Source organism: Diabrotica undecimpunctata, chromosome 10, assembly GCF_040954645.1.
Source record: "Diabrotica undecimpunctata isolate CICGRU chromosome 10, icDiaUnde3, whole genome shotgun sequence".
Classification (NCBI taxonomy): domain Eukaryota; kingdom Metazoa; phylum Arthropoda; class Insecta; order Coleoptera; family Chrysomelidae; genus Diabrotica; species Diabrotica undecimpunctata.
In genome coordinates, this window is record NC_092812.1 from 51,983,396 (window position 1) to 52,101,002 (window position 117,607).

Here is a 117,607-nt window from a genome sequence, read left to right on the forward strand (position 1 = left end):
ACTTTTATACTTTTCTCAACATTTTCCTCCCCCAGATCATTAAATTTTTTTCTCCTTTCTGATTCATTGTCCAAGTTTCATATGCATATAACACCATTGGTCTTTTATTGTTTCATAAGATCAAATCTTGGCTGCCCTGGACAGGTTTTTTGCTTTTAACAGTGCGTTTAATGATACTACTTTGCTACCTTTCAACAACCCTTTATCTATCTCCCTTACTTTGCCTCCTCTTTTTGTAACTGTTACTCCAAGGTACTCAAATTATTTTACCTTCTTAAATTTATACTCTCTTTTTCTCGCATTCATCCTTAGAGTGATCCATTTATTTTCTTCTGCATTTTCCCCTCTTATTTCCATATCGATGGCCTGGTTCCAAAAGTGGCTAACTACGAAATCGTCGTTTTCGTTTAAACGAAATTTTAATGTTTACCCTGTCGATCAAATCAGGTCTTTCAAATCGAATTATTGTTTCTCTATAAAATATTAGGTAGTAATACCAACAAACACTTTAGATATAAGAATAATAAATAGTTCTTTAAATTATTCGTCTGGGGAGGGCTTTTAGTAATAAAATGCACGTAGCTACATTTGGAACTTAACTTTATTTTAAATTGAAAAATGAATAATGGTTATCTACAATATTACAACTACAGTAAAATTTATAAAAATAAGTAATAACAACGGTGTAAACTTTTTGTAAAATAAATATTTCAAAAAAAAAAAATCTTGCTCTTCCTGGTCATTTATATCAAGTAATACCGTCTCCTCATCAATATTTGGATCTCCAATTAAGTCTCTATAAAAGGGAATCAATCGCCGGGAAAATTTGCTGCACTACTGATTTTTTTTAAGTTTTGAAGTTTTGCAGCCAATATTTTTCTTTTTTCTTCAGACAAAGGCTTTAAACACTTTTCCATGGTGGACGTAACTCTTCAACCCCTACGGGGAACAATCAATATTTTGTGAAATACTTCTTCATCTAAATAGGTTTTAACGTGCATCACAAAAGGATTACCTTTTTCATAACGAATCGACTTAATCTCACACCAATTAATTACAGTTCCATCTTCAGCTTTGTTTCGGTTACCCATTATAAGTTTTGCAAGGGGTTTCCAATCAATAAAGGTAAGGTCAGGTGTTGTATAAACTTCATATTTTGGAGCATTTCATTTTGCATTATTTGCAATAGTTACCCATTTATTCGGCAAGTATACAGGGATATTTTTGGCCGAGGTTTCTATTCTAGCATGCATTGAGTCTTATTCCATTTGACTCTGACCAGAGATAAGAAATTTTTGATCGATGACTTCAATTCATTCATACTTATTCATTCTCCATTCATACACATCCACACTCCATTCATCAGCAAAGAGGCTCCTTGTCTCGTTCCAGGTAGCGCGTAATATCTCTTCACGATAATCGAGCTACCTGGGGAAGTAATATCATAATGTAAACTCTTTATTTCTATCTCAATATGGTTTATTTTTTTTTTGTGGTTTTCATAGAAGTGAGTTTGTCCACAATGCTTCTACAATCGATCAGAATGATATAATTATCCATACCAATAGAGTCTATATATTTTAACGAAAGGAATAAAGCTGGTAGTTTGTCAGTATATATTAAAGCTTCATTGGACAATCGACATGATTCTTTGTAATCAGAATTCCAGTGATATATTGCACAACCCGTTTTATTTTGAATTTTAGAGCCGTTAGTAAAAATATATTGAAATGCTGGCCACTTATCTTTAATTATTTTGTTGATCATACTTCCTGGAAAGTTTGAATCCATATGTTTCTATTACCTCGGAGAAGAGAGTCTTAGGAGGTTGAGTATAAATTGGTGGTATTTTATTTTGATACAATTGATCTTCAAATATTGTCAATTTCCTATAACTTTTAACGTATATGGGAGTTTTTTTGTTACGCCAATATGATTACGGTTTAATTTCAAATGGTTCTTTTATTTCTGACAAAAACCGACTCTGTCTTTTATTCGTCGAAATAACCCAAAAGCTAGTCGACTCATCGGACCTGGAAGACTGAACAGTGATAAAAACTTTATTGACAATGCTTTATCGACGTATAATACAAAGTATGTAAATAAAATATATAAAATGTAATGAAGGAAGCCGTCAAGACCATATAGGGAACGACAATTCAAAGAAAATAATGACTTTTAATACAATGGTCAATATAAATGAGAGATATGAGATTCTATTATAAGAAAAATTAGTTTATTTACTTCAAATGTAACCAAGGAAGAGTGTTATGTTATTCTTTCAAAAACGGCTACCGATTTAGGACCATAACATCAAATAAAATGGTTTTAATTTTGTAATTAAAGTTTATTTTCATAATATAGTAATATAGTAAAAGAGTATTGTTCATTTTCACCTGTTTTACATATCTTCAGCATTGCATTTTTCTTTCATTGGAAAATCAGTCGTATTTTCATTACATTATATCCCTGTCGGTTAAATTTAGAAGAACAGAAAAAAGGTCTGCATTCTTATGTCACTGTTGACCTCATAAGGCTTAAGTATCTAGAACTCGGACAGAAAAAACCTAAAGCATAATTCTATATAAAAGGAAAAAACAGGAAAGCACAATAGATATAAAGGTTGCAGTGTGGCCGAGAGCCGTCCTAGCTGTAATCTGTAACATTCTTGAACGTACTACTGTGAAAATTTTTCAAAATACTTTACTATTTTATTGCAAAACATATTTATGTGTATTTATTCCAATTTCATTGTTTTCACTTGCTTGTAGAAATAAAATCTTAACACCCTTTAACTTCCACAAAACTGTAAAATATTGTTTATCTTATTTTGTAATTATGGGAATACCTACATATTTATAAAAAAACAAAACAATTCGTGTTTACAAGGAGTAATGAATAAAAAACTAATATATTCAATATTTCTTTAATCAACGCTATATTTCTACAGAACCGTGTATTTTCGTACACTGATGGGATATGGTATTGCCATTTTACACGTTTACACGTCTATTACATTGCACTAAATGTTAGTCAATTTCCTCAAAATCAAAATGTTTACAAAATTTTAGGGCAAAATTTTTGGGAACCACGCTATTTTTAACAGCCTTTAATAAAGAGCCTGTTTTTGTTTCTGTATTTTCCCACTGCTAAATATTTGTTGACTGAATTATACCAGTTATGTAAGTACTGTTTTGGTAGATATACTAGTTAGGTAGGACCCAGAGTAGACTTCGTCTCCTCCAGTTTTATGTGATTTTTATTCAAAATCTGTTGAAAAATAACTCAGAGAGTTTTCGAGATCGCAATACAAGAATATTTCATTTATTGGCGCCCTCAGAAGACCTCATGCACTTTTATAGAATGTCTTAAAAAAATGTCGAAAACATTCTTTTAAAAATTTGGCACCTTTAATGCAGTTGGTTGTATTGATCAAATTCCAGGCGATACATATAATCTTCCATTCTTATTCTCTCACACGTACTAATATACTGATGTGGGTATATCATAGAAGCAACTTATTTTACGTACCATTTTTTTCTCGTTCCTTTTTTAACTTATTATAAAAATCATTAAAAAAGTGATACAGTATGTTGTGTATTTCTCTTCTCTTCCAACATAAGCAGAAAACCAAACTTCAATGGCAACAACTAATGAGAACGATATAGTTGTGGTTTGTTGTGGCAGGAAACTAGCTTTCATAGTGATTTAGGCGAGGGAAAATTTTACAACTTTTAATTGTTTTTCAGTTTTGCAAATTACAAACAACCGACTATTAACAACCCTTTAGTGAGAAGTTGTAAAATAGATCAATAAATAAGGTGTGTTGAAAGATTTGGTTTCTTGGTTGTTTTATAGAACCAAAGCAAAAGCTTTGAACTGTTTGTAATGCCTGCTCAAAGTCATTGTGTAAATAATATCTCTTAATATATATATATATATATATATATATATATATATATATATATATATATATATATATATATATGTATAAATGGTCTTATTTATGAGGTAATTAAGTTTTTAAAAGACATTATTTAACGAAGCTTAATTTTTTTTATGATAATGAAATACAATTACACATACGTAACATAATGTTTAAAGCATCAAAATTATATTTTAATCCTGGTTTGATACCGCAATTTTTTCATAAATCTTAAATAAATAATTTAAAAAAATATGTAGATACCAGTGTAAATGATGTAATATTCAAGATATTTCATGGCCGTTGTATCAACTTTTATGAGTAGCGAATACTTGGTAGACCGTCGGCGTCATGATATTCGTGTTCAGACCCTAAAAATCCCGTAATAATGACTTTTGACTGATTTTGAATAGAAATAATTAAAACTTTGGGAGACAATGTCCACCCTGAGTACGAGGTACATCGGAGACCATTTCTGTAATAATATTCGTATCCGGCAACCTTGAAAACTCCGTGAGTAATAACTTTCGACTGATTTTGAGTGAATAAATCATAACATATCAGGAAACGAAGTCCATCCTGGACACTAAGTACCTCGGCGGCCTTCGCGTCATGATATTCGTATTCAAAGTCCTAGAAACCCCCCGAGTAGCAAAATTAAACTCATCCTCGATATTTTCGAAATTCCAAATTTTTTATTTTCAAGATGCACTTTGGAAATGCATTTTCCTTATGTACAAAATGCAATTTTCACCTCCCGGTCCTCAATTCTTTCACAAACTTTTCTGACACTTTCCTGAATCAAATGAAAAAAGTTGCATAGTGATTCATCTTACTGTGAAAAATTGGTAGGTTTAGTGCTTGATTGCCTCGCTTAGTAAGACCATTATAATTAAAATAGCAAATTAATACACTACACTCTTTTCTCGAATATTTTTTTGAAGAGGGCTTTTGCTATGTACTTTTAATTTACCTTTTTAAAAACTATTTAAAATTTTGCGTAGATCCCTTGCATTTACTAAATATTACATACAGAGGAACAAAGGGGTTGTTCAGTGCATACTCGCGTATAAACTTCTGGTAAACATCACACGGATATTAAAAAACCGTATAAATTACCGTTTCACCAGATCCAGATAGAGCAGGTAAAAAATATCATTCCAACTTTCCGTAATTAACTATTAATATATTGTTAACAAAACACATATTTACTAAGTAACTGTATCTATCGGAATTAATGGAAACCATATTTTTTAGCCGTCATTCTTTGCCTAGATTCTGCTTTCGCCTGTGATATATTCGGTTAAAATTATGAACAGGATTACATTATTGACACTAACTGACAAATGGCTAAAGAATAATATTATCTCACATATTCCGGTATTGAATAACTCCATCCATTAAACAATAATGAATAGGACAATCAACTAATTTTTGATCATTTTTCCACTTTATCTATAACTGAAAGTAAATACCATTTCAGGCAACTACTATGTTTGATAAATTCAGCCACCTTTTATTATCGATCTCTTAATGCAATTTTTATATGTGATTTGAATAATACCAAAGAATTCGAAGATAATTTACTGAGTGGAGTGAAATTACTTCTGGAGTGAAAAATGATAATTACACATATAATAGTTAATTGGAAAGTCCATGAAATAAAAAAATACATTATATATGTAATATTCCTTAATAGTAATTTCAAACTACAACAGAAATCTTTTTACTCCAGTCTATCTGTGAAAAAATCATCGATTTCAGTTAAATATCTTATACAGATTTTTGAATGTTCTATGTGGGCGATTATTTAAACAACTGTAATTGCCCACTCAGTGACTCTAGAGGTATTTAGCAGATCGCAATCGATTCTAGAGGCTTCAATTTTATTGAATTTAATTGTTATTAAAAAAACCGATTGAAAAAGGTTTGACTTTTAAGCTTATAAGCATTAATAACGATATTTTTGATATTGATATTTTTTATGTCATGTGCTTGTAATAAACTCATTGAAAATATGGTAAGAAAAGGCAATTTTAAAAAACAGAACATTCTATAACTAAAAGGAACGAAGACAGCATTTTTTTCATAAAATCATATTTTCATTGTTTATTAACATTAAGAGCTGAAAAGTGAACATATTATAAGTAAAGATCTAGATTTTATGATCCAATTAATAAATGTCATATTCCGAGAAGGTATGGCATAGGAACTTTTTATGATCTACAAGTTTTCTCTAAAATATAAGAAACGTTTTATAGGTAAAAAATATTTTTGTCACTTTTATTATTGTATAATAAAATGAAGCAAAATCAGCTAAACGTCTTCAAGGATCAGCTATCCCTCGTATACCTTTTAGAACTTTAAAAAACCTATATAAGATTTTTTCAGCTGTTTGTTTTCTTTACTGACCTAAACCACCTTGTTGAGGAAACAGCCTGTTTAAGTAAGTGTCTATTATGTTACTATAAAAGAGGCTTTTAAAACGTAATGATATGACGTCAACTCTTTTACAGATTTGCCTGAATATATACCAAATCACTTCCAATGTAGTAGCTATGATTCATTAACGTGTGTCAAAAATTGGAGAAAATATCAAGATGCCATTGTTCGCCCATGCTGATATTTATCGGTGTTATATCACATACTGATACAATCAAGCTATATACCAGGTGGCTGTCAACCAATGTTACACATTTTAACCTAACGGTAAAATGCATAAGTTTATACGAACAGTGCAAAGAATATAATGCACCAGTGCAAAATTTTTTTTATTACAATCTGCTAATATATTTACATAAACATATTCAATATTTAAATAATAATAATAATATAATACTAGATGGAGATTCCTAGCGAAATATGCAGAAGTAGTGAGTCTAAAAAATATTTTGTCATAATGATTGCTGTTACAATGACTTTTTACAAAAATGAAAGTTTACTTGATTTTAAATTTTTATGTCTGGCTAAGTGATTTTAAGGCCTAGTTTGTATATTTCGGTTTATACAAATAATATACAAGGTTTGATAAATATTTCTTTAATATTTTCAGAGATCTTTGACAGAACAATTTTATTTAAATTACACATTTACTCCAGGTAAATAAGCCACGTTTATTTGAGTTCAGAAAATCGCAATAGCCCGGTATTTAAGTATTTCCGTAAATATATATCTATAGTAAGAAAGGCGATACACTTTCTGTAAAAATTTCGACGTTTTTTGTCAATATTAACAATTTAGTGCGAAAAATGTTATAACATAAATCACGAGCAGGAAGTTTAAAATGCGAGGGCACCGTTTTGACGACACCTTACGTTTTCATTTGGCAAATAACGAGAATTTTTCCATCATATATATTTGCACCGTGAGTGGCTCATCATTTTAGAGATCCATTACTTTCTTATTTGTTCTTCTTTTCCATATCCTTATTTAATATCTTTCTTTCCCACTGTTCCAATTTCTGTATATTTTTCTGACTCTTATCACACAAGTTTCGCTGCCATACATAACCAAAGGTTCCACAATCGTTTTGTAAATCCAAATTTTTGCATACCTGAATGTAAACTTAGATTGGATCATTTTTGTTTAGTGTTCCTACAGCTTTACTTCTTTCAGTAATTCTTTTGTCTATTTCAGAATCTTCTTCGGCTCTATTTGTAATGGTAACTCCGAGATATCCGAACTTGTCCACCTTTTCAAAACAATATTCTCTACTTCCACTACTTATTATTAGATTATCTTCAGGCTTTATTTTCTTTGCTCTATTTTCAAAGTATTGTGTTTTATTTTCGTTTATGTATAGTCCAAACTTTTTCAATATTGTTTCCATTTTTTTAAATATTCTTATTAGTTCTAATTTTGATCTCGAAATCAATGCTATATCGTCTGCAAAACCGATAACTTGTTTGTTGTAGTATATTATACCATATACCTCTACACCACTTTGTCAGAGGACAGCTTCTAGATAAGAAGCGCCTTAGCGGAAAAGACTCTGATGAACTTCCTTCCAGGATCACTTTATTTAATGTTTCTTTTAAAGTTATTTTCACTAACTTATAAGTTTGGTAGGTATTTTTAAGAGATCCACTGCTTCGTATAGGTTTTCTCTGTCGATTGAGTGTTATGAATTCGTAAAGTCTGTAAACAGAATGTGCAAACCTAGATTTTGTTCATAACTGTTGCGTAATATTTGTTTCATCTTAAAAATCTGATCAGTTGCAGATCTACGTTTTCTAAACACTCAGTGATATTTACCTATTATTTCAGATTCATACTTTGCTAGTCGGTTTATTATTAATAAAGCCAATATCTTATATGCTACATCTAATATAACAACTCCTTTATAATTTTGACATAGGCTTATCTTCCTTTTTATGAATCGGGCAATTAGATGCATTTTCCATTCTTATTTTTTCATTCTTATTTTTCCATATTAGATTGTTTAGTTGTCCACCTTCCTTGAATATTTTTGCTGTGATACTGTTTGATCTTGGACTCTTGTTATTCTTCAGCTGCTTTATTATTTCCTCTATCTCTTGACGTTATGGTTCGTTTATTTCATCCTCATTATTTTTTTGCGCCGGTCCGGATTGTGATTTTATTTCATTGGTATTTTCCTTTCGCTTTAGCAGTTCCTCAAAGTATTCTGCCCACCTCTCTAGTTTTCTTGGTAAGTCACATATTAGCGTGCCTTCGTAACTTCTGTAGAAGTATGCGTAGCTTTATTGACTTTAACCTGTTGGTAAACATTTTTAATCTCTTTGTTTATCATATGATTTGCCATATCTTGTAACTTCATTTCCCAGTATTCTCGATTCTTTTTCTGCAGGTTTGTTTTGCTTTTTTCTTTGCTACTTCATAACTCTTCCTTGTTTCTGTTGTATTCCATAAAACTGTGCGGCTGTCTGCTCCTCGGAAACTTCTAACATTCGTGATGATATTGGCGTGTTTATTTTTAGTTAAGACTTGGTCTTTTTGTTTGGCAGTGTTGCTCTACTATGGAGATTGATGTTGCTTTATATATGTGTTTTCTGCTAAAATGTATAGTCATGATTTTCATATTTTGTTCTATTGCAAAATTTTTTAGCAGCATGTCGTTTTCATTTGAAGTCTCGTAGTTACTTTTCCCTTCCGTGATATTTTTGTAGATGTTTCCTCTTCTAATTTATGCGTTAAAGTCGCCCCTTAAAATCAATTTTTATATCGATTTACGTTAACAATAGATATTTAACGGTACTTTCCTTTTAGACATAAACAACAGATGCTTTCCGAGATTGGATTAAAGTCTACTAAACTTTCTTTTTATAAACTTCATTTAATAATACATACAAGGCAAAATACATGAAAGAAGAGGGCCAGGTCGAAGACAAACGTCATGGCTTAAAAACCTAAGAGAATGGTTTAACAGATCCTCTACATCCCTTTTCCGAGCTGCCGTCAACAAAATTAGTATAGCTAATTTGATAGCCAACGCACGATAATCGAGCAGGGCACAGGAAGAAGAACATTTTCTTTAAGACATTCATTTATTAAAAACCCCATACCCAGCAGTATATTTGCACCACCACTATTAAACAAGATTGCTTTATCAACTTCTGATATTCCGCTAGTCTTCAGTTTTGTTCTTTGGAGAGCAAGAAAGTTCAGTTCGTACTGATTCAAGACGCTGATTAAATTTTTTACTTCTCCCTCTTCATAAATACTTCTAACACTCCACGTTTTTAGTTGGTTTTTCTCAATTTATATCCTTTATTATTTGCTCCTTTCTATATTTACCTTTTTGCTTGCATTTGCCTCGTCGGCGTTGGTTTTCATGGTCATGTCCTGATTCTTTGCCTCTATTGTTTACCTTGCAATGTTTCTTTTAGTTTTTTCGTTCATTTTTATTAGGTGTACTGCCCATGTCTTTCAAAATTTCTTTATCTTTATTATACTTTAATTCTTTTTTATCAGTAAACTTTCAGTTTTATGTACCCTATTTGTGTCGTCCTTCCCTTTTCTCTTTCTTCCTTTGCTAGTTGTTTATTGCTATATTTCTGAATTGAGAACTAATTAGCATTTGCTAGCACCCGACCCCTATTCTCATTAAAAAAATCATCATTTACTGGTGATATGTGCCAAAAAATCGTTAAAAATAAAAATCGAACTGTTTCGGAATTTGTCTCCAAAGTTACCTTTTCTCAAAAAAAAATGGATTTATTCCATAACTGTATAAAAATAATAAATAATACTACAGATCATAGATTATACTGTCTATGGTCTTGAATTGTTTTAAATTTTGTTGATTTTTTTTAGATCAACGCTATTTTGCCGTATTTATATAAAAATTTAAATACATAACACATAAAGAAAACTTTTATATATTAGGAAGAACAAAATGTCAAATGCAAAATAACTCAAGAGACGTTGGGAGAAAACAGACGTTTGAATCCCAATACCATGTATTATAAATATTTATATAATGTTAACGAACCCAAAAAAATATAAAGGACCTACAAAAAAGGATGACAAAAAATTGACTGCAATCAAGAAAAATGTAGACACAAGAAAGATCAAAGAATGTAACAGGAATTAATTCATTCTAGCAAAGTTAAGCAAACGAATCTTTGATACTATAATAAAATAAGAGTACGCTAACAGTTATTGAAATCAATTTTTAATGAAAATTGTAAGTAAAAATCACTATAAGTAAAAAAATTAAGAAATATGACAACAAATTAACTACACACATATAAAATAAATTAAAGAAACACCCATAATAGAAGTGCATACATAATTGGAAAATTTGGTAAAATATAAACAGTGAATAACGAAAGCAAGAAAAATAGAAAAAATAAGGGTTTAGCCAAGAAAACAATATATTTATGGAATAATAAAATAGAGCATAGAGAAAAAAACACCATAGAAATACGAAGAAAGACAAAGGAGACAAATACATCACCAACAATAGAAAAACTGTTTTTTGACATGATAACCCAGAAATCAAATAGACCTTTTTCATTTTCTGCCTTTTTTTTTATTTTTCTTATTTATTTTTTTTTATTATATCAAAATCATGATTTACAGATGCTTTATTTTTGATATTTTTACTCAACTTTAATCTCAGGAAAATGCACCTGACAACTCGTCTGTCACATTTCAAATCTTATTCCAAATCCCACCTTGTACTGATTTAGTCCCAATTTGGATAAATTAGTTTTAACGACGTGGTCTATCCAATGTATTTTAATCATAGTGTAAAAACTAATACATTTTTTTGTAAAATGTCATTGTTTATTACATTGTTCCACACCTATTCGGTTAAAAATATGACACAGTACATCAAATAAAAATGGCGCTGCTTGCTAGATTTATACACCAGTTAACATGTTCTCATTAAGGCATAGCGTGGTAATATCATATCATACCACGATTGGTGTTATCTATTATTTGTAAATTATCATACAACGTACAAAAGGGTAGCTATGAATATAATAGCGACATTTAAATGTTCTATATCAACATAATGAAATCCAAGCCTATGAATCTTTGTATGAAAGTCTTATTGTTAGTACGTATAAAATTTTACCCAAAAGTACCATATAAACTTGAAATATCTTAAAAGAAGTCATTAAAAACAGTACACTAGAACATTTTTAATAAAATATATAAGCTTCTTTTTAATCAAACAATTTTCGTTAAATCTTTCAACTCTCAACTATTTTTCTTTTTCTTTTTTATATGGATATAGATCTTGTCTCTAGGTGACTGATTATCTTATAAGCTTCTAATAAACTTCAAGGTAATTCATGCAAAATACGTACATACCTGCAGATTTTGTAGCAGAAAATATAAATTTTTGTTTAAAAACTGGAGTCAAATATTAATAAGTTTACGTATACAGGGTGTAACAAAAAGAGTAGTCATAAATTATACCAAGATTTGTATGGATGAAAATAAGTCAATTAGGCCTTATTTATCTATATGCAAAAGTTACGGGGTGTTAAAGTTATAAAATAAATCCGAATTTTTTAATATTCCATCAAAACGGTTTAATACTTTTTTAGGAAAATTTATGTGTTAGTCTGTCCAAAACAATCGAAGTAGCAAACATATTTTTTTCTTGATGTTTAGAGAGGGTCTATAAACTTTTTCCCCCAGCTTTTTTGTAATATTATATTGGCTTAAAAACAAGACAACAATAAAACGAAATATTCGTTTTATAACTTTTTTGTCTGTTAGTATTTGTTTGTAAAATCATTTATTTAGAAGATACAGCTGCTTTTTAAGGAGACCTTTACCTTCTAAATTTTCAAAGAATCGATTTTTGTTTCTTTTACGTAAAAACACTCCTTAGTACCAAAGAAATACCCTTCTAAAATTTTATTAAGAAATTCGAAATAGAAACGGAGTTAAAGTTATTTATAACGGTACGCATCTGAGCTAAAACTCATTTTTATACAACATCTATGCCCCGCTTCACCTGTGCATCTGCAATTCGATAGTTCCTTTCGAAAACTTATAAAGCGATCACGTGTTTTATATTATTAAAATTGATCGAAAATTAATATTTTGAAAATCGGAAAGTTGGTTGGAAAATATCGCCGATGCTCCTATTGCTCAAGCCAATAGAAGGAGCAGTGAGACATCAAAAGAGAGCAGAGTTATAAAAAAAGGGTTTGGCCGACCACTTACAGCTTTTACTGGACAGGGGACACCCAAGAATCGCTGATTAAAGGTAAAAAAATAATTATGGCTATTTATTCTATAAAGTTGCAGTAAAAATACTTTAAACGCGTTTTTCCTGAAATCACATTTTTCAAATCTGGGAGAAATAAACCTCTAAAAATTAAAAAAAACACACACACTCTTTTAGTATAGAAGTAAGTTCGACCCCAAAACAGCCCTTTTTTCGAACTTTCTATAAAATCGTGTTTAAAGGCCTTAAAAATATAAAAAAATTAACTTTTTAGAGGTGTATTTACGAATTGAATCTCGTTGGAATTAAAAAAAAATTACAGTAATTCAAAAAATGTTTCCCAAATAAAAAATGCAGTGATGAAAAATAACTAAAAGTGTATTTTTTGTATACCTTAAAACCTTATCAATGAATAGAAAAAATTATAACCATAAATATAATATTTTTATATAATTAAAAATTGTCCTTTTTCCGATTTAGAAAGTAAAAGTCCCCTTAAATGCAATATTACACTTTCACAAATATTAAGTTTATTACTAACATTTAATTATTAACAGAAAATTTATGGAGATCTAGATATAGAAATATAGAACTTTTCAAAGAAACACCTATTTCAAAATTCTTAGACTGCAGACACTAAGATTGGCTGTTTAGTTCATTTGGTAAATATGGATGATGCATAAGACCAAAAGGAACGTAAAAACTTCGTTTTTACGTTCGATCGCCTCGGAAACCCCGAGGCGATCGGGGCGAGACCGTCTGAATTAGAGATAAAAATTACAAGAGTCCCAGACTCAAGTTGGGATGTAGTACCGTTGGAATACTAAGAAAAATATGTGTTTATATTTGACCCCAGTTATTAGTCAAAGACTTGATATTTTCGTTATAAATACAGGAAAAATATATCCATTTTTTTATGAATTACCACATTTTCTTACTCAGTTCTTACAACAATCAACTTCAAATTCTAATTAAGCTTTAACCTTTTTTACACGCCTTAACAATTTTTTAGAACCCTATATTTTCATAATATACTGCAAATTTTCTCGATTAATTTTATTTGGTCAGATGTACATAAGTCGTCTTATGCTTATCTGTTTGTTACGTATCCATGTTTTATTTGAATAGAATCATCCTCCTCCTAGCTGCCTAGTCTTTTCATGTAGGCATCCACTATAGTATAGTCTTCTTTACTAAATGATTAACTTCCGTATTTGTTGATATTGATATCAATATTAACTATTTTCAGCAGCATTCGTATTTCAGGTGATCCAACTGATTCATAGCATTATGTCGTATGGTTTATATCACCTCAGTTAAGGAATGAAAATTCGCAATTCTAAATATAGTGTGATCACAGGTATACATTTTTATATTAGTTTTAAGCTTTATATCGTTTTTATTAATATGCGTTATTGTAAAATGCTTTTATCCTAAAAATATTCCGAGTATTCTGTTAATTTGTTGCCCATGAAAGAGATAGGGCCTCATTTGTTCAATAAAAATGTGCTTTCTCATCAGGATAACGCATCTGCTCATAAGTCTGCCAGTGATTATTATCATTAATGGTAAGAGATTTTGTTGACTCTGTTATCTAATTAATGCAGAATATTATTGGAATAAGTGTATTGGATAACAGGGGACTGCTTTTTTTAACAAAACTTGCATTTACGTTGATGAGCTACATAGTTATTATTGAGTTTGATTGGAAAAGAACATGAAGTTATATGAAAGCTAAAAAATATAACAGCTGAAAGTCAAAATATTTTACAACCAATTTGGATAGATTCCTTTAACAGCAAATAGCCGATTATGTGTAATATTTATAAATATGTACTTTCGAGTTATGAATTTTATTGGAAACTTGAATATCGGTGTATTTCATAAAGTGATCCCAACAATAATAGTTATTTATAAATACTTTGCCCTGTATTATTTACATACATTTTTCTAACAGTATTTGAAGGCGACAAGTATCGTCTTTGCAGCAATTGAATATAAAATATTGAATATTCAACTTTCTAGATATCCTTGGATAAATAATTCCAAAATTTACAAGATTATATTTAAAACTTATCAAAAAGAAAATTAATGCAACTTTTTAAATTTCCTTAATATAGCTTTTACTTCAGTGCAAATTTATAAAGAAAATATCATTTTTTGCGTTTAAAAATATGTAGAACATGAAAAATAAATACTGAAATTTTTAATATTTATTCAACGGAGTCTGAGCATAATTGATATAAACTTTTCAACTCGGAGAAATAAGATTTCTCTCGGAACTGTGACAAATCCAGGTGAAATTTTTTAGTTATTATAGGCCTATATAGAGAAAGCCGATATGTTTTCTGCACAGATTTCGGCGTCTTTTTTTAATTATTAAGAATTTAGTGTAAAAAATGCAATTTCGATTTTTTGCTTACCATTAAAAAGCTTAATATTTGAGATAAAATTACAAAACTTTATCCTTTCAAACAAAAAATCTTTAAAATAGCGATTGCTGAAAGCTGAAAATTAATATGTTACTTCAAAACTTACAAAATAAGGCAAAATCGTAAATTGTTTATAACATCAGTCAGAAAATATTGAAGATACAGTAATTGCACGCCTTCCATTTGATTTATAAATATTAAGAATAACCTAACTATTGCTCCTAAATAAAATCCTTTTTCATAGTCGAAAATCTGATAGTTTTGAAAGAAACAGAAAGTTCTGGGCCAATTTATAAAAAGAAGGAATTATTTTTTAATTTGCTAATTTGTTTATAATGAAAAAAATAATTAGTTTCATTTTAAAGATAAATACTTACAGTTTTATTATATAGTAGAAGATTAAAGATTAATTAGAATAGAATAAAAAATTAGAATTTTTTGGGAAAAATATATTTTTTCAAATGTTTACAAACAAATTACATTGTTTGGTTATTAATAATATTATTAAAACATGGTATATTTGTAGTATATGCAAAAAGTACATACTAATTAAATAAAAATCAAAATACATTAACTAGAACCGGAGATAAATAAACTTACAGTATTTTGAAGTTCATTAACATTTTTGAACGCTTGGATTTTTAGTTATCATTAACATGCTCCAACAAATATTCATTTCAGCCTCATTTAGAACACTCACAGACAAAATTTTAATTTGTGCAAATTGTTAGCTTTTTAAATATGGAAATAATTGTTCGTCTACGAGTAATAGCTTAAAAGTTATGTAATTCTTTAGACGTTAAAAATAATAGTAATTTTTCAAAACGAATTTTGGTTACAAAAGTGATTTTTTAACCTTTTTTGATACATATTGATCGTTTAACTCTTAAAGTTTTATTTGATATTTCTATAACCGTATCTTCATTAATTTGTAACTAATATTATTGCAAAAAAGGTCTCTGAGATAAACAAATAGAATAACTTTTAAACTTATCCATGAGTCGATCTGAAATTTTGAGGATTTCTTAAAGGACCACAATATCCAACTTTGGGCGCAATCAAAAATGTCTATGCTGATTTTTTACAATCGTTATAAACAATAACGATTTTGCCTTATTTTGCAGTTTTCGAATTTTACAAATTTTATCAACCGAAATTTAAAAGATTTTTTTTAATGATTAAGATTAAGAAAGAAAGATTTAAGAAAAAGTCGCCGAAACCTCTGTAGAAAACTTATGCGTTTTCTTTATATATGCCTATAATAACTGGATGTATCACAGTCCCGAAGAGGGTCTTTTTTTCTTTATTTCCCTAGAGTATTTATACGTTGAGATTTTTGACTAGTCGTTAAAAGGATATTGCTAGTGTTTAAATAGAACATTTTTCATAAAAAGCTTTGGTTATTTTCAGATTAAGTTAAAGTAAACAAATCCAGTAAAAGTTTTTTTATTCACACATAAATAATAGTTTGAAAGGTAGGTACGCATTTTCAAGTATTGACTCTGTTTCTGAATTATATAGAATTTAAAGAAAATATTCAGCTTAATAAAGAAAATTTTTCTATTGTGGATTGATGATAAGAAGTTGGCTGGTGTAGAGACTGACATGGCGATTAGTGTGATCTAGATCGGGACTAGGTAAAGGTCTCTAGGTGAATATTTTGATATAATCGAAAGTGTAGTCCCTTCGTTTTATAATTGTTACAAGAAAACAGGAAATTTTGCGCAATGGAATATAATTGGAAGACAGAGGTTTAGTAGACCTGCCAAGAACGTTACATTATGTTATTAGTTTGAATATTACCACACCGGAACAGATGGGTATTTTTAATATGAAAAGAAATGCGTTTTAGTAAAAACTTCACGTTGTCTTTCTGAGGTCAATTTCAGTCAAAATATCTTATAAAAGCATTTCACTCAACACCAAGTACAAACGCAAAAGACTGGTTTGGTCTATGGAAAATCTAAATTGGTAAAAATACTATAAATCGTAGATTTCAACCGATCCAGGAGATTTATCCATTTCTAGAGGTTGTGTTACAATGTGATATGAAATTAGTTTTCGTGGGCCATAGAAACGTGATCAGTATGATCTCTTTATACACAGGAAGTCGCAATAATGTTATTCCAAATTTTATGCGCTACCAGTCAAAACTTTGTTTAGCTCCGAGTTGTAAATAAAGTCCGAAAAATCCCATTCTTCATTGGTCAATATTTTTTAAACCTCCAATTCGCAATTTCATTGAGCATGCTTGGAATTAACTACAGAGTGCATTAAATGTACATGAAACATGCTCTAAATCTCTCCAGCAGTGATCTACTTAACTTGTATATAATTCAGACAAGATATGTTTAACAATGTAGTGGAAAACATGCAAAGACATTTCCAAACAGTTATCGAAACTCGAATTTTAAATGAGAATTTATAGCAAGTGATATCTCGTTTGAAAGGTTTTGAATATTAATCCTATTCAATCATAATAATTTTGCTTGGGTTTAAGCTGATTTTGATGAATAAATTAAATAAATACTAAAATTATAGTTTGGCATTTAATTAGTAAAGATTCTAATGCCCCTCTCTGGTTATTTGTAAAAAAAGGTTGACGATTTTCAATTCCCTAGTTTTTGCAAAAGTGTTTATAGCTTGAATATTTAGTTTAATTATTTTTTAAATGTTTACATAGGCAGAATGGTATGTACTCTAGCCGACAAAGTGGCAGTTGTCTTAATAATAATTGGTGAATACAGAAACAATTTCCATGCAGCGGAACGTCTTTTTATTGAGAGGTATCCTGATCGCCCTATATCGACGACTTCATGATCCAGTCAAATTAACCAACAGCCAGATTACATAAAAACAATTTATTTTAGTGACGAAAGTACTTTTTCACTCAGTATCGGAGTGACTCAAATCCTCATGTTTTGAATGAAAAAATTACTCAATTTCCAGAAAAAGTAAATGTTTGAACAGGTATTTTGGGAAACCACATAATTAGGCCTATTTTTCTCAATGCTAACTTAATCGAGAAATTGTATCTGGAGATAAAACCCAATTGAGCCATTAATTTTTGATATTCCGGAAGATAATCCAGATGAATTCGGCAACTTGGAAAAAAATGCTTTAACAAGGTGGTGATCCTGCACACTGTTATGGTGTAGTAAGATATTACCTAGATGAGGAATATTGTGCTTTAATAAACTGGCCATCTCGGTCACCGGAGCTCACACCTAAGATTTTTTCTGTGGGTTACTTGAAATCTAAGGTTTACGCTACAGCACCCGACAATACATTAGATTGGCATGTTGAAACAACGAATTGTTAAAGATTGTAGGACAATTTCCCTTGACACATTTGAACACAATGGCAAAAAAATTGTAAATTTAAAGATGTTCTAGAATAAATGATCAGGAATAGACTAGTTGTAGAAACAATCAATAAAGATCTACAAGAAAAAATGTTGCAGAATCAAGAGTTAACCTTACAAAAGACAATAGACATGTGTAGAGCATATGCAATTTCAAAAATGCAGTTTAAAGTTCAGTCAAGTCAAACACTTAATACTATTACTATACTTATACTATTTGTATTACAACCATTTCTAGTAAATTTGTAACAACGGGATCATAAGAGAAGTTTCGGAGATTCAATAAGTAGATATGCACAGTGAAAAGGAAGAATTTATGGTAACATCAATTGAGGTAAATGAAATAAGGAATGATCTGAAAGGTTAGTATTTGAGCAATATGGATTAGACTTTAACGTAGATACAGGTTCCTAGGTAAACATTATATCAATCTACTTTTTGAATAAAATCAATACAAATCATGAGATAAATCAGTGCAAAATAAGATTCCTCAAAAATGTAAACTAAAACCCAAAGAGAATTTTGTTTCCGTGGTTAAGCCACCGCGAAGCGTCCCTTTAGCCATTAAAGAGAGATTAGAAAATCAACTAGAAAAACTTAGAAAAACGTGGCATTACATCTAAATGTAAGGGTCCTACAGAGTGGTTTAGCAATTTGGTTATATGTAGTTCAAAAATCTAATGAAACATTAAGAATTTGTTTGGAAACTAGAGATTTAAATCAAGCTCTTAAAAAGGAATATTGTTTAATACCTCGTATCGAAGAGATATACAATAAGTTAAACAACAAATGTTATTTTTTTGTTTTAGACTTTAAAGAGGGATTCTATCAAGTTCAGCTTGATGAGAGGTCTAGTAGAGTTTGTGCATTTGGAACTCCCTTTGAAATTTGGAAATTTGATAGACTTCCATTCGGACTAAATATTGCTTCTAAATTTTTTCGAAAAATTAACTTAAAAAACTTTTGTGGTATTGATGGATGTCTCATCTATTTAGATGATCTTTTAATATTTGTAGATAGTCTTAAAGAACATGATAGAATCCTTTATAAAATATATATTATAGAATGTCTGAAGTAAAATATTTGGGAAATACATTCGATGTATACATTTTCGATACATACCAAAAAATGGTATGAGACCTGACTTGGTCAGGTTTCATACCAGTCATAGCTTTAACTTGGATAAAGTTAAAGATATTATTGTAATTGGAAAGAACCCAATAATATAATTAGTTAGAAAGAAATACTAAGAATACTAAGCATGATCAATTACCATCGCAATTTTATACCAAACTTATCGGATGTATCGGAAGAGAATCGTTAAAAAAGAATACTGTTTGAATGTGTACTAGAAGTCACACAGACTCATTTAATTTAATAGAAAAGTTAATTTGCTCACCACTGCTTCTTGCAAATTTTGATGAAATAGTCCAATAATAATTTAAACAGATTCAAATCAAAATGGTGTTGGATGTGTATTATTACAAAACCGTAAACCTGTATCTTTTTCTTCTAGATCTTTACCCGATTGTGAAACCCGATTTAGCCAGATGGATATTTTCCTGTACTAAATTTCATAATTATGGTAGAGAATTTAAGGTTTTGACAGATCATAAGCCATTGATTTCGTTAATATTTGTGGCTCTAAGAAATGTCTAAGGAATGTTGAGAATTCTCTAAGCAATGGAAGTTTAAATGTGTGGCATATCTAGCCGTAGTAATCCTAGAGCAAAGAGGTAGGCAGAACGAGCTAAACGTCCAGATAGCTAAAAATATTTTCAGAAAATGTGAAGATCTTCAGTTAGCCTTATTGGAATATAGGAACATACCGCTATTAGGATCAGATAAATCCCCAGCACAACTTTTGAATAGTCGTAGACTTAGAAGCAAACTCCCAGTTTTACATGAAAAATATTTACCAGAACAGATAGACCTAAAAAGTGGAAAGAATAAATTGGATTGGAGAAACTTGTACAAGCATCACTAGGATAGAAATTACAACTACAACAACAGCTACAACAGAAGAATTAAGTGTAGGGGATAACGTGTACGGATGTATACAAGAGCCAAGATCATATCGTAAGAAGAAATAGCTATCACTTAGACCATTTAGTAATATGCCAAAATATTATATTAACGTAGCAGATGATTTTGATCACAATCGGAATGACAGACCTTTAACAACACCGACGTGTGACACTGAAATACCGAATCAATTTCCTGCCAGAAGTAAAAGATTAATTAGAGCCCCATCTAGATATAATGATTTCGAGATGTACTATTTTTGCAATAAGTGTTGTTATTAGTCTTTATTTTAGATTATTTTATTCTTAGTTCATTGTTGTAAGTTCTATGTTTATTGAAAGGAAAATATGTCATGAGACTAAATAGCTCATAAATGTAAAGTCCTGACAGGACGATGACAGGAGATAAGCGGCACGAGATCTCATGGCAGAAATAGAGGTTAAGCATTTAGAATAGATTATTATTATAGAAGAAAGTAATAAAGATGTACAACAGTCAGTATTAAACATTATTACAGACACTTGATTATTTTTTCGTTTAATATCGTTACCATCAATCATGCCCATTATATTTTTCTTGATGGCTCCATAAAGAAATATTGCACTAACGCCACGATCTTTAAAAATCACAAGCCACGAGTATCCTCCCCATGATACCATATCGTTTCATCTTTGTTCCTTTATGTAGAAAGAAAACAATCTGCTTTAGATGTATATAACTTATGTTTTTTTATTGATAATTAAACATATTTTGTCAATATAATAGCAACAGATCTTTCAAATATTTCTCTGCCTTTAGACGGCTTGTATATGTTTTAAGTTGTTATTTCTTTGTTTAGTGTTGTTAAAAATTGTTGTTTTTGGGACTAAATATAATAATTAACAAGAATACCTAAGGCTTCTAAGTGATTTATTGCTGTACTAATAGAAATACACGTAGTTACAAACAAAATGAGTCTTTTCTTATTTCTATTGGAGTTGTAGTTCTAGGTCAACATTATTTAAAAAAAACAATGAATACAATTTGATACATTATTAAAATAAAAATTATTAGATTTATTTTTTAAAAATACATGATATTATAGTAAAGTAATCTGTAAATTTTGAAATATTTAACATGTTTTCTATCAGACAGGTTCTGTGGGGAAGTAACAACAATACTTGCTCTTTCAGTTATTGTTATTACAAGCGACATATAAAAGATATTTTTACATAACAAAATTGAAACATTAGACATTGCAAATGGACATAAAAATTGTTCTACTTCTCTTACACAAAAAAGGAAAAATGCTATTTTGTACATTATCTATCCGTATATATAATATATACATATACAGACCATTTTTTTATTTGTGCTAAAATATAAACTTTAGATTTTTTACCAAAATATAGCATAATATTTTACAATTTTTTTTGTGTAGAAATGTCATTATTCGTATTTGACCTGTAGAAGAAACCAGATTTTGACTAAACAGGTCGTAGGGTTACATTACATTAAATGTTACAACTCTACAACTTAACGTTAAAAAATAGTAAAAGTTACACTCTAAGCATACTTATGATTAACCTTAGTTCAATAAATAAATTTCATAAATAAAACTGATACTTTCTTAACAAATATGTACAGCTGACTAGTAACAAAAAATCACCACACATTCTGAACTTCACCCACTCCAGAAATTAAAATTTGATTTTTCAGTCCTTTCTTATCTTTTCTAGCCTACATTTGTTTTACAACATATCGTTTACAACCCTTTGCAGCTTGTCGTAAAAACATTTTTCAAAATTATTTCTTTCCCTAATAGTAAACCATATCATTTGAAAGGATAATGTGCTTTAGAAAATTTGTACAAAGAAACACAAAAACCTTCTAACAATTCCGTTAAAATATACATGGCGTTTCTTTGGGAAAATAACATACGTTAACTGAAAAAAAGGACACTTAGGTGATCTTAACCACATACTTTATGGGTCTTACATCATCAATAACAAACACACTGGGTGTTTTATTTATTTTGCCAGCTTCTTATTTGGTTTGTAAATTTTTAACCACACTCTATACTAATTTCAGTTTTTTTTATTATGTGCGACAAATAATTCATAACAAATTTTTATCTTTAATTAATGAATAAATAATAAAGAGTCCACGACAACTACGTAACATTACTCAACGAAGTATCTTACACATTAAAAAAACAGCGATCATTTGCAGACAAATAAGTATTCAAAACTAAAAAATTCAAAATGGCCACCACCAAAAACTTGGTATTTTTGAAACATTATGTCTGAATAAGCTAAAATACGAAAAGTAAAATGAATTTGTATATAATTACAAATTTTATTAACTTAGTGTGCTCTGACAATGATATGACCTCTTTTTTAAATAGATACGGTGAATGTCATTGGTTTTTAATAATCTACTGCTGTCAAAAATGTTTACTAAATAATTTCTTTGTGTTTTCATACATTATTTCTGTATTAAGAACTAATAATATGCCCTATTAATTCAGCAACGAATATGAGATATGTGTGTACGATTTTTGTGATGGTAACGGGAAAGCAGCTAAAAGCGAGTATTAAAAGCGGTTTCCACAACGAAGAATGCCGAGTTATTAAATTTTTGGAAAGATATATAATTATTCCTTATTCATTAAATGTTTTTTTCTACTTCGAGCACTCGCAATTCACATAATTTCAGAACTCAAATTCAAAATTTTACCAGTAAAAACATTTTGCTAAAAATTCAAAGTATAAAACGAAATTTAGTTTGTCATCCTGTTTTAAAATGCATAATCCATTAAAAAAAAACTAATGCGCAGTTTATTGTTTTTAGGTCGGAATATTTTTCCAATATTATTTAATCCGAACCTGGATTTCTTACAATTATAAATAAATTAATCGATTGGAAACCTAAAAGGATATTCGCGTTGCCAAATATAAAGAAAATATACAGTATGGGTAAAAGGTTATAACTTAAATAAGAAGTTGGCAAAATAGATTAAACATCTAGTATCTTTGTTGTTCATGAAATAAGATCCATTAAATACTTTTAAGTACTAAGTATACCACTGTACTAAAGAAACCAGAGAATACTATAAAAAACTATAAAAAACTATAAAAAACTATAAAAAACTATAAAAAACTATAGAAAACTATAGAAAACTATAGAAAACTAGAAAACTATAGAAAACTATAGAAAACTATAGAAAACTATAGAAAACTATAGAAAACTATAGAAAACTATAGAAAACTATAGAAAACTATAGAAAACTATAGAAAACTATAGAAAACTATAGAAAACTATAGAAAACTATAGAAAACTATAGAAAACTATAGAAAACTATAGAAAACTATAGAAAACTATAGAAAACTATAGAAATCTATAGAAAACTATAGAAAACTATAGAAAACTATAGAAAACTATAGAAAACTATAGAAAACTGTAAAAAACTATAGAAAACTATAGAAAACTATAGAAAACTATAGAAAACTATAGAAAACTATAGAAAACTATAGAAAACTATAGAAAACTATAGAAAACTATAGAAAACTATAGAAAACTATAGAAAACTATATAGAAAACTATAGAAAACTATAGAAAACTATAGAAAACTATAGAAAACTATATAGAAAACTATAGAAAACTATAGAAAACTATAGAAAACTATAGAAAACTATAGAAAACTATAGAAAACTATAGAAAACTATAGAAAACTATAGAAAACTATAGAAAACTATAGAAAACTATAGAAAACTATAGAAAACTATAGAAAACTATATAGAAAACTATAGAAGACTATAGAAAACTATATAGAAAACTATAGAAAACTATAGAAAACTATAGAAAACGATAGAAAACTATAGAAAACGATAGAAAACTATAGAAAACTATATAGAAAACTATCTAGAAAACTATAGAAAACTATAGAAAACTATAGAAAACTATAGAAAACTATAGAAAACTATAGAAAACTATAGAAAACTATAGAAAACTATAGAAAACTATAGAAAACTATAGAAAACTATAGAAAACTATAGAAAACTATAGAAAACTATAGAAAACTACAGAAAACTATAGAAAACTATAGAAAACTATAGAAAACTATAGAAAACTATAGAAAACTATAGAAAACTATAGAAAACTATAGAAAACCATAGAAAACTATAGAAAACTAGAAAACTATAGAAAACTATAGAAAACTATATAGAAAACTATAGAAAACCATATAGAAAACTATAGAAAACTTTAAAATGTTTTATAACTAATCAAAGTTAATCTAAAGTAAACTACTATAAAATCTCGAAAAATATAGATTACTATTAGGGCATTAGAGTAGTTAACCTAAACTACTTATAGCTATCTTATAGAAATAAACCGTTATACGGTTAGAGCAGGTTTAAATAATTATAATACTGCGTACTACGTAGATTATTATTGCACGATAGAATGATATAATCAATAGTATGTAGTAGTTAAAAGTAAAATAAATTATTTTTTTAATTTCCCTCTGCATCTAAATGCCATTTTGAAAGGGAGCAAGGAAAGCGTATGGGAGATAAATAAATAAATAGATACAAATTTAATAATATACAGTCAGTAAAAAATAAAAACGACAAGATGCTAGGACTGTAGTGTAGTTGCGAGTATAGTCTTGTGAATAAAAATAACTATATTCTTCTTTCCTAAATACTAAGTACATATCATCCATTAATTTTTTTGTTTCATCAAACGTACTAGTTCCATAAATAAACTTTTAAAATGTATCACTTTCTTAATATTAATTTTATGGCAAGATTATTTGTATGACTGTTGTTTTAGAGAAAAAAAATAATAGATGATTTGTTTATATTAACACAATTTTTAAATATCAGTCAGAACTTTTGTCAAATAACAGTACCCATTATATCTTAAACTTTCATCATAAAGTCTAGATTTTAACGGTAGAGAAATCTGGTAAATTTTTTACAGTTTTTTCAAGAATATTAAAATAATACCATTATTGTATAAAATTAAAATCTACAATATTTGTTACACACCAGTTAGTATCATATTATTTTTAAAAGAATATTCTCCCTCTAGATAAAATTGGTCTAAAGAGTTAATATTAATAATATGGATACTAATAGACAGTTAAGTACAATGTATTGTTCTTTGTTGTAAGCGAGATAACAGTTAGGAATATTTGAACTCTTTTGGACATTTCGAAAAACGTCAATTTTGAAAGAACAATAACAATAATAAACAGGAGTGCTATGTATCAAATCCCAAAAACGTACTGTATGGATCCAGTGATTAATTTTAAGTATTCCTTATTAATGATATTTCACATATATGTGTGATTAAAGTTCTTTAAATAACAGTAACCTAATTAACGAAAATAATTACAGAATAATCGATTGCCAAACTAATATCTATCACGACCTATATTTTTATAGTATAAATGAAAATACGTTAAAGTAAAACATTACAATCATTATCATCACAGAAAATATCAACGCTATAGTACGAGTATAACCCTACAATAAAGAACAAGACGGACACGGTAGTACTAACTGATATGTATCATCATGGAATGTAAAGAAATATGGAATAAAATAAAGAAAGCCCACATCTTTTAAGTGTAATACAAGTTAACACTACTGGTGAGTGAAGACCACTACAAAGTTCAAATAGCACTAAAACTAAGAAACAAAACATTAAAATCCTTTGGTGTAATGTACTTATGGATACCAACAATAATTTGTGAATGAAACTTACTTGAACAGTAAGGAAAGCCATCTTTACATTCAAATTAACTTTTAATTTTTTACACACAGTTAGAAACAGCATTTGCGTTAAGGCATCGTGAATTCGCCAAAAAAATTGACTTTAGTTTAAAATGACTTTTCTTAAAATCTATGTTTTGCTTACACATTTCTAACATCTACATCGGTATCCATGCAGATGTAATTATAAGTATTTATGCTAATCTAGCATAAGCCTCGATAGCTTAAAGAGTATAAACTGCTCCAGATTTAGTACTGAATATATTAATTATATTTTTATTTGAAAATAGGATCGAGTGCGAGGAGGATGAATTATCAGTAATTTTGTCAAATCAATTTTATTTCAACCTAGTACCATTGACTCTTAATCTTGATGTTGTAATAATATTTTCTGGGATCTATTAACGTTTTACCCATACAAGGGGTATAAAAATAAAGTTGTTTTTTCATCTTATTTTGCAACACCCTATAAAATTTATTAGAAGCAAACAAGCAAATCTTATTAATATTTCGAAATAGATTAGTTGTTTTAAACATTTTCGTAAAAAAATCATCGACATCTTTATTATCAAAATAGAAAAGTACGTTCAAAGCATAACATGATTTTATTGAATTGTAATACTCATTAATGGAAGCAGTTAGTTGGTTATGAAAAAATCAAAAAATTTGACAAAACAAATTTAGACTGTCAATATTGCTTACGTTTAAATAAATTATTTTGCTGTTTTACGTGTATAAGTTAACATGGACCGTATTTTAAGAAATCTAAGCCGAGATGAATGTGTGCAGGTAATTACTTTAGCTAATGTAGGGTTAAGTTAGCGTGAAATAGGCTTGAGGTTAAGAGTATCATATACTACAATATTACAAGTCATTCAACGTTTTCGAGAAACAAACGACAATACGAGACGGCGTAAACAAGGAAGAGGAAGACTCACAACACCACATCAAGATCAGTTTATCAGCCTTCGGACTATAAGAGAACTTTTTGTCAAAATGAGACTTTTACAAATACAAGTGGCAGATGCTTATAATATTCAAATTAGTAAAAACACTATACAAAAGCGTCTCGCTAAACAAGATCTGTATATAAGAATACCAGTCAGAGCACCAGTTTAAAATACAAATCATCGTAGAAGTAGACTACAATTTGCCAGAGAGTACCTTGACTGGAATATTGATGATTCGGAGCACGTGTTGTTCACTGATGAATCGAGGTATTATTTATATAGCTCAGATAGACGTGTGAGAGTTATTCTACGGCCAAGAGAACGCTACGCACAGTGCAACATACGACCTATTACTTTATTCAATTGAGGATCTGTAATGGATTGGGAGGAATATCTCTTACAGCGCGAAAAGACCTTGTTGCTTTACGAAGAGGTTCTTTAACAACTGAAAGGTATATTGCAGACATTTTGTCTAACCATGTATTTCCTTACATAGGAAATAATTTTTTTTAATGCATGTTAATGATCGACCACATGGTGCACGTGTGCTCCGTGATTATTTGGACGAGGTTGGAATACAAACCATGAACTGAACACTCTGAAGCCCCGATCTAAGTCCCAAAGAGAATTTATGGGATATTATTGATCCACCACCTGTTTCTCTTTGACTACATAGAAGCTATGGCGAGAGAAGTTTGGGATGCAATTGATCAAGACCAAATACGCCGTTTGATTTTAAGTATGCCTCGTTGCTGTGAAGAAGTAATTAGATGTATAAATGAAAATACTCGTTATTTGTGAATAAAGTGATTTTGGGTATCAAGACCAAATACGCCGTTTGATTTTAAGTATGCCTCGTTGCTGTGAAGAAGTAATTAGATGTATAAATGAAAATACTCGTTATTTGTGAATAAAGTGATTTTGGGAGAGGAAATTGTTAAAGATTGTTAAGGTTAAGGATTGTTTTCTTAGCCTTTAGTTGTATTAAATGTCTATAAAGTTTATGTAAGTAGTGTTTTATTTGCTTTAAATGTTAATAAAAACTTGTTACATTTAAAGTTCCGTATAATCTTTAATAATAAAGTTATCGAGATAACTTTTTTACAAAAATCTCACAGGGTGTTGTAAAATACGATGAAAACACAACTTTATTTTTACACCCCGTATACTGGTAAAGCGTTGATATTTTATAAAAAAACATTAATACAGTGATTTACCAGAAATAGACTTATAATATAAGAAAAAAATCATCAAAATCCAATTATCGCTTCAGAAGAAAAATAACTTCAAACTTATTGTAAATTTAAGGTGGTGCGTTAATTTTGGGCAGTAGTGTATATTATTTACTCTTTCTTAATTTTTATTTGTATCCTCTGATTACGCAAATGGCATTCTTAGCATTATGGATAATTCGATATAAATACACAGAATAAAGCAATATCGCAAAGGAAACCCACTCCACAGAGAGACCGATCTATTTTGATTCTTCTAGTACTACCTCGGTGTAAATCTACCACTTGAAACTTACAATGATTTGGGAATGATAAATGAAGTATTGATTAGTAATAGTACGATAAGGACAAAATTAAGAAATTCTCATTTACCAAAGAGATCTTTCTGAAAGCCTCGCCTTATGGATTATCACAAAAGCGGATGGCAATTTGAAAGACCCTATTAATTATCATTTCATTTTGATTGTCTAGCCCTTTCCATCTATAGATCTCTGGGTGAGCGGTTCCAACCTATTGCTATTCATGAGGTCATTGGATTTGGTGGTAAGGGAAAATTTAAATGGTATCGTTATCTAAATAACGGAAAATGTTACCATAGATCGAGAAATTGCCCACAGGATACAGGTTGGCTAATTTAACTGAAAGCGCATGAGCAGGGTACTCTGTAATCGATAAATCGGTGAAAGGCTAAAAGGAAAGATATACAAGAGTGTGATGAGGCCTGCAGTGAAGTGGGACTTGTAAAGAGGGTGCAGGAAAATCACATGGAGGTTGCTAAAATAAAAATGTTACTGTGGATGTTGAATTTAAAAAAAAAAATGGGAAAATATACCGCAGAATTTTATGCGAAAGCTTCGTAGAAGTATAGGGCAACGGCGTGTGCAAAAATTAGAGTTGACGGAGAGCACACACTTTATTCAGTAAAAATAATATATGTATTCATAGTTGATACTCAGGACGTCATTAACGACATAATTTAAGACTTTTCACAAGAGAAATATGCCTATTATATTAAAAAAAAAATTTTTTTAAAATAAAATGATGTCTTTTAATTGTTTCAATTTATTTCTCAAAAAATTGCTCTTCAAAAATGTTCCTTTAATTTTATGGATAACTAGACCATGATTTCTGAGTCTCTATTAGCGTTTTAGATGTGGTGATAATGTTATCATACTTAAAGTGTACAAAATAAGATTTTACAAAGTGAGGCAATTGATACTATCGGTAAAGAATATTGTAGACATGTCACATATCACAGCAGACATTTTTATTAAAACATTCTCACCGAGAAACCAAACTCGCATTATTTTTTAAAAACCCTTACGCAAAATAGAAATATTTTGATAAAATTGTTCTCAAATGAACATGATTGTAGTTCACTATTAGAGAAAAAGACGTAAAACGTCTGTTTAATAAGAAGAAGAAAATACATTTAAAAACTTTTTGAGACCAATGTAGACGGTAGGCTTAGTTAGGATTAAAAATAAATATACTTTGGCTTCCACTTTTATAAATTAATAATAATATATGTATTTTTACTAAAGATATAAAATATAATGAAAGGGATAAATACTGATTTGAGTATTCATTGTTAAACTTTCACCAGCTATACTTGCTTTTATTATATTATAAGTCGTAATTTTTCAAGCCAAAATATATTTTAACAATAAGTGATAAAATTTAGTTCATTCAGTTCATGTATCCCAAAACAAAAAATTTACATTTACATTTGCACAAGGCTTATGGTTTATAGAAGCAAAGTGTCTTGAGTCCTAGAAACCACAATGCATTAGTATAGATATTCTTAAAGAATATCGCAGATTGGGATCATATGTCCTTGAATTATGCAAGTAAATTGGTACATAACTATAGATTGTCTTGTAAAATACATTTTCGTCCAACAAAAAATTATAACGATAGGTCAAATACACAATGTTGGTGAATCTACACTAATCTAATTGTTCTAAAAATGCTACACTTAAACAAAGTGTCACAGCAATAACAAGTGACGATCACGAAATGCATGTCACAAGACATCGTCATGATCATCCATATCATTGTCCATATCTCCGTCCTGATCCAGATCATCTTGATCCATTCCTGGTGATAGTTGTTGGTGGAGCATGGCCTGAGAAACGGCTTTTGGGTCCTCGTCTTTCCACTTATCCATAGACCTTCTTCGCGCGTTCATGAAGAAATTACCTACAGTTGTCGGTTCCAAACCTAGTTGCCGTGCTATCGTTACCTGCATTTCTTTTGAGGGCCTCTTTGTTTCCTAAAATACAAAAAGTATATTTATTGTATGACACTAATATTGTTTACTCATAATAAACAATTTATATCAATCAATAATATAAAATTAAACATAAGGAAAACGATGCAATTCTTCGTTTGGAAAATTATACAGCATAAAGTTATTGAAAGATGACACACCACTTTATTTTCATATCGAAAGTATATTAACCATAATATACATACTTTTAGTTTTTATCGAAGATCCAAGAAAAACCATAGTCGGTTAGTTAATATAGCGTAGCTAATCTGTAGTTATATTTAGAGGCCAATATGTTCTTTATGTCCTAATATAGTATTATTACCATAGCTTTGCTACGCCCTTGATAGAAACGTCGCGATATCCCAAGAACCACTTCGGGTGTCCTGACACAAGAATTCAACTGTGTTCTAGAAGAATATTTCGAAAAATGATTGTACTATATATAATAGAAATTAAATTGTTAGCCAGTCGATAATATAAAATTGTACGCGTGTAAATAAATGTTATAATCCAATAATGTTTTTAGTGTTAGCGTTAGAAAACTGTAAATAAATTAAAATAAACATTACAGTATAGTCAAGTAGTTTATTTTGATAAATGTTTGTGTAAGAGGATTCAGCCTGACCCTAGGTTAATTAAATTTTTGATGACAATAAATGTACATAAATGTCACACTATAGGCTATTTAATAAAAAGAATACCAATAAACTACTAAGACACGATGCTAACAGTACAAAAGTTGTTAATCTATGAAAGAGATAGTTGAACGCAATAGAGAACCTGATGCTCTCAAAAGGTCTAAATTATGCTGTAACACGCCCAAGAGTTCCTAAACTAGACATAATCAGTGCAGTTGAAAAAGTCTGTCAAGTACTACCAACACATGAAAAGGAAGAATATAAAGTTCTATGCAAAAAGGAACTGGAAGAAACACAAAGTCCATAACAAATGTTACTAAAGAAGAACTCAAAGTTCTAAAAGGGCAACGTAACTGTAATTATGGATAAAAGTCAATATCAGACGAAAATTCAAGAATTGGTCACAACTGGACCTTTACCGAATAAAAACATTAACACCACACTATAGCACTATACCACACATTTATACGGTGTTCCAAAAATTCACAATAAAATGTACCCGTCAGACCTATTTGCAGCAGCATGGGTTCTCCTCGCAGCCGACTGTCAAAATTCTTCTTAGACATAATACAGCCTCTAGCACACAACACAACATTTTTTATCAAAAACTCACAACAATTCTTACAAAAACTAGCAGAAGACATTATAATTTCAATAATATGCTAGTCAGTTTTGATATCACCAGTCCTTTCACCAATATACCATTGAAGAAAATTTTAAAAATAATAAGAGGTAAACTAGAGAGCAATGGTACATTAACAACAAAAACCCACTAAATGTATTAGCTACTAACACTTTGCACGGATAACACTTATTTTCAACCAGATAATGATTTCTATAAGCAAAATTTCGGATTAGCCATGGGCTCATCCTTATCTCCATTATTAGCAGATTTATTCATGGAGGATTTCGAACAAAACATTGTGCACAAACAAGTCAAACAACCCACAGTTTGGTGGATATATGTAGAGGACGTGTTCTTCATTTGGCCTCATAGGCCTTTGGCGTGATAGAAGAATCAATAAAATTCATCATGGAAAAATAAAACAAGATTTTGCCTTCGATAAAATACAACACAGGAGGTTTGCAGACATATTACTGAACACAGAAATAGATGATCAAGATGTGAGAATCATTACAAATTTATACCGATATCAGAAAGCCATCATACGAGTAGACCAACAAAAATCTTAACAGATACCTATAAGAAGTGGAGTATGACAAGGGTGTGTACTCAAAGAGGCACTATAAGACATCAATGAAGGCATAACAATGACGGTACAGTACTCCTTAAGGACAGCATAGAAGGGCTGCAAATTTTGGTTGATATAGAATATAGAGAGGTATAGAATGGTTTTGAACACAAAAAAATCATGATTATCCGTAATAACAAGATTGCAGACAAGACAATGTACATTAAAGAAAAAGCTTTAGAGAAAGTACACAGATACAAAGAAATTTTTTAACTTAAAGCAAGCAAATGCCTACAAGATCGACGCTAAGTAAGTAATTAATTAAAAAAAAAAATAAACTGTAACTTTGGTGGTTATACATATTCCAAGAATGTTTAAAATAATATTTTTCGAAAACGATTTTCAGAGTGGAAATGGAAACGTCAAACATAAGTTAAAAATAAAATTTTTATTAGACTCAATTATGGCTTAACCCAATAAAACATAATATATACCTTGACATATCACACGAAAACAGTTTCAAATCTTTTGCATATAAATATAATGAAGGAAGGCTCCTCATAACGATAAAGGTAAATAACTTGATGATGATGACTGAATGAAAGTCTAAGTTTTGCATCAAGAACCAAAATACTGGACAGATAAAAGTTTTTATTCAAAAACATTGAAACCAAACACTATGTTAGTTTATATTATGATATAAGGTAGGTTAATTAAATCTTTATTACATAAATAATTAGTGTGCATTATATTTTCTTGCTATAATAAATTAATACAATTTAAGAGAAATTTTAGATATAGATTTCATGCTTGATATCTTTAATTAGGAAATAATCTGTAAGAAATCGTTCAGGTCTTCATATAGACATTTAAACATTTAGACTATAGTTCAAGTACAAAATTATATAGGTAATGGAGTTTACTTGAAAGTGCAAAATGGAATACAAATCTAAAAATTGACGAAGACAAAAACAATAGAAAAACAGATGAATAATATCTAGAGCAAACAATTTCTGTTTATATACAATATATTGTTATAACATTTCCTATAACTTTCGTAATGTACTCTATATAGCTCTCTCTATGGACATACTTAATAATAATTTAATAGTTTTTCGATTTCTTATAAATTATGTGAAATAAAGTTAAAATATAGGACCAACAAATTTGGTGAATGCTCCGATCCAAGTTCACGTTAATATTGGAATAGTTATTTTATTTTTTTTAACGTCCAAAATGGTATCTAAGATTATATAAAAAATTATTAAAGATAATACTTTATTATATTATCTAACTACATATGAAGGAAGCTCTGTAAAAATCACAAATAAAATGTAAATGATGCTGAAAAAAAAATATATTTTATATACTCGCGTGACAGATAAGGCTTAGCACGGTATATATGTTTAAAAGCTTCATAAACTTTATATAGAAAATGTTATTTTTTAGGGACAGCCTTGAACTGACTGAAAATCTACCAGTGGAGGCAAGTGCTTAATATTTATTTTCTAATGTAAACTGAAAGTGGGTTAATAGCGGCGGAATAATTTACACGCAAAGTGTGCAATTACATGCAGTCAACAGGGTCCATAAGAGTAATCATGGCCAATACGACTTTAATATCAGAAAATGTAAACAAACTCTAAATATGTACGATGAGAAAGACTACCTTTGGAGCAGAGTATCACTGCACATTTTAGACAAAAAAAGAGAGTGTGTGTTTGTCAAGACGATACACTATATTCATGGTTTATAGGCCGTAGTCTAGAATTATTCCCTTCTGAATATTTTCGCTGTTTATTATGGTACTCTTTTGAGTAATACATTATAGTGCATTAGTCAGCATTTATTCATTTTGAAGTAGTTTCACAGTTTACTATAGTACTAGTTGGTGAGGCATCAGGATGCATTTGTTAGCATATACACTTCAAACACATTTTTCAACAAGCCGTAGAAGATGTGGAGGGAATCCTGGTAAACGAAGAAAGACAACATCAGATGTTCACTCGAGTTTGCAGATAGTATGGAAGAGCGACAAGCATTAGTGGCTCTGATAATAGAAGTAAGTCAACTATACGGTTTAGACTTAAATATAAAAATACCAAATACCTGATCTTCAGTTAACACCCAATATTAAATACTTAACAACGTATTAAAAAAGTCAAGGGTTATATATATATATATATATATATATATATATATATATATATATATATATATATATATATTACTATTTAAATGGGAATAAGCCACAATTAAAGGTTAAAATACGTTTATTGACGTTTCAATTTCCACTTCGGAAATCGTTCTCAGAGAACGATTTCCGAAAAAAAGCGATTTTCGCAAAAAATAATAAAATTGGTATAATAGGAATTGTAGATATGTAAGCAGACCAATATGAATTAAATTTCCACAATGAAAATAACACACACAAGTTTTATATAAATAAATCAAAGTAGATACAAAGAAGATAACATACTAGGAAATGACGGACATGAGATTGAGAGCCTTAACGTTCCCTTAGCTTAACACATGCTGAAGCTTTAAACTTTTTCAAAGATTCAAGCTCAGGACCAGATGGTATCCCTTTACCACTTCTACTGCATCTTTCAGACAAAGGGAAAATTTATTATTAGATCTTTACAATTTTATCTGGAACAACCAGGTATTTCCGTCCACCTGGTCTAAAGCAATAATACTGCTTCCATTAATTCCGAACATATCCAGAATTATATCGAGCAATATCTTTAACCAATATTATACGTAAAGCAGAAAATAGAAAATAAAAGACTGAGATGGTATTTAGAACAACAAAACTGCTTATTCCCCAACATCTCTATTCCTAGAGTCAGTAATATATGAAGCGAATAAACCAGATTGTATTGTAGTCTTTTTTTGAACGACCTTTCACAAGGATCGGTTACACGCACAACACTTTTTATAAAAGCCATCAACGACATACTTTATCAATACTCACCAGTTGTTAAAGGAAGACTATAAGCTGATGACGTTTTATTTGCCATAGGAAAAAATCTTGCATCTATTCAAAATCATTTACAACAAACAATCAATAAATTGGAATCATGATCTAAGTTTTGCAGTTTCACCAACAAAAACTAAATGTATTCTATTCACACGAAAACATAATACTCTTGCACCACATCTGAAGCTATATAATCAAACACTCAGTTTCACAAACAATGTCCGATTTTTAGATATGTTTTTTGACCAAAAACTATCCTTGTAAAACCTACAGAGGAACTTAAAAAATTATGCCAAGTAAAATCTATCCTGGTAAAAATATTTCCACTCATCTATATTAGTGTTGTCCAAATGCAAGAACAAGACGAGATTTAGACAGTCTTGGTCTTGGTCTTGCGCCAATCCACCTGGTCTTGGTCTTGGTATTGCGCTCCCAGTCTTGGTCTTCGGTCTTAGAACAGATACGTTTTAAGCTTGAATTAACATAGCCATAATAAAGACCAACCAAATTAATAAATGTTAACACAACAGACACCGGGTGGGGTTTGAACCCACTATCTAAGCGATCCGTGCCTATGCTCTAACTAATTGAGCTATGTAGCATGTCCCACGGGAGTCAATCTGGATGTCCTTAACAGTAGGCATGGTTAACCTTATTATATTTTTTATTAGCTAAGGTGACATATTTTTAAAAAGTTTCGATACGATATTACTGTCGGCGTCTTAACGCAAGATTATTTTATGATTATAGGGCGGCTATTCTCAAAATCTAGACAATTAATTTCAGAGCGAAGAAGTCGTCTGCTGGGAAATAATGTACAAAATATTTTATTTTTACATTCTAATTATGACCTCTAAGTACGTTTCAAATGTGTCAAGTGTTCTTTTAATGAATATTTTGATTCGTTATGTATGTTTATGGCATTGTTCGTAATGCGCAAAGTCCAATTTTTTTAATTTATATTAAATATTTTTTGGTAACCGAACTACTATACTCTCTAAAACTACACTCAGTCCTAACTGCAAGACGCAAGAGGCTCGCAGGCTTAGTCTTGTTCTTGCTCAAATCTTGCACGGTTAGTCTTGGTCTTGGTCTTGCTAAAATTAGGTGGTCTTTGTTTTGGTTTTGCGAAAAGGCAAGAACAAGACCGATTTTGGGCAACACTAATGTATATAAATCGTTAGTTAGATCCAATCTCGACTATGGTGCGATAGTTTATTCCTGAAGCAAAACATCAGTATTAAACACGTTAGAAACTGTCCAACACGCAGCTCTACAAATAGCTACAAGCGCAATTAGAACGACACCAGTTAAAACTTTACAATGCCTGACAGGAGAACCATCCTTAAGTTTGCGATACAAATATGTTTGTCTTTCACATACGTCCAAAACAGCTAGTAATAAAGAGCATCCTACTTATACCAATACGTTCACAGATCGATTTCTAGACCATCTTTGCAACAAGATTATATTCATCATTTTATAAAATAGTTATAAGAAACCTTTGTGACCTACATGTTTAATTTTCTGACATTTTACCAATAAACTTCTTCTAACTTCTCCACCTTGATTAATACCAATTCCAAAAATTAATTCCAATCTTCGTATGTACAAAAAAGTGAGACCTTAACAGACCTGATCAAACAGTCATTTTTAAAAGCAATGGAAACTTATCAAAATCACTATAAGATATACACTGATGCATCCAAAATATCAGGTGTTGGTGCAGCCAGTTGTATGCAATATTACAAGCACTTATCCGTATAAAAGAGTCAAAACAGTCACTGTCTCTCATAATTACTGATTCACTAAGCTCGCTTCACACTATCAAACATTTATATAGCAATAATCCAATCGCCTTACAGATCAAATTAGAAATAGCCAACCTAAACGGAACAAAGATCGCCGTCGACTTTATGTTTGTCCAAACGCATTCCAGTATAAGAGGAAATGAAGAAGCAGACCAACTAGCCCGCTCGGTATCCTTCAGCCAGAGGACTCCACTCACATTAACGAGGTTTGTTTTTATGATTTGAAACCAAATCTAAAGTGTTGAGTGCGTGCCAAAACATGTAAAGTGCTTCATAAAACACAGTAAAAGAAATTAAACAATTAGTGAAACCAACATCGAACATACCACACCAAGTGAAAATAATGCGATTGTTGCTGGGACAGAATAACTTCATTCATAAACACCTCTTTACACGAACTGAGTCACCAATATGCAGAAATTACCGCTAATGTCGTCAGTAACCCCTGTGGTTGCAGCAAACTAATAAATAAATAAAAAATATGTTTTAACAACAAGAGAAATCATAAGATTTCCTACTTGGCTAAACTGAATTCAAATCTTTACCATTGTGCTTTCTACAACTTGCAAACCAGACAGATTGATGAATTAGTCGGCAAGGGAATCTAAAATATGTATTCCACATGCCGTTCATCATGTTCAAAATTCGTAGTGAATTCAGGTTATGGTACTCCAAACAGAGTAAAGAAATAAAACATAAAGACGGTATTAGATTTTTATTTCGATGCAGGGCAGCAGCAATGCCGCTCTGATGAGACCTAAAGAGGTTGAAATACGTATAAGCGACTTGCCGCTGCCCTGCATCGAAATAAAAATCTAATACCGTCTTTATGTTTTATTTCTTTACTCTGTTTGGAGTACCAGAAATGTGAATTCACTACGAATTTTAACCATGATGAACGGCATGTGGAATGCATATTTTAGATTTCCTTGCCGACTAATTCATCAATCTGTCTGCTTTGCAAGTTGTAGAAAGCACAGTGGTAAATATTTGAATTCAGTTTCGCCAAGTAGGAAATCTTATGATTTTTCTTGTTGTTATTAGATGGCGTTGTAACGTCTGTAAATAATTATTTTGATAATTATTGTCCTACGATGGGATAGATTTTGTTTCGATTCAGAGCAGCAGCATATGCCGCTCTGATGAGACCTAAAGAGGTTGAAATACGTATAAGCGGCTTGCCGCTGCCCTGCATCGAAATAAAAATATGTTTTAATTTTTTTGTGGAGTATGCTTGTGTTATCTGATTGAGATTCGTCGAATGTTATGTATGGTCGCAACTGCTATATGGGTTAGAAGCTTGGACTCTGAAAGCCAAATCCGTAAAAAATTAGAGGCATTCAAAATGTGGCTATTTAAGTGTAGTCTTAAAATTCCTTGCACAACAAAAGTCTCAAACGAAGAAGTGTTAAGACGAATTGGACATGGCAGAAAGCTTATTATCAAAATTAAAATATGAAAAACATCGTATCTGGGTCACATACTTCGAAACGATAAATACTCTCTGCTGCACATGATTATACAAGGAAGAATAGAGGGAAGAAAAGGGTTAAGCAGAAAGAAGAAATCTTGGCTGAGCAATATGAGAGATTGGACTAACCTCAGTGTTGAACAGATATTTCACGTTGGAAAAGAAAGGGAAGCGTTTAAAGAAGTGATAGCCAACCTTTGTTAGAAAACGGCACAATAAGAAGATGCTTGTGAGGTTAAGACAAACTAACACTAAAAATTTTAAGGAATTATAGAAAACTAGGCTATTAAATTCAGGTTGATCCTGGATGCACACATTTTGGATATGTTACCAATACCTTTGTATTTTCAAATATTTCAACATTTGATAGATCTACATTTAAAAGTGTAATATAGAATACATTACCTTAAAAATAGCCTGCAGAGTACGGCGCTGGAGATCGGTAAAAACTAGTCTCGGTTTCTTCGGGGTAGGCAACTGTTCCGTATTGCTGGCAGGGTCCTCTTTCCGTTTGCAGCCTAAAAAATAAATCACTATTCTTTTTATACTCTTGGAAATGTTATTAAAGTTCGTATCTTATATTACCCGTTAAAATACATTGTAAGTCTAGTTATTAAACTATTATCTATCAATTCCTAGATAAGTTTGTTTTAAATATTTTTTAGCTTTTAGTATTTAGTTTAGACATTAATGAAAAGAGCTGTTATAACTGATAACTAAATATGACTTGGCATTAAATGATAATGTTACCAAATTTTATTTTTTTATCCTTTGGTAACATCATTATTTACCAACATTATAAAAGCATCATCCTCATCATTCCTATCATTGCACCTGCTAATAGTTATCCCAAACAAACGTCTCATTCTGCTTATCTTCTTTAATATTAAACCAAAACAAAAAGCTAGAGAATTTAACGGATATAGTCAAAATATAAGATTATACCTATTAAATTTCTCTATTGAGACGTTTATAAACAGTTGGTGCCTTCTACTCAACGTTATTTTGTTGATAAATAATAAAAGTTAAAAAACAGACAATAGCTACTTGATTTTTTTTTATAGAGGGATTCACAATCTCAATTTAAAATGATAAAAATACATACACAATCTTGAAAATCACTGTAAAAGGGGGCAATGGAAAATATTGTTTTATTTCAACGGTCATTTAGCCAGCGTAAAAAACAAAAATGCAAAAAAAAAATAATTATTAAAAGACAAAATTAATTATTGAATATATATACAAACAAAAATATGGAATGCCTACACAATTACAATGAAAAACCGAAAAAAACAGTGTAAGGATTAGTTGATATGAAAAAATCTAAAAACACCAAAATATCGTAATCAAATGGCCACATTAGATAAAAAAAAACTTAAAAAAAGATACTTGTCTGCTGTTTAGAGTGTTTCTTTTTATTCAAAACTGTTAACTATTTTTTTAAAAATTTTAAAGCTTCTTTTATATTTTAGGTTTTTGCCTACTTGTTTAAATCTTGCTCTGAGCCTATCCCTCCCTTTCCTTATATTTCATATTTGGTTACAGAAGCTAATAAATTAAGTGATTATAACTTTTTTCTTAATAAAATTTTTCGAAAATACCTGATAACTTTACAGAACTACGAAGTTTATATCTGTTCTTGTCAGTCACGATACTTTCCACCTAGCGTATAGTTTATCCACAAAACGAATAACTTCAAATAAGCATTATAAGTAACTAAAAAAATTAAGAAAAGCACTTGGAATTGCTTAGGAAATTTCATTTTAAACTCCCAAAACTAATAACTAAAATGTAAACTTTCTATGAGAAACAATCCAGATGTGAAAATTTCAATACACTCAAACCAAAGAATATAGACGTCTATATTCTTTGCTCAAACACTCATCTTTTACACAAAACCTAAAATGACTTGAAGATAGTAGACCATCTGCTAGACCTGGCAACCTCTTTTTATTCTTCTTCTTTTTAAGTAGACATACATGACTCCGTCTGTTTTTCAACGTGCCTTCAGTAAGTTGTCGTTCCATCGTTTTCGTGGTCTTCCTATTGGAGTTTTCATCTCTGCTGTTTCTAACATTTTTTTTGTCCTCTCTGGGTCAGGTCGTGTTTCTACCTTATATCAGCATTGGTCTGATGACTGTTTTGTAAATTCTGAGTTTCATTTTTTTCTCGATATTTTTAAGTGACTAATATTGCGTCGTCGGCATAGCAGATTATTTTAATTTGTCTTTCTCGTATTTGGTATGATTTTTTAGTACTTACTTTTTTTATTATTTCATCCATGATCAGGTTAAACAATAGAGCACTGAGGGAATCTACCTATCTTATACCATTGTAAGCTTCAATTGGGTCATTTATATCTACTTTTACTTATATTGTTTTGTTTTGGTAGATATTTTAGATCATTTTGATTTATTCCTAGAGTTATCTCTCTTACGTACAATAATTGGATAACATCCTTTAATTTGACCTTGTCAACTGCCTTCTTAAAGTCCAGGTAACATATATACCAGTTTATTGTATTCTAATGATTTCTTTTGCACTTGCCTCATCATAAACACAATGTCGGTGCATGATCTGTGTTCATTCAGTTTATTTTTTATCACTTTGGTTGTTAATTTTAGTGTTGTTTATAATAAATTAATTCTTGGCAACCTAAAGTAGTTTATCATTTACTACAATATAGGAATAAGTTGTTTCAAATGCTTCAGATAAAGTAAGGTGAATACTGTATCCTTAACGAATACAATATATGCTATATTTTGACGGTACCAATTATTTTATTTAATTAACAAAATAGTTGTCATCAGTGAAATTGTCCCTTTCCCCCAGGTTATCCTGCAGATTGCCTACAAGATTTTCTTTATAATTTTACGTAAGCATAATTAGCAAATAATTGTTTGATGCAAGCATGGGCCAGACTGGTTCAAAAAAGGCGCCAACTTTATCTCTAAACTGAATGCGCCAGATCCCCTCTCCTAAACTTTTGAATTAAAGTATTTTGGAATCCTAATGCATGTAAAGTAAATCAATGTTTTAAGTTTAATTTTAATTTAAATCTATAAACTTTATTGTCAGCTAAGGCGAGGGTTTCTCGCCTTATACTTCGTTATACTCTTTTGTACTGCCTGGATACTCCAATAAATATTTAAAAAGTGTGAGTAATTTTCCAAACTATCTCTACAGAAGAATCTTATCGTTCAAAAAATTTGAGAAAAATTTTTGGTAGTCAGTAGAACTCCCTTTCTAATTTTATTTAGATTTTTTACGAAATTAATATTTGAAAATGGGAGTATTTTATGTTTCTTTATATGAATCTACTCATTTAAAAGTTAGGTTTAGTTTAGTTTAAAAGGTTAGTATAACGCCCTTTCTCAATAAATGTAATTGATTACCTCTTCCTCTAATTTTTCAGAACTTGCTTTATAATCGCTTCCAAATGTTTATAATAATTACATAATAGAAATGATATTTCTAAAGAGTTTCCATGATTTTCTATAAGATCGTCAAAACTGTAGGCACTTTCAACTTGTTCCATTACAAGACCTTGTTTTCAATTTGCATGTCATTTACCTTACTTACAGTCAACAATATTTGTTTCCTTCTTATAAGAAATATACGTGTTTATGGAATCTTTACAAGCATTTGACTTTTCATGCTTAAATTAAATGTCTAAATAGGGTAAAACCTTGATAACATTAGATGAACCATCAGAAAATGCCAAACAAATACTGAAGTACAGGTTTTTCACTTCTATTGTAAGCCAGTGACGATTTAATATTTTACCGTCCTCCAAATAGAAACACAAGCAACAAAATCCAATAGCTCATTATTGGATTCGTTTTTTCTCCGTTTTTCCTTTTCCTTCATTAGCTTTTTCTTCTTCTGCACCTTTTTCTTCCTCTATTGCTTCGACATCTTCATTTAAAACAAAGAAAAAATTACTAGCATCCATATTTTGATGAATGTTTTCTTTTAAAGGGGATATTTCTTTGGAAAGGCGACAAAAAAATAGTCTGCGTCTGCTCGATCAAACTGCGAAATCGGGAGCAAGTTAAAAACATTAGGGGAACGGTAGCTGTATTATCTTTGCGTAAAAGTTCTAAAAATTTTTTACGGATAGATGTTAACAAAGAACCGGCTTGTGGGCCATTTGGCCGATCTTTGTGTAAGTATATTTAATCTAATAGAAAAAATGTAAAAATACTCACTGCCTCGTTGAGGTATCTGTGCAGCTGTAAAAGGAAAAATAAATTAATACGATGTAAAGACACCTTATATTTTATATTTATACATAAAATGAAGGATTATTATCTTATAACGGTAATATACGAGATAATTTTTGCCAAGTAGCGCTGCCAAAATTTGAAAACCAATTGTTACAGATTTATTTTTCAAAAAACATGGGGCATGCATGTCTTAATGCTAATTTTACATTTTTATTTAATCTAAATGCCATGATAAAATGTCATAGTTTATTCTCGGTGTTAATAACAAAAATCCACTATTAAAATATGTATATATTTGTTGATTTAATCATTAGACACGATGGACAGTACCAAACACAACTTAACTATCTACATATGTTTGGACAGTCTGGATCAGTTCTAAATTTGTCAAGTCGTTTAACAATTAGACCAAATATTAATGTATCTTAAAATTTAAAAGTCTAGACTGACAGATTGTTACCAAATCCAGATTTGCCAGATCAGGGTTTAGCATGGCATTTTAATTCCTCCAAATTTTGACATGCAACAACACCTGTATTTGTCCGATAATACGATCGTTTTACGAAAAAGTAACTATTATATTAGAAGTTATCCACTGGGTAGCGGCATTATAAAAGTAGTACTTTTGTCAAAGATTAAGACCAGTCTTTTCTTTATGTACCGTATTATACATTTTGCAGTTTGTTAGTTTGATACATCTTTCTCTGATGTATCTACCTATACCTTATCTTCTGTTTTCGTGAGACATTCTTTTTTTTTTTCTTGTACCTCTCTGTTGTATATCTTGTTTAGAAATACTGATTTCGTTCCTTTAATGTTTTTGATTTAAATATTTTATATCTTAAGTCGTACGTCTTCTGGAATAGTAGTTTAGGCTCCATTATTTCGTGCTTTTGATTAGAAAAACAATAACATTGAACGGAAGAAACACATAGTGATAAAACAGTGTCCTGGTAGAGAGTTATATATTTTGACACATAAATGAAATTAAACTACAGTAGATCCAAATGCATTCGATTTATACATATAAATGAAATAGAAAGTTAGGTGGTATCAAGAAAGAATATAACGCCTATAATATAACTCAGTCGTTATAAACGATACAAAAAAGAAAGCCTATTAAATGATACAGGAATAAACGAATGACACAAGTCAACAGACCATGTACAGCTACAAAGACAAGGAATTTTGTTTCGAACCACACATTTATTTTCAAATAGTTTTCTTTCTATTTATGATTTTTAAAATAATTATACATATTTATGTATTATAGGCAATTCGTTAGTATATCGGCCCTGGTCTTAAAAATGTTTAATGTTACCTGTGAACTCGATGTTGAACCAGTGGACATTTTAAACCAAAGCGTTGAGTGAATAGCTCAGCACAGTACTTGAAAGGTATATTGTTCTGTTTACGTTAGTATAAGTAGGGAATGGGAAGTAGTGGGTCCTGCTAGGACCCTTCAAAATATTTTATATCTCCAGTGTTCTATTTTGTTTATCTTAAAGGTATAACAACTTCTTAACGCATCGTAAATTCAGAGCCAGTGTATGCTTTCTATGTAAAAATTCTTCTTTTCTCAATCAAAATTCATTTTCAATCAAATTTGTCTTGAAATTACAGATTTTGCTAAATTTGCTGAACTTTCTCCTAAAATGTAGTAATATGTTTCAAAAGTGCAGGTCTATCTAATTATTTATAGATGCAACACACTCCAATATAAAATATTGAGTATTAGAATAACAAAAGCCTTACAGAAATAACAGAGACCCTAACTAATATACTCAATATTTTTTCTCATGGGTGTCTTACTATAACAAAAAGGTACTTTTTCGTAAATACATGCAAAATGCGCGGAACATCAATAGAAACAGACAATTAGTATGAAACTCACAAGCAAGATGTAGAAGGTGTTTTTCTTCTTTTGGCGTTGACTGCCCTCACGTTTACATTGCGCGTCTGGCAGTCTGCAATGAAACAAGAGAGAAGTCAACAAGGTAATACAAATGAAAAAATTCTCATAAAAACAGGCATAAGAATATACGTTCGGGGTTCTCTTTAAAGGAGAGCTATTCTTACTCAGTAAGTCATCAACAAAAAACAGCTACTTTGTCTTCGGTTCTTAGTCATATGATGCTATATAAAATAACATATGGTAAGAAGATTGTATTTTAATCAGTCATATAGTAGAAGTTAATGAATTTTTTAAGGGAAATTGATATTGGAAATTGGGAAGGTCGTGTAGCTTTTAAATTTTATTTACAGTTCTTTAAAAGATATTCAAATATAGTGTAATTTCTTACTTGTACGAACTCATCACTTTATAGCATCTCATAAAATTATTAGATACTCCGAGATATAGTAATCTGATCACCGGCATCCTTTGGAGACCCGTAAACTGATCACCGCAGATAGGTAAACTCATCAACAGCATTTTTGCTTTAAGGCGCTGGTTTTTAATGCCGAATATTCCATGTTACCTGTTACACTTCTTGTTTACGTGGTAATATTTAGAAATTATTTTAAGTAACGCACTTTAAAATTTAACTCATATTTATATTATGTGTCTCACAGTGAGGAGCTCATTAGATGTATCTGCCAATATAAACGGATTTGAGATCTGAAAATTCATCTGCATAGGTTTTCGGTTTTCGATAGTGAACTTTTTAATGAAAATATTTAGGAGTATGTGTTTCGGTTATATCGGAAGTAGTCCCAAACTTCGTTAGTTGATTTGAATTTACATTTTTCAAGTTTTTATTAAATTCTACGGTAGTTCTCAGCGGTTTGTAAGTATATTATGGTCTTTACCTTCTACGAGGTGCATGTGGGTTAGTGATCAGTTTGCAAATCTCTCCAGGTCTATTTTAAAATCCTGCTTTTACTGCGATGTTGAGTTTGTACTATCTACGAATGCATTTATGCTCATTGGGGATGAGTTTACATGTATCCGACAGTTTTTTTAATTTGTACTAAAAGTTTAGTTATATATAATTAAAATTTTTTATCAAAATATGTATTTATGTTTTATCTTACGTATTAATATAATTACGTCAGGGTTTTGTTGTGATATAATTCTTATAATTTGCCATTTTACTCAATTCTCGTTACCTTTTAAAATATACATTGTTAAAAATATATAATATTTATTTAAAATGTTTTGCTAGAATACTCCGTTAAAATTGACCCAAAAATTAGGGGTGAGATCATAAAAAATCGCATAGAGCTAAAAATTACTACGAATGCTTCGACTACCATTATAAATGAAATACAAATAGTCTCTATCAATCCCAGATGTGCAAAAAAACGTTATTCAAGGTCAAAGGTCGAAAATATGCAATTTTTTGCATTTTCAGCCAAATAGTGAGTTTTACCATAAAAATACATTAGACAAAAAATCTAGATCATGCAATTATTTATAAAAATTGTGTTAATACTTTTTCTACTAAGAGTTACCGTTTCGAAGATAAACGATTAAAAAAATTGAAAAACCTTTGTTCTTCATAATATGCCTAAGTGTGCCGCGTGTATACGAGTAGTTGCTGTAGCTGTAATACAAGTAAAACTATTTTTTATCGCAGTGTATAACTTAATTTTTATGATTATGGAATTGAATAGTAGAAAATCTTTTTATCGACACCAAGCAGTATACCTCATACCAACCTCATACAGTAACCATACCTTATCAAGAATCCAAAAATCGAAAAGGAAATTAAATAAGGATGGACATTACAAAAACGTTGTATATGATGGCCTTAAAGAAAATCATTATCACATTATCAAAATACCTCAAAATACATCAAAATACTTAAGCTGTAATACCTGGACATGTTATGCGTGGGAAAGGATATTACATGCTTCAATTGATTGAATATTTAAAGGACATTTCAGGGCATAGTTATTAGGACAATAGGCTGCGTAATTGAATGGAATGGTAGGAATACACATCAATCGAATTATTCATAACAGCCGCATCTAAGATAAGAATAGCGATGTTGGTTGCCAACCTCCTCCGCGAAGATGGTTTGTAAAGGAGAACTATGGTACATTTCATGAATTTGCGACTATTTTGAATTAGGGATGAAAGCTTTGATTTAAACGGTCCGCTGTGCTGAGAATGTTAAAAGCAAATTCTGCCAATATTTGAAGCACTGTCAAATACAAGCAAAAATACGGTTTTAACTTATAATGTATTTTATATTCATTTAGAGAAATATACCATTATTAGTGGAAAAATGGAAGAAAATTACAAATTCTATTGTTTCTAAATTGTAGTAGTAAGTATTTATTTACTGATAAGGTATCAGCTTCTCCAAATGGTCAAAACCCCAAGTACATTGTATGAGATATTCAATAAATGCCTCATTATCTTCATCATTTCAATCTTCGCTTGTCCTCTGCTGGACATAGATCTCCGTCATAATTTTCTGTCTGTGTAAGACACTATGGGACAGAGCTAGAAGTACAGATATACGACGTAGATGCAAGGTGGAGAACATCAAGAGCTAGGTAAGAAATAGAAGAGTAGAATGGAACGATCATATAAACCGAATGACAACAAATAGAGTAGTAAAGACGGCAAGAGACGGTTCGCCAATAGGAAGACGATCAGTAGGAAGACCACGAAAACGATGGAACAACAACTTACTGGAGGCACATTGAAAAACAGACAGAGTCATGTCTATATAAAATGAAGAAGAAGCATTCAATTGCTATAGCGACGTTTTAGATCGTTAGTCAAACCTGTACAAACTAAAATGAAATGTAATACGGCAGATCACTGGCTCGAATGACAGATAACAGATGGGCAAAGCGGATACTGGAATGGAGACCAAGAGATAATACCTACCGAAGCAAAGGTCACCAACACGTTTGACAATAAATATCTACGCTTATGTTAATCTCTCACTTGGTGAATAGGTAATAGCTAATCTTGTAATAGCAATTATTTTGCAGGTAAATATAAAATAAAAATGTTTCAAAAATCTAAATCTTTATGTTTTATTTTTAGGGAATCTTCAACTGAAAGTGAAATTGTTACTGTAGATCGTGGCATGAAGGCATTAATTGATGCAGGTACTGAAAGAACTGATGAAGTTTCTAAATTCCTGAAAAACCTGAAATCTGTAACAATTTATGTGCACTGTCTTAAAAACTATACTAGAAAGAATTCTAATACTGCAGCTAAAAGATAACACGAAAAAGAAGAAGCCATCACATCTGAAATAAGTTCTCCTAAAGTAGCTCAGACTCGCTCCGATGTTGAATCGCCATGAGACAAGGGTTCGTACGATACTAGCGAGGAGACATCTGACGGATCACTACTAGGACAATTTACTTGCACTCAGCAGAAAGAAAAGAAGAAGAAGAAGCAGAAGTATTTTATGAGTGCGAATCAGACGAATCTTTTTCCAAACTTCTTAGAATCCACACCGCTTTACAATACACAATACAATTCATCTTTTTTTATCGTTATATCTCCGAAATAGTGCTTCGTTGGAAAAAAGTACACAGACAATTTTTATAAACAATTGCATGATCTACAGTTTAAGTAAGATATATTTTTATTATGAAACTTACCGTTTGGCTGATAAACTCAAAAACCCATATTTGCGACCTATGACCTTAAATAACTTTTTTGCAGATGTGGGATTGATGAGGATTTTTTACATTTCATTTGAAATGGTTACCGAACATGCGTACCAATTTGTAGCTCTATGCGAATTTTTGTGACCTTGGATGTGTACCTTTACAGGGCTAGGAAGCATTCATCAAAAGAAAAAGGATGTAAAAACGTCTACAAGAAATAACCCAGAAGAGTATTTAAAAAATTTCCAAAAAAACTTGACGTTTATTAAAATTTTGTAATATTAACATAATTTTTTTAATTAATTATTTATTTATATAAATTTATTAATATTTGCCAAATTGTAAACTATAGTTTTATTTACATTTAATGCAAATTAATATACAATGTTCAATAGATAAGTATTTTGTATCGATCACATTAAGAAAAAAGAAAATAACAATACGCTTATTATATTGTGATGATTCGCATATTTAATTAGCACATTGGCAATAATTAATTTAATAAATAAATAAATTATTAAAAAGACTATGGTAAAATAAATTACAAAATTTTAATAAATCTCAGGTATTAATTTGTTGAGAAGTTCTCGCACCATTATAGTGCGCCGCGGCGCCTTAAACATCGAATAGACGCGAATAATAAACAATTAAAAACAACGGTCTAAAATTAAATACGCCTCAATTACTCTTCAGAATATTGATATTAAATGTTTAAAATTCAATATAAATATGTACTTGGCAACCTCAAAAATAATAATTGCATATGAGTTTTCAATCCTCGAAATTGCGCATTTTCGTAGTTTTGAGATTTTAAATCGCTTATCACTCAAAAACTATCAACTATAGAGAAAAATTACTAAAGAACTTTTTTGTTTTAAAATAACTAATTTTGTTTGTGTAAAAAAAATGTCTGCCCAAAAATTTCGCCCGACACCCTTCCGATTTGTTTAAAGGGGGCATATTTGAACAGTAATCCGCAAACAAACCGAACCAGAAATAAATTTCCTACGGGAGCTGCCTCACACCCTGAACTATGTATAATTTATCCTCTCACAAATCCAGATGCCGCTAGAAATCTGAGCATGTTTTTTCTTTTATTTTTTTAGTTTCTTTCATTTACTATTCAGTCTACTAATTTCTTTCTGTTTCTGCTTCTTTAATGATTTTAATCTTCTCGGATTTTCTTAAAAAATATTTTTTATATTTTCATAAACATAACTTCACTAACGTGAGTTCTCAAAACTTTTTATTAAACAATATATTAAAAAAAATTAAAAAATTCAGTATTTTTCCTCGTTTTTTTATTCATATACCTCAGCAACCATTGATTTTAGAACAATTTTCAACAGAAATAATAGTTATGCAATTAAATTCTATATATGATAAATGTTTTAAAATTTTAAAATTATTATAATTAATGAAAAAATACTAAATCACAACAAAATAATTAAAATAAAGCTTATTTGAGATTTTATTTCTCATACTTATGTTATGCTATGTTATGCTTATGTTCCATATGTCAGTACTGTGTTGCCGGTACTGACATATGGAACTGAAACATGGACTTTTAACAACATAGTCCACAAACTGCAAGTGATTCATAGAGCTATGGAACGGAGAATGCTCAACATTAAACTCAGCGATCGCAAGTCCAATGAATAAATAAGAAGACGAACAAAAGTTACAGATGTAATTCAAAAGATTGCCATGTTAAAATGGAACTGGGCAGGATACATAGGAAGAATGGAAGACAACCGTTGGACGAAGTGAATTATTGAATGGAGATCAAGAGCAAATAAGAGATAGACTGACGACATCATGCAAATGGCTGGTCACGAATGGATGCAAAAAAAAACTAACAGAAATGAATGGACACACCTAAGGGAGGTTTACATCCGACGAAGGCTGGAATAGCTGTTAATGATGATGATGACTTATGTTATACCTAAGGTCTTTATATTTCGCGTAAGAATTATTTTTAATTATATTCAATCGTGGTTCTGAAACTGATTTCTTGTGCCTAATTTAAATATTATGATTATATGAGGTCAAGTCACAATTATTGATTGTAATGAAAATTACATTTTAAATCGTTTTTTCACGATAATTTTGCAATCTAACTTTTTTAGAGAAAGTAACGTTCAAAACTGAAGTTTTCATATACTTGAAAATTTTATGAAATATAGAAGAGCATTCAAACTTTTAAATCCTTGTTGACAAATTAAAATTCATTCCTTGGGAGAGTCTAGGGACATTCGTTAATAATTATTGAATATTTGCCCTTTTTTTTAAAGTCCATATTGAAAGTGCCTTGAAAGACGCTTCTTAAAAAAAGGTAAATGTTGGTTAGTTCCGGAGTTATGATCGATGAAATTTGGGGGGAGAACCGAGAGCGCGGCCGTGCAGCCTACTTAAAATTGAAATAATCCAATATATTTAAATATTAAAAATTTCTAAAATTGTTTTTGAAATAGATTAACATAAAAGCGGCGTATTGTACAAAACTAATCATTAGTGTGAAACGCAGATTGTAATAAAATTGGAATCGTATAATAAAAAAACCTTTACTTTAGTTTTTTGATATGAATTATACAAAGTAAATATAATTTGTAAAATTTTTAGAACTGTTTGATTCCACTTTTGCTACAATTGCCTTTCTATACATTGTTTATTCATTATTTAATGTTATAGTAGAATCCAAAATTATGGAAACTAAGCGATTATAAAGCGTTGATAACTGAAATATTCGACTACACTGTGATTAGAATTTATGCAACGTTGTAAAACCCTCTAGATGCCGATTAATCAAATGGAGATATATTATTATCAGTTACCAGAGTTTCTATGGCTTGTCTGGAACTGTTTATTATATTACATAATTTTAGATATCCTTTATACCTTACATAAGTACAATTTAGAGGAATCGATTTTAGTATAGGACTGATCATATGAGAAGAAATAATTAAGAAAGTTAAAGTTAAATAAGAACAAAATCATCCCCTATATTACTTATAAATTTATTTTACAGTTTGACCTGGTGAAGTCCCTACGCCTGTCAATTAGTTCAAGTTAACAACTTATTTGGCTTTCTGTCCCTCTCTTTCTTTCTATATCCCGCTCTTTGGCTCTCTATTTGTTTTCCTCAAAGATATTTGTCTCAAATACCAAAAAGTAGAAACTTGTAAGATATCTAACAATAAAAAACTAAAAACTTTTGTTTTCCAACACTTCCACAAAATTTATTATAACTTATTATCACTACAGCTGTTTCGGCAGAGTGAATTTCTCAAATGATGTATTTTACTATGCCTCTATACTTTATAGCCTTGAGCTGAATAAGTTGAGGATCGCAGAGCTGTTTTTCTCAAGTTAGTCACTTAGAATTGTATCTGTATTTTATGAATTGCTATAGATTCTGATAAAGATAGCTTTACTGCTTTTATTTTGAATATAGAGATTTTGAAATTGGTCATTATAAGTATGAATATGATCTAGAAGGTGAAATCTTTTAAGTAGAATCTGTTTTTCTATTATTAATAGTCCTATTTGTGTTCTGCTATACATTTGTTAAAGGTTCTACCAGTTTGACCGATGTAAGTTTTTGAGCAGTCACCATACGATGTACGAAAATGTTCAAAGAAACTTAGTGCTGTCTACTAGGAAAATAATATAGGCCAAGGGTAAGCAAAAAGGATAATACAGCATTTTGTTTGCTATTGAAAAATAGTCTTCGAGCTACAGGTGTTCTCAGTGGACAGGACATACTCAGATATCTTGTTGATATCAGATGTTTTTAGATGTTGGTCAACTAACAAACGTATCTCCGAAATTAATAATTGATTTTAAAAGTTAGATCTTTTGGACTAAAACATTGATGTAGGATATACACAAAAGATCTTTCTAGTCACCATGTGAAAAAATGTAGCAAGCCGACCGACCAAGATATTAATAAGTTGTTACTCTTTCGAGGATAGATTGATGATCTGGAAGAAGAATTTAAGATTTTAAGGGTCAGAAAATAGAGGGAAGTTGATAGAACCCGACGGCAGTGGCGGCTTCTGTGTGAGCAGGCCAAGATTTCCAAAGGATTGTCAAGCCAATTATGATGATGATGACTCTTTTAATAATCCTACTGATGGCAATGTAAAAAATTTACACAAATCGCTACCTATCTGTAACAAAAAAACAAGATAAACGAAAATTTCATAAAAAAAATTAAACATGAAAAAGAGAAAAATTACTAGTTCAGAGAATCGAGGCAAGATAAATTTAGAAATAAAATTGTAGATTGCAAACAAAACCGTAACAGATGAAAGAAAAACAAACTTTCGCTAAATAAAACAGAGAGAAGAGAAAAGCGAAAGACACTTCAAGATATTTAACTTGGGGAAAACAGAATAAAACTGTCATAAAAAGAAAAAAAACGAATGCGAAGTATAATCCCAGAAAGAGACAGGTAGAAATTGCACAATTAAAAATATGTAACAAAGGAATTACCAAAATAAAGCAAAAATTATTATACTACACATGGCCATAGTATAACAAATTACTTAATAGTTCTTTTATTATCTATATTATTAATTCCTAAAGAGATTGTAAAACAAGAGCTTGAGAAAATAAAAAAAAAAATCAGAATGAAAAGATGATGTACTACTTCTTCTACTGTAACAAGAAACGTATCTTACAATTCGAATTATAAATTATACAACATAAATAAAAAAAATTAAATACACAAACGGAAAATCAACAAGGACAACAAATTGTATGAAAAAAAAAAAGAAAAATAAAAAAGCGTAAACGTTAATCCTAAGATAATGATTCTTAATTTAATATTTAAATTTTTAGAAGCAATGCAAATTTTTAAAAGCAAATGCAATTATAATCACATACTGATATTTACATCAACCTTTTATGCCGCAAAATATTAATCCAGTTTAGTTCTGTCAATAATGATTAATTAATTAAACTTTAATTGACTTATACATACACTAATGATTTATGTCTGCCAGCAGATTTCCCTTAATTACTTTCTGTTATATATTTGCCAGTTTTAACACCATACATTTGTTAATAACAGAATTACGCATTAAATGGTAATAATTTGATAAATGTTTTGGTAAACACAAGATATAGGTGGATTGTTTTCACTTTGTTTTAATGTGTTCAATTGCCAACAAATTTAAAATATAATTGTGTGTTTATACAGACAGGTACATACGAGTAATAACTTCATTACAAAATACAATACAATTATATATAATACAAGATAAAATACAATTATAATTAAGAATATTTTATATTTTATCTGACATTCAGTTTACTGTCAATATCGATATAAGATTCCAAACCTTTATGAGTATATGAGTTTTAAGCTATTTCTCGACATGTTCTGAACTTACAAAAATGTTGGTTTGCTTGCGGTAACGTATATTATAGAACGTTTTAAATGTGGCAACGTTTGTTCCCTTATTTTTTGCAACCGAATCTGTTCGTTAGTAAAGTGTAGAGTGTTGTTTGCCGTAAAGTATAAAATAGGTGAGAGAAATGAAAGGGGAGAAGTTTAAAATTGACTTCATTCTTACCAACAAAAATATTAACAGTCTAAAAGAAAACTCAGACTACTACCAAAGGAAAATTGATAAAAGTTTACATGACCAAATCGACAGCTCCCAAATAATGAAAATCATCGATTGATAGTGCCAAAAAATCGGAGGCCTGCAGCAACAAAATGAACACAGGAAACTGTCTAATAAATCCAAAATAATGCTAAAATAAAGAACTGAAATGAAGGTAAGTAGCAGCATAAATAAAATACAATACACAGAATTTTGTAAGCAGTAAGAAAAAGTATTAAAAAACTATAAGAAAACAAGGAAAGCATTAATCGTTGGGAAGAAGCAAGTCGTGATGTCTCTAACAAACGAAAACACCAGAATTACAGACAGAAATGAAATAATGCAACTCGTGACTAAATTCTACAGCGAACTATACAAAGCCCCTGAAACACTTGAAGAAGCAATCAGTACCCAAGAAAATGTACCAGAAGTCCTTCCGGAAGAAGTAAAATCGACAATTAGAAAAATAATAAGCTGTAAAGTAGTTGGAATAAATAGCATAACAGTAGAACTGTTTAAATACTCCGGCAAAAAAACCTGGAAAATCTTAGTAGGCATATTACGATATTACTGCCTTAAATTAAGATGCATATCCATACGCTTCGAGAACTAATCAGTAGAGCTAAAGAATATGAAATACCGTTAGCAATAACCATCATAGATTTGGAGAAGACTTTCGATTCCATATATCCCAAGGCAGTAATATAAGCTTTGACCAACCAAGGCATTGACAAACTGTACATAGAGACTTTAGCAAATATATACTGACAAAAAAAGCTAAGGTAAAAACTTAAGAACGCTCCAGAATTTCTCACTACCAGAAAGGTCCGACAAGAAGACACAATATGACCAAAGCTCTTCACTGCAACTCTAGAAAATATATTCAGCAAAATAAACTGCAGAACAAAGGCGTATCCATTGATGGAGAATACCTCAGCCATCTAAGATTTGCAGACGACGCCGTTTTAATCGCTAATAATCCTGCAAAATTACAAGAACTTTTAAGCGACCTAAATACAGCTTGCAATAAAGTTGGCCTAAAAGTGCAGTTATCAAAAACAAAAACCATATACAATGAGCTAGTGGAGGTCCAAGATGTAATAATAAACAACACTGCATTTGAGACTGTAGACGAGTATGTATACCTGGGACATTTAATACATAAATCTCTTTACTCCCAGAAATCAACAAAAAAATGAAATTGGCTTGGGCATCTTTTGGTAAAAAATTCTACCTACCTGAAGAAAAAAGCATTCGATCCGCGTATACTACCAATCATGACATACGGCTGCGAAACTTCACTAAAGAAAGAAATAATAACGTAACTCAAAGTCACTCAAAGATCAATGTAGCCATTCATGCTAGGTCTAACAAAGAGAGATCGAAAAAGAATAGAATGGAGTAGACAGAAAACCAAGGTCACTCATGTAATCTACAGAATTAAATCTTTAAAATGGCAGTAGGTGGGATATTTAGCGAGAAGAACCGACAATATAAATGGTCCACTAGAATTAAACTGTGGTATCCAATGGCGTTAAGAGACCAAGAAGACGTCCAAATATATTATGGGACTATGACATAAGGAAACAAGCCGGTACAACATGGCACCAAAAAGCGAATATTAGACAATTGTGGGCGTGAGAAATGAAGAACGATTATGTAAGAGAGCTGCACCGTAATCAGTAGAATAAGCTGAAATTGATGATAATATATATATATATATATATATATATATATATATATATATATATAATATTATTTAATTATTACTTTTAAGTAATAATCAGCTTTAGGTCGAGTACATATTGAAATATAAAAAGTTTTTACTACTTTAAGCAATTGTCGCTTTTACGACATGGAGTATAGGCCTTAGCTCTATTTATGATCACATTTGATTTTGCTCTTATTCTTTTGAAAAACAAATATTTTTAAATATTAGTAAATTAATAATTTTTGTAACATATGTTTGTGACTGAAAGTTAAAAGTGTAAACATGCAACATTCAACAGAAGATAACAAAATCTCGAAAAAGGAGATCATACCCGCAGACTAGGCCAAGGACGAAATCGAGTAACCACCCCATTCGGAATCGATTTTTAAGACTTTCGGCTCTTTGACAACGCTTTTTAACATCTCAATATATAACCGTGGAACTGTGAGATGTACATTTACATTGTATAATAAATATGTTTATGTTACATCTACTGCCTCTATAAGTGATCACTAATTTATATTAATTGAATATAAGTTTCAGTATCTCAATCAAAACAAAAATTTAACGTTGACGATAGAACCAAATTTTAACTCGTATTTACAATAAAAAAACAAAGAACAATGCATTTGCCATACACATAAACCACCCTCGACATATACGCATTCTAAAATCCAGTACAGAAGCTTCATGTTCCTTCTATGACAACTTGTGTCAAGAACAGTAATTTGAATAATATGTTTATATGAGATTACGACATAACTGCAATTTAGTTGCAATGAAAATTATATTTTTAACTAACTAATGTTTAACGTTTCGATTTTCACTTCGGAAATCGTTTTCAAAAAAGATTATTATACAAATTCTGTAAAATGTATAACCAGAGTTACTTGTTATTGGTTATGTCATTTCAAAATTGACATCCTTCACCTCGATCTTGTTAGCAAACAGCATGTAAATGGCTGAAAGAATCTGCGGGTGGTGCTTTTATCCTGGGAATATCAAATTCTGACTGTTTTGTATATTTTGTGTTATATATTTGTATAAATACTGTATCGTAATTGTAGTTCGTAATCGTAAATGACTAATGTAAATTTAGCAATAGTAGATTTTTGTATTTTGTGTATTGTGTGTTGCATATGTATTGTGTATAAGATTTTAGGTGATGTTTTTCGACCTCCTAGTACTCCGCTGTTACAGGTATGTTCTTGTTGTTGACTTCTTCTTTTCGTATTGGCAACCAAAGGTTGTCTCATTCTGCTGATGGATTTGCTACGCATTTTTCTTTGTCGAGTAGGATAAATGCCGAAGACTTTTCTCTTTTTCACGTGTTTATTTCATGATTATTGATGCATCTTTCCATTCAGGTCTGTACTCGTTGTCCCAGGCATGTTTGCATATCTGGGATTTGTCGAAGTCTTTGTTCTTGGCGTATTTTTCATGCTCATTTATCCTGATACTTAGTAGTCTTGCGGTTTCTCTGGGAAGAATTTCTAGCATTTACAGTGTACCTATTTTATAGATGCAGTTTTTTATTTTTCTTGTGTGTTGTTGGGTCTGGTTTTGGACAGGATAGATCTGTCTATTCGTTGTTTTTAATATTGTTATCATGTTGTACTTGTTTCCTATCCTCTTTAATTTTTTTTATGAGCCACTTCGATAGCTATTTTTGTCATCTTTGGGTCCCTTCTTGTGAGTGATTCTGGATTGCTTGTAGTGTAATGTTATTTTCTTTTTTAATCTTGTAGAATTCCTCGTTTTTAAATGACACAGACAACTTTTAGTCAGAAACTTTGTTGTTTTTTTTTCCTGAAATGCATTTTTGCATTTCAAATGCGTACGGATTGGTTTTCTGTATAGTTGCATACCCTGTGTCATCTTTTGTGATTAATATGTCCAGAAAAGGAAGTGAGTCTGTTTTCTTTTTCTATGGTGAATTTGATTAATCGTTCTTTATTGTTAATGTCCATCAGGAATTTATTCGATGCTTCTGGTTCACGAGGCCAAATGCAGAACACATCGACATAATCTCCATCATATTGTGGGCTGTTTGTCTTGTTTGTTACAATGTTTAGTTCGAAATCCTACATGAATATATCTGCTAGTTATAGAGATAAGTATAGCCCATAGCTAATCCGAAATTTTGCTTATGGAAATCATTATCTAGTTGAAAATAAGTGTTCGGTGTAAAGGTTCATGTCACGTCGTAAATGACCTGAACGATAGCGATCACGACGGGGTAATGGCGGAAATTAAACCGCTTAAATGTATGAGTGTATTAACAAGAAATGATACAATTACAATTTGATATACTAAATTGATGCCAATATGAGAGAACAGAGTTTAAGATGGTCAGAACATGTTCAAAATCTAAACGTTAATGACTCAGTATGAAAATTGATGAGTTGTAAGTCCCTGAAAAAAGTAGGAGAGGTAGAACAAAGAAACATGGTAAGAAAAGCCACTTTGTATTATCTTTTTCCGATATTTGTTTGTTATTAAGATGGACAGATTCATCTGCGGATTGTAAGTATTATATCGATTTATTTGTTTTTATCCTTTCCTTCTTGAACCATTTTACATATTTAATTTTTTTGAATACTTCTGTAATTCAATAATATATGTAATTTATTATGATGCAGATTTAATTTAATGATAAATATGTTCTCATTCAATTAAAGGAAGAAATAAAGTGCCAAGAATATGACATGAAAAGGGTCAGTTTATATCATTTTAATAGGTCCTCTTAAACAAATTAAGAACGGTTATTTCCATCATCATCCCAATTTAATTTCTTATCGATTTTTCCGTAACTCTCAAAAGTCCTTTTTCAAAGTTGGCAAACCTATTTCCACGTGACAGCATACAATTATTTAAAACAAGTGAAAGCGTGCGCTTTTGTGACCAGTAGGTGCATAACAAGTGGTGAACTAGTATCGATCGTGAGTTTTCGAGTGTTCAATCTGCGCAGCACGAGTCCTCACGGGTTTCTTGTCTGTTTGTAGGCCTGTTGTATTTCTGTCGGGAAACTAAAGAGCTATGAAAGATCTTATTGTTTTCTGAAATATGAAGATTGGCGATACTTGCAAAAAAATCGTGTTAATAGAGCCAATCAAGCCATTTCTTTAGTATGCCTTAAATTTTGCTTTTTAGAATTAACTCTGAATGGTCTAAATATTTTTTTGAATACGTTTTATTATTGGGAAATTTTCCTAGGCTTTGAGGTAGAACGTGTTGCGAAACAGCGTTTTCTGGATATTTACTTTATTATCGTTCCACATTCTACTCGTAGTATTCCGATTTGATTATAGTATATTTTTTCACTATTTATGTGTGATTTTTATCTACGCCCACGTTTTTTTATCAAAAACTCCATTGCCTTAGTATGTTTTTTTTACTGAATGCTATTTCATTTACGAAAACGAAGACCTATTCATTGGGCGCTCTAAATTGGTAAATTTAAAATAAAAATTTTTCTATATAAAAAATCTAAACAAAAATACATAATATGGGGCGTTTAATGCCCTTCTCCGCCATGCCATTTATTTCTAACAATCAATGTATTCGTTTCATTTCTTTTCAAAACTCTTGTGTATAGCGTTCAGTATTTTTATCTACTACTTTACTACTTTACTACTATAATATATTTTTCATTGTGATTTAATTTTTATGTTTATAAGTCTAATATTTCCTTTTTAATTATTATTAAGTTTATTTTTTATCTATTAATATTGTTTGACACGGAAATCATTTTCAAATTATTCTATCATAAAAATATTATTATAAATAGGTACTATTAAAACGTATTCAAGTATATATTCAAAAGTGAGGTATTCAGTTTATAACTAAGACCAATGTTTTTATTATTTTCGTATGTATTCGACAGGGAAGTTTTTCCGAACAGTTTGGCAACCTCATAGCCATTGTCTACAAGGGTGAAATGCCATGCGCAGAATGATGTCGTCTCTTTCAACCCCTCCGGAGTTAAAAGTGGCGAAAATCGATAAATGATGATTCACCTCCACAACTAACATATGGGTTGAACTTTTCGCATTATGAAATGGATTACAACCCACGGGATTCAAGCATTACTGTCTTTTATAGTGCCAAATTTACATTTTTAGATTAAAAATTATAGTTCTTTAAATTCTGAGTGACATAGTGGTAACATTTTACAGTGGTAAAATGTTTTTGCAAATATTTAAGAAGCATTTTTATGTTATATTGAATATTATATAATTTTTATTCGACATTCGACATTAAAAGCCACATAATTTTATTATAAACATTCAGATCCTGCCTTAGATTAAATTAAATTAAAACTAGATTAGAAATAAATTAAAATGAAAAATTAATAAATAATTAATAATTTATATCGTAAGATAAATGTTTTATTAAAATAGAAAAAATGAATTAAAGTGACAAAGAAACAGGAACGTTTCATTTAAACGGAACGGTTAACAAACTCAGAGAAAATCCTCACTTGGTGTGTGAGACTCACGCAATATCCTAAAAAAATTAACATTTGGGCTAGTATCATTAACAATAAAATTATTGGTCCTTATTTTTTGAGGGCACAGTTGAGGGTGAGGTTTATCTAGATTTTTTGATTAACTTTTTAGTGCCTACATTACGAAGATTTTTTCCTGATGTCAATCATACAAATGAGACAGAGCCATCCGCATTTTGCACGTATAATTATAAATTATTTAAACGAGGTTTTTCCCAATAAGTGGATTGGAAGACGTGGAAAGATCGAATGGCCGGCTAGATCTCAGATTTGACTCCTCTCGATTACTTCTTATGGGGTTATTTTTTAAATCTAAAGTATATTTTAATAGACCAAACAGTATTGCTGATTTAAAAGTTAGGATAACGGCAGAAATTAACAAAATAACCCCCTAGGTCGCACAAAATGTTATGCGAGAATTCCAAAATCGCCTCGGCTATTGTCAAAAAGTGAATGGTGGTCATTTTGAACATTAAATTTAATTGAAAATTACATTGAAAAATACATTCTAAATATTATGTAACCTTATTATCTTCATTCAACCTAAAGTTTTGTGATAGAGACATTATCAAAATTTTACATCTCAAAAATCAATTTTCTTAGTTATGATTGCACAAAACTTAAAAAACTTTATATTTCTGAACAGAGGACTAAAATCCCTTTCTAAAAAGGTGCCACACGACCCCCTTTGTTATTTAAAATTTTCGAGGGGGTGCTTATAATTCAAAGGGAGTGCTGGAGGGGGATAATATTTTCATATTGTAAATTGTCAATTTAAGAATAAAAACCGACCTGTTTCAGGTTTTTTTCAGATAGTACATAATAACGCCAAAAATGAATTTATTCCATACATATGGACCGCATGGTATATTATCAGAAATATGTATGTGTCGTCATAGTACATTCTCACTGCAGGTGTTGCGCTATTATATAGATATATATATATATATATATATATATATATATATATATATATATATATATATATATATATATATATATATATATTTCGCAGAAGAGTTGTGTACCTATCATCAATACTGCACTCTGTAAGAGCTCTCAACATGGAGCTATGCTGGACTGAGTCAAATGCTTTCTTAAAATCCACAAATATTAATATCAGTAGCTTTTTGTATTTTATAACTTTCTCTATTAAGGATTTGATTACTTGTAGGTAATCATTCGTTTCAAAGCCACTCCTAAATCTGGCTTGCTCTAGTGGTTGGTGAAAATCTAGCTTAGATCCCAGTCTGTTAGTGATTATTCTCATAAAGAGCTTATATAAATGAGATAACAAGGTAATAGGTCTGTAATTTCCAATTTCTGATCTCCTATTTTATGCAATATTATCATAATACCACTATTCCATTTTCCGGTGTAATCCCTTCAAAGAGGCGGTATTTAAGAGTTTTTAAAGCTTTTATGACGCATTCGCCTCGTAGTTTTATCATTTCAGTTTTAATGCCACATTTCTCCAGGTGTTTTGTTGTTCTTCATAGCTTTTAATGCTGATTTAATTTCTTCTGCGGTTATATCTGAAAGTTCCTCTGATCCTTGATTTTGTATTGCAGGGATTTCCATCTCTGGAATATGAGCATTTCGACTATATAGTGTTTTGTAGTATTCTTCGATGATTTTCAGGAGTTCTTGTTATTCATATATAGCATGTTCTTGTTTATTCTTTAACTTACATTAGTAATAGCAAAATTCAAACAAGATTTACAAATAATTCCAAAACCGCAGATTCCAAAACCTACAGATTAAATTACCAATTAGGGCGCCTTCAAGAGAAACAGGTAGTAAACACATTAGAGAAAGAAATAAATAAAATTCTAGAGAATCAAGTCAAGCTACAAAGAGGAGAATAATAGCAGAATATACAGACAGCCATGTCGGAAGCCGCAGAAAGGTGTATAGAAAAAGAGCATATAAAGAGACGTTAAACCTAGTTCGATGAAGAGTGTAAAAATGCTTTAGCAAGAAGGAACAGGGCAAAAGTACAAAGGACAGAAAAAATATCCAAAATGCGATTCAAAACTGTGTGGTTAGAAGAAGAGAAGGTAAAAAATTTGCAGAAAGAAGAAAAGAGAACAGCTAGAAAAGCAAATGAAAAACATAAAAGAAGCTTAGATGAACAAAAAGGTTAAGATAGATTTCTATCAAGAAGTTAATAAATGCAGAGAAACTAAAAAAGAGTAATACAAAGTATTGCAGAAACAAAGAAGGTTTATTTCTAGGAAAAATCACAGAAAAATGAAACAGATGGGCGGAATACTTCGAAGATCTGTTAAATACAGACCAACACGAGGAACTGGAGGGAAATGAGAAGTGGCGAGAAGATGAAGAAAGGACGTTCAAAGAACCAACTTGGAACGAGGTTAGAAAAATAATAATAGACCTAAAATATAACAAAAGGGCAGGAGAAAGTGGAGAGAACATACGTTTTTCGTATTTTTATCATAAGATTTTTTTGATTATTTTTAAGCTGTAATTAAAGTCTCCAAGTAGAGAGCATAATATATATCTATTATATTCCCGATAATAACTACGATGGAAGCGATTCCATCAAACTCAGATTAATTAAAACAAAAGTTTAAACCTGTAAAATCATGTCTAAGAATATCTAGAGTAAAAACGAAAATAAGTTAACTAAAACTAAAATTGGCAACAGAGACGGATAAACTAAACAAGAATACAAAGATATAAGAAACAAATTTTAAAATTTTTGTCGGAAGAAAGAAGAAATTCAAGGAAAAAATGATAAAATAAAAGTAAAAAAATTAATAAAACCCTTATATAAAGAGACGAAGAAATCAAAAAAAGGTTGTCTTAGTAACATTCCTTATTGTAGCGTATGATGGAACCTTAGTAAGCATACGGATGATGCAAACCAGAAGAGCTCCTTTTCATGAGTTACTGATAAATATTAGGGGGTGATGTAAGAATTAAGTAGCCAAACCAAGAAGAAATAGACGAAACTTACAGCAGATACTATATAAATTACTCCCATTATCTGCCAATGTCTTATTTTGGGACACGTTTTCAATTTTTAATATTTAATAATAATATTATAATAATGAGGAATACCCGCCATTTATAAAACCGGCGTTGCTAACTTTATGTTGAAACTCATAACCACAAATTGTTTTATGAAAGATGTTTGACATCGCAGTGGTCAAAATACTTCTAAATAAAAAACTCTTCATTGAAACGTAGTTCTACGTATTCGTCAAGAATTTTGTTAGAAATGGTTTTAGTTAAAAAGTTTTTTAACAATTTCTAAACTTACTGCTGTTGTAGAAGACGAAAATTTTTGGACTGAACTTGAAAACGAATACAATAACGATGTGAATATTGCAATTATACCACCCGATAGTGACGAATTGACGGATTTGGAAGATGTAAATGACGTGAGATGTAAATTTGGAAGAAAAATGGGGAACGCGACATTGCCGGAAGTTTCGAGTTATTTACTCCTCATACTGACGAAAATGAAAGAGGAAAGAAAATTCAAAAGCCGAAATATCAGAGGCAAACATTATTCTAAAAAAAAAGAAAAACCGGAACCAATCAATCACAATCTAACAAAAAATAGAGGACAACATAATGTGGAAAAACATATTCCCTATTTTTAGTAAAACCACTACAGCTTCAAAGAAACAAACAGAAACAACCCTGCAACAATTAGAAGCATGTTCAGTAATTGAACTCTTTCAACGCATGCTCTTTAGGGACATATCTCAACTTATTCAAATATTCATAATTAAACAAAGTGAAATTTATGCAAAACAAAATAACAGCATAAACTTTTCTTTTGAGTTTAGAAGACCTAAAAACATATATTGTTTTCAGGTCTTCTTCATTTGTGTAACCACCACAAGAAGATATATATTGGGAACAGGCACTCCACGCTGGTGTACCGAATATTTACAATTCCATGTAAAATAAAGCGATATATTTACTCGAATGATAATAGTAAACTGATAAAGACAGATAAATTTTATAAACTTCTACAGCTGCTTTTTTCAAGATTTGGTGAGACATATTTACAGTCTTCTACTTAGTTTGCAAGTTTCTGGTGTATTAACAGAGCAAAAGAGCATATTTGGCTCTGGTTTCTTTAGCAAACCACTGTAGAACATTAAATAGTTATCTAAAAAAATTTGGCCTTTTCCCTTTTTTTTTGTCTCTTGAATTGCACAGATATCAATATTATTCTCTAATAGAGAACATGAACATTCTCAAGAGAACATGAACAAGTTCTATTTTATTTCATGTTCTTTTGTCATTAGCGATTTTACGTTCAACTTACCGATCCGAAGAATATTTTTTATTTTCCTTTTTCTTGCATTGGTCGTCATCCTTGAATTCGTTCTATTCCGAGGTCCTGTTCCCTATCTCTATGAGAAAAGTATTTGTAGTTCATCAATAAGGTGCTAACTTTGCTGAAGACTCCCTCCTCCTTTATCCTGGCTTGAGACCGGCAACAGTACTTTTAAGCTACTAGGGCCACATAACAGCCCTGCTGGAGGAGTCTTATGAAAGAATCAGTGACATTTATGTAGTTGTGCTTAGAGGTTAGGAAGATCTTCTTCATGCCTTCCATATATCATTGAATGTGACTCCCAGGGATTTTTTAAGAGCCTATTTTAAGTAGACAAAGAAGCTTCGTACTCTTTTATAAAAAATACTTTTATACTTGTAATTTCAGTTTGCATGTTTTTGCTATCTGCTACGTTCTTGTTTATGTTTAAAACTTTTATGGTTGGTCTTAGATTTAACAGATATCTTGTAGTTCATCTTATCATTTGGATAACTTCCGAAATTTTGTCTGTTTTGTCCTTTCAAACTGTATTTTTAGAAATATTTCTGAAGTGGAAATCAAAACATCAAAAATAAACTTATTTTAAACTTTAATTTTTGTCTCATTCCCAATAAAAATATTTACTTCATTAATATGCCACAAGAAAATACCTTCCCAACAATATTTCAATTTATTAGTTAACTATCGTTCTTGTTCATTACTTCTTTAAGTATTTAAGGTTCTATCATACAAGTAATAGTAATTAATATAAGCACACTCTATTTGTCCTGACTAGTCACATGTGCAATGCAAACTCGTTTGATATCTTTGAGAAATTTGTTTTGTGAATTGTTCATTCTATCAAAATAAATTTAAAATATCATGCCCTGAAAAATTTCTTCATTTTAAAGACTGTATTCACGCGAACACTGTCCTTGCTTTAATATCAAGTTGTACTTTTGGGTAATTATTTGATTAAGGGCTTTATTTTGCTGTATTATATTGTAAGTGGGAATATTGATATTTTAACATAACGGCATTTATTATAAAGACAAATTTTTTAATTATTATGTATCAGAAATATTCTTATATAAAAACGAAATCAAATAATAAGCTGTAGAGTACATATTTTGGGAGAAAAAAGTCGACTAGAGTGAATACGTAAGGTTTTTATGGATGATTTGTTCAAGAAAATCAAAAGTATTTCATAAAATAAATGTTTCTTTACTGTTCCATATTTCGTTTGTGTGCTTTGCTAACCCATCAAAGCTGTCGTTTCTCCTGTAAATATTTTTCCTTTTCATGGTGATAATTTTTGTGCATTTCTTATGTTTCTCCTTATGTACCGGGATGTTCCATTGCAGTTTTTCTAACTTCTCTTTTACTTATTTTATTTATATGTTGTATTTTTCATCCTTGCTTTTACTTTTAAATGATCTAAAAAGATTAGTTACAATATTTCGAAGATAAAATGCTCATATGGTGAAATACTCCAGTATATCTGTGAAAAAATCAACGATTTTGAAGCTTCTATAAGGTATATGAAGTGTATCTGATGACAAATCCTTGAAGACGTACAGCTGATTTTGCTTTGTTTTTTTTAACTACCATAAAAAGTGAAAAAAATTATTTTTGCATATAAAACGTTTCTTTTACATTTTAGAGAAAAATGGTTCAAATAAAAGTTGTAGATCTTAAAATGTTTTTTAATTTGCGAGTTTCTGAATTAAAATACATAAAAAATTGTTCGAAATAATTACAAAACACCCTTATTTTTGTAGTAATTTATAAATTTTAATAATTTTATTTTTTGCACAATGACATGTAGTATAACTACTTGAAATTATGAAAATCAATGAGTTATTAAAGTGTGCTAAATGTCAGCTAAAGTTGTTCAATTTGTTTACTCCGAAGAGCGATTATTTAAACAACTGTACTTGCCCAAACAGTGACTGTAGAGTTATTTAGCAAATCGCAATCGATTATTATAGACTTTTTAAGATATATTAAAAACTCATTAATTTTAAGGTGTAAAAAAAATAATAAAATAATATTTTATCAAAATTGTTATTAGAAAATCCGTTTAAAAAATTGCTGACTTTTGAGCTTATAAACATTTATAATAACTTTGATATTTTTTATGTCACGTTCTTGTAAGTATGCTCACTGAAAAAATGGAGAAAAACTCAATCGTTAAAAAATAACTTCCTATGATCAATAGAAACCAGGATAGCACTATTTCCTTAAAATATTATTGGCATTGTTTATTAACATTAAGAGCTGAAAATTGAGCAGCTTATAAGTGAAGATCTACTAGATTTTATAATACAATTTATAGATGGTATATACAGAAAAGGAGTAAAAAGTTATAACCCGTTAAAGTGATCGTACTTGTAAAATACCGCCACGTTAAAGTGGAGGGGCGAACTTTCCGAACTTCGTTTTTTTAGAATGAGACTTCAAATTGAAGCACACTGGAAAAATTTGCAATATCTCTCCTTCTATGTTACACAGAATATTTATTTTTTAAAACTGGGGTAGCTCGAGAACATAATAAGAACTGGACTACTTTCCTATTATATATTTTAAATATATAGTAATAATAGTAAATTATTACTCCAAATGTGTTTATTTAAATTAAAATATGAAAAGACTTATTTTTTAAGAAGTTTTACATTCTCTAAATAAATGGTTTTAAAATAAATTTTGAAACAAATCTTTTTGTACTTTACAAGAAGAATTAATAATTCTTACTATATTTATATAAATAATATAAAATTTATCAATTTAATTTAAACATTTTTTATAAAATTAAACTTATTTATGAAAAATTTAACTAATTGAATTTTCCGATTTTTCCAGTAGGTGGATCGGTGGTTTTATTTTATCGATCTACCGCAATTTAAAAAAATCAACTTTTTGCACGCCACAGAAACCGAGATATTCCAATTTGAAGTTCCATTAAGAAAAAGAGAGCTCGGACAGGCTCGATTTTACGAGTACCATCACTTTAACATGTTATACATTTTTACTCCTTGGTTTATGCCATCTATAAAATGGTTCATAAAATTTAGATCTTCGTTTACAATATGTTCAATTTTTACCTCTTAATGTTAATACAATGGAAATATGATTTGAAAAAAAAATGCCAGCTTGGTTCCTATTGGTCATAACAGGTTATTTTTTAAGATATAACCTACTAACAAGCGCTTGCTAAAAAATATCAAAGTTTTATAAATGTTTGTAAGATAAAAAGTCAGCCCTTTTCAAATGGTTTTTTTAATAACAATTTTGATAAAATGTTACTCTAGAGGCAAATAGCTCTAATCACCGTTTGGGCAGGTACAGTTGTTTAAACAATCGATTTACCGGATAAACAAATTGAAAATAACTTACAAACTATTTGGGCGTTCTAGCTAAGATTTAGTCACACTTCCATAATTCATTAATTGCCATAATTATAAGTGGTTATATAACATGTCATTATTTAATAAAACAAAGTAATTAACATTTGTAAATTTCTGCAAAAATGAGAGTTTTATGCAATATCTCGGTCAATTGTTTTAATTTGGAAACCCGCACATCAAAGAACTTTTTAGGATCTACAACTTTTATTTGAACTATTTTCCTCTAAAATGTATAAGAAACTTTTTACAGGCAAAATGATTTTTTTTCACTTTTTATGATTGTATAAAATAAAACAAAGCAAAATCAGCTGTACGGCTTTAAGGATCTGTCACTTGCTATCCCGAGATCTCCATGTGCATGGAGATCTTGAGAAAAAAAGTAATAAACACCAGGGGATGCTTTAAATTAGAGGTGGAGGATGGATCAGTTGTATAATTCTAGAAGGTGGCTGAATATATGTATTTAGGTACTCTTATTGATCAGACATGTAAGGAAGAAACTGAAATCAACCTGAGACTGACCAAGAGCAACAGGTGTGCTGGAGCCATGAGCAAAATAATTAAGGCCAAAGATATATCTCGTAATACAAAAATAAGAGTATACAAAACTATAATTAGACCCACAATGCTATACGCTGCCGAGACATGGACTATGAACAAAACCGTACAGAACACATTGGAAGCATGGGAAAGAAAGATACTTCGCAGAATGTTTGGTGGAAAAGTAGTAGAGGGGGAATGGAGTAGACGAACTAATGCAGAAGTATACCATTTGTATGCTAACCCTACAATAACAAAAGTGGTGAAAAAACGTAGACTAGAATGGCTCGGTCATCTAGAAAGAATTTTTTTTCTCTACTGGCCTAATATCAACAGAGAACTAAGTGCATAGTGATATCAGTGGAACCAAGAAGATGTAAACTGGTTGTGAACAACAAAATAATAGAACAAACAAGATGGAAAGGAATACTTGGAATCAAATTTTTAAACTACGGGAAAGTGGAAGAAGTAAACAAATACCTTACAATGTAAACGAAAACTAGGATATATAAATCATCAATAATATATAAGATATAATAGTAAGATATATAAAAAATGACACGGTAAAAATATCCAATCGGTAGAAGGGCAATCGGACGGCCGATGAAAAGGTGGTACGACAACATCAGTTGAGGCTAAAAACCGAAGTGAACAAGGCATGAGCATATCAAATAAAACACGAAAAAGAAGAAGAAGCTTTCATTTATTTTATCTTATGTATTATACGTTTAGAACACGTTTTTTTGTTTCTCTATTATTATTTATATTAATATACATATACGTACATAGTCCCCATATTCTTCTAAATAAAAAGGTCTAATTATTAATCGCATAGCACAAAATGAATTATTTACATATAAATCTAATTAATGAATTCCATATATGTTAATGAATAACTTAATGAAGTTATATACATAAATAAATTATACACGTTCACGTGTAGCTAGAATTTAAAATATAATTTGGGAATGCGAAATAATTTTCGAAAGTTTAATTAAATATTTTTTATAGTTTAGTGTTTAAGCACGTTAAAACCCCAACAATTTTGTTTTCAATTAAAATAAACAGGAACTATGACAAATATTGATGTGTACCTATACAAAGCAACATAAATAATTAAATAATTTTGTTTAAAAGCAAAAAGAAGAATAAAATGCAACGAAAAATTAAAAATGCTGTGCTGCGAACAGATAACTAGAATAATCCTCAAGCTCAAAATACCAATAAATGAATATTGATACGACCGTTTGTGATCATAATCATAGTTTTCAAACTTTTATTCATATGTTGGATTCAATAGAATAGAAATATGCTTTATTGTCACTGAAAATTGTACAATTTTAAGGACAAAGCTTACAAAAAGTCAGAAAACTGACAATGGTAATTCAAAATTTACTAAAATTACATAAATCGCAAAATAAAAGATAAAATAAACAATCCTTTGCAAAAATAAATTGTAAATTACATAATAAAACCTTACGAACTAATAAGTTAAGTTGTTGCATGTGTTACCCTCTAATATATATATATATATATATATATATATATATATATATATATATATATACATGTTCGGATAAATTTCTGCGGTCAGGTAAATGAAAATTAGTAAATTCTCGGAAAGAACTGCATTGAGAAATTGAAACTCAACGTTTCGGCACCCATTTTGGAGCCATTATCAAGAGGGATATGGTTCCGTTCGAGTTAAGGGTCTCAATCTGCCTACTCTTCTCACTCGTGACGTATCTTGTTCTGTAGAAATACAATAACCGTCAAACGGCACTGAGGGCTCAATCTGCCTATTCCTCAGTGTCACTCGAGATATACATATACAAATGTTCATGCAATTCGGTGGTGGCACGGATAATTACAGGGTTTCGCAGTATTTCACGCTTATCTACTGGACTATTATAGAAATAACTTTTTATTTCTATTAGATATTTTCTGTTAAACAACATCGAAGGAACTGTTTTTTCTCCAAGTTTAAAGGTGCATGTTATTTTCTTGCACAGATAATTCAATTACGTCAATTTTGAAATTATATTGAAATTTTTATAAATTCTGAGATTAAAAAGCAGGTATTATTAACTCTTAATAATAAATTATTGAAGCCATTAAATCAATACTCATTTTAAAAATACTAAATAATTGTTAACTACATTGGTTTTCTGTTTTGTAGCTGTAGGCCAATCTAGTGTTCCGATTCGTAAATTTTTAATAGTTTTAGAAACACCTTTTAATACTTCAATACTACAAATTCAAAACGTTAAATCAAAATTTAACAAACTTGGGATAATAGCTTAAAATATTTCAAAGTGATTTTAGGATTAATTTGGATTATTTCTATGCATACACGCATGCTTCTTGTGATAAATCAGATCAAGCTGGTATATTGTAAGAATCTTCATATCCAAGCTCTAATCTAGATCCCATTGACATAAGATCATTATTCTTCTTCTTCCGTTTTTTCCCATTATGAGTTTGTTGTTTTCGTCCTCCACAGCACTATTTTCTCAGTCGCCTTCTCTGAGGTCTGTGCTCTGTGCTTTGACATTCTTTGTACATGTCCGTACCTTTGCAAGCCTCTGTTTTTCAACTTTTTTGTAATTGAGCAGTCTACTTCCATTCTGTTCCATATCTCCTCTGTTCTTATTCTATCTACTCTGGTGATTTGTAGACATCTTCTCATAAAGTCCAGTTCAACTGTTCTTTTATTTCGTATTGATGTTGTCATTGGCCATACTTACGCTCCATATATAGGGTAATATTCATCGCTATGCTCTGAAAGATCCTTAATTTGTTTTTTTTTTTTGGTTAGAATGTTGTTTCATATCACTCCACAGAATGCTTTCGTGGCTTGTTTTCCCCGTGCTATTTTCATTTCTATATCTTTCATACAAGTACCATCTCGGCTTATCATTAACCCTAAATACCTAAAAACTTTACGACTCTTACTAGCCACTTCTTCTAAACTAAGTTCAAATCTGCAACCTCGGATCCAATACATAAGTATTCGGTCTTACACATATTTATCTGAGTGTCCACATAGCTCATATTCTTCCTTTAATTTCCTTATCACATATTTCAGATCGTCTGACTTGTGCAAAAGTGACTTGGTTATCTGCGAAAAGCAGTAAATGTAATATATTCTCTTGTAGTGGTATGCCCATCTCTTCTGATCTATATATATATATATATATATATATATATAATATATATATATATATATAATATATATATATATATATATATATATATATATATTATTTGCACCTCTGTTTAATATATAGTCTTTTTGTTACTACATTCATCCATTTCCCTCTAACGTGCATTTTTCTCATCAAATCATTTTTTATGTCAGACAATTTAGATTATCCACGAATTTCTTTTTATTGTTGTTAGTATTGATTTATAAAACTGTCTCCTCATTTTTCTAGTGAAGATTATGCGGATATTATCTTTCTTTATGGAGTTTGTGATGAAAATGGTCTAGCTACAAGAAGAAAGTATGCTTCCTGGTCAAGATTACCAAATAACAAAACATTTGGGTTAGTGTTTTATTATACGCGAACACATGGACGGTTTCAAAGCGGATCATTGAACGAACGCCATGAAAGGAGGCATATTGGAATGGAAGACCACATTTTAAGTCTAGTGCAGAACAGTCAGGAAATTAGAACTAGAAGGATCAGTAGTGCTATAAATATCTCTGATGTCAGATTTTCGCGAAGAATAAAAAAACGCCCTTATCACATACAACAAGTACAGAGATTCGAGACGGGGGTTAATATTCCTAGAATAAGTTTTAGTAGATGAATCCTGCAGAATCCATGAATATTAAATAGATGCTTGTTTACAGACGAAGCCCAATTTACAAATGGTGTCTTCAATTTAAGAAATTTTCATAACAATACAACAGAAAATAACTTTCTTACTAGACAGACAAATTATCAGTCCCTACATGACAAAAATCTAAATATATTATTCGCTCATCGTTAAAAAATGATGATTTTGGTAATTAGATTAATATATCTGGGATCATCTAAATTCACAAGTATATTCTTCCGAAATAAATACTCGTGACCAACTTATTAAAAGAATACAGGAAACTGTCAGGGAAATAAAGGACAATCCAAATATAAATAAAAAATATCTTAGAAATATCTTAAAACGAACTAGAACATGTATAGACGAAAATGAAAGATATTTTGACCAATTGTTACAGTTCGTATCTTTTTAATTTATGTTATATTAAATTGTTGCAGAATCCACGAAATTGTTTAATTAAAATGATGAAAAATGTAGTAATGTAGCAATGTAGTAAACAATTATTTTTAAAATGAGTATTGATTCACTTATTTTAATAATTTATTATTAAAAGTACCTGCGTTTTAATCTGAGTTCTTAAAAATTTGAATATAATTTCAAAATTATATTAAAATTCTCTGATAATATATACACATATGTATTTATATAACATAGCTAATTTTAATATTACTGTAGAGAGAGGGACAGGGATATCACTACCCTTTCCCTTTATGTACGCAGTTAGGGTTAATGGCCTACAAAATCCAAAGGGTACAACTTTTTTTGTGGGATTTACATTGGGTTTTTGGGGGATACCATAAATTTAATCCTGTTTTTATTAAGGCTATATTGTGAGCAAGATGTATATACCGGTGGTGAATCGTCAAAGGGGCATGAGAAACTCAGGGGAAAATTCTAAACTATTGAATTCCTATATAATTATTTAACGTCAAAAGTCATGAGAAACCATTTTTAGAGGACTAAAATCTCTATTGGAAACAAATATTAAAATTGATCTACGAATTAAACACATTCCAAAATTTTGCAAAAATATAATACATTTGTCAGAGTATTATTTATGTTTGATGAGTCGTTCTTCATTGGTTCTAAGCACATACATGTCCTGCCCTCATTATTTAGGGTTTTCTCTCGTTAATGATATTTGATTGTTTATATCAGGTTTCCAGTTCTTCATTTGTTTTAATTCGATAGTGTCCAGGTATCCTATCAACTGTCGTGTTATATATTTTTCGTAGTATTTTGCGTTCAAAACGCCTTATCAATCGTTGTGTTATGTTACGGTTCAGGTTTATGAACCATGTGTTACGACTGGTCTAATCACTGTTCTGTATATTTGGGTCTTCAATAATCTCAACAGCTTCTTTGACTCCACTCTGTTACGTTTCTGTATTCCTGCCGTGTTTTGCTGTTCGTGTCATGGTCGTGAGTTAGATAGTCAGTCTAGCTGGTGGCTAGATACTGGAATTCTCTAACACTTTTAAGATTATATATATATATATATATATATATATATATATATATATATATATATATATAAATATATATAGTTTATAGTTTATTCAAATGCATATTCTAATGAAAATAGTAATATATGAAAAGATTGCAATTAAAAAAAAAATATTTACTATCTTTAATGGGAATTAATCACAATTTCACTTCAAAATAAGTTTATTTTGACGTTTTGATTTCCTCTTCGGAAATCGTTCTCAAAATACAAATTAAAAACATTATTTCATTTTTTTACATGGTAATACAAATAAATTCTTCCATTAATTTAATTTAATCTTTATAAAGTAGTAGTTTAAAATTTGAAGTGAATCTGCTACTTAGACTAAAATACGCTGGTATCTAATAGACCAATGGAGTAACAGTACTACCCCAGTCTATCTGCGAAAAAAATCATCGATTTCACATAAAAATCTTATACAGATTTAGTATATGAGGAAAAGTTTATGACAAATCCTGGAAGATATACAACTGATTTTGCTTTTTTTTTTAAGAATCATAAAAATTGAAAAAAAAAATCTTAATTTGTCTATAAAACGTTTCTTATACATTTTAGAGACAATGAATCAAATAACAATTGATCTTAAATATTTGTTTAATTTGCGAATTTCTAAATTAAAATACATAAACAATTCAAACACGTAATATAACTACTGGAAATTATGGCAATTAATGATTTATTGAAGTGTGCTAAATCTCAGCTAGATATTTTGCTAGATATTTTCAGTTGATATAGCTAAGTTATTTGCTTATTTCGAAGAGCGATTTTTTAAACAACTGTACTTGCAAACAAATAGTAGCTAAAGATATATGAAACAAATTTAACATTTTTTTAAAAAAACAAAGCAAAATCAGCTGTACGTTTAAGGATTTTTCATCTCATATACCTTCAAAAGTCTGTATAAGATTTTTTCAGCTTTCTTGTAGGTTAGATTTTGAGAAGACAAATAATTGCATTGTAAATCATGAGTAAAAACCAGGAAAAAATCTCACGAAATTAACCCTATATGATTATTCTTTGGTCCGACAAGTTTCTTATCACTAATAGTATTATTGTAATAATATTAACGAAATCCTATTACATTCCACCGATGAATTTGCGACACAATTGGTTCATTTAACATAATAAGAGCAACTTCTGTTATTTTTTTGTTTTTACCATGTTTCCTTTAGAATTATACATGAATTTTATCGACTCTTCTTTATCGTTTAGATTCATCAGGAATGTGTCTAATAACTCTAGTGCATAAGGTCATACATCTCCACCATACTGTGAGTTTTATATTTTGTTTGGAAATAATATTTGATAGATAAAGCAGAGTACATTGCTATACTAAAATTTTGTTTAAAAAATCATTATTAAGCTCAACATAAACACTGTGAATATGGACAGATAGTTCCACATTAAAGTTAATTCCATTTAAAGTTAATTTCATATCACCAAATAAATTATACCCCAAATTTAAAATATAAGACAACAAATTGGTTCAATTTTTTTAAATTAAATTAATAAAAGGTTTTTTTATATTACCAAGTAAAAAAAGAAAAAAGTTTATTTAGCATCTGAAAACGATCTCCGAAGTGGAAATCGAAACATCAAAATTTTAAACGTATTTTAAATGAAATTGTGCTTAATTCACATTAAAGATAGTAAATAACATAAAATGCTACAATAAAATAGTCTTAGAACCATATTAAAAAATAAATTTGAAAGAATACTTGCCAAATGTCTGCAATTCATTTTCACCCTGGATTGACTGGAGTTCTAAGTAGAAATAATACAAATATATCAAAATAGAAGAAGGCCACAAGGATAAGTAATAATTATGAAAGAATATGTAGGTTAGGTCAAGATTCAAAATAATGTGCAAATGATAAAAATAAGAGTTTTGTTCATTAGTACAAGCAATTAAAGTGCTACTAAATAATTGGATAATAATCTATATGTAAGGAAATTATATTACGATTTATCCAATCTACAGTGGGGTCAAAGTAATTACGGCTATCTTGACCTTATTTATCACTGATCTAAAGAGCTTATTTCTGATGCAGCCAAATTGTGCATCCATGGCACTTTTCGACGAACCGGATTCTTTTTTCCTTCCATTTTGATTTGCGTTATGTTATAGAGTAGCATAGCTTCGTTTTATACTGGACATAATTTCCAATGTTTTCACTATATGACGTATCACTTTCATATTTTTTCCACTTTTAGCCCAATTCTATTATATTGGAATTATTCTTATAGAGCAACCTTCGAATTTTTCACTGTCTTGTCGAAATTTTGTGCACCATTCTGCCCTTGTCGTATAAGAATAACTATAATAATAATAACTATATAATAGTTTTCATTTCTAGATAAATGTTTAATGAATGACAATCCTCAGCCGTTAAAAATTGAATATCAGTTCTAATATTATTTGAGACGTTTTCGATCATACATATCATTTTGTACATCAGTAACAATGCTTACAAAAGAGCCAAATGCAAATATTTTTGACATGCGCCTCACTCGTCCTTACACAAAAAGCAATTGCCATATTGTCAAAGCCGGCGATGCCATGATCAAATAAGTTTCCATCGAACAATCCTATATCGAAGTATTTTATATGCTTTAATATATATTTCTAACGTTGTTCTATAAAAGTATAAAACTCTCTCCATTCTTTGCGGTCTTCTGATTGACTAAACTATTTTTTAATGTATCGGAAAATCAATAGGTGTCCCTAATATATTGATATGAAATAAATTATCATGTTACATTTCAGTGTGAGAAGTCCAACAAAAATTTCAAAAATTGAAATTATGGACGTATATTGTGGAGTAATGTAGAATAAAATTAATAGAAATTAAATCGAACGTATCATAATTGAAATTCACATTATAGTTGGCTTTTAGTGTAATGAATAAAAGCTATTTGTATTTAATAGATTATGATACTCGTTTTATAAAATATTTTGTTATGACACTACGAAATGTTTCACAGTACTCTGATTTTAGTACATATTTAGACAATATAACAATAAAACACTGAAAATTTTGTTTTCAAAACTTCCACAAAATTCATTATAATTTATTATCACTACAGCTGTTTCGGCAGAGTGCCTTTCTCAAGTGATCTATTTTTGGTATGTGTTTACACTTAGTCTTTAACTGAATAGGTTAAAGAAGGGAGAACTGTTTGTCTCAATTTGGTCATTCAGAATTATGTCTATTTTTTTCAATTTGTTTATTTTAATAAGCTATCTAATAAAGATAGCTTAAGGATAACCTTTATTTTGGATGTGCAGAATTTGAAATTTGTTATTAAAAGAATGAATACAGTCTAGAAGATGAACTGCGTACGTAAAATCTGTTTTTCTATTATTGAAAGCCCTTTTATGTTCTGCTATACGTTTGTTAAAATTTCTACCAGTATGACCGATGTAAGTTTTCGGGCAGTCGCCACATTTAAGTTTGTATATACCACTGTGTAAGTGCTTTTTCTTCTGGCTCTTGTTGTTTTGATTATATTTGCCTAAGTTGTTGTTTGTTCTAAAAGCTGGTATTATTCTTTCATCTTAGTTATCTTTTCTTATCTTCTTTTATCTTTTATCTGTTATGTTTTTGATATGTTTGGCTATTTTTGTTGATATCTTGCCTGTGTATGTAATGGAGAGGAGGGTACTGGGTTCTTTCTCTGATGGTTGAAATACTAATTTTAGGGCATTCTTATGTAGTTTTTAATTTAAAATTTTATTTGTTTATTCGTTGTACCCATTGTTTACTGCTATTTCTTTAATCATATTTAATTCTATCTCAAAGTTGTTTTTTGACATCGGAATTTCTATTAATCTATTTAACATGCTATGATAGGCTGCCAATTTATGTTTTGTAGGATGGTATGATGAACTGTGTATAGTGTATAGTCGTCTTAGTATTGGTAGGTTTATGAAATACGGAGAACTCATGTTTGTTTTTTGACAAACTCATTTATAGATCTAGGAAATTTATGAATTGATTCTGTTTCTATTGTAAATTCAATATGACTATGGAGTGAATTAATATACGATAAAAATTGGTCAAGTTGCCTGTTAGTTCCTGTAAAACATACCAGTACATCGTCTACGTATCTCCAGCAATATGAAAACTGTTTGAATACAAGATGTTTTAAAATCTTTATTTCTAGATGATCCATAAAAATATATGCTAGCAATGGGCTTAGAGGATTACCCATTATAAGTCCTATACTGTTATTTGTATATATTTGATTATTAAATTCAAAGTAGTCCTGGTTTATGTAAATTTCAAGAATATGTAAAATTTCAGATGTAATTATTGGATTTGTAGTATTATGGTCTAAAAGGTTTTTTACTAGAACAAAAGTTTTGTTGGAGGAATACTAGGAAAAAGATTTTTTACGTCAAATGAAATTAATCGTGAGTTGTTAGGTAATTGAAAATTTTATTGACCAGTTCTATTGTATCTTTTACGATAAATTTAGGTGAAAATTTAGTGTAATCTACAGTTTTTATGACGGAGCTGTATAAAAAGAAACTACAGGTCGTATTGGATAATCAGATTTGTGATTTAATTTATGGACTTGTAGAAAATTTTAAGTACCTTTTCGGAAGCTTAAAATAGCAAATGTGAACTATGGTGTCGGAAATGAAGAATTTATAGATATTAATAAAACGTATCCTCTCCTGCCAATAGTTTTCGTCCAGGTTTTTTCCCTCATTGCTATTCGATTCCTCCTTACATGTTATTTTTGGTCCTCCAAGTTTTCTTGTATTTAAAGAATGATACTTACACGGTTTATTTGGCCATTTATTATGATTCATTCTTTTCACGTGTTCATACTATAAAAGCTGTCGGTTTATTATTTTATGGGAGATGTTTTCTGTTACTCCCATCTGCTGTCTAATGACTCCATTTTTTCCATGTTGATATTCTCCTTATTCTTCTGATGAATTCCATTTCCACTGTCTTAATTCTTTTGCTTATTTGTATTGCTAAATTGCCAACACTCTGAGTTGTTATAGGCTCTACAATGGACCAGTATATTGATAATTTAGTTTCCCGTCTAATTTTTATCGACCAAAGTATTAAATTTAGTCTTTAGATTGTTTCTTTTTATCTCGATATTTTACTCTGTATATCTCTAGCAAACGTTCCTTCATAGAATATAACGCGTCCTAGAAATCTATATTCCTGACATATTCTGATATCATGCCCTACTGTTTCTATGTTAGATGCTGATTCTCCAAGGCATAAATATTCAGTTTTTTTGCCATAAGTGAGATATTTTTTATCGTCGCCTATAACTACTTGATCATCTGCAAATAGTAAGGTGTTCAAAATGTCTTGCTCCATCTCTATACTCATTCTGTTACACTTCCTGCGCCAGGTATCCAATTCCTCCTGAATGTGTGTATATTTTAAATAGAGTTGGGAATAAGCAGCAACCCTGTCTCAATCCTTTATTATGAAAATTTCTAATATTCTTGTACCCACTTTTACCACTGCTATGTTATTTTATAAATATTTTAAACAGCTTTCACATATACTTCATTTAAGTTGCTATATCTTACAACTTCAAATAGTTTTATTAGGGGCACATTATCACAAGCTTCCACTACGTCAACAAAAACAATATGGGTATTTAGATTCCTTTCTAGGCTCTTTTCATTTGTTTGTCTAATTGAGAATATATTATCAGGGCAGGATATTCCAGCTAGTAAACCACGCAGTTCTTCAATTTTTTCCAGGTCTTCTTCTATTCTTGCTTTAACTACATTTCCATATAGTGTTCTAGTGATGTTTTTTGGTACTTTTTGTATGCAACGAGCTTATATGTGCTTAATTATAGTCGTTAGAAATTTCTTCTACTGAGAGACATCTATTAAACAGTTTAGAGATTAGCTAGACAGCATAATTTGAACCAAATTTCACAAGCTCAATAGGAATATTTCCCGGATCTAATGCTTTTCCATGTACGATGCAAAGAGTTTTTTAAATTTAATCTACTGTATTTCCTCTTCTGTTGTATTTTCTGTTAAAACTGTTGTTCTCTCCATGCGACGTCTCATTTCCGTTAATCAAATCTCGATAATGTGTTTCTAATAATGGAGTAACTGATTTTTTTTTTGTTACTGCTATTTTGACTCTATTTAATCTAGCATATATGGTCTTTAATCTTCATCGTCTTGCATTCCGAAAATTTTGTCTTCATTAAAAATGAAAAAATTAAGTTTAAATAAAGTTTAGATAGTACTTCTGAGAATTGTAATTATTTTTTCTACAAATCTATCCAATCAAAATAGAGTTATTAAAAGAATAAATGCCACACCATAAAGAATATTCCGTACCTTATGCACTTAAATCAAGAGTGATCAGTAGTTAGATCATAAATGTGGCAAATAGAGAAATTTTTGCTTCAATAAAGTATGCTGAATGGGCAAACTCCATAGTTATTGTACCGTGTAAAGATGTGAAGAGTTTGTGCTCATTGTAAGGTAACACTAAATGGATATCTTTAAATGGATTAATGTTAATTATCTCTATTAGTATTATTAATGCACATAGAGGTTTATTTTATTATAATACTTTATGTTTTGAAGTAAAATGCAGCTCAATTTTAAGCTTCAATTGGTAAAATTATATAGGGATTAGATAAAAGAGCATTTTATTTAGATGATGTGAGTTTAATAATCGTGTAAAAAAATGAGTTTAATATTCGTCGGAAATGTTTATCCCTACAAATTAAATTTCTGTACTTAGACCAGAATTTATCAAGAAAGGAAAGGTTATTAACTTAATAATTCGCAAGTTTGTTTTAAGAAGAAAATGTTCTAACTTTGGTTAAAAAATGAGAAATATTTTTGGATGCATGATAAAATACAGAAGTCACACTACTTATTAGATATCTGTGAAAAGATAGGTTAAATTTATGTAAGCAGATCAGCTTTCAATTGAAAAAAAGTTATCCATGTATATCTAGTGAGTTGATCCCTTATTATCCTGCAGCCAACGATAGTTTTCGGTATGTTTTACGAGATAATGAAAACGCATGTTTAAATAAAATATTTCCTACTAGTTCGGAATTAGTAGAAACTCACGCCGAGGCCAGCTGCAGCTACATGTCAGTCTCTGTAATTGACGTTGAAGTTGGAAATGACGATAAAGAGAGTTCATATACGAATGACGAAACGCCAATAAACAATATTACAAACAAGGGATAAATATGTCTTCTGAACTAGAATTGAACAAAAGCAGTAACGAAAGCTTCAAGAGTGGCATAGGCTGTTTTTTTAAATCAAAATGTTGATAATTTTACAAAGTGCCAATTGTTAGAACTACCTTGGCAGCCATCAAAATCATATCAATTTCCATATTCTGTACATACAAGGAATAAAAAGGAAGTGAAACTTTACTTGGGTGCAGCACTTAGAACAAAGGAGTTAGTTGGTATTTTTGCACATTCAAAGGGGATTGTTTTGCAAGTATTGCGTTTTATTTTCTAATGAAAAATGTGGTCACAATAAAAGAATAACTGCCCAAAGCCTTGTGACAAAAACTTTAACTTATTTCGCCAACCTCATGGGCAAGGACAAAGCCATACAAACCCATGAAAAAACATTATACCACAAGGAGTGTGTTTAAGTTGGACTGGATTTTCCACAAAGTTATTGCAACCCGCAAAAGTCAGTAGTTAACCAGATAGACTCTCAGATATCTAAACAGATACAAGAAAATAGAGGAAGACTACGACCAATAGTAGAGTCTATAGTGTTCTTAGGTCGACAAAATATTCTTCTAAGAGGCCATCGTGATAATTGCCTTCTGCTTTTGGACCAAGATGCTGGACCTAGGAAAGAGAGGAATTGTTAAGGTTTGAAATCGCATTAGGAGATGAGACTCTTAAACGTCACCTATCCACAGCATCTTTCCGAGCAACATACATTAGTAGCACCAGTCAAAATCAATTGATAACATGTTGTAGTGAAGAAATAATTGAACAAATAATGAATCAGATTCAAAGTGCAAATTATTACTCTGTCATATTTGACGAAACGACTGACGTATCTCACGTGGAACAGCTTTCTCTAAATTTGAGATGTGAAGACTCGTAATTTAACGCGTATGAGAACATAAAAACAATTGGTGAAAATGAAGAAAGGGGGAAAGATCAACGCCTGACAGGAGAAGCCTTGGGAGAAATAATATTAAACTTGTTGAAAGAACTGCACTTGGATCCGAAAAAATGTGTAGAAATCGGTACTGATAGTTTTTCCTTAATGACCTCTGAAACAGTCGGTGCAGAAACATGTCAGTGCGATTTGCACATCAGCGAGCCAGTCGACTCAAATTTGTTGTATAAGGCTTGGAGTACAAGAATAATTTTTGTACTAGATAAATAAAGTATCTTGACCAATATTATTCGCCTTTTATTTGTGTTATTTTAATTTCATAAACTAAACTAAATTTCTTTCTTTGCACTTGTTAGACTTCATGGGGTTTTAGATTAAAATTTGCTGATTTTCGTTGGTAGATAAATAAAAATACTGTAATAACGATAAATTTTTAATGTCTTTATGACACTTAAAAGTGTGTGAAAATCCCCTGAAAATCGGTCCTGGATGCGCCCTTGAACATAGTCAAAACAATATTAGAAAAATGTAAAAAGAGTATTAAAATATAATAAATTATGTGTTTTAGGTTATCTTTTATAGATAGACGTGAATATAACACCTGCATGGATACTTTTTGTACATAACGGGGAATCAGATAACACAAAATATTAATCCTGTCCAGTTATGAAATGAATAAATACATCATTGACTAAGTCTATATGCCAATTCTGCCTTAATTAAATTAAAGAAATAAATATTTTATGTTCATATTTTATTACGGAGAAGCGGAGTATAAATTGGAATAAACATACAGATGTCGAAAGCATATGGAAACTGTTCAAAGAAACAGTGTATCAAGTAGCTACAAACATTTGAGGATATACAGTCACTAATAATAAAAAATACACTGTATGGTGAAATAACCAAATAAAAATGGAGGAAATGGTAAGCTACTATATAGAACACTCAAAAATTTAAGAAAAGGTAAAGAAGATACCACAAGATTTATTGAAGATGCAACCAGCAAGCTATTCGTCACAGAAGAGCATATAATGGAAAGGTGGTACGAACATTTCAAAGAAGTGCTAAATTCAGATAAATGTATTGAAAAGTAAAAGCAAACCAATCTCGAGATTACTACAAATTCAAGACTACCACAAATATTAAAAAGGGTTCAGGAGATGAAATAACATTAGAAAAAATCACAGATTCCATAAGCAGATTAAAGAAGAGGAAAACAGCAGGCTCAGATTATATTCAACCGGAAATGATAAAAGAAATGCCAGAAGAAAAGTAATATAACCACTACTGCATAAAATTATAAAATTAGCCTGGAAAAACAACTGTATTTCTAAAGACTGGACACATGCGAACATCCTTCCAATATACAAGAAAGGCGATAAAACGAAATTGCTCAGAGGCATATCTATTCTGAACGTATTATACAAAGTATACAAAATAATTCTAGAAAAAAGATGTTGAAAAAACACACAATCAATGTGGCTTCAGACCAGGAAGAGGTACAATAGATTTAATATTCTCAGTACGACAGCTAGCAGAGAAAGCACTACATTACAATGATAAACTATACTTCAGTTTTGTAGATCTTCAGAGTTATTTTTCTGTAAATATTCGCTGTTTTTTTTTTCATTTTTGAAGCGAAGCTTCTATACTAGCGTTGTATTAGTTTTTGTAAGATACTTGTGAGCTTGTTGTGGACCCTTTATTATTTATTCATTAATTAAAGATGAATATTTGTTATGAATTATTTCTCGTACATAATAAAAAACACTAAAATGTTTAAATTTTAGCAATTTAGTTAAAAGAATGGTATTAATTAAAATTAAGTCGCATTTAATTTGTTTTTCTACAGGTCTAGCAATTCACATAATTTCAGAATTCAAATTAAAATTTTACCAGAAAAAACGTTTTGCCAAACATTTTGAAAATACAAAGTAAACCACTAAATTTATTTTTCACCCTCTTTTTAAATGCAGAATTTATTTTCAAAAAATTTTTTATACAGGGTGTTGTTTTTGGGTCGGAATATTTTTTTAATGTTTTTAATCTGGACCTGGATTTTATGTAATTATAAATGAATAATGTGGTAAAAAAGTTATGAATAAAATAAGAAATTGGCATAATAGATAAGACACCCACTGCCCTTGTTATTAATCAATTAAGACCCATTAAGTATGGGATTTTTGAGATCACTTAAGTGTACCCCTTTTTCAGTTTACATATGTTATTTTTCCAAAAAAACACCCCATATAATATTTTATACATTTTTAAGTTATTGCCGGATTAAAATGTACAAGTACCGACACTGATATATTATTTGGTAAACCCTTGATGGAATAAAATGGCACAAACCGATTAGAAGATTTTGTTTAAATATGCATGAACCGAACGTGTTGAACACTAGTTCGCTAAATCGAAGTATTGATTGTAGAGCGTAGCGTACAGGTTCATTTCCCGTGTAGACGGGGAATTTCCTACTCAAAACGCCAAGATGATCTGATTTGCAGGAAATATGTCCGCTGTACATTCGACTCTGTGCCACTGTCAACAGGGAATTATTGCACATGACATGAACTCTAATAAATACTTTTAACAAAAATTTGATTAATGTGGCCCTCAACAAATAAATAAAAACCATAATTCAAAAGAACAAGGTCCTGTAATAAATAATTAAACCAGTAAAATATTATAAATATTTAAAGAAGGTCTACAAAGTTGACAATCTCGTGCTTAAATATATTGTAAACAACCTAACATGTTATCTCTTAAGAAATTGACAGCAAACAATCGGGTAACGTTTAGGTGAATTTCATGTCAGAATAAATAAACAAACTGACAAAATGAAAAACAACGAACAAAAACCTTTCCTAGATCTGAAAACATTTTGTGGACTAATCAAAATGCACTGTCTATCCAGAATTTTGTGCAGAGAACAATTATTATGATCTCGCTGGATTAATAGATTAATACACCAGGAATGAAATGAGAAAAAGTTTTGTAAAATTACAGACTGAAATTTATTTAAAATAACGTGCATGTGACATCTACGGTCATTACCACGAGAGTATATATATATATATATATATATATATATATATATATATATATAAAGAAAAACAACAGATTGCTTTTCTTTAATTTATATAATTTAGGGGGCAATGATTAGTTTAGGGCACCCATCATAACGAAACTTATATCTGACATTTAGTGTTAGCTTAAATTGTGTCAGAGTTGCTATATCTTCAGTTTTTTCATACTCTCACATAATATTATAGAAATGCATTGAAATTATATAAAAATTCATAGATTTTAATTAAATTAAAAATAATAATTAAATGCATAAAATTAATTAAAATGATATAAAAAATTAATAGTATTTATTAAATTACCGTATATAATAGAAATTGTTGACAATTCGCACCTAATAATAAGAAGGTTCTAATAGACAAGATGTGGAAAGTGCTGTCAAATAATTTACAATATTTAACTGCATTTAAAGTAACAGAAAATATTTATGAATTCTGTTTTATACTTATTGAAAACTTGTAGTTTCTCATAACACAAATTATAATTTCGTAAAAGTAACTTTATTTTTTAAACATTCATATACATATTTTACAAAAAAAATATATGGTAACACTGTGACGCGGTGCCTCGAGGAAAATATATTTGGTTATGTTGAGTGCTCTAAACTAATCATTGCCCAATTTAGGTTTTACTAGCTTGTTACGCCACTGTCAAAATACTTAAAGTCTTATAGCTTTTGACAGTGTCATTTAGTCTTGTTATTTTTATTACTGCCATAAGAGACGTCATTTTAATATTAGTTAAAAACTTCAAATGTTGTTCCTTTTTGCAGGTTATGTAATTTTCATAAGAACAAATCTTAGACAGGGTAACTACATCAAATGAGAAACAAAAAGCTGAAACCTGCAGTAAAAAACAATCAGAAAAATTAGTAATAGAAAAATTGGCAGGTAATAATGTGAACGTTTTACAATGGATGGAAACATTTGAGAGTGAATGTACTAGATTAAAAATAGATCAAAACACCGATAAAATCAAAATTCTAAGATTATTTTTAGATGGATCATGTATCGATGGGTACAGTTCAATGCTTATGAAATATACAATAAATTCTGATTGGAAAGAATGGAAAAAAGTTTTGTGGCACATATGCAGACAAAGGGTGAACTCCAGTGAGGTATGCTATTGAATTGATAGAGATATGTGTGTATTCGAATATTGTTGGGCATGTTTGAAAGCACCTTATATAGCTAGTAGTTCACCAGTGTGGATACTACACCAAGGAGAAATTTTATAGAGTTCGACAGACTGTTGTACGGTGGTTACAGGATGTCTAACATCACTTTCAGTCTTTAACGCGTCAGTGTAAAGTTGTGTTATACTTATTTTTGTTTATTGTTTTAATATTAAGTTGAAATTTAAACCGTATTTTTAAAGTACGGTTTAAATTTCAGTCGGTAATTTTATAAAACTTTTTCTCGTTTCATTCCTGGTGTCTAAATCCAGTGAGATCACAATTATACACCTAGGCACATAATTCTGGTTAAACAGTGCATTTTACGTGTATAGCAAAACAGATAATAAGAAGAAGAACTGTCGTTTCTGCGCAAGCGAAATAGAAAGTTATGTTTGCTCGAAGGAATTAAAATAGTCTATAGATACATTGGTTTTAACATTGCAGAGTAGAATAGATAGTTTAGAAATGTTTGTCAATATTTATGATTTTGTTATAATTTGTTTACTTATCTTTTTTTTTAAATGTTTAAAATAAAAATTTCATGTTTAAGTATTAAAAAATTATAAAATTTTAAGATTTAAGTCCAATTATTTCTTAGTTAAATAAAATAATAATATTTATAGCTAAATTTAAGAATACGATTCTATTTAATAGGTTATTTCTTAACCTGTAAGTTATAAAAACTAAGTTTTTGTTGATATAAAGTTATAGGTAATTAAATTTAGCAATTTTAAAAAAATATTCACTGAAAGTTATACCTCAGAATAAACCAGGAAAGAGAATGACTCAGTGAGGGTTTGGAACACTATATATTACAACAATGCATTTAATCCAACCCTCCTCAGTAATTTGATATAGCTCTTTTCGTTTGTTAACGTCTGGGTTATTCGATTTAGTCTGGTGGGGGTATATTCGGAAGAAACATATTTACTTTCTGGTTCCGTTTTATATGGTACCACTATTGTTGTATAGGGTGCTTCACTAAAAGTTTTAAATATATTTATATATTTCTCATCTGTGACATTTGCAAAAATTAAATTTTATGTAACATGTTTATACATTTTAAGTAACCTAATAAATTGACCGGAACATTTTTATCAAGTAATGGTTTCAGGTTAATTATTGGAAAATTGTAACAATGTATTTAAATTACATATTTAGGACAGTCTATCATAAAGTGTTGTATACTGTCTACTGCATTGCCAAGATTTTTATTAGATTCAGTATTTTATGACATGTTAAAATTATTTGGTTTATGTTTCTGCCATGTAAATTGTTGATCAAACCACATACCTAAGAACTTTGCTGTTGGTTTAAATAAGAGGGTGGCAATATATAATTTTAACGTAGGGAGCGTTGATGAAACCTTTTTGGAGAAAATTTTCCTGATATTTTAGTTACTGAAAATTTGAATCCGGTTGTCAGAAGCCATTGTTTTAATTGTTACAAAAGCAAGGGGGAATGATGGGTTAGTTTTGGGGATTGGTCAATGTACCTATCAGCAGCAATGTAGCAATAATATATGCCGCCAAGATGGGCCTAACCTTTTCCATTGCAGAAATATAGCTTTGGCTATGCTAGCTTTACCATAAAGTTAGTATAGCCGTTGTTTCTCGGAAACGTCTGCAGCAGTAAATTGTTTCTTGGCATAAAAATTCGACAATAAATTAGCCATCAATTCCTTGCGGTTCGCTTTTTGGCCTATATCTCGGTTTTCCGGCGGTGGGTTTTGAGCTAGCTGATGATGGGGTAGCTTTTGGGGATTTTAATATACCAATCAACAGCAATTAATTATTAGCAATAAAATATGCCGCCGAGATGGGCCCTGTACGCCTTTTCCTTTGCGAGATATAGCTTTGGCTATGCTAGCTTTATCGTTAAGTTAGCATACCCACTGTTTCTCGGAAACGGTTACAGCAATAATTTTTTTCTTTCCGTAATAAATTAGCAATTACTTCAAATTAGCAATAAATCTTTTTGGCCTTTAATGCAGTAATTTGCTTAACTATTAAAAGTATTTTATCATGCTATTTATTATTCCTTGGTTATTTTCAGCTTCTTTTATTACTTATTTATTACTTATATATACTTATTTTATTACTTATTTAGCTCTAATTTGGGATAGTTTTACAAGCTATTATACTAATTTATGTGTTTAATTTTTGGATTTTCCTATACGATTTCTATAACTTAAATCTCACATCTGAGTTAACTTTTTTAATACTTCTAATGTCCAAGGTCTGCTTAGATTCTTAGGAATAGTAAATATATTATAAAGTAATACTGATATGATAATGTCTGAAATAGTTGAAAATAATACGGAACGAAAAGGATAAGGCTCTATGTATAATAATTAAGGACCAACAGACTAAATAAAAGCCTAAGAGCCACTTCCAACCAAAGAAACGATTTTAAAATTATTAAAAAATAATAAAGCCCCTGGTTGTACTGATGGTTGTGATCTTTCTTCATAAGGATTTTTCATGTTGCCTTTTTGTTATTATTTTGATATTATCGGCAAAATGTCACTGCAAAAGCCAAAGAATAATGTTCGCTTTTAAAAATTGTTTCTTTTATCTTCATCATCATCAACTAGCCTCTAAAGTCCACTGCTGAACATAGGCCTCTCGCATGCTTTTCCACTTAGTCCGATTTTGCGTCATCTGAATCCAATTTGTAGTCATTCTTTTTATGTCATCTGTCCATCTCGTTGGGGGTCGACCTCTATTTCTGTTAGCATGTATTCGGGGTCTCCATTCCAAAATTTTTTTTGTCCACCGGTCATGAACTGATCTTGCTACATGACCTGCCCAGTTTCACTTTAGTGTTGTTATCCTTTCAATAACGTCTGCTACTCCTGATTTTTTGCGTATAATAGCATTGGGTATTCTATCACGTAGAGAAATCCCTAACATTATTCTCTCAATTGCCCTTTCCGCAACTTGTAGTTTACTCACTGTTGTTCTTGTGAGTTTTAGGGTTTCTGCGGCGTAGGTCCTCACTGGCAAAATACACTGATTAAATACTTTTCTTTTCAGACACATTGGAATCTTAGACCTAAAAATATCCTTCATCTTTCCAAATGCAGCCCAAGCGAGGTTTATTCTTTTTTTTTCAGCTCGATTGTTTGGTTGTCTCGACTTATTCTGATCTCATGGCCCAAGTATTTATAGGAGTCAACTGGCTCAATATCTTTGTCTTCTACTGAGATGTTTTTGTTGTGAACTAAATTTGTCATAAATTGGGTTTTTTTTAAAAAATTTATTTTAAGACCAACTCTTTTTGTGGCAGTATGGAGTTCTTGGAGCATTATCTGTGCCTGATCAAAGCTGTATGCAATAAAAACGATATAATCTGCAAATTTAAGGTTATTTAAAAAATTTTCATCTACATTGATGCCCTTTTCGTTTCAATCTATTGTTTTATAAGCGCATTCTAGCAAAGTTGTAAATAATTTAGGAGACATGTTGTCTCCTTGCCGAACGCCTCTTTCAATACGAAAGGTCCCAGTACTTCATTAAGTCTTACACAGGCTATAGCATGCTGATAGATTCTTTTATCTTGTGTTGTTCTAATTATTATTTCAAGTGTTAGATGAAAGACTGGCGTAGACAGTGGTCTCCTTTATCTTAGTTCTTGTTTTAATTCAAATATATCTACGATCTCACTATTCATAAATATTTTGTGTATATTATAAATATTTTATAAAATAATCGTTAAAATATTTCTTCTTAGTATTGTGTATTGTCAGTAAAGAAGCCAGTTGTTTTTTCTAATGAAAATAAAACCACCCCTAGGTAATTTTAAGGTTTCTTTCTAACTGCGATAATTAGATCGTGTACTAACATTAATAAAAGTTAGGGTGGTTTTTGGAACAAAATGTCCATTATTGATTAGATAATGTTGGGTTACGGTATGCTATCGGTAAGGCTTTATTATAGTTTTATTTTCTAAATTGTTTAAGTTGTAAAATCGGAGTTTGTCACATAAGCGTAGGGGTTATAACTTTTATTAAAGCAACTACTCCCATAAGAAGAATAAATTATTTGAATGCAATAATAATGAATGTATGTTAGTTTCATGAAAATGTTCTTGTAATAGTTTTTGCTATTCAAGAGTTCCAAGTAGTTTAAGATGTCTAAGCTAAATAAAATAAGAGAGAAAACTGTAAAAGACGGAACAAAAAAATGTCTGACAAAAAATATTAAAATTATTAACAAAGGTTAACAAAAAGAAAGAAGAAATTGGCTATTAGCTCGGGGAAATAAATTTTCTCTCGGGACTATGACAAATCCAGGTATCAGAATTTTTTTAATTATTGTAGGCATATATAAGAAAAACCGATAAGAGATTTCGGCATGATTTTTAATTATTAACAATTTAGTGTAAGAAATACCATTTTTCGATTTTTTATTGACCAACAAAGCTTAAATTTGAGGTTTATCTTTATCTTTTAAAACATAGAAAAAGCTTTATAATAGCGATTGCTAATAGTTCGCAAAATTAATTCGTTGCTTCGAAAACTTTAAAATAAGGCACAATTGTTAATTGTTTATAACTATTGTAAAAATCAACTTATATTTGTTGTTGCGTCCAAAGTTGTGGTCCTTAACAACCCCCGGAATTTCAAATGGATCCATCACTTTGATTAAAAGTTATGCTATTTGTTTATCCCAGAGACCTTTTTTTGCAATAACATTACTCAGAAAAAATTAAGTTACGATAGTTCTACGCATACCAAGTTAAAATTTAAGATATAAACTATCAATATGTATAAAAAAAATTTAAAAAACAATTTACAATGCAAAACCCTTTGTAAAATTATGGTTTTTAATATTCGAAAAGCTCGTAATTTTTATAAAAATTTGAAAGGCACAGAAAGTTTTTCTGAGACGATTAGCAAAAAAGTAGCAATTATTTTTTAACACTCAGCTACGTTGTTGCTATTAAGAAAAGTAGTTAGTTTTATTTTAAAGGTAAAGACTTTAAAGTATTATTATACAGCAGAAGATTAATTAGATTAGAATTAAAATTAGAATTTTTTTGGAAAAATATTTTTTTTTACTGTTTAAACAAACTATATTGTTTGGCTATTCATAATATTATTAAAACAATACATATTTGTAATGTATACAAAAAGGGCATACGAATTTAAAAAAGATCAAAATCTATCAACTAGAACAGGAGATAAAAAACTTAGGAGTATTTTGAAGTTCATTAACATTTTTCCGACTCGTTTTAGAATAACTTTGTTTTTTAATTAAATTCGTGCAAAAGTTTTTAAATACAAAAATGCTCTTTTTAAATATGAAAAAATATTTCGTCTACAAGTAATGGCTTAAAAGTTATTCTAATTGTTTAGACGTTAAAAATTATTATAATTTTGCAAAACGATTTTTGGTTATAAAAATGATTTTTTGGAACCTTTTTTATATATTATTGAATTACCGTATTTTCATTATTTTCTGACTAATGTTATTGCAAAAACAGGTCTTTAGGATAAACAAATAGAATAACTTTTAAAATATTTGATGGAACGATCTGAAACGTTAAGGGTTTTTTCAAAACCAGAACAGCCAACAGTTTTCAAACAACAAATTAATTTTACAACTTTTAGCAATCGCCATTTTAAAGCTTTTTTATGTATTAGCAACAGATTTTGGGATTTTGAAAAAATTTTGTAATTTTACCTCGATTATTGAACTTTTTATTGGTACCAAAAATACGAAAAATAGTGCCATTTCGGCACTAAATTGTTAATAATTAAAAAAAGAAGCCAAAATCTCTGCAGAACCCGTATTCGAACCCGAAGTTTTCTTTATGTAGGCCTAAGATAACTAAAAAAACATTAGATACCCGGATTTGTCATAGTTCCTAACAGAGTCTTTTTTTTGCTTATTACAAACACCATTGATGACCAATATAACACAAATGTAACACTACAAGTTTTTTAAAGACTACAAAAGAAGGAAAGAAAAAACAGTTGGACCTGACGATATCGTGGAGAGGTATGTAAGAATTAAGAAGAAATAACAGATATCGGATTATGAAAATGGAACAAATGAAGATTAGGGCCTGTGTATAAAAATAAAGGATATATTGATCAAAAGCAGATCGATAAGAGATGTAATTTTCCTTATTAGATCCAAGAAAGAGACAATTGGTACTCATTAAACTGAAGAAAGCATATTCCATTTATTGCTGGAAAAGTGTACTCATCGTTTTATAAGAATTTCTGTAAAAAGTTTAATTTTTTCAGGTGCTTAATGTAAAGGTCATTACCTAGTACGAAGAATAGATATTTTAACTTCTTCTTTTTATTAAAATTTTTTCATATTTGAAGATTTAATACTAAGTTTTCTCTTCCATATGATAATTACCTAGTTGTGTTAAAATATGGTTTGAATGGAGTTGACGTCCCACCAATTTGAATTACTCTTATATGTTGGGGCAACTTTTAAACAGAATTAAAAAATTTTTATTAAAATTCACGCATATACGCTCAAAACGTATTTCGATTGACTTGGAATATAAAACCCGAAATATAAAGACAAAAACAGATGAAACAATTATTAAAATCTAATAATATATAATCATGCTAGCATAACACCGCTACATCTGTATGAGTCATCAGTACCTATGCTGTTTCGTTATCGCTTTTATCATGTGCTACACCACGTGCCACCCTCTTTAGAATTTTAATAGGGTCGAAATCATGTTGGGGTCTTTGCACTGTACATATAAATTTATATATATATATATATATATATATATATATATATATATATATATATATATATATATATATATAAAGTACGACTGTCAATTTAGGTACAATATGTAGTTCACTAGGATACCGAGGGTTTTCGCTCAAAATTTTGAGAATAAAAGAAATAATACTTGCTACTTTATCTTTTAGTAAATAAAACAAGGCGTATATAAAATGGCGTAAAATGAGTTAAATGAACATACAATCATAGAAACACTAGTAATGTTTATCTTACAAAGATATGCAGCTATAAAAAAAATGGAGGTGAAGCAAAAGTTTAACAAATGAAGCATGAAAGTTAAACGTTTATTTTTTTAAAACCTAAATTAAAAAAAATAGTAAACGAACAGAATACTTTCTATTATGGAGGGTAAACAGAATTCCAAAAGCACTGATATTGTTTATTATTTAAACATTAATAACTTTATTTTTAGGTAGCATTATTTAGCCGCGTACTTTCAAATTAAGTATAAGCTAGTTTTTTTACTAGCGAAATTACCAAGCTAACACTTCAAAGTTCTATCGAAGGAAGGGAAGCCAAATTAACAACCTGTGGGTATAGGTGGATAAGTAAGCCTAATGGGCCCATAGTTTTCAAGATCTAATTTATGTTTTTTTTATGAAGGAGGATTGAAACCAAATTGTTCTATTTATTTGGAATGTTTTGGTTATGGAGATATAGATTAAAGTGTTTGGATTCGTGACATCAAAAGTAGACCTCCCTAGTTTAATTGTCTTAATGGCTACATTATCTTCCTCATGAGCTCTATTATTTTTCCCAGTTTTGAGAGCGTGTTAAATTTTTTCCCGTGATACTTTTCATATTGGCAGTTCAATCAACTATGGAATAACTTGACTTTGATATAATTTTTAACATAGCATATATATATATATATATATATATATATATATATATATATATATATATATATACATAAACATAGTATAAATAGTTGCAATTAGAGTTAGCCCATACTGTAACTGTTAGTGGTCACAATATTAGAAGACGTCCAAGCTAATCTTCATGCTGGACGGCCACTATAAATAACTCCAATATTCGCTGGAAATAAAGAAGCTAGATAATGTATGGGGTCAGAAATAGATAAATAAGACAGATATGATCCAAAGTTTCGTTTACAGAGGAGTCCCGATTTGGTCTCTATTCAAACTCAAAAGACATGAGTTTGGAAAGGACCTGGAACAATTGCTTAGAGGAATTACTTATTTGGTTCCACTCCAGTGAGCTTTGCATACAATTGTATATTGGACCAACATCCTTGAAACTATGCTTTCGTATGGACTAACTGTTGGGAAAATATTTCTATTAATGTATGATAATGCTAGTCCTTATAGCTCAAACAATTAAAAATTTTATAACTTGGAATCGGAAATGGACGTTTTTCTTGATTGATATACCATTATTTGAATTCTTTTTATATAAAAATCACTAGCAAACTTTCGACTTTCTGTGACATCTATTCTAGCATCTTATCGCAGATTATAGCAGTCTTATCAAAATGGCGTCAGTTGAATCGTTAAATTAATTCTCAGAGAAATAGTTTCTTGTCTTATCAAAGAATAACAAATTCTTAAAGTATAGCTTTACGATCAATTAAACAATAATATCGCATTCTCTTTTAATTATATAAAACAAAACACAACAACGAACATTCAAATAATAATTCAAAGAGACATAAAGATAATAGTAAAATCGGAATTATCTGTTGAGGACAGTACATAGAAAAAATTATTTCAATAAATACTAAAAGCAACTTCTTAAAGTTGACAACTGAATAGTACCCGAATCCAGAAAAAAATATTCTTAAACATTTCATATCGTTAATATTCGTTCGTACTGTTTCTATGCGGCACTTTAGATCATAATTATATCTTCGAACATTTAATAAAAATGAATTTTAAATGATTCCATAGAAAGAAGTCCAAAGGAGTCATATTTTTTTGCTGGAAATATTAAATCGAAATATTACAAGATATTCTCTTACGTAGTAAGGTGACACTAAATGCTTCCAATCTTCTGTACATATCTTCGTTCAGAGTCCATGATTAAACACCATAAAATAGGGCAGACAAAACGTAGCATGGCAGCATTCTTACTTATACCAAGAGAGAAGTTGTAGCTTTTAAATAAGGCCCTCATTCGGATGAAGATGGATGAAGAAGCTTTTCCGACGCGCTTTTCTCTCGTGGTTGGTTGTCCATTTTTCATTTATTATGGTGCCGTTGTAGTTGTAGTGCGTAATTCTTTCTACTGGAGTTTTGTTAACGTAGAGTTGACCTTGTGTTTCTTTTTCTTGCTAATTATCATGAGCTTTATCTTCTTTACGTTTATATTGATTCCACATTGTTGACTGTGGTACATGATTTTGTTCATAAGAACTTGTACGTCTTCTGGGTTGTCCGCAAATACAATTATGTCAACTGCATATCTGATGTTGTTCAACCGGTACCCGCTTAGTAGAATACCTTTTCTCAATTCCGTACCAAGCTTCGCTAAATATTTTTCAGAGTAGATATTGAAGATTAGAGGAGACAAAATACAGTCTTGCTTCACCCCACGCATGATGTTCACGTATTCGGTAGTGTGATGATCCACACCATCAATTCTGAGATTTGCGGTCTGATTCCAGTAAACGTTTCTAATTATTTTTAGATCTTGGTTGTTAATTCCTCGTTCTTTGGATATTTGAATTATTTTATCGTGCTGTGCTTGATTAAACGCTTTCTCGTAATCAACCAGATATGTGTATATGTCGCAATTAACGTCTCTGCTTCTTTGGAATAAGACTTGTAGTGAAAACAAAGCCTCTCTCGTGCCAACAGAATTTATGAACCGAATGCTTGAGGAAAATTTGACTTCCGAACAGCTTGTAAATTCTCTTATGAATTACCTTTTGGAACAGCTATAGATGAGTTATGAGGCTTATCGTACGGCATTCTTTGCATTTCTTGACTCCTGGTTTTTGGAAAGTGCAATAAACTCAGACTTCAACCGTTCTGTTGGTATTTCTCCAGAAATATATGTATGTTGTTGAGTGTCTTCGTGATTATTTGTATTGATTCATTATCCATTAGTTTGAATAGTTCTGCTTGTAAATTATCGAAGGCTGCTACTTTGCCATTCTTTAGCTGTGTTATTCCAGAATAAACGGTCTGCTGCAATATTCGTGGTCCATCACTTACCTTCCCTTGTAGCTCAAAGCTGATATCTCTTTGGTCTTCAAACAGTTGCTTTAAGTATTCTTTTCACGTTCTTATTTTACTCTGTCCAAGATAATGTGTCCGTCAAAATCAGGTAGATTCTTTTTCTGTCTCTGCATTACCTTTGAACAATTTGTAATTTTTAATTCTTTTATGTGTGCCAGATGCACATTTCCAACTTTTTTAAATTTATCTAATGCAAAATATCTGTATGTACTAACAAATCTTCTCTTTGTTACAGCATCCAGTATCGTACCGGTAATGTCAGGCGTTATTATCGGTAAAGGTAAGAGTATGTTTGTGGTGAAGATGTGAGGTACATAAAAGTTTAAATAATATAAAATGAAATACAATATTACTGATACAATAATTTAAGATCAAATATAGAAATATTTATTAAAGATAGGGACTCCACAGTGTATGAGTTAGAGTGCGATTTTGATAACTGTGAGGTAGGGTCATTGACAGTTTCTGCGTCAAGAAGGGTGGCTAATCTGTGAGTCTTTTAAGACTCTTAGGTAAGTTGTTCGAGGCTGATCCAGCTATTTCCAACCAGTTATATAAAAAATGAATTTTGATATGAAGAAGGAAGTGGAAATAAAGAAGTGGAATAAAAAAATATCAACGAAGAGGAGGTAAACAAAACATGTAAGAAAATTACATAATAAAAGGCAAGTTTTAACTTTTTTTCAATGCTATTAAAATAGATGTTTTCGCTATCTCGTTTAAAAATATTTACATGCAGTTTATAATAATGTTCAATTTAATTTGCTTAATATTTGTAGCAGCACTAGCTTTAAGCGTGATTTGCGGATGCATACATTATATATATATATATATATATATATATATATATATATATATATATATATGGATATATATATATGGATATTTTGGGTTTGTAGTCAAATACTGGCCTTTAAGTAAACTCTTTGTTAAGCTTTCGAGTTTATTTAACTCTTTCTTAAAATATATTAAAAATTAAAACAAAAAACTACATTAGACAATGAAGTTATTGTATCTTTAACAGGCTTACCCTTGTGAGGATTGTACTATAAAATTAGCAGAATTACTTAACATTTGACATTATACCATTTAATTTTCTTTTTCTTTTAGTCAAAACTTATTACTATGGTTTCCATGTCTCTTCTATTTTTTATATTCATTTTAGGTTAGTTTGACAGAGGAAGTGTCTATATTTATGCAAACCTTCATTGTAAATTTTGACATAATATGTAAAAATGTTTCGTTTGCACTTATTGAACAAGCAACAGAGTTTATGTTACTAAGTAATTAAGAAGGGAAAAACCAAACACAAATAAAAAATAAATTTTATCTTATTTGAACTTGGAATCCCTTTAATCTATGTAACTTTTAAAGAACGTTTATATAGTTTTTGTTCTTTTCTTTAAAAGAAGATTACTGTATATAGCACTAAGATTTCAATCTTCTCTTTTGTTTAAGGTGTTTTTTTCCTCTGTCAAACTAACCTAAAATGGATATAAAAAATAAAAGAGACATGGAAACCACAGTAAAACCAAAGTTTTGACTGAAAGAAAAAAAATCAAATAATATAATGTCAAACGTTAAGTAATTCTACTAATTGTATCTTCGGAAGGTAAACTGGAGATGGCTTTTTCAATTTGACAGAGTAACAGAGTAATTGAAACCTTTAACTAAAGCTTGACTGGCAATGGAAGAGGGGTATCAAAAAAGTTATAAACGACTGTAGTGGGTTTCAACGCTGTCGTTTTTGTAATTTGTTCAGCAATTAGATGCGCTAATTTGGGCTCCTGAGTTTCAGTCTTAGATTCGAAAATGTTTAGGGTTGTCTGTATGTTGATACGGTTGAAATTGTCCCATAATCTAGGATGTACATTATAATCTAAATGTAAACCATATGGTTTGTTGCTTTGAATATTCTCATAATTTCTTAAGAGTTAGTGGGGCACTTTCGCAAAAAAATAATTTTGATTTTAAATGTCTATGTCTTTCTAAAATCTTTACAGTTTATGCTATAAATTTGTTTTATTTTCTAAAGTTTCTCTGTAGAGTTTTTGATTTTAAATATTGCAAATAATAATTTAAAATATATTTATATAAATGGCCAATGTGTAACAAAAGAAAACTATGCTAATGGACAAAATGACATAAATAGAACGATATTATCTTTGTAAATTTGTAGAATTTTGAATCAGAACCAAAATACACTAAAAAATGTTCCCTTGAGATGTTCTTATGTTTCCCGTTTAATCGTAATAGTTCTCTGTGTTTGCTTTTAGAAGATCCTTAAACTTTGTCTGTGTATATTTTTTTATTAATTATTGTTTTTATACAATTCAATTTAAATAGAGGTGTCATTAAATTAGTCGTTTAACAAATGATATACTGACAAATTTTGTGTATACATGATGTATAATAATAAACCTTCACGGCCTTTTGAACCTAAATATTCCCTTCAAATTCAACTGTTTTCGGTTCCTTGCACCTGGTGCCAACTCATAGACCCCTATAGAAAAGTAAATTTTATTATTAGGACAAGACATACGTCATATAATAGAGAGCTGTATGGACTTCACTGTATTATGTCAACTACTATTGGATCTGAACATTAAAATTCTATATTAGCATCAGATTTTACAGGGCATTCAGCATTAAGTGAAATAAAATATCTATAACAAAATTTAAAATATAAGTCGAATAAAAAATAGGATAAAACAAAAACATATTACATATTTTCGACGAGGTTTATCGAACAGAAAGGTCCAGTCATTTTTGTATAGTCTAAAATAATATTTAAAAAATAACTTAATAACAAAAGAGGTAATATATAACAGATAAGCGATATAAGAGTACATTAAGGATGATAAAATCTATAATAACGACAATACATAAAAAGGCAGCTTGAATAAATGTGAATTATAGAACCATCTCATTTATCTCACATGCCATCAAAATAATACTACACATAAATTAATGAGAGACTAAAATTTTTTCTATAAAGAGAAATACCCCAAGAGAAAACTGGATTTACCAAAGGTAGAGGTACTGAAGAACATCTTCTAAACATAAGACAAATTATAGAAAAACCTAAGGAAGTCAATATTCCACATTTGTTTTATAGATTATCGCAAACCGTTTGACATGGTCAAATGGCAACACTTTCGCAGATACTAAAGAAAGTAGGCGTACCACAACAATTAAGTTCGCTTATAAGCTAGACGAACACACTATTGGAACAGTTAAAGTGTTTGACACATTTTGAAAGGAATTCCATCTAGAACAAATTGTCAGACCAGGATTTATACTGTATCCACAATTATTTATTATATATGGGGAGCATATTAGAAGAACGTTCAAATGATGGGTAAAAGCATCGCAGTAAATTGTCGAAAAATTAAACAACCTACGTTTAGCAGATGACACAGATCTTCTTGCAAATAGACACGAAGAGTTAATTGATCTCGTACGACTGGTTGAAAACGAAAGTCCAATATCCGGTTTGCAGTTAAACATATCAAAAACAAATATCATGATAGTAGGCTATTGATTAGGTAGTTTAGAAAGGAGCTACAACATTAAACGGGTTTTATTGTTTCATACGGTCAATGGATCCCCAAATATGAAAAAACCTCGGAGTGCTACCATTTCAAGGGATGCGTTTTTGAGAAAGGGGTGAATTTGTCCCTATGCACAAGGGTGCATTTGTGTAAATTCTATGCAGTTTTCGTACATATATATCCACAGAAAAGTTGCTTTTTTATCGAAATGTCACAGGGTCACTACAGGAAGAAATAAAACTATGAATCGACTACAGGACAAATAATTGAATGGCTCTCTGGCAAAGTCCATCTCCAACAATTAAAATACTTTGGACATGTTAGGAGATGAGACAGAGAATGGAAAGACTTATTATCGAAGAAAAAGTGGAAGGCCGAAGATTACAAGCAAGATCCTCAACAAGATGGATCGACCAAATTACATGAAAATGTAAAAGACCTATGTATTAGTTAAAAGAAATTACTAGAGACAGATATTTGGAGGGTCAAGACTGAAGAGAGAGGAGACTAATATTGTGAAGTTGATTTTATAAGTTTAAAAACATATCTAAAAATAATAGAATACGAAAACACGCAAAACAAGAACACATTGGAGAAGATAATGAGCATAGAAAGTTTAGCAAACTAAAAAAGTCCATTGTAGAAGGTCCATTTAACTTATTAGAGAGTAAAAACGCATTGTAGCAAAATACCTAAAACATAATTTAAATAAAAATACGATAAATATAAACACTTCAAAAATGGTATAGTTTATAGAAGAATAAAAAGCACAGATATCTTTGGATACGAACAATGTCACGATGACTAATACACTTTGTCCGGAGAGACTGAAGAGAGAGAGAAGGCATATAAAAATTATGAGATTGCAAAAGTCCAATCCACGGACACATTACATGATAAGGGAATACGAGGATTATTTAACTACAAAAGTCAATTTTAAGTTCAACAAATATTGTGAGGTTTAAAAAATATTTAAAATTGTTCCTAAAAATAATAGAATAAGAAAACAGGCAAAACAAGAACACATTGAATGCCTACAGAAAACTAATCTGAATCCCCAAAAAAAAGCAGATACTAGTGCGCGTAACGCTATCACCAGTGACGCATCAGAAACAGAGGGTCGGAGTGTCGCAGGCGATCTAAAAGTTTATTTCAAAAATAAGGTGTTGTGGAATCGGGAATGGAATGACTCTAGTTCGAAACTCAGAACCATCAAAAGTGACATTGTTTCTTGGAAGTCCACAGCCAGAAGTAGAAGATGTCAAACTATTATTACACGTCTACGACTTGGACAAAATAGGTAGCCTATCTCTTCTCAAATAGTGAATCTCCAAAATGCGAAATATGCAATACAGTAGACAGTATAAAGCACTTCTTGATAGACTGTCCTAAATATGTAAATCAAAGACAGTTTTACAATTTGTCAAATAACCTAAAAACACTCCTCAACAAAAGTTTAGTTCCGGAAAGTATTAGGTTACTTAAAATGTATAAATATGTTACACACAATTTAACTTAATTAATTGTTACAAATGTTCAATTGTTCACAAATTGTAATTAATTAATTGTTACAATGATTGATTGTTACAAATGTTAAATTTAGTATTATTACAAATGTTACAGAAATGTCGCTAATAACCTTTGGGAAATGTTTTTACGAATTACAACAAGTGGTAGATCAAGTCAGAGAGAAGATGATAAAATTGTGGGATTTTAACGCTCGAATAGACAAGCAATACTCGGAATTAAGCAAAAACATAACGAGAATGTTAAAAACGAAAATAGAGAACTGATGATAAACTTCTGCACAAATAACGAACTTAGAATGAACAACAAATTTTTTCACCACAAAGACCAATACAAATATACATTCAATAACATCCGTGAACAAAGGTCTATGATTATGTTATAACCGTATAAGATTAAGGAAGTATTAAGAAAATTAAAATATAGAAAATCAACAGAAGACGAGAGAATACGGAACGAACTCCTAAAGTACGGAGGACAGATCTGACCAAACAACTATTAAATCCAAAACATAATAGAACAAAACAGAATACTACAAGAATGCAGATCAAGCATCCTAATACCTCTGTTCAAAAAAGCAGACAAATTGGACCCGAAATTATACAAAGTAATTAATTTATTATTGAATGAGATCGTGGGAAACTTCGGTTTAGGGGAGAGAAACGATAGAGGTGATAGACTTATATGCTTCTGCCAGGAATATAACCTGCTGTTAAGTAATACACTCTTCAAGCTCCCCAAACGTCGACTTTACACATGGAAATCCCCCTCTGACTCACCTGACAACATCATAAGGAATCAGATAGATTATATAGCAGTACCAACAAGATATAAAACATGATAAAATCATCAAAAACGTACCCTGGTGCCGATGTTCCTACGGACCACAATCTGTTGGTATGCAGAATGATCATGAGAATAAAACGGCTCGAGAAAAGATCTTATTTAAACACAATTGATATTAAGAAACTCACTAACCCAGAAACCGAAATAAAAATACGAGAATAACTAGGTAAGAAAATAAACGACATTACCGAGAACACGTCGGACATAATAGAGAGATGGGATAAATCGAGGGAAGGATATTCTGCGAAAGACAGGTATTGACGACAAGGACATTCGAATTGTGGCAAACCTATACTGGGGTCAAACAGCAAGAGCAAAAATTGGCAACGAACTCACTGGAAGGGTGCAGATCAAAAGAGGTATCCGTCATGGGTGTATTTTATCCCCACTCCTATTGAATATTTATTCCGAGGAAATATTTAACAAATGTATGGAAAATGCAAATGAGAGCATAACGAACAATATAAGATATGCCGACGACACGGTGATCCTTGCCAGTACCATACACGAATTACAACAGGTGATGGAAAGAGTTTATTCAGTTAGTGAGTCTCAATTTCAAGAAAACAAAGTGGATGCTGATAAGCAAAAAGCAACAACCTGCTCGACAATTACGTATAAGTAACATACTAATTGACCATGTAGAATCTTATGTGTACCTTGGCACCAACGTAAATGCAAAATGAGAACAGTCCACAAAAATAAAGGCGAGAATAGAACGAGCTAGAGCAGCATTTAACAATATGCTGCTTATAAATGCTAGAGTTTTCCGATCTAACTATATGGTATGGAGGCCTGGACGCTGAAAGAGACGCTCACGAGAAAACTAGAAGCATTCGAAATGTGGGTGTACCGACGCATTCTTCGTATATCCTGGACCGAACATGTCACCAACATAGAGGTACTCCAAAGAATCGAAAAGGAGAAAGAAATCGTGAGCACAATCAAACAAAGAAAGCTTGAATATCTAGGCCACATATTGAGACACGATAAGTACCGTCTACTGCAATTGATTGTCCAGGGGAAAGTAGACAGTAAGCGAGGGCCAGGCAGGAGGAGACACTCGTGGCTCCAAAATCTGCGGAAGTGGTTCGGGCTCACGTCGGTCGAACTATTCAGAAGCGCCGCAAACAAGATCAGAATTGCCATGTTGATAGCCAACGTTTGCAACGGACAGGGCACAACAAAGCCGCAGGTTGCCTGAATGAAACAATTAGGAGAAATAAAAATGTCGGAAAAGAAATGAAACACAGAATTTACAAAAGAGTCGTCAGTCAAATAACATACGCGGAAGAAACACAACCTGACACAGGAAGGACAAAAAGAATGTTAAAAACAGCAGAGATGAAAACTATTGGAAAAATTGATGGTAGGACACTATGGGACAGAGCTAGAAGTACAGATATACGAATTAGGTACAAGGTGGAGAACAAAAGAGATTGGGTTATAAATAGAAGAGTAGAATAGAATGACTATATAAGACGAATAACGACAAACAGAGTAATAAAGATTACAAAAACGATTAAACGGCAACTTACTGGATACACTTTGAAAAAAAGAGAAAGTCATGTCTACATAAAAACAACAAGAAGATTCTTATCCATTATGTATCCTCTTTTTTTATTGACGTCTTTAATGACTTCATCCATGATCAGATTGAATAGCATAGGGTAAGTGAATATACCTGTCTTATTCTATTGCTTGCATCTATAGATTATTTAAAGTTGTCCATCTAATCTGACTTCTATCTTATTGTTTTGATAGATATTTTCAATCGTTTTTATAATACCCAGCGGGATCTCTTTATTTTACAAGAGATCTATTACATCTTTAAGTCTTACTCTGTCAACTAAACATAGGAATTTATTATATTTTAACGCTTTCTCTATATTCTGTTTTATGACGAATATTGCATCTGCACACGACCTTCCCGTATGGAAACTTTATTGCGGTTTATGAGCTGATTTACTCGTTCTAGCAAAATTTTAGTTGTAACTTTCACGGTAGTATTTAGCAAATTGATATTTCTGTAGTTTTCTGGTTGTTTCTTATCACACTTTTTAAATAATAAGTTTAGATCGCTTGTCCTCCATTATTCTGGTCTCTTAATTACTTCACTTCTGTTCTTTGAGCTCTTGTAAAGCGCCATATTTCTATTTGTAAACAATAAGAATCGTGCTCCTGTTCTTTTAAGAAGCGTTCCCACTTCCCAGTACTCGTTTTTAAAGTGCATGACATGTGTTTCAGTTCTTATTTTTGCATTGAATAATACAAATTGACCTTCTTCTTCTTCTTCTTCAAATAACATATCCACTTATAGCGTCAATCATTATTTAGATAATCTTCATTTTATTCACTGTTGCTTAAAATAGTGATCTGGAAGCTAACAACCTAACATTGACGTGTTTTTTTAGCCAGTAAAAGGTATTTTATTTGATAGGTAAAAGAGTATTTGCTTCGATACGGGCAAAGAATTATAGATTTCGGAGCAGATAAAAAAATGGAGAGAAGCAGTACTAAATTTCAACACAAAAAATTCCACAAAGAATCATGGGTTTTTCCAGATACGAAAACAAGAAATCAGATCGACCACGTCTTATTAGAAGCAAGATATGCGGCAGACATTTCCGATGTGAGAAGTAGTCACAGAGGGGCAAATAGCAATTCCGATCACCACCTTGTGCTAATTAAATATAAACAAAAAACTAACGCCAAGGAAACAGAGAAGGGTGAAAATAGATCAAATATGTTTCAGATATATTGGCCTCTAATGATGATATAAAGATATAAAATGAAAATATAAGACATAATTGAACAATGTAATAAAGTAAATGAAAATTAGGTCAGAAATACCGAAGATAAGTGGAGGGTTTTAAAAAAACAGTTATAACAGCTGCAAAAGAAGTAGTGGGAGAAACCAAAGAACCTATTCAAAAGATGGTATGACAAAGACCAAAAAATTTTAAAGAAGTAGACCATTGAAATATTTAGGATCAATAGTTACAGTAGGAAATAATAACGTGATGAGGTAACAGCGAAAATTTCACTGGAAACAAATGCTTCTACAGTAGTAGCGTGTGCATCAGAAACATGGACATTGACTAGTGAACAAGAGGAACAACTTCTTACATGGGAAAGAAAAATGTTAAGGAAAATATATGGACCTGTACAGGGGAATGGGGTATGGTGTATAAGAATGAACCACGAAATAAATAGAATATTTAATGAGTTGGTTGAGACACGCAGAAAGGATGGATGATAAGAGAAATACAAAAAGAGTACTTAGAGAAGAATTAAACGGAAAGAGACCGAGGGGTAGGCCCAGAAAGAGATGGATTAATGGTATTAACCAGGATGTAAAAGAACTAGGAATACAAGAATGGGAAAAACAAGCAAAGGAAAAAAAAACATGGTCAACTATAGTCAAGAAAGCAAAATATACATGAAACTGAAATGATCTCAGAAGACAAACTAGAAAGTAACGATTTTAGATATAAAACGCTGGACTTTTTGAGGAGTTATGTATGTGGCTGGCCTCCACACCATGTACAATTTTAGAGCCTAGAAACCCCAACCAGCGACCATGGCCCTCCATGGGCTGTCTGTGGTCACAGATGATGATGATGATGAAGTAGTTGCAATAATCCATAAGTTTTAAATAAAGTAAATAGAAGCTAAGGGAGAGAACTTAGCTGAAAATGAAATAAGTTATTAAAATATGATTTCATTTTTTCGATGAGAATATACAAAATAATCCTCCTATAACATTCCTGTTTTATACGAGGGCTAATCTTATACAGTATTATCATTATCTATACCTGACACATCCGTTCACTATTTATTATAAACAAAACTTAATCAATATAATTTATTTTCACTTATCAAAAGTTTTGATATGTGTTGATTCACCAGTAATCTTCTTTTTGTAACCCTATATGTCTGCAGTGAATATCTATGACTATGTTTGAAACAGTAAATATGATTGCAAGGATTTATCCAATTATATATTTAAATTGAGGTATATTAAATGATTGTTGATTTAAAAAACCTATTTAATTTAAATTTGAAATTGATAATAATAAATAAAAATAGAAAATAAAATCAAAATTAAAAACCCGTTTAACTTACAATACAACTTAACAAACAATAAAAATGTATCATTTTAGTTCTTGCATACAAATCTCCAGAAATAAAAATTCGCTTACTATTGTTGTAAACACTATACAGTTGTAAACTTTTGCAGCATAAATTTTTATGATGTCATTATGTAGTTAAATTGACACTAAATATAAAATGGATTGAATCAATTAAAAAAATAATAGAGTTACTGGCGATAAAAACCCTTGTTCTTTAAGCAATAAAAACGAAATCTGCTTTATCTAGTTCATGTGATGAGCTAAAAAAATACTGAGTTTGGTTTTTAGAGCTAAAAATTAACAGAAAAATAAAAAGAAAACGCAGAATAGGACAAATTAGAAGATAGGTAACAGTTTTAAGAGAGTTTTGAAACGCTTTTTAAATGAATCTAGCGAAGATACGAATAAACAATGATGTTACACGATGTTTTAGTAGTTAAACACTAAAAAGACTATCAATCCACAGAAAAAACAAACTCGAGATACAGGTGAATAAGGAACCATAATGCGTACATCTAGATAATGTTACATTATCTCCAAATATATAAAAAAGAACTAAATCCTTCTTTAACTAGTATTATCTATCTATATATATATATATATATATATATATATATATATATATATATATATATATATATATATATATATATATATATATATATATATATATATATATATATATATATATATATATATTCAGGACGCTGTATTTTTTAAGAAATTACCAAAGGAGCGTTGAAGTATTAAAAAGTAAATATAAAACTATAAATAGTTTTACCAATATGAAAATTGGTATCTAACAATTATATTATCACAAAAACAAATTTTCTTTGGTTCTTAGAACAATAAAATGACTCTGATCAACATTTTTATTTTCTCAAAAATCTACTAGGATGTAGGACGTGACCCTGATCAAGATTTTCATTTTCCCATAAATCTAATAGGACATGTGCTTATACTCTAGTAGAGTTAACAGCACGGTGGTGATAATTTTTGGGATGTTTACATATCGGACGGAATATTCTTACCTTGAATAAGTTAAAAAAAAAGTATCTTACTAACCTGCAAGCCTTAATGCAGACATTCTTTGAAATTCTGGTTCTTGCAGCCATTTCCACATCCTTCTGAATGTTTCTCTACCAGATTTCAGCTTGGACCAAGGTTTTGGATTTCTCAGCAAGTCAGAAAGTGTCCCCTGTGACCGACACAACACCCTCTGGGCAAAAATTGCTTGTGGAATGCTATATCGTTTCAGTTCTGCACTAATCCTCTGAGCTAGTTCTTTGGTGTTGATTTCCTCAACGTCTGCCGCTATAGCTGGAACACTTAGGGATCCAGGACTGGTGTTTTTAGATGAGAGCATCGTTTGTTGTTGCTGCGACACAGGGCCTGCCTGTAAAGTTACCACTGGTGGTGATGGAGAACAGTCTCTAGGTTGAGGTGTGATTTGCACTAATGTAGGAGGATGATTTTGTAAACTGAGTCCATTTAAATTAGCTGAACTAAAACTAGTGACTAGAGTACCATCAGGCGAACTGAGCGACGCGGAAGGCGGACTGAGTTGAGGACTATGTAATCGAGCTACAATGTCTCTTTGAGTACCATAAGGAGAATCATAACTCGGAGGAGACATGCTTTTCTGTGGAGAAGATAAACCGTTTTGGCTATACGAACTTTGCGGACTTATTGGGCTAGGTTGCTGCTGCATTCCCATTCCAGGCGATGAGTAGTTGTGCGGTGGAGTCATTCCCATATTGGTCATCGTATAATTTGTGTTAGTATTTACCCCTAAGCCCAAATTGATACCACTGATACTATTGTTTTGCATGACAGTAAATGAACCAGTTACATTACTAGCATGTCCGTATGCAAACTTGTCTGACATCGTTGATATGGGCGGTAAAGGTTGAAGTGGTGTCAAAGTTGCATAAGAAGAACTGGGACTATATCCTGGAGGCGACATTCTGCCGTTGACAGAGGTTAACGTCTGGTAAGTTGGCTCAGGATTCAAGGTGCGGTAATCATTGTTGTCTATCATATTAGCCACTGTTACGGTGCCAGGACTAAGTTTTCCAGGACTAAGTAATTCTGAGTCCCTGGATTCTTCTTGAGGTTGCACAATAACGGAAAGAGGGCCATCAGCCTCTTCTTGTTTGACGATACGTCGTCTTTCGACCAACGCGCGTGACACGAGCCTCATTCGAACGACCTGCGTCTCCATGCCACCGGCAGTGGCAATTACCGCATGCGCCCCACTATCTGGAGAATCGACCGTTTGTTCAGCTAATGCTTGTTGTTCAATCATGTTTTCAATATTTTCCATCAAAAAGACGACGTCTCCGCCGTAGTGGAGGTGTCACCATCATTAACCATGCCGGTCGTATTTTTGGCTGTTTTATTATTGTATGAGGTAGCAGGTAGTCAAAATAAGTATGTAGACAAATAATATGACAAACAATTGACACTGGCACTTCACAAAAGAATAAATAGAAGATGTTGCTATCACTAACACTGTCGTCGTCGATTCCACCGTCGTTGCCGTCTTTTTTTACACCGACACCGACGCCGTGAAACCGTGGACGGGGGCAGAGTCACCGAAAACAACAACGACGTACTGAACGACTCGGCGTCCTCGCCGCACTGTTTACATTTACGCGGTGAATGCGAATCCCATAGTGGGATGTAAAAGAACTGACGACGGTAACACGAAATCATCCCCGTGGTTGTATACCACCATTATGATTGTCACTAGGTGTCAGTAGGCTAGGCGATTCGCATGCTCCCTTCGATCTTCGATAAGTCACGCCGTGGACCGCGCGTTCCCTCTTGCGACTTTTTGTCGGCACGAATTTCGATTTTGTATTCTGAAAATTGCAACTGAATGCCCGGTCGATACCGAAAGGAATGGGGGAACGGACGACACCAGGTGGTTATGCGCGCGATTTCCTTCTTCCTCGTGCTGCGCTTATGCCCTACTGCGTTGCGCTCCGTCCTAACTACCCGATAGCACTACCACCACTATTCTATTACTACTATAAACAGCGAAGATAGGATATTTTCATTATACCGCGGCTACAGGGACACGGCTCGCCAAAATATTTTATTTTTAAATTAGATTTACTTTAATTTTTGTTTTAAACAATTGTAAAAAATTAAAAAACGAATTTATATACAAGGTACGTGAGATATAAATCTCACTGCAATGAGGATAAAAAATATTCGTTAAAAATACATAAAATTGACACAAATTTAACAATGTAATATAAATCTAATTAAAGAGTTATTTTTTTTTATTTATTTACGCTGTAACCACCAGGGTTATTAGCGACCTAAATATATAATACAGGTAAAGTTAGAAAAAATTACAATAATAATTGATACAGTCCTGAGTCTTTAAGATAACTTATTGTGTTTTTAATGTTCATCTTTTTTCCTAGGGCTTCCTTTATATTATTTGGTATAGTGTGCTTCTTTCTTGCTGCTTCATATGTTTTGCACTGAGTTAGTATATAGAGTTATTTTTAATAATAAACTTTACAATAAACGTAAAAAAATTAAATATTAATGGAATACAGATCATTTTAATTTTAATTAAAACCAGAATTGAAAGAAGTTCTTATAGAACTTTTATTTACAAAAAAAATTATAAATTTTATTGTTTTGTCTGTACAGAACCGTAACGAAAACAGTAACCAACCCTTAATATTAAAATGTATTGAATTGAACAATAATTTTTTTATTCTAAAATCCAAGAAAAAAGTCAAAGTAAATTATTATATACTGACGGACAAAATTTATGTCACATTTAAATTGTGATGTCTTGTTGATATTTTTGGTTGAAAACTTCTGTTTGCAGCTGTTGTAACCCATTAATACTATATTTTGTAAACTGATTTTAATAATCAATATTGAATTAATAAAAATAGTTTGGTTTTTGAGCTTTATTTAGGAGAAGTAAGAAGTTAACAGTTAGAATAAAGTGCGACTTATTATATTTCCCCCTGTTACTTTAATGGCAGCTTTTAGGCGACGAGACATACTTTCAATTTAATTACCGATCACATTCTGGTCGATGTTATCCCATTCTTGCAATAACAAATCTCGTAGCTCCTGGGTAGTTTTTGGAGTGGGTGTATGCCTTCGGATACCCAACTCATCCCAGTCATGTTCGATAGGATTTATTTCTGGAATGAGTGCTGGCCAATCAAGCCGCCTAATTCTCACTTCATCAAAATATTCTCTGAAAACTCTGGCAGTATGGGGTCTAGCATTATCTTGCATGAAAATGCCATGTTCGCCCATAATAGTCATGAAAGACATAACATGACCTTCTAAAACTTCTGTAATGTATCTGTGAGTCGCAAGGGAGCCATTTTGTATGAAGACTAACTCTGTGCGTGCTTGTAAATTCCTGCCCAGGCCATAACTGACCCACCGCCAAATGTGAGTCGCTTATCAATACAAGCCGCAGCATATCTTTCTCCGGCTCTTCTCCATACTCGACGCCGTCGTCTGATTCATTGAGACAAAAACGCGACTTATCTGAAAACAGTATATTGTTCCATCATCATCCAGCCTCAAAAGTATACCCTTTCTATCTTGCACCACTCTCATCCAGTTTTTATTTTGCCTTCTTAAATCGTCAGCCCATCGTGTAGGTGGGCGACAGACGCTTCTCTTGTCTTCCGTTGACCTCCATTCCAAAATAACCTCTTTGTCCATCGCCCATCCTTCATTCTATCTATGTGTCCCGTCCATCTCCATTTTAGTCTGTTATCCTTTCGATGACGTGGATTCTTATCGTAACCTCTTCGTTGTTTATGTTGTCTCGCAGAGTTATTCCTATCATGGATCGCTCCATTCTTGTCTGTGTGACTCTTAGTTTGGTAGCCGAGGCTTTTGTTAAAGTAAGTGTTGAGTTAGTAAGAAAACCGCAGAGGCTTTTCTATTCCGCAAACTTGCGGACACCACAAACCGATCGTCTCTTTGGGCGGAGATTCAATTTCGGTCGGATGCTGCTGGCCTTCTGGTTATTAGACCAGTCTCATCATAGTGCTGGTACACATTTTGAACTGTACATAGACACCTTCCAACAATTCTTGTAGTTTTACGTTTTCGCGACAATTTTGTATCAATGCTACAATAATTCTTGCCACAGTAACAGGATCTAAAGGCATTATAATTTATTAGATATACACCATCAACAATACACTGCACCACCGAGAGGTTTTACATAAAAAAAATAACACTTAAACTTGAAAAATTGGCAATTAATTGTAAAGGTTCCACGAGAGTCAGTGAATATAGATATTTCATAAAAAGTCATAAACGTCGTAAATACGATGACAGTACGTGACTGAACTGACAGATAACAACAACAAATGATCCATCATTTTCAGAAAGCAATACAACAGCGCCTACTAAGAAACCGATACAACCGTAAACAAATTACTACCTCAAAACACAACATTTAAATGTGACCTAAATTTTTTGCCCGCTAGTGTATGTATATGATAGGAAAAATAAAAAGAAACATTTACTTTTCATGATATGTTACCAGATTATCCTAAAATGAATTTAGGAAAATAAGTTCTGGTAGAACCAAGGAAATCGTAAGTTAATGGTCACTTTTTTAATGAAACTGTAAACAGTAAGTATTGTACTGTGCCTGACTGGAATTCTCTAATTGTGGATGAATGAAATTGTTTTAATATTTAATCCAGATTATGGATTATTTAGAAGAAGTAAATGATAAATGATGCTGAGATTGTAATATGTCATTACGTTTATTCGTGTAATTATCTTCTATTAAAATATAACACATTTCAAGAAGGGATCTCTTGTGGAAATTATTATCAGTGACGGGATTTAATTAATGATAAAAGGAAAAACCCAGTTCTTGGCTCTACACCATAGTTAAAAACTTACAATGAAGTTAACAACTTCTAATGTATAATAGTACATATTTATTATAAAATTTAAAATACTTAAAGGGATTGAAAAAATTTAAAATGTTTTCGGTCTTATCGGACTATCATCAGTGAAAACATCTTAATAGTAATGTGGCTAGTTTCAATTTTTTCATCTTTATCTTTAAGTTCTTATTTTCTAAGCGTTTTACAATTTCACTGTGAATGTTATCGGGACCAAGTGCTTTTACAATCCATCCCCAAACCTCCATGAACTCTTTTTATCCTGCTCTTTCTCTACCAATATGTTCACTCAAATCACCGCTTGTTAATATGCCATACTGTCTATGTCTATATTATTTCTATTTCCAGTTAGATCCTTTATTTTCTTGTGGAGAAGTTTGTCATCGTGTTTTTCTGTAAGTTTTCTCTCTCTTCACATGTTTCTCTAAGCCAAATCTCCTTTGCCTTCGCTATCTTTCTTCCTATTTGTTTGTGAATTTCTTTATATTTACTGGTATCTTTATTCTTGTATTGTCTTCTCAAATTCATCATTTCTAATATTTCATCAATCATCTATGGTTTTTTGCCTGTTGGTTTGTGTTTTTTAGATCGTCTTCAGTTTGTTTAATTATTGTTTTTAATTCAGACTACAATTTGTCGGGATCTTCTTTCTCTCCACTTTTCGTTTTCCGTTTTTTAAGTTCTCGCCAATTTTGATTAATATGACTTGTTATATTTTGCTTCGTTTGCTAAATATCAGAATGATCGACTATATATTTTGGAATTTATTTAAATACCGTCTCAAACAATGACTCTAGACGAACTTAGCAGCTGCCGTTCGATTCTTTGAGACTTTAGTTTTAAAATAATATATTAAAAAAATTTACCAGAAATTTTATCAAAATTTAAATTAAAAAAACCATTTGAAAACGGGCTGACTTTTTATGTCATAAAAATGTATACTAACTTCGATATTTTTTATGCCAGGCGCTTGAAAGTTGGCTTACTGAAAAGATAAAGAAAAAACACAATCTTACAAAAACCTATGACCAATAAGAACCAAGATAATTTTATTTTCGTTAAATCATATTTCCATTGTTTATTAAGATTAAGATTTGAAAATTGAACAGAGTATAAGTGAAGATCTAGATTTTCTGATTCAATGTATAGATGGCATATACAGAGAAGGTGTAAAAAAGTGGAGGGAAGGAACTTCACCTTATCAATAAGAGTACCAGAAGCGACAAGTCACGCAAGGGCTGTACATTTTAACAGTGTAAAGGTTGATAGTTTTTTTGACAATTTGACCAGAGCGATGAAGAGGGACAGAACAAGCAGGGGCCGTTACCTCTGCGGAAAGAAGTACATTAGTAACTCTTTGCCTGGCTGTAAACGCAATAGGGAAGGAAGCGGTTCAAATCATACTTCATGACTCTGGCTCCAGTAGGTTCAATCGAAGAAGCTAATGGTTCCGGTTGGATGGACACTGTTTTTTTTTATCTTCATGAAACATTTTGCAAGGTATACTAAGCTATCCCCTGAAAATAAGGTACTACGTGTACTGGACAACCATAGTTCGTACCTAGGTCTTTAAACTATTGACTTCTATCAATAAACTGGCATTGTTCTGTCTTTCCTGCCCCATACATCGCACAAATTACAGCCCTTAGACCGCAGTGTCTACGACCGATTAAAATTTTATCTAAGTAATTGTATGGATGCTTGGATAAAGAATAATCCCGGTCAAACTATGACCATTTATGACTTACCTGGACTTGCTGCTGAAGCACTACCCAAAGCTACTTATCCAGCCAATATACTAAGTGGTTTTAAAGTGACCGAGGTTTGTCCTTTTAATGGAGATATATTTGAAGAGCATGAGTTTGCACCATCTTTACCCACTGACAAGCCATATGATCCTACACTTGTTGAATCTGCCATAAGAGAACCTATGCGTTCACTGCCATCCACCTCTAAAGAACCACTTCAATCTATATCCGATGGAAGTGGCGAGAGCAGAACAGCGTCCGAGATGGTTGCAACAACATCTAGAGAAACCTAGTGATCTAGAGAAACCGACCGAATTTAAATACTTCTAAGAAGCTATTGGAAAATATTTGCCCCTTTCCATAAGCTCCTACGACTACTAAGAACAATACCACAAATAGAAGAAAGAGGAAAACTACTATATTAACAGAAACACCAAAGAAGAGACAGCTAAATTAAAGAAAAAGAATGCCAATAAGATGAAAAGAACGATTTCGAAGAAAAAGAAATAGACAGCGTTGAGCTCGTCGGATGATGATAATGCTTAGTGCTTATATTGTTTCCAGGTATACTCCAATGACAAGCATCGTGAGGAATAGGTGAAATGCCAACTCTGCAAACGTTAGGCTCATTCTCATTGCAGAAGATTAAATGCTTATGTTTTACATTATTCAAAAATGCTAGATTTCATTAATATTATACACCTACCTTTTTTTTTCTTAGTTGCTTTGAAGATATAAATATTATTTTGTACCTAGTATTATTTTAGTTTTTTGTGATATATAACATCATATATAAATTGTTGCAGTGTAAGTGTAAGTGAGACAATTGTCCCAAAGTTTGTTACAATTGTCTCCAAGGTAGGTACAATTGTTACTATTGACATCGCTATATAAATTATGTTTTTATTTGGTAAATTAATGAGCCACGTGTTTCTATCTCCGCTAAAATATAACCAAAACTTAATATAACAATTTTCCAAAATTGCATAATATTTTGCTTAAGAAGCACGATGAAGTGTGCAATAATACAGAAATTATTACAACTATCCCTGGTGTCTTCTATAAGAAACGTTTTATAGTCAAAAAATGTTTACGCTTCTTATGATTGTTTAAAAAATGTGAAACAAAATCTGTACGTCTTTATCACCTATACGTCATATACCTTTTAGAACCTTCAAAGTTGGTATAAGATTTTTTCAGCTTTTTTTTTCCTTTACTGGCCTATTCCAGCCACTACTTGACAATATAGCCTGGCCTATCTTGGAACACATTTCTAATTGCACGGCATTCACTCTGCATCAATCTTCCTTTCTCTTCGGTTACTATGATCTTTTTAAAACCTACTTTTACCATTTTACCCTTTTCTTTGAGTTATTTACATTTTTCATCACTTTTTTTATTTGTCTTTCTTTGGTTGTTAGATCATTGTTTATTAATACCTTTTCTGCCTTTAAATTTTTCAGTTGACTCTTTTTGCATAATTCTATTTTTTTATCCACATGTTCTCTTATTTCCATCAAACAAGTTTATTGCCCTAGTTTTGTTGCTTTTTTACATTTACTTCCTCGTTCTTCTGCCATACTCAGAAGCTTCCTACATCTAATGGTTCGTGAGAAAAGATTCCATTTGGATAATCCAATTTCCTTAAAATTTCTTCAAAGTTAAAAGTAAATCTTTTGTTCCAAATTTGACGTATTTCGATTAAGCGGGACGTGCTAATAGAAAATGGAAATATTATAATGGATGTTTTTATAATCTAAACACAAATTTTCCGACTGTTTCCAACATTCGTTTCCAAGAATTATTTCCAAGAATAGTTTCCAGCAATCGTTTTTTAAGAATTGTCTTCAATAATCATTTCCAAAAATTGTTTTCAATGGAACATCAGTGGAATGTTATAAACATTCAGGTTTGCCATAGTTGCAAATATTCAATTGTTGGAAATGATAGTTTAAAACAATTATCTCGAACATTCAATTGTTGGAAAGAATTTTTGGATACAATTATCAGAAATAATTGTTGGCCACATTTTTTGCAACATTTTTTGCCAATGCCAAAAATTTTAGACCTTTTTTGGCAACCATTGTTGTCCACTATTGTTGGCAACCATTGTTGGCAACCTACCGAAATCGGCTAACCTAACGAAATTGACTAATCTAAAATAACAGATTAAATTTTATAAAAAAAAATTACACAAGTTATTTAACTTAAAAAACTAAAATAACTGTAATAGATGGACCCCAATAATATAATTGTTTTTACTCCTGGAATGTAGGCAACCAGTGAGTTTGTTTATAAACAAAAAAGTGTGTATGGTATATAAAATTTGTTATACCTTCTTTTATTTTCTCTTTATCCATATCAATCTTTAATTCTATATTAGAATAATCTAGTTACTTCAATATTGTTTCTTGTCGATTTTGTAATAAAGTCTGCAATATTGATGGCAGAAAAATTCTTTTTTGTAGATTTGTTTTACTAAGATTGTAAATTTAAACGACTTCTGGCTCAACAGTAAAATAGTTTTTTTACTTTGGATTGTGAGACAAAATTCCGAATTGGAGCTAAAAAATTCAAAAATAAAAATGTTTAGTTATAATTGAGGTTTACTACCAAAAATATAGTAATGTAATAAAGTTATTAAATTTATCCTGAAAATTATTTTTTTTTGAAAATCATTTATTTTAGATCAGTCTATTACTTTTTCGGGGTTGTTTCAACTTAACCTCTGTCCACCGACTGTTTATTATTCTTGATGTATTAATTTGTTTTGAAGTTACGCCAGTAAACTCAAATTCGTTTTTCTGATTGATTGGTTTGACTAAATTTCATGGTTAAGTTTTCTCATGTCTTCATAGCTATATTTCATAACAAATTCCGTTTGTCATTATTCGAGAAAAATGCTACAGCGAGATGGAAAATCAAGATCCAGTTTCCCACTCTTCGAGGATCTAATCAATATACTGGATGCGCTTTGTGTCCTTGACACAAGAGTGTGAATTCGATATCCCCATTTCGGGGTTAAACCCAGGTAAGAAAGGTCAGAGAACAACAAACCACTATGCGTAACATACTAGAGATTATTAACTATAAAATATTAAAACAAGATATAAAAAATTTAAATATCATTAACATATTTGATAAGTATATTTACATTGAAATAAATTATAAGTTATGACCGTTAACCGGGCTACCGAAGACCGAGTGTTGTATGAATGTGAAACTTGGACAATGAATTAGAAAGAAGAAAAAAGTTGCATATTTGGGAGAAAAAAATCTCGAGAACAGTCTGTAGTGATATAAAGGGGGCAAACGGAGACTAGCGCAGAAGAACAAACAAAGAGCTAATAGAGATGTATAAAAAAACCCAAAATAACACAGAAAATCAGATCATAAAAAACTAGATGGTTGTGACATGTTTTCATCATCATAAGTGGCTCGACAATCTGTTGTGGACCTCGGCCTGCTCACACAGAACCCGCCACTAC

The 117,607-nt window shown here is 30.7% G+C and overlaps 1 protein-coding gene across 1 annotated transcript; it reads right to left on the minus strand.

The window, feature by feature from the left end:
• Positions 1-30,353: 30,353 nt before the first annotated feature.
• Positions 30,354-109,121, minus strand: onecut (homeobox protein onecut). Its single transcript, XM_072545905.1, has 4 exons — positions 107,501-109,121; positions 42,953-42,976; positions 39,147-39,259; positions 30,354-30,645 (listed from the first exon to the last, which is right to left on the minus strand). Exons 1-4 carry the CDS (start codon positions 108,759-108,761, stop codon positions 30,397-30,399), a joined length of 1,647 nt encoding a protein of 548 aa, XP_072402006.1. The 5' UTR covers positions 108,762-109,121; the 3' UTR covers positions 30,354-30,396.
• Positions 109,122-117,607: the final 8,486 nt, after the last annotated feature.

Excerpts from the sequence above, each read along its gene's own strand:
- onecut (XM_072545905.1), bottom strand. The coding sequence starts at position 108,761 with ATGGAAAATATTGAAAACATGATTGAACAACAAGCATTAGCTGAACAA. Across the intron at positions 42,977-107,500 it reads GTCTGCATTAAGGCTTGCAG|CTGCACAGATACCTCAACGA; the intron begins GTTAGTAAGATA and ends TTCCTTTTACAG. Across the intron at positions 39,260-42,952 it reads ACAGATACCTCAACGAGGCA|GCTGCAAACGGAAAGAGGAC; the intron begins GTGAGTATTTTT and ends TTTATTTTTTAG.